Source organism: Coregonus clupeaformis, unplaced genomic scaffold, assembly GCF_020615455.1.
Source record: "Coregonus clupeaformis isolate EN_2021a unplaced genomic scaffold, ASM2061545v1 scaf1412, whole genome shotgun sequence".
NCBI classification, from domain to species: Eukaryota; Metazoa; Chordata; class Actinopteri; order Salmoniformes; family Salmonidae; genus Coregonus; species Coregonus clupeaformis.
In genome coordinates, this window is record NW_025534866.1 from 1 (window position 1) to 143,131 (window position 143,131).

A 143,131-nucleotide genomic window follows, 5' to 3' on the forward strand; every position below is an offset into this window, starting at 1 on the left:
GTGGGAGCAGCTTGACCGTATGGTACGTAAGAAGTGCCCATCAAGCCAATCCAACTTGTGGGAGGTGCTTCAGGAAGCATGGGGTGAAATCTCTTCAGATTACCTCAACAAATTGACAACTAGAATGCCAAAGGTCTGCAAGGCTGTAATTGCTGCAAATGGAGGATTCTTTGACGAAAGCAATGTTTGAAGGACACAATTATTATTTTGTATTAAAAATCATTATTTCTAACCTTGTCAATGACTACATTTCCTATGCATTTTGCTGTCCTATTCAAACTCATTTCATGTATGTTTTCATGGAAAACAAGGACATTTCTAAGTGACCCCAAACTTTTGAACGGTAGTGTAGACTGTTGTGTTATATAGACTGTTGTGATATATAGACTGTTGTGTTATATAGACTGTTGTGATATATAGACTGCTGTGTTATATAGACTGTTGTGATATATAGACTGTTGTGTTATACAGACTGTTGTGATATATAGACTGTTGTGTTATATAGACTGTTGTGTTATATATACTTTGTTATATAGACTGTTGGGTTATATAGACTGTTGTGTTATTGTTATAATGACTTTTGATACAAGATTCTTAATGTTGGTAAACTCCTAAGCTGCATGTAGGAGAGAGGACAACGACACGTCATGGGTTATAGAGGTCACTGGTGAGGGACAGAAGGTATGAGTGCTAAGATAGATTGGGGGCCACTTGTGATAATCTTAGAAGGTGTACGTGAGGGAATGGCCTGGCTAGGGTGACACAATATCAAGTACGGGGATACTATTGTGGTAGATGAGTGACAGATAATATATATCAAGAAGTAGATCGGGAGAGCATTATATAAACTGAGAGATTTTGTATGGAATTCATTCAGATGGCAGGAGGCTACGTCCGTACCGCCTGTCATTGAATCCATTATTGTAACCATTAAATTATGTCTGTATTAACTCTCCATCTGTGTCCTATATTCTCTTGCATCATGAACTTCTCAATACCAGAAACTCATCATAACAGTTATATAGACTGTTGTGTTATATAGACTGTTGTGTTATATAGACTGTTGTGTTATATAGACTGTTGTGTTATATAGACTGTTGTGTTATATAGACTGTTGTGATATATAGACTGTTGTGTTATATAGACTGTTTTATATAGACTGTTGTGTTATATAGACTGTTGTGTTATATAGACTGTTGTGATATATAGACTGTTGTGATATATAGACTGTTGTGTTATATAGACTGTTTTATATAGACTGTTGTGTTATATAGACTGTTGTGATATATAGACTGTTGTGTTATATAGACTGTGTTACATAGACTGTTGTGTTATATAGACTGCTGTGTTATATAGCAAATCTGCCCACTCTGGTCTTGGCACATGCGCTCTAGCCAACAGCTTGCAGCTACATTGTGGGTAAATTATCTACATTATGAGATTATTATCGATATTATTTGTCATTTGTATTTGTATTTGATATTATCATGTCACCGGAATAAGACTGTCAATATTTATTGGAAAGGAGCATCAAATTTATCACCTTACACATTCACCACCCTGTGAAGTTCATCATAATTTATTTAATCTGTAGCCTAATAAACTGCATGCTTTCCCGAGTCGTAGTGTGAGGACCACACAACATATCATCGCATGACTCCACATTTACTTCGATATGATGGTTATTATATCAATATTTGCCCAAAAGCAGGGCAGGCGTTATGGGCCGGGACTTAGAGGGCCTGGCCCGTCCTACCGTACCTCCTTGCCCGTCCAAATAAAATATTGAAATGTTGATCATTTATTTAACCGAGATGCGTACCGACAGAAAGACGCATCAATCTCAGACAAAGAGTCCGAGCGAGCAAAACAGCGCCCCTCTGTCTAGTTAAGTGTAGACCATGTATCTGATTCTGTCTGGACAAAAGGAGTATGGCATGTCATACTTTTTCTGGCCAGACAGCATCAGGGCTACATATAGCAAATCAGAGGGGCACTGTTTCTCTCGCTAGTTTCAGCAGAGAGGAAGTGGCGAAGCAAGAGGGCTCACTCTCGCCAAAATCTGTCCTGAATAAGCCCAATGCGTTTTCATGGGAAAAACATGCAGACCTAAGCGTGTCGCCTGCATCCCCGCCTTTGGGACAGTGACTTGCATTGCACGGGCGGAGACATGAGTATCTCGTCATTATGTACCGATTTCTGGTTTCAGCCACTTATGAATTAGAAAGGAAAGTTGGAGGGTGCACAGTGCACTGTTCGAATGCTGGCTTCCCCTAAAGTAAATGTATGTTTAGCCAAAATTATATAATTACTCCTGTCTAAATAAAATCATTCAAAATACTATAACAGAGAGCTTGGCTAAGCGACAGAGCATCTTTAAAAAAAAATATCTGTGGATTGTTTCAAATCACAAGTGCATAGGCCTATGCCTATTTGGGAAGCCAGCAATTTGGGCAGTCGGCGGGCAGTATGTCTAGCTGATTATTGAGTTGCGGCTGTCAGTGAAAAGCATCTAAAATGTGTGAAGGTAATGTGTCTTGAGTATAACTTAAAATGTTGAGACAAGAAGAAGCGGAGGGGTGTGTGTCGAAGATATGGGCATCTCTCTCCAGAATGCACTCAGCTCTCCAGAATGCACTTAGCAGTCTCCCACCAATCCTTGCCCATTGACTGTTTCATTGTGTGAATTGTTTGCTTTTTGATTGTTTACTTTTTATAAATTCCCAATTACATGCAACCAGTAGGCCTAGTAAATGTACCGTTAATCCCTCTTTGGTTACATTAATTACTGTTAATTATGTATTACAGTCATTTACCGTTCTCATTCTCGGAGTGGAAACGTTGTTTGCAAAAATTACAACCTCCTACACTTGTGAGAAACAAGTTTTGGTTTATTTCATAACCATCATTTAGGAGTTGTACATTATTTCATTGTTTTTTGCCATGTGAGTTATGAGCATGTGTGTGGTTTCTCTGTCCTGATAACGTTGAGGGAGCTTGCTTAGAACTAATCAATTGAATTCTTGCTTATTCATTGTTACATTGTGTGAATTCTTTGCCATTTTGATTGTTTAAAAAAAATCAATACCCCAGTGCATTTGGAAAGTATTCAGACCACTTCACTTTTTCCACATTTTGTTAGGTTACAGCCTTATTCTAAAATGGATTAAATTGTTATTTTTCCAACCTCATCAATCTACCCACAATACCCAGTAATGACAAAACAAAAACAGGTTTTTAGATTTTTTTGCAAATTTATACACCTAAAGGACTCTCAGACCATGAGAAACAAGATTCTCTGGTCTGATGAAACCAACATTGAACTATTTGGCCTGAATGCCAAGCGTCACAACTGGAGGAAACCTGGCACCATCCCAACAGTGAAGCATGGAGGTGGCAGCATGGGATTTTTTTAGGGACTGGGAGACTAGTCAGGATCGAGGGAAAGATGAATGGAGCAAAGTACAGAGAGATCCTTGATGAAAACCTGCTCCATAGCGCTCAGGACCTCAGACTGGGGAAAAGGTTCACCTTCCAACAGGACAACGACCCTAAGCACACAGCCAAGACAACGCAGGAGTTGCTTCGGGACAAGTCTCTGAATGTCCTTGAGTGGCCCAGCGAAAGCCCGGACTTGAACCTGATCAAACATCTCTGGAGAGACCTGAAAATAGTTGTGCAGCGACGCTCCCCATCCAACCTGACAGCGCTTGAGAGGATCTGCAGAGAAGAATGGAAGAAACTCCCCAAATACAGGTGTGCCAAGCTTCTAGTGTCATACCCAAGAAGACTTGTGGCTATAATCGCTGCTAAAGGTTCTTCAACAGTTAAGGGTCTGAATACTTATGTAAATGTGATATCAGTTTTCTTTTTATTTTATATATAAATTAGCAACAATATCTACTAACCTGTTGTTGCTTTGACATTCTGGGGTATTGTGTGTAGATTGATGAGGATTTTGTTTTTCTTAAATCAATTTTAGAACAAGGCTATAACGTAACAAAATGTAAAAAAAGTCAAGAGGTCTGAATACTTTATGTAATGAGGAATTTATTTAAAAAAAATAAACAATCAAAGGGCAAACAATTCACACAATGAAACAATGAATCGGCACAACCCTCCCCTTCTTGTTGCAACATTAAAAATTATACTTAAGACACATTCTCTTAACACATATTTTTGATGCTTTTCACTGACAGCCGCAACTCAATCAGCTAGACATATTGCCACGCCCACTGCCCAAATTGTGGGATTCCAAAATAGGCATAGGCAATCCACAGATATTTTCTTTTTAATAAGCTAATGATCCTCTGTGGCTAAGCCATGCTCTCTGGTGAAGTATTTTAATGATCCTCTGTGGCTAAGTCATGCTTCTGGTGAAGTATTTTAATGATCCTCTGTGGCTAAGTCATGCTCTCTGGTGAAGTATTTTAATGATCCTCTGTGGCTAAGTCATGCTTCTGGTGAAGTATTTTAATGATCCTCTGTGGCTAAGCCATGCTTCTGGTGAAGTATTTTAATGATCCTCTGTGGCTAGGTCATGCTCTCTGGTGAAGTATTTTAATGATCCTCTGTGGCTAAGTCATGCTCTCTGGTGAAGTATTTTAATGAACCTCTGTGGCTAAGTCATGCTCTCTGGTGAAGTATTTTAATGATCCTCTATGGCTAAGTCATGCTTCTGGTGAAGTATTTTAATGATCCTCTGTGGCTAAGTCATGCTCTCTGGTGAAGTATTTTAATGATCCTCTATGGCTAAGTCATGCTTCTGGTGAAGTATTTTAATGATCCTCTGAGGCTAAGTCATGCTCTCTGGTGAAGTATTTTAATGATCCTCTGTGGCTAAGTCATGCTCTCTGGTGAAGTATTTTAATGATCCTCTGTGGCTAAGTCATGCTCTCTGGTGAAGTATTTTAATGATCCTCTATGGCTAAGTCATGCTTCTGGTGAAGTATTTTAATGATCCTCTGTGGCTAGGTCATGCTCTCTGGTGAAGTATTTTAAATGTTTTTATTTAGACAGGAGTAATTATATAATTGTGGCAAAACACTCTGTTCAGTCGTGTGGTCATGTGCCACAAAGAGGGACTTAGGAAAATTACAATTGGCTCAGAACATGGCAGCAATGCTGGCTCTTAAATGTAGACAGAAAGCTAACATTAATGATATTCATGTCAATGTCTCATGGCTCAAAGTGGAGGAGAGATTGACTTCATCACTACTTGATTTTGTAAGAAGTGTTGACAAGCTGAATGCACCGAGCTGTCTGTTTAAACTACTAAAACACAGCTCGGACACCCATGCATACCCCACAAGACATGCCACCAGAGGTCTCTTCACAATCCCCAAGTCCAGAACAGACTAAGGGAGGCACACAGTACTACATAGAACATGTACATGACTACATGGAACTCTATTCCACATCATGTAACTAATGCAAGCAGTAGAATCAGATATAACAAATATAACAAAATACACCTTATGGAACAGCGGGTACAGTGAAGAGACACACACACAGGTACAGAAACACGCATACACACACAATAGCTAGCACACTCACTACACGTACGTACATTGTAATATTGTTGTATGGTGGTATTATACATTTTGTATTGTAGATATACAGTGGTGTAATAATATTATATGATGTACTGATTTATCTTCTGTTTTATGTGTAATGTAAGTGCCTAAATATGTTTGGACCCCAGGAAGAGTAGGGGGCATCCCTAGTAAGGGGGATCCCTAGTAAATACTTTAGGGGAAGCCAGTATCCTATATGTTGCCCATGTATCTGATGCTGTCTGGACAGAAATAGTATGACATGCCATACTCTTTTGGTCCAGACAGAATCAGATACATTGTTTACACATACTGAGACAGAGGGGCGCTGTTTCGCTCACTCTGATTCTTTATCTGAGCTTGATGGGTCTTTCTGTCCTTGCACATCTCTGTCAAATAAATGATCAATATTTCAATATTTTATTTGGCTGGGCAAGAAGGTAAGGTAGAGCGGGCCAGCCCCCCTATGGCCCGCCCATAACGCCAGCCCTGCCATGATCATGCAGACCCTTCTGTAGGTTTGAGCCTTGGTTAGGCCAGGACTCAATATCCGATAACTTCCTGAAGTTGGCTCTGTGTGTAGCTAAATGGAATAAGAAGGGTGCAGTCCTTATTTCGCAACGAAACCCACATAGACGTAATTTAAAATCATTCCGACTCGGCTGCTGCGCTTCTAACTTGAAGTTGCAGCGCACATAGTGTTCATATGGCACATTATCTTACATATATACAGGGGCGCAACTTTCACTGGGGACAGGGGGACATGTCCCCCCCACATTCTGAAATTGCACTTTTGTCCCCCCCCCCCCCAGTTTTAGTATTGGAATGTGATACAAAATGCGTCAACAGTGTGCTTTAGGACCATGCGGACGCCTCCAAGCGGTCGGGTAGACTGTTTGGAGTGTTTAGTCGACTGGATTTAGGACTGTGCGGACACCACAGAGCGGGCTGACAGGCTGTGAAGGCAAAGCTTCTGGTAGGCTGGCTGGACCAGCATGGGAAAGTTGAGCATGATTCAGTGTGTTCGTGTTGCGGTCTTTCACCGAGTTGTAAAAGGTAGCAGAACATAAATTGGCTACTCTTTAGTTGACTGATATAGCTGGCAAGGTAACTGCTGTTTAACTTAATCGGAAAAAAAATGAAACTAGTGTTTATTCGCAGTGCTGAGCTAGTATTGTAACTGACATGTAATGTTAGCTAATGTTTCATCCCCTCTCGACTGAGGTGAATTAATAAGCTACGCTAGTGAGTAGCTACCACAGCCAGGTCAGCTCTAGCCTCTAGTTATCTGTCAGATAGCAATATGAGGTGGCTATTATTACTATCTAAAAGCAGTTGTTTGTATGGAAATGTTTTGTAGCCGTTGTTTTCTCCTGTTTCAGAAGTAAATGAACTTGGCAAGCTTTCGCCAGTTGATGTACTGTTAGAGAGAGAGCTGGGCAAAATATGGCTTACATTAGCTATTATTTCTGCCTCAATCAAACTAGACCTGAACCAAATGATGAAACCATTGGCCAAACGATTGAAGATTGATATTCTGACGTTTTTTCATTGCAATGTGAGTTGTATTAGTCAGTATGGCAATGTGACTTTGTTGATCTGTCAGTTTCCATTGCAAATCCCTACTTTCACACTGACACAGTAAGTAATAAACTGCTCTAACGTTACAGGCTTCACTGTCATGGGGCACAGTAGAGGTCTGTGCGGGACCGATTTCTTCATCCCGCACCCGCTGGATTTCTGTCCGACTCCCACCCGCTACCACAAGAACTGGTCCCAAACCCAACCGCGGTCTCGCAATGTTATTTTAGGCGTATGTGACGCAACTCATTGCCAGCCATGGTCCCAGCAATTTTCCGCCCTATAGGCAATATCAAATGCGCAAAAATAACTTAAGAAATAGGTTAAATTACCAGAGATTCTCACATGGCCCTTACATTATATTACTGGGCTATATCAGCCAATATGCTAGATGTAGTTTGAAGTTGGAGAGACTTGCACTTTCTCTTGAGCTATTTTTATAGCCTACTGTACCTTTTAGGAGTGGGAAGATTCCCAGCAGGGTCAGACAGCCAGGGAAGACCAGTCTATGGAGCTCAGGTGAATTTTGCAGTATATTCAGTGAATGATACAAAGTTCCATCTTGATTTGATGGGTAGACCTACAGTAGCTACAGGACGGCAGTTTAAGCTTAAAGCTACAGTCTGGGATCTGGGAATAATGGTCATTTAAATTATTGAACCATTTATTCTATTATTGGATAATATAATGTACAAATGTACACCAAGGTAATTCTTTGTCATGCCTCATTTTAGGAGGATCAGATGGTGACAGGGGTCTCAGCAGCGTCAGGCAGCCAGGGAAGACCAGTCTGTGACAGAGGTGAGGTGAATTTTTGCAGATACAACACTTTATTCTCTCTGTCCAGCAAACACTGGACAAGCCAGATGCTATTTTAAGGTAGTCTGACAAACCTCCAAAGTTGATTTCCAAACTGTATCAAGGGTTGATAGAGGCTTTTCCCAATGACACAAAACAGGAGATTGGGGAGACGCTATTGATGATGATGAATGGATACAGATATGTTAGAATGCCCAGTCATGTTCATATAATCTCAGACATAAATTCCTGCAGTTTAAGACCATCCATAGAACGTACTATATGCCAGTGAAATTGAATATCATGCACTAAGACATTGTATTATTCTGCTGGAGGTGTAAAGCACAAAAGGGGACATATTTGCATATGTTGTGGTCTTGTGAAGGCTGGCTGAATTCTGGCAAAGAGTATGTTATTAGGGACAGGACGGGGTGACCCAGCTATATTGTGTGCAAGTAGAAAGAGCTCTACAGTACTATTAGGCCTAAGATATGAATTATATGGAGGGGGTACCCTTTCTGTGTGTTAATGTGTAGGTGTATGTGTGTTTTCATTCATCCAAATATTTCCCTTGAGACAAAAAAAAAAGATGGGAAGGAAGTTGTGTTGGAGAGAGTTGAGGTTATTGACTAGACTGGTGGGAGTCGGGTGTGTAGGCAGCTCGGGTTGTCTAGGCGGTCTGGCTGAAATTTGATATAGAGGATGTCTTAAAGACAATCAAAAGTTAAGACTGTACTTTATTTGTAAGAGTTGTTCATTTGTTAGGCTATTGGTTAAAGGTGCAACACAATATTGATTATTGAATTATCATGGATCTAGTTCAGTCTTATCAATCACTTAAACATATTTAATAATGTCTTACCTAGCTTGATGACTGTGGACATTTTTGCTTACTTTTTGTTGTTCTAAATAGACATCTAGAAGGGCCATGGGTCATATTAGATTGTGTAGAAATGCAGGAAATGTGCTTTAGATGCCCCCAACAATGGAAGGACACCCAGACTCCCTGCCAAGTTATGTCCCCCTCTGCAAATAGGGTGATTTCAAAAGTCATAGTCAATCGATCAATAATATAATAATACTCAAAGCAAAACATATATATATATATTTTACAATCTGTAAAATCTATGAGAATAGAAAGGTTCAGAACTTTTGTGAAACATCACAGCACAGTTTAAAAAGATATGGCAAATAGAAATCAAGGACCAAGTCCATATTATGGCAAGAACAGCTCATATAAGCAAAGAGAAATAACAGTCCATCGTTACTTTAAGACATGAAGGTCAGTCAATACTGAATATTTCAAGAACTTTGAACGTTTCTTCAAGTGCAGTCGCAAAAACCATCAAGGGCTATGATGAAACTGGCTCCATATTATGGTAAGAACAGCGCAAATAAGCAAAGTGAAAGAACATTCCATCGTTACTTTAAGACATGAAGGTCAGTCAATACTGAATATTTCAAGAACTTTGATAGTTTCTTCAAGTGCAGTCGCAAAAACCATCAAGCGCTATGATGAAACTGGCTCTCATGAGGACCACTACAGGAATGGAAGACCCAGAGTACCTCTGCTGCAGAGGATAAATTCATTAGAGTTACCAGCCTCAGAAATTGCAGCCCAAATAAATGCTTCACAAAGTTCAAGTAACAGACACATCTCAACATCAACTGTTCAGAGGAGACTGTGTGAATAAGGCCTTCATGGTCAAATTGCTACAAAGAAACCTCTACTAAAGGACACCAATAAGAAGAAGAGACTTGCTTGGGCTAAGAAACACGAGCAATGGACATTAGACGAGTGGAAATTTGTCCTTTGGTCTGATGAGTCCAAATTTGAGATTTTTGGTGGGGATTATGATGTGATGTTGTAGACTAGGCTATACAATTAGCACACAATAGCAAACAAGTAGCCTAACAAATATTAGGTATGCCAAACACTACATTCAGCTGGGCCAGTCGGTTCAACTTACCTCCATAGACCACCATTCGCGCCAGACAAAGCCAGAAGCACAATCTGATGAGCGTTAGTTTCGGCATATTTGCTAGTTAGTTAGGGTGTTTAGATAATAAATAAAAGTAAGTTAAAATGAGATATGCTGAAACACTGTGTGGTTCACAGCCTAGCCTACTTTCTGATCTTTATTTCCAGAGGCTGTGAACATGAAAGTAAAATGTGGTTTAGTTCCTCCCTCTGCATGAGTCATGACCTCTTGCTGGAGAAGACAAATTATGTTCCATTTGACTTGTAAATAATGTTTAATGGCTGCAATACAATCACACTGTATACCTACAACTGGCATTAAGTTTATATGCTATAATAACAACTTTTTTCTAACCACTTCTGGAATATTCCTTGCTGTAGTCGTGCCCATACCTGGTATTTGGCTGTGTGTATAATTGGCCACAATGTACAGAATTACATATAGAATTTAGAATGAATAACTATAGTTAGTCTAATTGTCCTCCTGTCCACTGAGTGTGAGGGATTTTGATTCACCAGCCTATAGCCATTGACCTATATGAGGCATGCACACAAAAACATTCACACAATTAAATGTTTTCCTCAAAACATAATACATGTTTGCCATCTTGTTCACATTATTCAAAGTTGATAAAAATTATAGTAGCCTAGGCTAAACATGACAGCACATCATATACAGGATAACAATATGATACATAATAACCAGAAAGAGATAGAAAAGAGAGATGAGTTTACTGAACAGAAACAAACCTTCCCTGTACAGAATCTAAATATTTGTCCAACAAACGATATAGTCAACAAGTGCTTTACAGCTGGTTTCTTCTGGTACAGAGGCTGTACCTGTACTGGTATCTGTTGGTCCAGAGGATTTACCTATACTTCTCTATGAAGTAAACAGAGTATCTGAACTACTCTCTATGGCTGTACATGCTGTATCTGAACTGGTGTCTACTGGTCCAGAGGATTTACCTATACTTCTCTATGAAGTAGACAGAGTATCTGAGCTATTGGGTCTCCTCAGACCTGATAGGTCAGGTGTTCCTCCCTCTCTGTCTACCTGACCACTGCTCCTCTGAGTTTCCATTGTCTTCACTACTCTTCCTTGTTCTACACCCATCTGATAGCCATGCGAGTGTCTTATAGATGGTGGTCTTGGTGCAACACGTAGTGGGGGATTGTGGGGGAATGTCGTTGTTTTAGGAGAAGTTGGGTCTTGATGTATGGGAATTCGGTATGGAGGTGTTTGTTTGGAAGAAGTTATGTTCTTTCCCTCCTCTCTCTCTGATGCTCCATCTTCCTCCCTTCTCTGAGGGGTTGGTAGAGACCTCTGACCGTCAGTCTGGCTGTTGTGTGTGGCTCTGCTGGATTCCTCCTCTTGCTCCTCTGACTCTGGCTCCACCTCAGAGTTAATGTCCTCCTGTTGTCTTTACATCATTCTCCTCTCCCTCATGAGGAAAGTGACAAAGGAAATGACTCAGAGACAGAGGGAGAGAGAGACTGTCTCTGAGTCATTTATTTTGTCACTTTCCTCATGTAACCCCTGGTCAGCTCTGTTCCCCCACTGTTTATCCTGAACCTGTATGGAGTGTTAGATTGTGTTTCAGGCTGTATCCATTGCTGGTAAGTGACATCTGGTGGGGCTTTGGATGGGGTGAGATGAGCCCCTCCTCTATCTCTCTCTCTCCCTCCCCCTCTCCGTCTTCACATTCCTTAGTCAGTGTTCTCATCTGATATTTAGGCTGGTTGGAATCCCGGCCCTGATTCTGGTCCTGATATGGTCCTCTCCAACGAGGATCCTTCTAGCTCTTCCTTCTCTAGTCTTTTACCACCACAAAGTCTCCAGGGCGCAGACAATGCTCAGTTCCTCCTGATAGCTTGGGCAGAGAAGCCTTCACCTGTGGGAAGAGAGTCTTAAGAACACTGTTAAGTGAGGCACAGTATGCTACCATGTCTTCTTCCATTCCCTGTAACGTCAACCTGTTTTGAGGAAATGGCGTGTTAGTCATTCTCATGGGTCGCCCTGTCAGCACCTCATGGGGAAAGAGACCAGTCACTGTGTGGGATCTCTCTCAGAAGAGCATTTGCCACAGCTGCTGCTGTAGCTCTCCTGCAAGGAAAAGCTTCAACCCATTTTGAAAATATGTCAACAATCACCAAACAATACTTGTTCCCCTCACAAGGGGTCAACTCAATGAAGTCCATCATCAAGTGCTCAAAGGGGCCCACTGGCCTGGGATGGGACGCGGGGAAACTGAAATGCCGCGTCCAACATTATTAGTCATACAGATCACACACTTCTTACAAAAATGTTCAGCAAACACAGTAAATCCTACTTTATTCCAATATTTATTTACAAGATCAACCATCCCTCCTTTTGACACATGGTCTTCACCATGTGACAACTTAGCAAGGTATTGGAAAGTACAACAGGGCATGGCAGGTCTATTATATTCATTAAACCATACACCCGAGGTGTCCTTGTGACAGTGTTCAGCCCACTGCCTTTTCTCAGTTGCATCAACTGCTGCATTAAGAGAGAAGGGGTTAGTGGAAACAGGAACTGCTGCCATCTGTAGAAGGGGGGAAATAGAAGAGGAAGCAGCCAGCTTGGCCGCAAAATCAGCTTTAGCAGAAGTGTGTGCTAACCACTGCAATAGATGAGGGGAGCTGAACGGCCGTCAGCAAAGAGGAGACAAGATCACTGTGAGCAATAGTTTTTCCAGACAAAGTTAAAAATCCTCTATTCTTCCACAACGTGTCAAAATTGTGCACAGCACCTAATGCATATCTATCAGTGTAGATATTAACAGAGCAATCCTTTGCCAAAATACATGCTCTGGTTAAACCAAATAACTCTGCTGCCTGAGCAGACAAGTGAGAGGAAAGTTTAGCATTTTCCACAGTTTGAACAGTGGTGACAGCATAGCCTACTAAAGGTTCACCCTTGTCGTTTCACTGGGCAGAGCCATCCACAAAAAAACTCAAAGTACGAATTCAAAAGAGGAACGTCTTTTAGGTCAAGCCTAGGGCTACAGTCAATCTCAATGGTCAATTCACAGGCATGTTCTTCACCGGCATCAGCTGTAGGGATGAGAGTAGAGGGGTTAAGTACAGTACATCTCTTCAGTGTAACATGAGACATCATCAAAAGGATGTTCTGATAATCTAGCAATCTGGCAGGTGTAAGATGGGCAGTTTTAGCCGGTGTAATAGTGACATGAACCGCATGGGGAACATGCACCATCAGCTCAGACATTGCTACAAAATCAGAACATGCCAAAACCGCCTCAGTTACCGCAGCAACAGAGCAGAAGCAGGAAACCATGCCTCGGATAACAGTATCTAAACGCTTAGAGTAGTACGCCACAGGCCTATAGACAACTCTGTGGTACTGTGTCAACACAGCAGACATAAACCCATGATTCTCAGAGACAAAAAGATGGAATGGTTTGGTGTGGTCAGGCAAGCCCAAACAGGGGGTCGACATTAGAGCCTGCTTTAACTTAATCAAGGCTAATTCAGCCTTCAGACAATTCTATCTTTTTGCCATAAATACAATCATGCAGAGGCTGTACTGTCTCCGCATAGTCTTTCAACCATGGGCGACAGTAGCCAGCCACTCCCAACAGCGACATCATGTGATGCTTAGTAACAGGTTTAGGCAGGGACGTTATCGCCTCAAGCCTATCTGTAGAGAGGGCGCGACCCTCAGAAGTAATGTCATGACCAAAATATTTAACAGAACTTCTACACAACTGCATCTTAGTGGGGGAAGCTTTATGAACATTTTCAGCTAAGAAAATCAACAATGCCTTAGTATCTTCGTGACAGATTTCCTCAGATGAGGAACAGACCAACAGGTCATCAACATATTGAACCACAATACTACCTCCAGGGAGAATAAAACCTTCCAGGTGATTCAACGTAGATTATGGCATCATCGTCCGAGTCAATTCTTTCCCAAGAAACGTAAGAGAACAAATCCTGTGACCCAGGGTCAACAGGGATGCTGAAAAATGCATTAGCCAAATCTATAACCGAAAAAAACAGCTCCCTGGGGGAACTTGGGAAAGAATAGTACAGTGCCTTGCAAAAGTATTCAACCCCCTTGGCGTTTTTCCTATTTTGTTGCATTACAATCTTTAATTTAAATTGGATATCATGTAATGGACATACACAAACTAGTCCAAATTGGTGAAGTGAAAGAAAAAAAATTACTTATTTCAAAGAATTCTAAAAAATAAATAACGGAAAAGTGGTGCGTGCATATGTATTCACCCCCTTTGCTATAAAGCCTCTAAATAAGATCTGGTGCAACCAATTACCTTCAGAAGTCACATAATTAGTTAAATAAAGTCCACCTGTGTGCAATCTAAGTGTCAAATGATCTGTCACATGATCTCAGTATATATACACCTGTTCCGAAAGGCCCCAGAGTCTGCAACACCACTAAGCAAGGGGCACCACCAAGCAAGTGGCACCATGAAGACCAAGGAGCTCTCCAAACAGGTCAGGGACAAAGTTGTGGAGAAGTACAGATCAGAAACTTTGAACATCCCACGGAGCACCATTAAATCCATTATTAAAAAATGGAAAGAATATGCCCACCAAAACTCACGGACCAGGCAAGGAGGGCATTAATCAGAAAGGCAACAAAGAGACCAAAGATAACCCTGAAGGAGCTGCAAAGCTTCACAGTGGAGATTGGAGTATCTGTCCATAGGACCACTTTAAGCCGTACACTCCACAGAGCTGGGCTTTATGGAAGAGTGGCCAGAAAAAAGCCATTGCTTAAAGAAAAAAATAAGCAAACATGTTTGGTGTTCGCCAAAAGGCATGTGGGAGACTCCCCAAACATATGGAAGAAGGTACTCTAGTCAGATGAGACTAAAATTGAGCTTTTTGGCCATCAAGGAAAACGCTATGTCTGGCGCAAACCCAACACCTCTCATCACCCCGAGAACACCATCCCCACAGTGAAGCATGGTGGTGGCAGCATCATGCTCTGGGGATGTTTTTCGTCAGCAGGGACTGGGAATTGAAGGAATGATGGATGCCGCTAAATACAGGGAAATTCTTGACGGAAACCTGTTTCAGTCTTCCAGAGATTTGAGACTGGGACGGAGGTTCATCTTCCAGCAGGACATTGACCCTAAGCATACTACTAAAGCAACACTCGAGTGGCTTAAGGGGAAACATTTAAATGTCTTGGAATGGCCTAGTCAAAGCCCAGACCTCAATCCAATTGGTAATCTGTGGTATGACTTAAAGATTGCTGTACACCAGCGGAACATATCCAACTTGAAGGAGCTGGAGCAGTTTTGCCTTGAAGAATGGTCAAAAATCCCAGTGGCTAGATGTGCCAAGCTTATAGAGACATACCCCAAGAGACGTGCAGCTGTAATTGCTGCAAAAGGTGGCTCTACAAAGTATTGACTGTGGGGGGGTGAATAGTTATGCACGCTCAAGTTTTCTGTTTTTTTCTGTCTTATTTCTTGTTTGTTTCACCCCCAAAAATATTTTGCATCTTCAAAGTGGTAGGCATGTTGTGGAAATCAAATGATACACATTTTAATTCCAGGTTGTAAGGCAATAAAACAGGAAAAATGCCAAGGGGGGTGAATACTTTCGCAAGCCACTGTAACTGTGTTTGGCACCAGGGGTACTCTTGCATGAATAGCATCATTAAATATTGTAAGATCTAAGATAAAGCAAAGCAGTGCGATAAAAACAACAACACAGAGTTACATATGGGGTAAACAAAACATAAAGTCAAAAATACAAGCGAAAATATATATACAGTGTGTGCGCGAATGTAGTAAATTATGGAGGTAAGGCAATAAATAGGCCATAGTGCAAAATAGTTACAATTTCGTATTAACACTGGAATGATAGATGTGCAAAAGATGATGTGCAAATAGAGATACTGGGGTGCAAATTAGCAAAATAAATAACAATATGGAGATGAGGTAGTTGGATGGGCTAATTACAGATGGGCTGTGTACAGGTGCAGTGATCGGTAAGCTGCTCTGACAACTGACGCCTAAAGTTAGTGAGGGAGATAAGAGTCTCCAGCTTCAGAGATTTATGCAGTTCGTTCCAGTCATTGGCAGCAGAGAACTGGAAGGAATGGTGGCCAAAGGAGGTGTTGGCTTTGGGGATGACCAGTGAGATATACCTGCTGGAGCGCATACTACGGGTGGGTGTTGCTATGGTGACCAGTGAGCTAAGATTGGCCACAGATAAAATGACGTCAAATCATGTTATATCTATCTTTGCTTTGATTGGACTGATCATGTTAACATCATACTTTCAAAATCTTAGCTAGCAAGCTAGACAAGCAGTCATCATTATGAATCACGTCAACAATCTACTGGCAAATCCTTTTCAATCCTTGTTAGGATTGTGTACAATGTCTCCTAAAGGTTTGGACCAAGAGTTTGATATCAGACCATTTCTTACATGAATATGTCACTTTGATTTGTCTTGCCTTACAGGTCTCCTCCTTGGTCATTTTATACATATATACTATTGTCTGTAACTACTACATGTGCCCATCTCATTGTTATCAAATTATTAGAGATACACAAATAGTTTTTTTGCGTCATGTGCTTAATGGTCATGTGAGGTGAAATGTGTATATTTTGGGATGTGAGCACTCAGTTTGTTTGTTTGACCTGAGGAAGATCTGTTTTGTATCGAGACGTTGTCATTAAAGCGGTGAATTGGGAGCTTTAACAGTGTGCAAGCCTCCTTGTTATCTTGCCATTAATACGTGTCACATATCAGTTGCAAACAATATCATTGTTTTATAAATTGAGTTAATAAAGCTGCATACAAACATGGTCTCTTTTTTGCTTTCTTGAGTACGGCAGCTCCAAAATGCAGGCTTCAGCCTAGATCAGTGCTTTCTGTGGTGGAGGGGCTGCCAGCGGAAAATACAGAGCGTAGGGGTTGGTAATCTTCTCTAGTTGCGCCGTGATTGGCTCAGTGTTCTGTCAATCATGGGGCCACTACATCACCGCAAAAGATACAGGGAGAGCTAGAAAGTTCAAGCCCCCTTGAGTGCTGCCATAGATTTACATTAGAAGTGCCCATCCAAGAAGGCTCAAGGTCATTGGCCACAGATAAAATTATGTCAAATCATGTTATATCTACCGTAGCTTTGATTGGACTGATCATGTTAACATCATACTTTCAAAATCTTAGCTAGCAAGCTAGACAAGCAGTCATCATCATGATCACGTCGACAATCTACTGGCAAATCCTTTTCAATCCTTGTCATATGATGAGAAATTATAGATAAAACGTATCGGTGCTCATCGGCCATTGGACATAAACATTACACAACAAGTTGGAAATCGCAAATTCAACAATTAATGGTTTGGAAGGAATCAGTGGTTAACTGCAAGCCTTGCAAAGCAATCACTATTTTGCTTCCCCTGCCTGCTATTTGGTGGAGAGGGTGTGTGGTCCAAGTCTGGGTTTAAGGGTCTCTTTTCCAACCTTAAAAGGATAAACATTCACACGCAACACAAATGGGCCAGAAAAGGTTGAATACATTGGCCATGCTGTCAATTCAGCATGAGTTCTGCCGGGTTAAAAACAACTGGAAACTCGGTACTGGGAAATCGCAGATATCAGTGAGTTCAAGACAACTTGGAACCGACTGGGAAAATACGTTTCGAATGGTTATCCAACTCGGAATTCCAAGTCGGGAACTCTGTCATCTTTCTAGAGCTCCGACCTGAAGATCACTGACGTCATGATTCAACTTTGTTTTTTTCAGAGTTCACAGTTGTCTTGAAAGCACCAACAATCCAGAGAATGCCAGGCTTTGATGACAAATTTCATGACAAAATTTGCACACAAGAAGGACCGCCGCGGCACCTTCCTGTTCAAGTCCAAAAATGTATTGTATGCTGCTGCATAAATGATCTAATATGCCAGGGAGATACAGTAAGCAGACAATGAAAGCTCTTACAATATTCGCTGATGACATTTCTCTAAAACAGGCTATAGCCTACATGTGCACCAACAAGTCAGAACAGTGGCCTATGTTATGAGGGGGAAAGGGACCAAATTATTAGGGTGAGGCACATGGGCTACTAACAGCTTACTACACAACATACACTTAGTATTACTTTCATGTGTGCGCGCCTCCTAAGTCGAACCAGCAGGCCGCTCCGAGTGCCTCTCCTCCGCCGACAATGTTTTGGGTCAGCCGCTGGAATCAGTTCAGTTGCCCTGGGGAGAGCAAACAAAGGATCTGCTTCGGGAAAGTCGTATTCCTGGTCGTAATGCTGGTGAGTTAACGCTCTGATATCCAATAGTTTTTCCCCGGCTGTATGTAATGATGCAAAACACTTTCTGAGCTAATAATGTAAAAAATGATACATAAAAAACAAAATACTGCAGTTTCCTAAGAGCTAGTCGCGAGGCCGCCATCTTCGTCGGCGCCAGTTTGTACAACATTGACTATAGCTCAGCAACAGAGCCTCTTCAACCTCAGGAGGCTGAAGAAATTCGGCTTAGTACCTAAAACCCTCACAAACTTTTACAGATGCACAATTGAGAGCATCCTGTCGAGCTGTATCACCGCCTGGTATGGCATCTGCACTGCCCACAACCGCAGGGCTCTCCAGAGGGTGGTGCAGTCTGCCGAACGCATTACCGGGGGCAAACTACCTGCCCTCCAAGACACATACAGCACCCGATGTCACAGGAAAGCCAAAAAGATCATCAAGGACATCAACCACTCAAGCCACTGCCTGTTCACCCCGCTATCATCCAGAAGGCGAGGTCAGTACAGGTGCCTCAAAGCTGGGACCGAGAGAATGAAAAACAGCTTCTCTCTCAAGGCCATCAGACTGTTAAATAGCCATTACTAGCACATTAGAGGCTGCTGCTGCCTATTGAAATCACTGGACACTTTAAGAAATGGAACACTAGTCACTTTAATAATGTTTACATATCTTGCACTACTCATCTCATATGTATATACAGCATTCTATTCTATAACATTCTACTGTATCTTAGTCCATGCCGCTCTGTCATTGCTTGTCCATATATGTATTGTGATGTCACGAGAGGCTGTGTCCTGGAGGGACGTTACATCCCCCTGAGGTGGCTGCAAACCCAGACAGCTATGGCTCCATCTGCTGGTATGGTCGGGAACTCCACCCCTCTATGGCCAATCTTCCCACGCAGCTGGAACAAATGAGGAGCTGATGAGCTGAAGGTTTGGGAAGGGAAGAGACACAGTCTCCAACCTGGGCTCTCTGGAGGACAAGAGTGCTGCACGTCCACTTCCATGAGGAATATAAGGATTTGGAGATACTTACCTTTGGGAAATACTCACCTTTGGATATATGCACCTGTGGAAATACGTGAGAGACATTTGGAAGGACTTTTTGCTGGGTTGGCCACTAGCTGCAACGTGGACTACAGTAAGGCTGGGGAAAAGTTATCTGAGCGAGTGAGAATTATGATTTTGGATGTGGAAGAGACATCCCTGAACTGTTAACCCTTAAAGAGCCACAAGAGAACAGAATTTTGTTATATTTTCGTTAATTTCCCAAGACCTATAATAAAATCCTTGTTTTGTTTGAACCTTGTCTCCTTGCACTACTTGAGCAATCCCGCTGAAAGCTGTGTAGCCTCTCGTGACGTCACAGATGGTGGAGAATACGGGCACGCTCAAGCGTTAATAGTGCATGTCAGAGGAGGATACCGAAGGTTTGATCACCCAGTTTTCCAAGTTGGCCGTAGGCTCCCCGCCGACTGAAATGGAGGACATATTGAAAGCCCTTGTTGCTGGCCAGCAAGCCCAGATGCAAGCAAACGTGGCTCTCTTGGAGGAGCAAAAGAAAGCCAACCTTCTGAAGGCAGAGGAATTGCAGTTGCAGAGACAGAGGGTGGTCCAAAATACCCGCCCAATAAAGGCAAGTGACTTTATATCTAAGATGGGAGCTACCGATGACATTGAGGCATACCTGCATGCATTTGAGGCCACGGCCACTAGGGAAGCCTGGCCCAAGCAACAGTGGGTTGGTCTGTTAGCCCCCTTTCTAACCGGGGAATCGCTGAATGCTGTCCGGGACCTGGGCCCTGACCAGGTTACTGACTATGATGCCCTGAAGTCTGAGATCCTCAGCAGAGATGGACTCACAAAGTTTGGTATGGCCCAGCGCTTTCACAGCTGGACCTTCCAACCAGACCAACCTCCTCGGGCGCAGATGCATGAACTTGTCCGAATCGCAAGGAAATGGCTGGATCCGCAGAGGAATACAGCAGCGGCGGTGGTGGAGGCCGTTGTGGTGGATCGTTACCTACGCGCCCTGCCTTATGAGGCAAAACGGTTCATCAGTCAACAGGCCTTGACCACGGCTGATCTGACCGTGGAAGCGGTGGAAAAGTACCAGGCCACAGCGGAGATGCTGAATGCTTCCCGAAAAGACCCCAGGAGGGCGGCCCCACCACAAATGGGAAGAACCCGTCCAAAGGACCCCAAGGTCTCGAACCCAGCCACGTCAGGACTTATCCCGGCTCCAGGGGGAGCCAGAAACCAGGCGGGTCCAAGAAGAGTACACCAGGAGGGGGAAACTCGACAGTGTTACCGGTGTGGGGAGATGGGACATATCTCCTGGCAGTGTGGGAAACCAGCCGATGAACCTATGCCCACTGCGGAGTCCTCCAGCTCAGCACCCACACACCGTTTGCCTCGCTCTTGGGAGTCGTAGATGGCGGCCCAGATCGACCCCCCCACCTGCCCGGTAACTGTGAATCACCATGATGTGGAGGCCTTACTGGATTCTGGTAGCCGGGCCACCCTGGTGCGTAAGGATTTGGTGGGCCCAACGTGTCTGACCCCGGGGAAAGTCCTCCCAGTTTCCTGTGTCCATGGGGACACCAGAGAATACCCCGTTACTGAACTTACCATGACCAGCACACGGGGAACCATACACACGACGGCGGGGGTGGTTGATTCCCTCCCCGTCCCTGTCCTAATTGGACGAGACTGCCCAGCCTTTTACCCACTCTGGAGAGAGTCTCAGGAGAGGATAACCCGAGTACCTCGGAAACGGAGAGGCAAGACTCATCCTGGGAAGGCTCCGGTGCAATCCTCCGAGTTACTCACTCCCGCCCGGGCTCTGATAGGGATGGCAGGTGCCCAGACCGACACAGAGACGGAGCTACAGAATCTGGACAAAGAACTGTCTGGTCTGAAGGGGACCGCTGAGAGGTATCGTTTGTTAAAGCAACAGTTAGACATGAAGACAGAAGAGTTAGATATCCTCCAGGCTAAACTCCAACAGAGCTCCTTCCCTAAGCAACAGGAGGAGCTGGAGAGGCTGCGCAGGACCATCGAGGAGTGTGAGGAGACCCTGCGCAGTAGTAAGGAGGTCCAGAAGAAGGCAGAGGAGAAGTACAAGGTGTTGGAGAACAAGATGAAGAATGCGGAGGCAGAGAGAGAGAAGGAACTGAAAGCTGCTCAACAGAAGCTAAACTCTGCTAAAACCAAGGCTGATGCGTTCAGTAAGAAACTCAAGGAGAGACAACAGGAGGCGGAGTCCCTGGTCCTAGAGTTGGAGGAGTTGAAGAGAGAGCAGTCTGGCAAGCACCACGGCAATGCGGACGCCCTCTCCCGGCGTGATGCCTTCTTCGCTGCCTTTACCACGACGAGGACGTCGGTCCCGAGGAGGGGGATGTGTGATGTCACGAGAGGCTGTGTCCTGGAGGGACGTTACATCCCCCTGAGGTGGCTGCAAACCCAGACAGCTATGGCTCCATCTGCTGGTATGGTCGGGAACTCCACCCCTCTATGGCCAATCTTCCCACGCAGCTGGAACAAATGAGGAGCTGATGAGCTGAAGGTTTGGGAAGGGAAGAGACACAGTCTCCAACCTGGGCTCTCTGGAGGACAAGAGTGCTGCACGTCCACTTCCATGAGGAATATAAGGATTTGGAGATACTTACCTTTGGGAAATACTCACCTTTGGATATATGCACCTGTGGAAATACGTGAGAGACATTTGGAAGGACTTTTTGCTGGGTTGGCCACTAGCTGCAACGTGGACTACAGTAAGGCTGGGGAAAAGTTATCTGAGCGAGTGAGAATTATGATTTTGGATGTGGAAGAGACATCCCTGAACTGTTAACCCTTAAAGAGCCACAAGAGAACAGAATTTTGTTATATTTTCGTTAATTTCCCAAGACCTATAATAAAATCCTTGTTTTGTTTGAACCTTGTCTCCTTGCACTACTTGAGCAATCCCGCTGAAAGCTGTGTAGCCTCTCGTGACGTCACAGTATATATTCTTAAATCCCATTCCTTACTAGTTTTGTGTGTATTGGGTATATGTTGTGAAATTGTTATATTACTTGTTAGATATTACTGCACTGTCGGAGCTAGAAGCACAAGCATTTCGCTACACCCGCTATAACATCTGCTAAACACGTGTACGTGACAAATACAATTTAATTTTATTTGATTTAGCTACAGTATACTGTATCTATACATGTATACACAAGGCCTGCAGATTAGTGTGGCCTTCTCATCCCATTGCATGAACACATGTTTTCTGCCACATATTTATAAATGAGAGAGAAGTTATACCTCATTAACAAAATATCTTCTTGATCATTACTTTGGTTAGGCCTCTAGGTAACCAGCTCACACTAAGCCTATCTAACGGTATCCCACTGGGCACACACTTGCTTAGCTATCCCACTGGAAACACTGGTTGAATCAACGTTGTTTCCACGTCATTTCAATGAAATTACGTCGAACCAACTTGGACTAGACGTTGAACTGACGTCTGTGTCCAGTGGATGTAGCCTGCAGTAAAGGGTGTGGTCGTTTTTCTTATCGATAGGCCTAAGAAAGCGTATTTTTTTTACCACTTTCATACGATTATGTTGGTGGTAGGTAGACTACTTTACATTGTCAAAGTTTCAGTTCACCCCGACGCGTTCAACGTTTGAGCCTTGTGTAGCACACACGTTGTTTTTCCTGTGGTTTGCACCTTGGTTGTAAGGCGCACACAATAGCCTAATAAAAAACTAGAATGAGAAAACCATGCACAACCAATGATAACTCGTCAAATCTGTTTGTTGCTGCTATTTCAGTAGCCTACGAGGCTACATTACATGTTGATCTTTCTGAGAAAGCTCCCTTTTCGTAGCCTAAGAAGTCGAAGTGAAAGTCAACTTCCTACTAGAGAACTTCTTGACAATGAAATTGCACAATCATGTGGTTAAGAATTTGTTGGCTAATGGTTAGAATGATCAACATATATATATATATATAATTGTTACAATGTATCCTAGATCACATGCTCAACACATTTCTTAATTATTACAATGTAGCCCCTAGATTCTCCACCCTTCCCCGGAAGAGTCCCTGCCTAGTCGTGTATATTACTCTTTGGCGCCACCTTGTGACGTGGAGTTAATGGCTTTCACCAATCAGGTTATTAAACAAATCTGCCTTATAACTTTCAGAGGTCATAATAATCCAATAAAATCCAATATAGAACTTATCAATTTATTGAAAATATATAAATATCAAACACCTCAAATTCACATTGCTTTGGCTCTGTACTCCAGCACTTTAGATTCATCTGATTGAAGGAAAGTTACTTTGTGCAGTGTTTGCCTGTTGTTTTCCTTCATTTTATAGTTAATCGAAAACATCAACAGTTTCTCTCTTCTTGGTCATTTGTCTCAATGTAACAGATATGGAGGCATGTACTGAGAGACTTCAAACCCCATTTTTGTGGTCCTCAGTTCAGCACCAGGAAGACCACCACCTGGAAGGAAGCAATAGAGATCAGAGCTCATGAGACAAAACATTACTAATGACTAGGGCCAGGAGTTTTTCCTGGTCAGGTCACATGGTCAGGAAAAACTCTTGGTCTTATGTTATAAATGCAACAACAGGTGCTATTCCTTTCCTTTAAGAATACACCAATCTGACTTGTTCAATGTGTGTCTTTCATTGCATCCAAATTAAAAGAAAAATACCACATGTTGATCATCATTTACATTTACATTTAAGTAATTTAGCAGACGCTTTTATCCAGAGTGACTTACAAATTGGTGCATTCAACTTAGGATAGCCAGTGGGACAACCACATCTCGATCACAGTAAGTACATTTCTTTAAACAAGCATCTGTGAGCAAAGTCAGTGCAATCAGGGACAACTACATCTTGATCACAATAAGTTTTTTTAACAAGTCAGTGCTAGCAGGTGAAATAAGTCAGGTGTTAGTTTAGACAAAAGACAGTGGTAGTAACGTTATTTTTTTGTGTATATACTGTATATATATGTATATATATATATATACACTGCTCAAAAAAATAAAGGGAACACTTAAACAACACAATGTAACTCCAAGTCAATCACACTTCTGTGAAATCAAACTGTCCACTTAGGAAGCAACACTGATTGACAATACATTTCACATGCTGTTGTGCAAATGGAACAGACAACAGGTGGAAATTATAGGCAATTAGCAAGACACCCCCAATAAAGGAGTGGTTCTGCAGGTGGTGACCACAGACCTTCTCAGTTCCTATGCTTCCTGGCTGATGTTTTGGTCACTTTTGAATGCTGGCGGTGATTTCACTCTAGTGGTAGCATGAGACGGAGTCTACAACCCACACAAGTGGCTCAGGTAGTGCAGCTCATCCAGGATGGCACATCAATGCGAGCTGTGGCAAGAAGGTTTGCTGTGTCTGTCAGCGTAGTGTCCAGAGCATGGAGGCGCTACCAGGAGACAGGCCAGTACATCAGGAGACATGGAGGAGGCCGTAGGAGGGCAACAACCCAGCAGCAGGACCGCTACCTCCGCCATTGTGCAAGGAGGAGCAGGAGGAGCACTGCCAGAGCCCTGAAAAATGACCTCCAGCAGGCCACAAATGTGCATGTGTCTGCTCAAACGGTCAGAAACAGACTCCATGAGGGTAGTATGAGGGCCCGACGTCCACAGGTGGGGGTTGTGCTTACAGCCCAACACCGTGCAGGACGTTTGGCATTTGCCAGAGAACACCAAGATTGGCAAATTCGCCACTGGCGCCCTGTGCTCTTCACAGATGAAAGCAGGTTCACACTGAGCACATGTGACAGACGTGACAGAGTCTGGAGATGCCGTGGAGAACGTTCTGCTGCCTGCAACATCCTCCAGCATGACCGGTTTGGCGGTGGGTCAGTCATGGTGTGGGGTGGCATTTATTTGGGGGGCCGCACAGCCCTCCATGTGCTCGCCAGAGGTAGCCTGACTGCCATTAGGTACCGAGATGAGATCCTCAGACCCCCTTGTGAGACCATATGCTGGTGCGGTTGGCCCTGGGTTCCTCCTAATGCAAGACAATGCTAGACCTCATGTGGCTGGAGTGTGTCAGCAGTTCCTGCAAGAGGAAGGCATTGATGCTATGGACTGGCCCGCCCATTCCCCAGACCTGAATCCAATTGAGCACATCTGGGACATCATGTCTCGCTCCATCCACCAACGCCACGTTGCACCACAGACTGTCCAGGAGTTGGCGGATGCTTTAGTCTAGGTCTGGGAGGAGATCCCTCAGGAGACCATCCACCACCTCATCAGGAGCATGCCCAGGCGTTGTAGGGAGGTCATACAGGCACGTGGAGGCCACACACACTACTGAGCCTCATTTTGACTTGTTTTAAGGACATTACATCAAAGTTGGATCAGCCTGTAGTGTGGTTTTCCACTTTAATTTTGAGTGTGACTCCAAATCCAGACCTCCATGGGTTGATACATTTGATTTCCATTGATAACTTTTGTGTGATTTTGTTGTCAGCACATTCAACTATGTAAAGAAAAAAGTATTTAATAAGATTATTTCATTCATTCAGATCTAGGATGTGTTATTTTAGTGTTTCCTTTATTTTTTTGAGCAGTGTGTATATATATATATATATATATATATATATAAAAATAAATAAATATGGGGGGGTGTAGAAGAATTGCTGTTATACTATTCCAGGTATTCCTATCATCACAAACATAATAACAATGTAATAACAATGTGAGCACTTCCAAATGCTTTGTTAATAAATCTTGTGGTTAGTGTCTTTCTCAGACTTATACTTACCATCCTAAAACACTGGATTCTTTACTAGCTGTCGTCAGCCGCCCTCAACAGATTCAGATGATGTTCTGGCAAGAAAACACACAACAGAAGAGTTGGACTTAACCACACACACACACACGTAAGCACGCACGCACATGCAGGTCAGCACGCAAGCTAACACACACATCCCTGGTCATCCCTTCACACCCTCATAAGCTACAACAATCAAATAGTACAGGGATACCTGTCTATTCTGAACCACAAACTGGCTCTACCAATCCTCAAGGTAAACAACAACATAGTAGATGGCAGAATTCCAGGTGAATGCCACTGTGTCTTACCCTCAGGCTTTGACTCATCTTTAGGACTGTTGGATCCACTGGGTTCATCTGCTAATGAGAACAGAAGGACAAACTTGTTCTAATGAGATCATTTCTAGTAACCCTCTAGATCACGTGTCAAACTCATTCCATGGAGGGCCGAGTGTCTGCGGGTTTTCACTCCTCCCTTGTACTTGATTGATGAATTAAGGTCACTAATTAGTAAAGAACTCCCCTCACCTGGTTGTCTAGGTCTTAATTGAAAGGAAAACCAAAAACCCTCAGACACTAAGCCCTTCATATAATGAGTTTGACACCCCTGTTCTAGATGAACCCTCTATCCTTATAATACACAGTATAATGTTACAGGAACCAAATCATCAGGACAAATATGGTTGGAGTTCACTGTAACTGCCAGAGCACTCTGTTACCGGGTAAACTATCTGCTTAAGTTTCATACACACCTCCATTCTCCTGCCCCTTTACAGCTTTGTCATTGTCGTATTCCCCTGTTTTGGGGTTGGCCGTTAACGTAACCCCTGCAGAATCACACAGAAGGAAAACATCAACTACAGCCTCTCTCCTACTGTATCAAATTCTACTTAAAGGTACAATATGGTACTTTTTGGGCGACCCAACCAAATTCACATAGAACTGTTATAGATCTTTAATTCCCATTGAAAGCAAGTCTAAGAAGCAGTAGATCTGTTCTGTGTGTGCTATTTCTATGCTTCCGGTTTTGTACACCAGCTGCAAACAGCTGAAAATACAATATTTTAGGTTATGGAATGGTACAATGATTAGATGGTACAATGATTCTCTACACAATGACTGCTTGTTTTTTCACAGAAACTGAAATGAGGTAAACTATTAGAATCTTATCAACCAGGAAATGGAGGAGTGATTTCTGTATAGTCCACCTTTAAAGAAGTTACTTCTGTTTATACAGTCTGAAATTAACTGGATGACTTGCCTTGTTCTGGCTGGACTCCATCACTGCCTTGAGTTGAGGAGAAGAGAAGAGAGAAAAGTTGAGGTTAACATTCTCATACACAGACCACATTAGTATTTGTTGTGTTCACTTCTGGATGACAATGGAAAGGATGCTAAGTTGCAGAATTCCTGGTGAATGCCACTGTGTCTTACCCTCAGGCTTTGACTCATCTTTGCAGATTGCAACTGCATCGTACACATTTTATATATGCTAGCACACACACTGCTAACTTTAAACTCACATGAATAATCATCAACTTTTCATACTGTATGTAAGTTTACATGTCACAAAAACATATTCTTCAAATAAATGCCACCACAAATAATATGAGAAACACATTTCTGGCAACATCTTCACATATCTGCATCGTCAAAATGGCCTCAGAAGTACCATGTAAAAAGGTGTGTAGTGTTACTACCTGTTTTAGTGGCAGTGTTAATTTAGTTTTAGTCTTTATGACTAAAATATCTTTAATCCTAGTCCCATTTAAGTCATTTCATCCTTGATTTTAGTTATCATCAGTCGACTCTGGACGATTCTAGTCTAGTTTTAGTCAGTCATTTGAGTCATTGTAACTTTCTTTTGTTTTATTAAATAGTTCATACAAACCTCTAACTTAACTTCCATCATGAACATAATGACATCCACTCCCTTAGTCCCATTTTAGTCACATAATAGTCAGTGCATTATTTTCTGTAAAATATTTCATATTTAGGCACCTACAGTCTTTTAAGTTTGCATTAGGTTATGATGACACACACTTTCTTGTTCATTTTTCATACTTTTCTTTAAAAAACATTGTGTCTGTACTTGACTATTCATATTTTTGACAATTTTTACTTTTACTTCACTACATTCCTAAAGAAAATAATGTACTTTTTACTCCATACATTTTCCCTGACACCCAAAAGTACTCGTTACATTTCGAATGCTCAGGCAGGACAGCAATATGGTCCAATCCACGCACCTATCAATATAATTGTCACGCTCTGGCTCCGGGACTTGGTATTTTGGGCCAGAGTGTGTTAATTTTTGTTGTGTTTGGGTATTGGTTGGGTGGTTATTGGTTGTTTCTGTGTTTGGTCGAGTGACTCCCAATCAGTGGTAACGAGTGTCAGCTGTCGGCTCGTTATCTCTGATTGGGAGCCATATTTAAACTGTCATTGTTCACTTTGGGGTTGTGGGTTTTTGTTCTTTGTTCAGTCGGTGTAACTGAGGACTTCACGGATCGTGCTTTTGTATTCTCGTGTGTTTAATATTAAAGTCAGTATGTTCACTCCCAACGCTGCGCTTTGGTCCTATTTCATAGGCGATCGTGACAGAAAAACCCACCACAACGAGACCAAGCAGCATTTCCAGGAGTTGAATGACGAGTGGTGGAGACAGAAGAGCGAAGGTTGGGCAAGGACTATAGAGGCCTGGTCCACGGGGAGGAGAGACCAGTGGCGGCTGGCCGATAGAGGGCGCTAGGGCGCCGCCCCCTTAAATAAAATTATTTCTTTTTAAAAATAAAAAAATAAAAATAATAATAATAATAATAAAAACATCAGTATGTCAATATTTGTGTGTTTGAAATATGGAATGCACACAGTAATATGTGTAAGATATGATAGAAAATCATATTCGCAACCTTTCCTCTGCCTGTCAAACGCCTCGTCAGCTCTGGGCGATACAGAAAGTGCCCCGAGGAGGCGGGTCTACGTAGCAGTTAAGCCAATTGCTAATTTAAGATATGAATGTATGACATAAAATGTAGCTAATCAGCGATTTTAATTCGAATCCAAGGAGGGCGATTATTTTATCGCCCCAAGCTCGCCCCTGATAAAATAAGGACCGGGCTCCAGTGGCGCCATTTTTACTAGACGACAATGGCGAACGCAAACGTTACTCCTCCAAGACCCAACCCTAACTCGGTGAAATCTCTCCTCCAAGATCCGTTTGAGAGGAGAACTTTGTCAGAGAAAGTTCGGGTGAAAGAGCTGGGCCCAGATCAACCTGACCTCTCAATCAGACAGCAGGCTAGCGAGAAAGGGAAGCAGTATATGCGCGGCTTCTCCCGTAGCTGGTACACCAGGAAGGCTTGGCTAGCTGATGCTAATGCTTTATTTTGCTTTCCGTGCTTGCTTTTTAAAACGACGGGGTCAGATTCAGCATGGACAGGTACCGGAGTGAGGGATATGAAGCACCTGTCAGAGAAGGTAAAGAAACATGAGAACACCAGGGCACACATGGACAACTCTGTAAAGCTAGCTGTATTAGGAAGGGTGAACATTGCTACGCAGCTGGATGACGGCCACAGGATTGCGGTGAGGAAACACAATGAGGAGGTGGATAAAAACAGGCACATTCTATCCAAAATTATCGATTGTGTGAAGTTCTGTGGGGCTTTTGAGTTGGCCTTGCGTGGGCACGAGGAGACTGACTCCTCGGACAACCCCGGCATTTTCCGGGGCTTAGTGGATTTTGTTGCCTCCCTCGACAGTGTGCTGGAGGAGCACCTGAAGACAGCTACCGTTTTTAAGGGCACGTCAAAGACGATACAGAACGAGCTGTTGGACTGTATGTTGTCAGTGCTTAAGGATTACATCCTGGAGGAAGTAAAGAGTGCTGATTTTAACGCCATTCAAGCTGACGAGACGACTGACGTTTCCACCCACTGCCAGTTGGTGCTTGTGATACGCTACATCGATGCTAAAAGTAACGTCCCAAGAGCGTTTTTTCGAGTTCATTTTGATCGAGAACGCAACCGCCCGACACCATCGCTACAGCGCTGCTGGAGAGGCTCAGCACCATACTCTCACATGGACAAAAGGCCAAACTTATTGCCCAGGCTTACGACGGAGCAAGTGTGATGAGGGGAGCCACCGGCGGAGTGCAGCGTAAAATAGTGGATGTGTACGAAAATGCGCACTACGTCCACTGCTATGCACATCAGCTGAACCTCATCATGCAGCAGGCTACTTCACGCATCCCCAGGATCGGCACTTTCTTTTCCGACCTTGCAGGATTTTCTGCTTTCTTCTCCAGGTCTCCCAAGCGAACCACCGTGCTTGACGAAGTGGTTGCGCATAGACTCCCAGAGCCTCTACAACACGGTGGAACTTCCACAGTCGCGCTGTAAACACTGTGTACGCAGTACAGGGATGACCTCCTAACGTGTTTCCAGACCATCAGAGACTCTGGGAACTTTGATGCCCCGACTGTCAGAGAGGCGGGGGGCTTTGTGAGGATGCTCGAAGACGAGGCTTTCTGTTTTTTCCTGGCACTGTTCCACAAGATCATGCCAAATGTGGACATGCTTTTCAGCCAGCTGCAGAAGAGGAACATCGACCCTGTCTTCATTAAAGCAATTGTCCAGAGGTTCACAGAAAGCATGCTAACAATCAGGTAAATAACTATATTTACTATTGGCTGATAAAGATGCTGTTAGAAAGATGAATAGTTCACTTACAACAGTTTAAAAGCCTAAATGTGTCTGGTCATCAAAGTGAGTGATTATCATAGAGCCGTCACAATTATATTTGTTTTAGTATTTTAAAAGGAAAGAGAAGACATTTACATTACATTTTAGTCATTTAGCAGACGCTCTTATCCAGAGCGACTTACAGTTAAGAGTGCATACATTTTTTCATACTGGCCCCCGTGGGAAACGAACCCACAACCCTGGCGTTGCAAGCGCCATGCTCTACCAACTGAGCTACACGGGACCACATTAGTTTTGGCAAGATCTGAAAAAAGAAGTTGGTGGAGTGCAACCCTCAAACATTGAAGAATTACAGCAGTTTGCTGCTGAAGAATGGGCCAAATTGCCAGCAGAAAAGGTGCAGCAAGCTCATTGATGTCTACAATAAGCATATGTTGGCAGCTATCTTGGCCAAAAGCTGTGCAACCAAGTACTAGCTCCAGGGTGCCAATAATTTAGTCCATGACATTTGTCTATATTTTCTAAATTACAATTGTAAACTTAAGTTTACAGAAATATAATTAAAGGTGTGGAGACCCATTTTTTCCTCTCAAATTTCAACTGATTTTAGAAGAAATAGGGAATTATTTAAGAAAAGCCCAAGGGTGCCAATATATTTGGACACAACTGTATGCCTTCAGTCTAATTGGAATGTATGGCAGTAGAGTTGTTTGTATTTCTCCCTAACCAAAATGGCTGCCATTAGGATACCATTCAGGATTTTTTTTCACCTGTGTTACCACGACAATCACGCCAAATGAGCATTGCATTTGTGTGCTCCTTCAGTGTGAATGCGCAAATTTGATATGGGTCACATGTAAAACTGATACATAATTGATACAGATTTACGGTATGTTGCCTATATATTACTATATACCGGTATTGATGCACAGACCAGTTTGGGTTTTTACTTTACCTTCTATAACGGTATTTCAATGTTTGGTTTGTTAAATGTGGTAATGCCACTCCGCCATGTGTAACGTCCGTTTTTCTAGTTTACTCCGCAATTTGGGTCGTCTCTCTCCCTCTCTCACCAAGTACCACCCCGTCACTCAAGGAGCGCAGTTGTTGTTACTCGACCACGAGAACAAGTGTTTGTCCAAAAGACACAATCAGACGTTGATAATAATGCAGGAAAGTACTACACAGTTTGTAATAATTATTCAGGTGTCCACCAGGTCAATTTCTAGAAGAGGCCTAGTTGTTATTGAAGATTAACTTTATTGCTAAGTGCACAGCAGAACAAAATTATGTTGCATCCCTCTCACAAATGTAATAGAAAAAGGCTTTAAAACGTAATAACATCAGTTAATTATGTACATCACAGGTTAAAAGCAGTTACTAGACATAGTTTGTGTGTATATACACACTATCTGTCTGTCTGTCTGTCTGTCTGTCTATATATATATATATATATATATATATATATATATATATATATATATATATATATATATAAAAGTCACTGGTTGTGTGTTGAGGGGGAATTACAGTGAGCTAAGAAGTCTGATTGCAAGTTATCAAATTAAACTTTATTTTTTGGACCCAGGGCCTCAATTCCCTCTTTGTGTGGGGACAGCGCATCTGACGAGCAGCAACAGCCCATCAAGCGACGGAGGATGCTGGGACCAGGAGAACAACAGAGGTTGGCTATAGAGGTAAGTTGTGATGTAATTGTCAGTGTTTCCCCATAGAACTTTTTTTTTTTTTTTTAGTATGTAGCCAAAACCCTGAACAATCAGCACCTTGGTAATCATATACTTGAGTTGGACATAGGCATGTGTCAGTCAGGATCACTTGCATCAAAATAGCTTAATTGCAAATTAAAGCTGATGATGTATCTTTTACAGGTATGTGATACCATCCTGAGTCATGCCAAAGAGAGGTTCTCCTTCACCCAGCACCTCATCAGCGCAACACTATTGCACGGAGAGTTGTTCCCACAACACAGTGTGAAGTTCCCCGATACAGCGCTTGAAACAACCGTGGAGGCGTACCCCATGTTGAACAAGGCCAAGCTCAAAACCGAACTGTCCCTCATCTATGAGAACAGTGAGTTCAAGGCTTGTAGTGGTGCAGTGCCCCTGTACCAGTTCTTCATGGAGAACAACCTTCAGAGCACTTTCACAGAGACTGCCAGCCTCCTCAAGATCCTCATCACCACACCCATGACAACTGCTGAGTCAGAAAGGTGCTTCTCTACACTGAAAAGGATCAAGACCTTCCTGAGAAACAGCATGACACAGGATCGCCTGAACGCTCTGGCCATGCTCTCCATGGAGAAGAAACTTGTCAGGGACATTCCTGACTTTAATCAAAGGGTCATTGAGAGGTTTGCCACTCAGAAGGACAGACGGGCAAAATTCCTGTACAAATAAGATGACAGACACACACACACAGAGCAGCTCTGGCCGCATGTTTCTTTGTATATAGTTGACCTTAGCATAAAAAAATCCAGTTATATATGGTACTCTAGAAAGTCTTAATAGTGTCTTTGCTAATATTACTGTATATATGTTGTTTTGTATTAATTAATTGTTGCAGTTCTGGAGCACATTAACAATTAGTCACATTTAGTATGATCATAAAATACTGTATGCTATTCTTCCAGTCAAAGGTTTGAGTTCATCCACTTGATATCCATTTCTATATTATACATCCTTTTATACAGTGTAAGATTTCCTATAAACTTTATAATAATTTCATGTTATTGTCCACTTTCCACTCTGTTCTGACAGCATGCCTGTTGCGTTGCCTGTTTACTACCAATGGTAAAAAGTTCACTTTAAATGCAAATGAAAGGCTTGGGTTTGTGTAATATGTTTTTGTGTAAGAATGCCTCAACTTTTTAATATTGGCATTAAATAATTACTGAATGTTTCACTGAGCACTGCTGTCCTGCAGTTTGTGTTAAAATATATCGCGATGGTTACAGGAAAAAAAAAGTATGGCACAGCCCCACCGAGAATATTTTTCACCAGCCGCCACTGGGAGAGACCCCCAGAAATTTTTTTGGGGGGGGCTCACGACGTCGGGGCAGCAGGAGTACGGGATTGAGGAGTGCAGAAGGTTGGCAGAGGAGGCCGCCAGGTTAAGGGGGCCACTGGTCACGAAGGGGAAGGAAGGTGTGGAGGCAGGGCGAAAGGTACTGGGGTGTGTTACCAGTCCGGTCCGGCCCGTTCCTGATCCCCGTGGAGGGCCAGGGGTGTGTGTCCCCAGTGCGGTCCTGTCTGTTCCTGTTCCTCGCATGGAGCCTGTGGTGCGCGTCGCCAGCCCGACTCGGCCTGTTCCTGCTCCCCGCACCAAGTCTGTGGTGCGTTTCGTCAGCCCTGTCCGGCCCGTGCCTGCTCCCCGCACCAAGCCAACGGTGCGCGTTGCCAGCCCAGCTCGGCCTGTTCCTGCTCCCCGCACCAAGTCTGTGGTGCGTTTCGTCAGCCCTGTCCAGCCCGTGCCTGCTCCCCGCACCAAGCCAACGGTGCGCGTCGCCAGCCCAGCCCGGCCTGTTCCTGCTCCCCACACCAAGTCTGTGGTGCGTTTCGTCAGCCCTGTCCGGCCCGTGCCTGCTCCCCGCACCAAGCCTACGGGGTGCGTCGCCGGCCCAACCCAGCCTGTTCCTGCTACTCGCACCAGGCTAAGGGTGCAGGTCGTCAACCTGGGTCAGCTCGTTCCGGCTACTCGCACCAAACCAAGGGGGCGAGTCGTCAACCGGGTTCAGCCTATTCCTGCTAAGCGCACCAAGCCAGGGAGGCGAGTCGTCAGCCTGAGGAGGTCCGTTCCGGCTCCACGCACCAAGCCGAGGAGGCGAGTCGTCAGCCAGGTCCGGTCCGTTCCTGCCTCACGGGCCAAGCTAGGGGTGCGCGTCATCAGTACTGATCCAGCCAGCTGGTATGGATCGGACCGGGGCCATTACGGGGGGATTGATGTAGGGTGGTGGTCAAGCCCGGAGCCAGAGCCGGAGCCGCCTCCGAGGAGCAACACCCACCCAGCCCTCCCCTATTTGGGTTTTTTGAGGCGCGGTCGCAGTCCGCGCCTTTAGGGGGGGGGTACTGTCACGCTCTGGCTCCGGGACTTGGTATTTTGGGCCAGAGTGTGTTAATTTTTGTTGTGTTTGGGTATTGGTTGGGTGGTTATTGGTTGTTTCTGTGTTTGGTCGAGTGACTCCCAATCAGTGGTAACGAGTGTCAGCTGTCGGCTCGTTATCTCTGATTGGGAGCCATATTTAAACTGTCATTGTTCACTTTGGGGTTGTGGGTTTTTGTTCTTTGTTCAGTCGGTGTAACTGAGGACTTCACGGATCGTGCTTTTGTATTCTCGTGTGTTTAATATTAAAGTCAGTATGTTCACTCCCAACGCTGCGCTTTGGTCCTATTTCATAGGCGATCGTGACAATAATGTGTTGTCATCCCTACTGCCTCTGATCTGGCAGACTCACTAAAGACAAATACTGCATTTGTAAATGTGCCTGTCTGTCCGTAAAAAGTAAACAAGAAAACTGTGCCGTCTGGTCTGGTTTGCTTCAAATAAGGAATTTGATGTATAGCATTTACTTTTACTCAAGTAAGACAAATGAGCACTTTTTTCACCACTGTATTTAAGTACATTTAAAACCAGATACTTTTAGACTTTTACTCAAGTACTATTTTACTGAGTGACTTTTACTTGAGTCCTTTTCTATTAAGGTATCTTTACTTTTACTCAAGTATGACAATTGAGTACTTTTGCCACCACTGCGAGCGTGCACACACACACACACACACACACACACACACACACACACACACACACACACATACACACACACACACACACATATATTAGTGAGTAAAGGTCCCTAATTAGATTACAACAGGTCTCTTTATTGCTGGGATGAGACAAAAACAACACTGATGTCCTGTACTGTGAGTGCAGTGAATGGAGATACTGTATGTATAGAGTTGAAGTCGGAAGTTTACATACACCTTAGCCAAATACATTTCAACTCAGTTTTTCACAATTCCTGACATTTAATTCCCTGTCTTAGGTAAGTTAGGATCACCACTTTATTTTAAGATTGTGAAATGTCAGAATAATAGTAGAGAGAATGATTTATTTCAGCTTTTATTTCTTTCATCACATTCCCAGTGGGTCAGAAGTTTACATACACTCAATTAGTATTTGGTAGCATTGCCTTTAAATGGTTAAACTTGGGTCAAACATTTCGGGTAGCCTTCCACAAGCTTCACACAATAAATTGGGTGAATTTTGGCCCATTCCTCCTGACAGAGCTGGTGTAACTGAGTCAGGATTGTAGGCCTCCTTGATCGCATACGCTTTTTCAGTTCTGCCCACAAATGTTCTATAGGATTGAGGTCAGGGCTTTGGAATAATGCTTGGGGTCATTGTCCATTTGGAAGACCCATTTGCGACCAAGCTTTAACTTCCTGACTGATGTCTTAAGATGTTGCTTCAATATATCCACATAATTTTCCTTCCTCATGATGCCATCTATTTCGTGAAGTGCACCAGTCCCTCCTGCAGCAAAGCACCCCCACAGCATGATGCTGCCACCCCCGTGCTTCACGGTTGGGATGGTGTTCTTCGGCTTGCAAGCCACCCCCTTTTTCCTCCAAACATAACAATGGTCATTATGGGCAAACAGTTTTATTTTTGTTTCATCAGACCAGAGGACATTTCTCCAAAAAGTATGATGTTTGTCCCCATGTGCAGTTGCAAACCGTAGCCTGGCTTTTTTATGGCGGTTTTGGAGCAGTGGCTTCTTCCTTGCTGAGCGGCTTTTCAGGTTATGTCGAATATAGGACTCGTTTTACTGTGGATATAGATACTTCTGTCCCTGTTTCTTCCAGCATCTTCACAGGGTCCTTTGCTGTTGTTCTGGGATTGATTTGCACTTTTCGCACCAAAGTACTTTCATCTCTAGGAGACAGAACGCGTCTCCTTCCTGAGCGGTATGACGGCTGCATGGTCCCATGGTGTTTATACTTGCGTACTATTGTTTGTACAGATGAACGTGGTACCTTCAGGTGTTTGGAAATTGCTCCCAAGGTTGAACCAGACTGAGGTCTTGGCTGGATGTCAAGCAAAGAGGCACTAAATTTGAAGGTAGGCCTTGAAATACATCCACAGGTACACCTCTAATTGACTCAAATGATGTCAATTAGCCTATCAGAAGCTTCTAAAGCCATGACATCATTTTCTGGAATTTTCCAAGCTGTTTAAAGGCACAGTCAACTTAGTGTATGTAAACTTCTGACCCACTGGAATAGTGATACAGTGAATTATAAGTGAAATAATCTGTCTGTAAACAATTGTTGGAAAAATTACTTGTGTCATGCACAAAGTAGATGTCCTAACCGACTTGCCAAAACTATATTTTGTTAACAAGACATTTGTGGAGTGGTTGAAAAACAAGTTTTAATGACTCCAACATAAGTGTATGTAAACTTCCGACTTCAACTGTATATAGTGAATTATCTTGTATTTGTATTACTTTGGGGACCCAGTTAGCAGGTTGAATAGGGATCAGAGTCAAGTTAGGGTAATACTTGCCACACATTTCACCACAAAACTTTCTCAAAAAGTCAATCCAGGGGTCTTGGGGATATCCTGAGATGAATAAGAGACACACAAATGTAAGAAATTATTAAGACACTTTCAATCAAATGAAATGCACATTGTGTAACATTTTGGTCAATCAGTGAGTATGAAGAGTTGAACCAGGAAGAGACAGAGAATCATCCTACCGTTTTTTTTCTTCCACACCAACCAAACTGGGGAGTAAAAATACAAATATTTTAGAACTTCTTAAAGTACAAGTCTGCATTAATATTCTGTCAGCTATTGAGTTTGACTTCACCCACATTTACATGCTTAAGCTGCAATAAGAAGACATATTTTCTGAGAGCACCGATAAACAACTTGCATACAGTAAACCAATAAACAACCTGCATACAGTACCTGCACACCTGAACACTACTGTAAATACAGGTAGAACAGGTATCCCCTTCAGGTGGTATAGCTCACTGTTGTTGCTGCTGTTATGTCAATCTGTGCTTCATAAATATGTACATGTACAGTGCTCTGTTACTATAGAGGTGCTGTTCTTACCTATTATAGTGGCGACAAGTACTAATATGGTAACGACAACACCAGCAACAACACCACCAACACCAACTTCAGAAGGCTCTGAAATGAAAACACATTTTGTATTGATACTCTGACAGGAGTTGATCAGGAATTCAACATAGTGCAGCATTCAAAATGTCCTACAACACTAGCAGTGTTACTAACATAGCAATACATAAGACTGTAACACACTTATGAGTGTCCACTCACCTGGGCCAAACACCTGTCCAACTGGCTCACTGGCTTCCCCTTCCCCAGCAGAGTTCTTCAGCTTGCAGAAGTACTTGTAACTGTTGGTTGATTTGCCAGTGTCGCTCTTAGAGACAACCATATGTTTTCCTATGACCTCCCACGCCCCCTCTCCCACTTTCCAGCTGTAGGTGATGGGTTCAGCACCAGTGGCGTCGCCTTCACAGGTCAGAGTGCAGGAGGTTTTGTTGGAGTTACAGGAAGAAGTGATTGTGGGTTTAGGGACAGCCTCTGTAAATCCAGGAGAGAGAGACAAAGACAAAGCAGGAAGAAAAGCTTGTGAGGCACTGAATAATCTGTTATTTAATATAGAGGCACACAGACAGACAGAAACAATTACTGATAACATAATGTATATGTCCTCTCAAGCAATTTGCTGTTGAACTCCACAGTATAAACCCCACTGTCTGTTTTCAACATAGCGCAGCATTCAAAATGTCCTACAACACTAGCAGTGTTACTGACATATCAATACATAAGACTGTAGCATACTTATGAGTGTTCACTCACTTGGGTCAAACACCTCTCCAACTGGCTCACTGGCTTCCCCACTAACAGAGTTATTCAGCTTGCAGATGTACTTGTAACTGTTGGTTGATTTGCCAGTGTCGCTCTTAAAGACATTCATCTGTTTGTCTAAGACCTCCCACGCCCCCTCTCCCACTTTCCAGCTGTAGGTGATGGGTTCAGCATCAGTGGTGTCACCTTCACAGGTCAGAGTGCAGGAGGTTTTGTTGGCGTTACAGGAAGAAGTGATTGTGGGTTTGGGGACTGCCTCTGTAAATAGAGGAAAGAAACAGGAATAATTTGGGGAAATGCTTGTGAGATACTGCATAACCTGCTGTTTCTACACGACCACACATACACACACACATATGTATGCACACACACACACACACAGAAACACTTACTGATAACAGACAGTGTATATGTCTTGTCAAGCAGTTTGCTGTTGAACTCCACAGAATAAACTCCACTGTCTGTTTTCGTCAAGCCTCTGATTCTCAGCTCTCCAGTAGTCTGGTCCAGGGTTGTGCGCTCTTTGAAGGCAGCATAGATTTCCAGACCAAAATCATTGTCCCACTCTGCCACCTTGTTCTTCCCATGCTTCCATAAGATGATTGTGATGGGGCCAGGCACTGTGGACTTGTCTGGTTTCAACAAGACCTCACCTCCCACTTTATGATAAAGATCATCTAGAAAAGCAGACATTTCATACATGTATCAATGTATCGAGGGTAACACATTACGGTTAGGGTATAAATATGTAGTACTAACCTTTTTGACATCGAAAGCTACATTATTATCAACCTTTACTTTTTATGTCTAGAATTCTGCTTGCTGGGTGTATCTGGCCTATGTAGTCTGCCCACTTTGACTAGTATTTGCCCCCTCACCATCGCCACTGGAAATGTATCTAGACTACACTACAGATTAAAGTCTTTGTCTACACCCTGCCTCTGAGGCTTACCATTATATCACCAGCTAGGTTTCCATTCAATTTGCGACAGATTTTCATGCAAATATTCAAAAATCTGAATAAAACAATATGCACATTTTCCCAGTAGAGAGATTTTTTCCATCAAACTGACTTTTTGTGGATAAAAGGCTGTGCATGATGACATAGTCCACATAAAAATAACTTTTGTCGTTAAATTCCCGAATGAAAAATACAATTAAATGGGTTTCCATCGCATTTTACACTCCACTGATGGTTTGTCTTCTTCTTCTCATTTGTTCCCGTTGGCAACGACAGGATGTGGTCTATCTTAGTTATAAATATCTCTGGTACTACTCTTTGGCGCCTCCTTCTTCTTCTATGAGTTTTAACGGCGGTTGGCATCCAGTAAATGTTGCATTACCGCCACCAACTAGACTGGAGTACAACTCCCTTATACTTTGTTTGGAAAAATAAAGAAATAAAGAAATACCCTACCATCTAACACTACACTCACAAACAAATAACTCCACTATTTCAATCTATTTAGTACTAACTCAGGCCAACAACCTGAAAGCATAGAACACCACCACTTAACACACCCTGTAACTCTTTTGATGTCAAGTCTCGCACACCCAAATACCTCTCCGCAGCTGCCACCACAACCTCAATTTTCTGCGACTTAAGTTCCATCCCTGCAGTACAGTTGATAACCATTGCTATAAATGCTCAAAATCCAATCTTATTAAAACATATATCACTTGTTGGTTTATCCCTCTGTACTGGTACAGATCACTACTCACACCACTTCTCTCACTATCCCTCCCCCTTGACCCATCTTCCTCTACTTTCTTCACTGCCTCAGCATATGACAACTTCTGCACTACTCTAACCCTGGAAACCTCAACCTGCCTCTCTCGCATGGGACATTTCTGATCCCCAGCCACATGGGCCCCCCTACAATTAACACATACCACTACTTTCCCCAATGCTACACATTCCTTTGTCTCATGCCCTTCTGCACACTTCTCACACCTAGGAACCTCCCTCCTACACACCTGTAACAACGTAATGTATTCGGCACAAAAGCTTGTACAGGATAACTTATATATCCTAACATCACTTTGTCGGGCAAAGACTCAACATCAAAACTCAAAAGGACAGACAATGACTCTGTTTCACCACTCATGCCACCCTGTCTTCGTCGCACCAAACGACGAGCATCACAAACACCGGGAATCTTTCCCTTCAGTTGGTCAACTTTTACATTTACTGCTACCCCAGTAATCACTCCTTTCAATGGTGCCCTTTTATTGAGCGCAAAACAATTCACATCTCTTGCCCCCATTCGTTTAACATGGAGTGCCTGCTTCCTCTGACCAGCAGAAACACAAACAATTATCACCAGACCACTTCTGGTTACCCTCACCGATTCCACAGCACATAACTCTGTTTTCACCCACCCTGAAACCACAATTGGATCAGCCAAAAGGCAAGGGTCCACTTTTTCCAAAATGTTCCCTCCTACTGTCACAGACTCATCTTTATCCTGACCCTCGGTGCAAGCCTCGGGCTCAGAGAACTTCACCACACCTACCACTTCCGATACTTCGCCCTCATTCACTTCCATTTCGCCTACTGTCTTCAACTCACTCTTATACACTGCTCAAAAAAATTAAGGGAACACTAAAATAACACATCCTAGATCTGAATGAATGAAATAATCTTATGAAATACTTTTTTCTTTACATAGTTGAATGTGCTGACAACAAAATCACACAAAAATTATCAATGGAAATCAAATGTATCAACCCATGGAGGTCTGGATTTGGAGTCACCCTCAAAATTAAATTGGAAAACCACACTACAGGCTGATCCAACTTTGATGTAATGTCCTTAAAACAAGTCAAAATGAGGCTCAGTAGTGTGTGTGGCCGCCACGTGCCTGTATGACCTCCCTACAACGCCTGGGCATGCTCCTGATGAGGTGACGGATGGTCTCCTGAGGGATCTTCTCCCAGACCTGGACTAAAGCATCCGCCAACTCCTGGACAGTCTGTGGTGCAACGTGGCGTTGGTTGATGGAGCGAGACATGATGTCCCAGATGTGCTCAATTGGATTCAGGTCTGGGGAACGGGCGGGCCAGTCCATAGCATCAATGCCTTCCTCTTGCAGGAACTGCTGACACACTCCAGCCACATGAGGTCTAGCATTGTCTTGCATTAGGAGGAACCCATGGCCAACCGCACCAGCATATGGTCTCACAAGGGGTCTGAGGATCTCATCTCGGTACCTAATGGCAGTCAGGCTACCTCTGGCGAGCACATGGAGGGCTGTGCGGCCCCCCAAAGAAATGCCACTCCACACCATGACTGACCCACCGCCAAATCGGTCATGCTGGAGGATGTTGCAGGCAGCAGAACGTTCTCCACGGCGTCTCCAGACTCTGTCACGTCTGTCACATGTGCTCAGTGTGAACCTGCTTTCATCTGTGAAGAGCACAGGGCGCCAGTGGCGAATTTGCCAATCTTGGTGTTCTCTGGCAAATGCCAAACATCCTGCACGGTGTTGGGCTGTAAGCACAACCCCCACCTGTGGACGTCGGGCCCTCATACCACCCTCATGGAGTCTGTTTCTGACCGTTTGAGCAGACACATGCACATTTGTGGCCTGCTGGAGGTCATTTTGCAGGGCTCTGGCAGTGCTCCTCCTGCTCCTCCTTGCACAAAGGCGGAGGTAGCGGTCCTGCTGCTGGGTTGTTGCCCTCCTACGGCCTCCTCCTCGTCTCTTGATGTACTGGCCTGTCTCCTGGTAGCGCCTCCATGCTCTGGACACTACGCTGACAGACACAGCAAACCTTCTTGCCACAGCTCGCATTGATGTGCCATCCTGGATGAGCTGCACTACCTGAGCCACTTGTGTGGGTTGTAGACTCCGTCTCATGCTACCACTAGAGTGAAAGCACCGCCAGCATTCAAAAGTGACCAAAACATCAGCCAGGAAGCATAGGAACTGAGAAGTGGTCTGTGGTCACCACCTGCAGAACCACTTCTTTATTGGGGGTGTCTTGCTAATTGCCTATAATTTCCACCTGTTGTCTATTCCATTTGCACAACAGCATGTGAAATGTACTGTCAATCAGTGTTGCTTCCTAAGTGGACAGTTTGATTTCACAGAAGTGTGATTGACTTGGAGTTACATTGTGTTGTTTAAGTGTTCCCTTTATTTTTTTGAGCAGTGTACTTTCTACCATTCCCCTTTAACAAACCATCTCCCTTCTATTCACCATTTTTAACCGACTCAAGCTCACCCTCTTCCTCCTCCCTCTCTCTCTTAGACCTCCTCTGCCTCTCTTTTTCCCTCCATTCCTCCTCCGTATTCCAAGTATAAATCACCTTATGATAATACTGCACTTCTCTTGACATACATCTTGTTCTTGCCTTGTAAAGGAACGCCATTTAACCGGCTGTCACAATCTCCATTCAATCAGCACGAACCCTCCTTGATGGTTTGTCATAAACACTGTTGCGTTATATAGCTAAATGTTTGCCCACTCTGGTCTTCGCACATACACTCCAGCCAAAAACTCACAGAGTGGGGGTAAACTATCTACATTATGACATTATTATGGATAAGAGCGATATTATTTGTATCTGTCAAACGGCAGCAAAGCATCGATCATCATGTCACCAGAATAAGACCCTCAATATTTATTTGAAAGTAGCATCAAGCTCATCACCTTGCACTTTCACCACCCTGTGAAGTTCATCATACCTTATTTCATCTGTAGCCTAATGAACTGCAGTCGTAGTGGGAGGACCACACAACATGTCATCGCGTGACTCCATGTTTACTTCGATATGATGGTTATTATATCAATATTTGCGCATAAAAGCATTTCCACCACCATGTCTCGCATAATACATGTTACAAACACAAAAAGGTCCCACCTTGTCTAGAGTATTTTGTTTTGTCGACATTTGGAAAGTTTACCCCAAACAAAGTATGTTTCCATCAGGCCTGTCATTATATGTTTTACTGACATATACTTTACTGCATAAAAAGGTTAGATGGAAACTTGGTTAGGAGCTAGGTTTCCAGCCAATTGGCGACAGATTTTCAAGTGAATATTCTAAAATCCACATAAAGAAAATGTGCGCATTTTCCAACCAGTGGTGAGTTTCCACCCAACAGACTTGTTGCAGATAGAAATCAGTGCGTCATGATGTAGTGCACACAAAATGTACTTTTTCGCTTACGTTTTCATGTACCATCACATTTTCAACTCCACTAATAGTTTTGTCACAAAACCTGTTGCATTGAATAGCAAAATGCCTTCTCTGGTCTTGGCATGTACGCTCTAGCCAACAGCTCGCAGCTACAGTGAGGATAAGATATCTACATTTTGAGATTATTATGGATAAGAGCGAGAATATTTGTATTTGTCAAATGGCAGTAAAGCATCGATCATCATGTCACCAGAATAAGACCTTTTATATTTATTGGACAGGAGCATCAAGATCACAGTGCACTTCACCACCCTGTGAAGTTCACCATAACTTATTTCATCTGTACCCTAATAAACTGCATGGTTTCCTGACGAGTCATAGTGAGACCCATACCATATCATCGTGTGACTATAAGTTTACTTCGATATGATGGCTATTATATCAATATTTGCGCATAAAGCAGGGTCGGCGTTATGGGCGGGCCAATGCACTACCGAACCTCCTTGCCTATCCAAATAAAATATGGAAATATTGATCATTTATTTGACCGAGATGCGCGCCGACAGAAAGACGAATCAATCTCAGATAAAGCATCCGAGCGAGCAAAACAGCGCCCCTCTGTCTCCGTAAGTGTAGACCATGCGTCTAATGCTGTCTGGACAAAAGGAGTATGGCATGTCATACTTTTTCTGGCCAGACAGAATCAGATACATGGGCTACATATAGTAAACTGAGGGGCGCTGTTTCGCACTCTCGCAAAAATCTGTCCTGAAATAAACCCAATGCGTTTCTATGGGCATAATATGCAGACCTTGTCTCCTGCATTCCCGACTTTGGGACAACGACTCGCATTATTAGGGCGGAGACCTGAGCATCTCGTCATTATAATATGCCATTTAGCAGACGCTTTTATCCAAAGTGACTAACAGTCATGCGTGCATACATTTTCTTTTTTTTTCTTTTTTTGTGTATGGGTGGTCCCGGGGATTGAACCCACTACCTTGGCTTTACAAGCGCCGTGCTCTACCAGCTGAGCTACAGAGGACCACATATATACAGATCTCTGGTTTCAGGCACTTGCGAATTAGAAAGGAAAATGTGTGCACTGTTCGGATGCTGGCTTTCCCTAAAGTAAATTGTTGTTTTGCCAAAATTACATAATTACTACTGTCTAAATAAAATAATTCAAAATACTTTACCAGAGAGCTTGACTTAGCCACAGAGGATCATTAGCTTATTTTTTACAAAAATAGCTGTGGATTGTTTCAAATCACAAATCGATGCCTATTTGGGAAGCCTGCAATTTGGGCAGCACATGTGGCAATATGCCTAGCTGATTATTGAGTTGCGGCTGTCAGTGAAAAGCATCTAAAAAGTGTGAAGATAATGTGTCTTGAGAATAATTTACACTGAAACAAAATATGAACGCAACATGTAAAGTGTTGGTCATATGTTTCATGAGCTGACATAACAAATCCCAGAAATGTTCCATATGCACAAAAAGCTTATTTCTCTCAAATGATGTGCACAAATTTGTTTACATCCCTGATAGTGAGCATTTCTCCTTTGCCAAGATAATCCATCTACCTGACAGGTGTGGCATATCAAGAAGCTGAATAAACAGCACTATCATTACATAGGTGCACCTTGTGCTGGGTTCAATAAAAGGCCACTTTAAAATGTGCAGTTTTGTCACACAACACAATGCCACAGATGTCTCAAGTTTTGAGGGAGCGTGCACTTGGCATGCTAACTGCAGGAACGTCCACGAGAGCTGTTGCTAGATATTTGAATGTTAATTTCTCTACCATAAGCTGTCGCCAACATTGTTTTAGAGAATTTGGCAGTACGTCCAACTGGCCTCACAACCACAGACCATGTATAACCACGCCAGCCCAGGACCGCCACATCCGGCTTCTTCACCTACAGGATCGTCTGAAGGGGAGTGCTGAGTAGTATTTCTGTCTGTAATAAAGCCCTTTTGTTGGGAAAAACTCATTCTGATTGGCTGGGCCTGGCTCCCCAGTGGGTGGGCCTGGCTGCCAAGTGGGTGGGCCTATACCCTCCAAGGCCCACCCATGGCTGCACCCCTGCCCAGTCATGTGAAATCCATCTATTAAGGCCTAATTAATTTATTTCAATTGACTTATTTCCTTATATGAACTGTAACTCAGTAAAATCTTTGAAATTGTTGCATGTTGCGTTTATATTTTTTTCAGTATGAAATGTTGAGACAAGAAGAAGGGGAGGGGTGTGTGCTGAAGATACGGGTGTCTTTCTCCAGAATGCATGCACTCAGCTCTCCAGAATGTGCTTGGCAGTCTCCAGACAATTCTTGCACATTCATTGTTACATTGTGTGAATTATTTGCCCTTTGATTGTTTATTTTTATCAATTCCTCATTACACATGTAACTAGTAGGTCTAGTAAATGTACCGTTTATCCACGTTATTTTGTTACATTCATTACTGTTAACGCATGAATAACAGTAATTTACCGTTCTCATTCTCGGAGTGGAAACCGTGTTTGCAAAGTTCACAACCTGCTACACTTGTGAGAAACACGTTTTGGTTTATTTCATAACCATAATTTAGGAGTTTTGTAAAATGTTTAATTGTATTTTGTTTGGAGCGCTCCATGTGAGCATGTGTGTGGTTTCCTGTCCTGATAATGTAGCAGCCAATGGATCAATGTGTCCATATGGCAAAGGCTGGTGCTCTTGCATTTAGTTGAATTTTAACTTTTAGATTTTTATCATTTAATTGAGATTTTTATCATTTACCACGTGGCAATAATTTTGAGAAACACAAACGTTATTATTGAAATGAAACCATTGCATCAAAATGTGCAAATAGAAAATTATAACAACTGGCACGCAGCTAGGTTGAAATGGTAGGATACATTGAAAGCTTTTCCAAACTTGAAACTCTCGAGCTGCCTATGGTATTTATTATAACACCAATGCAAAAGCGTGCACACAGGAGGTCCCATTGGAAAAAAAACGGGCCCGCCTATAGAAATCAAATGCCCAACCAACTGATTCGTTCTGGCGCCATACTCTTTCGGTCCAGACACCATCAGATACATGGTCGACGCATACTGAGGGGCACTGTTTCGCTCGCTCGGATGCTTTATCTGAGATTAATGCGTCTTTCTGTTGGCATGAGTTTAGGTCAAATAAATGTTCAATATTTCAATATTTTATTTGGATGGGCAAGGAGGTACCGTAGGGCGGGCCAGGCCCCATAACACCGGCCCTGCCATGATCATGCAGACCCTTCTGTAGGTTTGAGCCTTGGTTAGCCCAGGACTCAATATTCAATAACTTCTTGAAGTGAGATCTGTATGTAGCTGAACTGAATAAGAAGGGCGCGGTCCTTTTTCTAATCGAAACCCACATAGACGTCGTTTAAAACCATTCTGACTTTCCATGTTTAAAATCAATAGGAAGAGCGTGTTTAGGATATTGTCCATCCATTATGTCATTACAAGTTGTTGTTTTTCAGGTGATATGAATCCCACTCTGCGGGTGCGCTTCTAACTTGAAGTTGCAGCGCATAGTGTTTATAAAGGACATTATCTTACATATACCTATTGTTCATGATAATCAAATATTATGATGTGATGTTGTAGGATAGGATCTACATTTAGCACACAATAGCAAACAAGTGGCCTAACAAATAGTAGGTAGGCCAAACACTTAAGTTCGGCCTACCAGTCGTTTCAACTTACCTCCAGAGACCACCGTTCGTACAAGACAAAGCCAGAAGCACAATCTGATGGGCGTTAGTTCGGGCATATAGTTAATTTGTTTAGATAATAAATACAATTCAGTTCAAATGAGATATGCTAAATCCCTGTGTGGCTCATCGCCTAGCCTACTTCTGATCTTTAGATTTCCCGAAGCTGTGAAAGTGAAAGTAAAAAGTGGTTTAGTTCCTCCCTCTGCATGAGTCGTCCTCTTCGTGGAAAATAAAATAACGTTCCATTTGACTTGTAAATAATGTTTAATAGCTGCAATACAATCACAATATAACTACACCTGGCATTATGTTTATATGCCATAATAACTGTAATATCAATTTTTTTCTAACCACTTCTGGAATATTCCTTGCTGTAGTCGTGCCCATACCGGGTCTTTGACGCCTCCCTGTGTGTATAATTGGCTACAATGTACATAATTACATATAGAATTTAGAATTGATAGGATCACTGTGCTATAATGTAACAACAGTTGGCAATACTGTAATATTCAAAGGTAACTTAATAATTATATTTCATTTAATTTTCCTCCTGTCCACTGAGTGAGGGATTTTGATTCACCAGCCTAGCCATTAACCTATAGGCTTTGAGGCATGCACACACATTTTACTGGAGTAGATAGTGTACCTACATGCTGTGGCTCTGAGACCAGCTGCCAATCCTGGACTGCTTCTATCAGGAGTGTCTGTACTGTCTGACACTGAGTTAGTGGGTCTCCTCAGACCTGATAGGCCAGGTGTTCCTCCCTCTCTGTCTACCTGACCACTGCTCCTCTGTGTTTCCACTAGGCTTCCTTGTTCTACACCCATCTGATAGCAATGAGAGTGTCTTATAGATCAGGGGTTCCCAAACGTTTTCACTCGGGACCCCCTTGCACCACGTGCGCACCACAAACTGTTCACACCCCTCTTGTAGGTGGAGATAATTTTGCAGGTTTAAAGCTTATTTCCTGAAATTCTAAACATTTTGTCATGGTGTGCAAATAAACATTTGCAGTTTTAAAGCATATTTCTTGCAATTCTATATATTTTGCCATGTCTAATGTGTAATCATGTGACATTTAAGTGAGTAAAGAATTACAACAGTATCTATGAGCTAAAAAAAAACAAATAGAAAAACGTTTGTTGACATGGGCTAGTTGATCTGGACATTTATAAATAGCTCTCTAAGGTATGCAATGACTAACATGACAAGAGGAACCGATGATGCACCACCCAATTTCGAAATGGCACCTTGTGCATTCTACTATTACAACTTTCAAGAGTACGTTTGTTGATGTCACCCATATCTGCTTGTTCTATCTATCTTGTTTAGCTGTGGCCTTTCAGTCATTGCTGTTGTAGGTTCGTGTCATCTCACTGACTGAATTTTTGGCCTTACAGGTGTAGCTGTCTGTCTGACTCGGACTCTGTAGCTCAGCTGGTAGAGCACGGCGCTTGTAACGCCAAGGTAGTGGGTTCGATCCACGGGACCACCCATACACAAAAAAAAAAAATGTATGCACGCATGACTGTAAGTCGCTTTGGATAAAAGCGTCTGCTAAATGGCATATTATTATATTATTATGTTGTAGTGCTATCTAGTCTGCTCCACATCTCCCCCTGGTGGTCAGGCCAATCGCAGCGGTACACCACAAGCAGACCTTTAGCACTGCAGGGAAGTGTTGCCATGGTACCGCTCAAATCACAGGTGACTTCAGGTTGTGATACTGGGTCTGTGAATGGAAATGGAGGAGTATGTCACATAGCAGAGGACACATGGTGGTGCACACACACTCTCTCTTTCTTTCTCTTGCTCTTTCTCTTCTTTACAATCTGTTTGTGTTCTCTGTTTCTCACTCTCTTTTAATTTTAAAACAGGTTTTGTTGGAGTTAAAGGAAGAAGTGATTGTGGGTTTAGGGACTGCCTCTATAAATCCAGGAGAGAGAGACAAAGACAAGCAGGAAGAAAAGCTTGTGAGGCACTGAATAATCTGCTATTTAATATAGAGGCACACACACACACAGCAATACTGCAAGAACTGGAACAAACATGCACACACACACATACTGTAAACACACACACGCGCGCTTACTGATAAGATAGTGTATATGTCTTGTCAAGCAGCATGCTGTTGAACTCCACAGAATAAACTCCATTATGTGTTTTCGTCAAGCTGGTGATTCTCAGCTCTCCAGTAGCCTGGTCTAGGGTTGTGCGGCTTTCAAAGGCACTATAGGTGTACAGCCCAAAATCCTTGTCCAACTCTGCCGCCTTGTTCAAGCCATTCTTCCATGGGATGCATGTGATGGGGTCAGTTATAGTGGACTTGCCAGGGTCAACACAAGATACTCTCCCACTTTTCTTTAGAGCTGTTCATTTGGAAAACCAGACATCATACGTGAAAGTGAACTAGTGACTTGTGTCCAGGTTAGAGGTTAACACTCTAAATGGGCCTACATTGCCCTATTGACATTGAACGTGATATATATTATCTACAGTAACCATAATAACAGTTAATGTCAGTTTTAAATGATGTGTCATGTAGTTCCTATGTGGACATTATGTTATGCATGGTTGATGTATAGCCCTTAAAATAAACTGATGCCAAACTACAGGAGGTAAGTGAAGGTTACCACGCACAATTTCAGCTGTTAAAATCTCTCTCCTTGCCAATACAATAGGCCTATAATATGTCATCATTGGGAGGCAGAAGTGGGAACCCCAAGAGTTAGGGAGTAACTGATTACATGTAACCTACCAACCCTGGAAACCCCCTACTTCTTATGGTAAAGCCACCCACACACACACAGCCTAAATGAACCATCCTTATATGGACCTGCAGATAGGACTTATGCACAGTCACATAGTACAGATATAGTGTGTTGTCGATATGGTATCGAAAACGTAGCATACTTGTGCGACCATGTTATATTATTAGCAGTGTTAGCCTCTGTTGGCCATCAAGTAGCCTATTAATGTATATGCCATTGTAGGCTACCATTTGATACAATAAATATGTTGAAATGACAACATCACTGGTGTCATTGCAAATCAATTTGTGCCACTTGTGTAGCCTACCTGGAGCTGGCAAACCAATGTAATAAATAGCCTATAACTTCAGTTTATTGTTGTTGTAGCCTTGTGTTATTATGAACGCATTAGATCGACGGTAACAGTAGTCAGATTAGGCTACAGGTAAAACACATTCTAAAAAATAAACACTGGCTGTTGTTGACAAGCATATTCAGTTCATATACATATTATTCATATTTAATTCAGTGATTGAAATTATGGCCCCATCTTCAGTAGCCTATTCCAGCAGGCTATTGGGAAACACAAGCACTTCTTATTGCGAAATCGCCTCGCTGTTCATATTGAATAATTTAGTCTGTTAATTTGGACTAAGCATTTTCTACATCTTGTCTAGGCTACTGTAGACTATCTGAAATGAGATGTAGGCCTATCAGGGGCTATAGGCTACCTTCCTTTATCAAAGCAAACTATGGCAAAATGTAATTAGAATCATAAACCCAGATTTTAGTCTGTAGCCTATGCCTATTGAAATGACAAGTCAATCTCGCAAATGGGCCATCTATAATGGGTTGTAGACTTAACATCTGGAACATAACAGCACAATTGCCATGTTTTTATGTTCATCCTAGTGTTGCTGCTCAGAGATTTCGAGATGGTCTGTCCAACTTTCATCACTCAAACTCTCCTGTTGGATTTATCTATAGTTATGCACATGCGCAAAGGGGATTGATTTACAATTATAAACCTGGTTCGAGCCCTTAATGCTGATTGGCTGAAAGACGTTGTATGTCAGACCATATACCACGGGTATGACAAAACATTACTTTTAACTGTTCTAATTCGTTGGAAACCAGTTCATGATAGCAATAAGGCACCCTGGGGGTTTGTGGTATATGGCCAATATACCATAGCAAACGGCTATATCCAGGCACCCCGTGTCTGTTGTGCTTGAGAACATCCCTTAGCCCTGGTATATTGGCCATATACCCGTACCCCCTTGTACCTTATTGCTTAATCATAGCAGTCAAACGAGTTAAATCGACATCCATTGATGGAAAATGATCTGGCAAGTTTAATGGGCAAATTATATTTTCTCTTGCCACATATTCAAATTCCTTTATTAGGTCATGTCATAGCTTGCAATTATTATTTTGAGGAAACCAAATTTTACTTCTAACGTCGTTACAAGTTACTACGATATTCCTTCTTCATTGGCTCGATAACGCTATGGGGAAAGGGTTTATTGAATAGATATGGCAACTCCTTTTGCTGTGAATTGTTTTTATTGGGTTAGTTTCCATGCCTTTTGGGCGGGTTTTGAGTAGTCACTGGGCTACAAATTGTAGCTTGACCTGGCAACCCTGCGCCCAACAATCCCCTGCCACTTTGCTTCTCTTCTGTTGGAAATGAGTGGCTTTCCGTAGTTTCATCAACCATATCGTCTTCAGAGGCACTGGGAGCCTTTTCTTTTAAGTCAATTTTCTAGTTTGTTTGTAACAAACAGTTTTATAGTATGTTGACTGTGGCTATGTATTCAGCCTACGTAGCAGACATGAGCTTTCTGTAAAAGTTAACGTCAAACTTGCCTGTTGAGCCACTCCATTTAAACAAATAGGATGGATGTAGCCTATGACAAAGGTCAAATAACCTAGCTAGCGATTTCACAGCTATGCAATATCCATTGTACGCTAAACATATTTTTAGGTTGACAGAGACACAAAGTAATTATGGTCCTTTTTGCAGATTAATTCAGATTAGGTTATTCCATACTGTTTGGTGCCTCCCTGTGACACAAACACACAATACAATAGGCATGAGGCAGAACACACATTTTAGTCATTTAGCAGAAGCTCTTATCCAGAGTGACTTACAGGAGCAATTAGGGTTAAGTGCCTTGCTCACACTACACTATACACAGCACATACAGTACAGTGATATGATTACATACATACATCAGGGGGATATACAATTGCATAAAATTAGATTTACATACAGGTTAAAAGAACTGTAGTATAAAATTATTACGTCAATATGAGCAAAAACGATAGATTTTTCCAAAAGTTTGATACAAATTGTCATGGAAAAATAACATTAGAAATGCTGATTGCCAAAGTAGGATGCTCACTATGTAGGAGTATGAGAAGCAAATTAAAAGAATGCAGACCCCCCCAGTGAAATGACTTTTTTGACCAATATCTTGACATGTGCATCACACTTGCTAGACAGAGGTGGAAGCTCAGAAATATGCAGAGTAGAAGCTGCAGCTTTGGACATTATTTACAAAACAACATTCAACTACACTGACCTTAGCTATGTGAATGGACAGGTGACTCTTATAAATGGACCTCCCTTTCACCAATCATTAATCAGTCTATTGATATAGAAATGTTCTCTGGACATTACAGCGCATTGTCCTCCAGCGCTGGTAGCCCAGATGAGACAGTGGGTTCTCTTCATGATCCTCTGTATACCTCTGGTCCACAGTTCCCTGGCTAGAGAGACGTCAGTTAGGAATAAATCAGTAGGAACAAGAGTTGGTAACAGACTAACAGTCTACTTACAGTGAGTTGGCCAGAGTGGGGTAGAAGTATTGCACAATAAAGGGAAATGAAGTGAAAACAGTCTACATTGTTATCACACTCCAACTTACCGTCCTACAATACTGAATTCCATTCTGCTGCCCCCTCTCCATTGTCATTGTGGTACTTCACCCTGTCTTCGTTTAGCAGCATGGACCCCTCTGCAAGAAAACACAATAGGAGAACTCAACTGGAGAAATTAAATCATTCAGAATTAATGTGATTCAAGAATGCTGTAATTACAATGGCACTGATTCCTGCTGTGTTATGAATGTTTATGACAGTTTAAGATGATACCAGTCTTTCCCATCTATTTGAGACTGAGGTCTGTACATTTATCCATTTATTCAGCGGGACTTGAGGTGAACTATCCCTTTCCCATACACACCTGCTTTCACCTCTCCTTTTTCAGCTGTGTTTAGGTCGCCCCCTGGTCCAGCCATTTTAGTCTCATTCTTGCCTACTGGTCCAGCGCTGCCATCCGTTTTAGTCTTATCAGTGCCCCCTGGTCCAACGCTGCTGTCCGTTTTAGTCTTATCATTGCCCCCTGGTCCAACGCTGCTGTCCGTTGTAGTCTTATCATTGCCCCCTGGTCCAACGCTGTTGTCCGTTTTAGTCTTATCATTGCCCCCTGGTCCAACGCTGTTGTCCGTTTTAGTCTTATCATTGCCCCCTGGTCCAACGCTGCTGTCCGTTGTAGTCTTATCATTGCCCCCTGGTCCAACGCTGTTGTCCGTTTTAGTCTTATCATTGCCCCCTGGTCCAACGCTGTTGTCCGTTTTAGTCTTATCATTGCCCCCTGGTCCAACGCTGTTGTCCGTTTTAGTCTTATCATTGCCCCCTGGTCCAACGCTGTTGTCCGTTGTAGTCTTATCATTGCCCCCTGGTCCAACGCTGTTGTCCGTTTTAGTCTTATCATTGCCCCCTGGTCCAACGCTGTTGTCCGTTGTAGTCTTATCATTGCCCCCTGGTCCAACGCTGTTGTCCGTTTTAGTCTTATCATTGCCCCCTGGTCCAACGCTGTTGTCCGTTGTAGTCTTATCATTGCCCCCTGGTCCAACGCTGTTGTCCGTTTAGTCTTATCATTGCCCCCTGGTCCAACGCTGCTGTCCGTTGTAGTCTTATCATTGCCCCCCTGGTCCAACGCTGTTGTCCGTTTAGTCTTATCATTGCCCCCTGGTCCAACGCTGTTGTCCGTTTAGTCTTATCATTGCCCCCTGGTCCAACGCTGTTGTCCGTTTTAGTCTTATCATTGCCCCCTGGTCCAACGCTGTTGTCCGTTGTAGTCTTATCATTGCCCCCTGGTCCAACGCTGTTGTCCGTTTTAGTCTCATCATTGCCCCCTGAGGAAACACACAGAGAGGGTAAAAAATGTACTACAGCCTTTCTACTGAACCACCAGTGTTTCCCAAACAGTGGTTTCTTAGACAGGGCAAGCCCTCCCACCCACCAAAATATATGTTTTTCAAATCCGACTTGTTCTAACAATCCTCAACCTATTCGATTGTCGAATTCCAGTGGAATGCCACGATCACCTCCATCTGTGACTTACCTTCTTCAGGTTTTGTCACCGGCTTAACCCTGTTGGCATTGTTGCCAGCCGTCCCTGAGGACAGAAGAGCAAAGGTTGTCTATAAATCAACTTCCTCAGTTAAGGGCTGTATGACTCCTATCCTGTCTGTGGGTAGTGTAGCTTACAGAGGGGAACTTTGTTCACAGTTGCACCAAATTATATTTCAGCATAACCCTGCATCTGCTTGGAACAATAGTCAAAGCTTGATTCTAGCAAAGGTCTGTGGCAGTACCATCTCAGAAGAAATCACTAACAACACAAAGAGAATCAATCAAGTTCCTCTGATATTCTGAGATACGCAGATACACATCTAATGCTGCTTCTCCTTTATACAATCTAAAATTAGCTCATGACTTCAGGAAATCCAAGATTCTGTAATAAAAATTATTAAATAATAGTTGCAAGACTACAAGCATTGAGCTGTTGAAGATTTCTCCTACATTTCCACTCTAAGCTACTTCAATAATGAGGACACAACAGAGAACACCAATAAACAACTGGCGTACTGTACATGCACACCTAAGATCTACTGTAAATACAGGTAGAACAGGTATCATCATTTCAGAATGACTGTCAGCAAATTGGTGGCGATATTAGTAGTACTTGCCCCCACTCACCTACAAGTTGCCACTTACTAACCCCACATTTTGACAATAAGAATCACTTCACAATAAAGGATACCAGTAGGCATAGCATCATACACAGTGACTTCCTGCTTACAGTCATCAACAACAGAATTCAAATAAAATAGCAATCTAAGATGTTGTGATATTCTGAGATATGGAGATGAGCATCTATGCTACATCTAATGCTACTTCTGCTTTATGACGACAAAACCTGCAAACATCTCTAAACCAGCAACAGTCATATCAAACAAAACAACGTGGAAACAGTTCTCAGAACTCAAAATGTCCTGATTGACAACCATAGAGCAGATCAAATAAAGCAGAAGACTCACACTGAAGCACATTTAATAATTAGCTTTTGGAACGTACAAACTAGGGTGGAGGTGACAGAATCTTTATCGACAGTGTTCCCTCTATAGTTGACATTTTGACAGTGCACGAATGCATAGATTTGAAGAGAAACCAAAACTAACCAGGTTTTTTCAAATACTCATCACGGCAGTTAATTTAAAGCACATTTTCCTTGCAGATTCCAACTGCATCATTCACATTTTATATAGGCTAGCCCACACACCGATAACTTTAAACTCACATTAGTAATCATCACCTTCTCATACGGTATGTAGATGTCTCAACAAAAACCATTTTCAAATAAATGCCACCACAAATGTGAGAAACATTTTTGGCAACATCTCCACATATCTGCATTGTCAAAATGGCCCCATAGAAGTACCATGTAAAAGGTGTGTTAGTGTTAACACCTGTGTTAGTGGGCTGATTGTTATCATTCTGATTCATGGAGTAATCTCTAGAAGACTTCTCCCCTACAGTGCCATAAACTGTATCCATGGTAACCCCAGAGAGAACCCCTGAAACTCCACAGTTGGCAACCTGAACATCCCCAACAGTGTGATAAACATTATCCGGGGCAATAGAATTCTGATTGTTGACTGCATTTCCTGTAAAGTTACACCATCCATCAACATTTGTTTACAGCAAACAGAGTAGAAGAAGTTCCTTGAATTTAAGATGTATTTGCCCTTTAAGTTTGCATATAAGAAAACATGGAAATATTCTGGGTTGTGGGATTACTGCTGTGCACTCGCACTCTCGCTTTATCTCACACAAACACACACACTAGGAGATTTCAAACACACACAATAGGAGATTTCTGGATTTCTGGGATGGGACAAAAACAACACTGCTGTCCTGTGCTGTGAGGAAGCATGTGTGCAGTGCATGGAAGTACTGTATGTGTATATGGTGCAGTTTATGAATAATAATAATGTTGTGTTTGTATTACTGTGGGGAGCCAGTTAGCAGGTTGAATATGGATCAGAGTCAAGTTAGGGTAAAACTTACCAAACATTCCACCACAACACTTTCTCAAAAAGTCGATCCAGGTGTCTTGGGGATATCCTGAGATGAAAAAGAGACACACAAATTTAAGACATTATCAAGACACTTTCATTCAAATGAAATTCACATTGTGTAACATTTTGGTTAATCAGTGAGTATGAAGAGTTGAACCAGGAAGAGACAGAGAATCATCCTACCGTTTTTTTTCTTCCACACCAACCAAACTGGGGAGTAAAAATACAAATATTTTATTTTATTGTACCTTTATTTAACCAGGTAAGCCAGTTAAGAACAAGTTCTCATTTACAACTGCGACCTGGCCAAGATAAAGCAAAGCAGTGCGATAAAAACAACAACACATAGTTACATATGGGGTAAACAAAACATAAAGTCAAAAATACAACAGAAAATATATATACAGTGTGTGCAAATGTGGTAAGTTATGGAGGTAAGGCAATAAATAGGCCATAGTGCAAAATAATTACAATTTAGTATTAACACTGGAATGATAGATGTGCAGAAGATGATGTTCAAATAGAGATACTGGGGTGCAAATTAGCAAAATAAATAACAATATGGGGATGAGGTAGTTGGGTGGGCTAATTACAGATGGGCTGTGTACAGGTGCAGTGATCGGTAAACTGCTCTGACAACTGATGCTTAAAGTTAGTGAGGGAGATAAGAGTCTCCAGCTTGAGAGATTTTTGCAGTTCGTTCCAGTCATTGGCAGCAGAGAACCGGAAGGAATGGCGGCCAAAGGAGGTGTTGGCTTTGGGGATGACCAGTGAGATATACCTGCTGGAGCACATACTACGGGTGGGTGTTGCTATGGTGACCAATGAGCTAAGATAAGGCGGGGATTTGCCTAGCAGTGATTTATAGATGACCTGGAGCCAGTGGGTTTGGCGCCGAATATGGAGTGAGGGCCAGCCAACGAGAGCGTACAGGTCACAATGGTGGGTAGTATATGGGGCTTTGGTGACAAAACGGATGGCACTGTGATAGACTACATCCAATTTGCTGAGTAGAGTGTTGGAGGCTATATTGTAAATGACATCGCCGAAGTCAAGGATCAGTAGGATAGTCCGTTTTACGAGGGCATGTTTGGCAGCATGAGTGAAGGAGGCTTTGTTTGCGAAATAGGAAGCCGATTCTAGATTTAACTTTGAATTGGAGATGCTTAATGTGAGTCTGGAAGGAGAGTTTACAGTCTAACCAGACACCTAGGTATTTGTAGTTGTCCACATATTCTAAGTCAGACCCGCCGAGAGTATTGATTCTAGTCGGGCGGGCGGGTGCAAGCAGCGTTCGTTTGAAGAGCATGCATTTAGTTTTACTAGCGTTTAAGAGCTGTTGGAGGCTACGGAAGGAGTGTTGTATGGCATTGAAGCTCGTTTGGAGGTTTGTTAACACAGTGTCCAATGAAGGGCCAGATGTATACAAAATGGTGTCTTCTTAATTACAAGTCTGCATTAATATTATGTCAGCTATTGAATATGACTTTACCCACAATTACATGCTTAAGCTGCAATAAGCAACCATTTCTGAGAGCACCAATAAACAACCTGCATACAGTACCTGCACCCCTGTAAAATAACATAGCCAGCGATTTCACATCTAATATCCATTGTACGCTAAACATATTTTTAGGTTACCACAAATTGATTACGGTCCTTTTTGCTGATTAATTAATTAATTCAGATTAGGCTAATCCATACTCTGCGAGGTCCAAATTCGTGCCTCACTGTGACACATTATGAAGACTGTGCCCTACGGCAGGTGGTGCATCTAACCCCCTGTCTTGTCTGTAGCAGTAGCTGTTTCTGTATGATATGTTGGATTAAGGAATAAAGACAGACACCAATGTTCAGTTCAATAGCCTTGTTAAGCCTTGTACAAATCCCTACGCCTGGAGTCTGGGGAACAGTCCAACTAGTCGATTACCTATCAACTAGACTCCGTAACATCATCCTTTTCAATAGAAAGTGCAAACATAACGGCATAACATTGTGTTCTTAACAGTCAAGTCATAACAATTGAAAAGCATGACATTTTCTTTTTACTTCAGCTGTCATCTTCCTTTTTTAATTTTTTTTTTTAAATTTTTTAAAAAAAATTTTTTAAATTAACAGACAACAAGTTAAGTCTCTTGCTTACAGAGTAAGCCTGTCCGGTGGCTTGCACAGCCGACCCACCCGTGAGTAAGTATTGGCTCTGACAGGGGTAGGATTAGGGCCACGAGCTGGAGAGTTTGGTGGGGTAGAAGCTTCACCTTCAGTTGGCTCATGTCTCAATTCTGCACCCCTTACCCTTAGGCCTGGACTGTGATCCAGCTCATCTAAGTGAGTGTATAGCATGTTCTGGTTTGTCTGCTCTGCTACGCGCAGATCCACCCAATTGCGACGATAGAGGGAGCCACCAACATCCACCAGGTAAGAACGTGGTGCAACTCTCTGTAGGCATGTGCCCAGCCTCCAAAGTCCTGTGTGGTCTCCCGGCAGCGGTTTCATCCTTATAGTTTCACCCACCTCCAGCTCTGGTAGGTCTCGAGCAGTCCGGTCGTAGAAGCACTTAGCGAGCTGCTTTCTGTGACGCAGTTTGTCCGTGACGCCAACCATGACGCAGGGCTCAAGTAGCTTGTTAGCTACGGGGATAGTAGTCTTCAGACGTCTGGACAGAAGGCGTTGTGCTGGGCTGCTGTCCATGTTTTCGGTGGGTGTGGACGTTGATACTGTTCACGCTGTTGCTAGGCAGACATTCAGACAAAACCAATCGAGGCAGAGTAATTCACCACGAACGGTGAACACAGAGAGCCCCGTAGCATGTAAATACTGTGGGAATACACACACACGTGGCAAAGAGCACTGCCCGGCCTATGGAAAACCATGCAGAGCTTGTGGAACTAATAATCACTTTGCAAAAGTGTGTCTCAAAAGCAAAAGAAGGGTGAGTGAGGGCAAGATTCACTGTGTTGATGATGTTACTCAATGTTCAGAGCTGAACAGTGAAAGTGACATTTACATGCATGAATCCATTGGGGCTGTACACTCAAGAGGGAAGAAATGGTTTGTGACACTACGATTACACAACAAGCAACAACAATGTCAACTGGATTCGGGTGCTACATGCAACGTAATAAGCTACAAAGACAAAATCAATCTGGCACCTGACACACATCTATTTCCCAGCGATACTAGACTAAAGCTGTACTCAGGAGAACTAATGAGCTCTATGGGCACCTTTGAGACCGAATGTGTTATTCGGGGACGCAAACACAAGCTGGAGTTCGAGATTGTGAAAACCAGTCAAAATCCTCTCCTCTCAGGCTCTACATGCGAACGCCTGGGACTGATGCAGTTCACTGTACCAAATGACCTGCACATTGTGGATCATGTCCAGCATGGACCCCTGTCCAAAGAACAACTACTCAGCAGATATGACGATGTATTCAACATGCCCGTTGAATCAGTGCCTGGGGAGGTACACTTTGAAGTGGATGAGAGCATTACTCCAGTCCAGTGTGCTCCTCGCAATGTGCCCATTGCAATGAAAGTGGCTGTGAAGGCCCAGCTGGACAAGTATGAGGCCGATGGCCACATGACATCTGTGACTGAACCAACTGACTGGATCAGCAATATGGTCATAGTGAAAAAACCAGAGAAGCTGAGGGTCTGCATCGACCCAAAGCATCTGAACCAAGCACTGAAACGATCCCACTTCTGACACCATGTTTCTGTATGATATGTTGGATTAAGGAATAAAGACAGACACCAATGTTCAGTTCAATAGCCTTGTTAAGCCTTGTACAAATCCCTACGCCTGGAGTCTGGGGAACAGTCCAACTAGTCGATTACCTATCAACTAGACTCCGTAACAGTAGCCTGAACACTACAGTAAATACAGGTAGAACAGGTATCCCCTTCAGGGGGTATAGCTCACTGTTGTTGCTGCTGTTATGTCAATCTGTGCTTCAGAACTATGTACATGTACAGTGCTGTGTTACTATAGAGGTGCTGTTCTTACCTGTTATGGTGGCGACAAGTACTAATATGGTAACGACAACACCAGCAACAACACCACCAACACTAACTTCAGAAGGCTCTGAAATGAAAACACATTTTGTATTGATACTTTGACAGGAGTTGATCAGGTATTCAACGTAGTGCAGCATTCAAAATGTCCTACAACACTAGCAGTGTTACTGACATATCAATACATATTACTGTAGCATACTTATGAGTGCCCACTCACCTGGGCCAAACACCTGTCCAACTGGCTCGCTGACTTCCCCTTCCCCAGCAGAGTTCTTCATCTTGCATAAGTACTTGGAACCGCTGTTTGAATTGCCAGTGTCGCTCTTAGAGACAGTATGATGTTTTCCAATGACCTCCCACGCCCCCTCTCCAACTTTCCAGTTGTAGGTGACGGGTTCAGCATCAGTGGTGTTGCCCTCACAGGTCAGAGTGCAGGAAGTTTTGTTGGCGTTACAGGAAGAAGTGATTGTGGGTTTGGGGACTGCCTCTGTAAATCCAGGAGAGAGAGACAAAGCAGGGAAAAATGCTTGTGAGGCAATGCATAATCTGCTATTTAATACAGAGGCACACAGACAGACAGAAAGAAAAAATTACTTATAACATAATGTATATATCCTCTCAAGCACATTGCAATTGAACTCCACAGAATAAACCCCACTGTCTGTTTTCAACATAGCCCATCATTCAAAATGTCCTACAACATTAGCAGTGTTACTGACATATCAATACATAAGACCGTAGCATACTTATGAGTGTCCACTCACCTGGGCCAAACACCTGTCCAACTGGCTCGCTGACTTCCCCTTCCCCAGCAGAGTTCTTCATCTTGCATAAGTACTTGGAACCGCTGTTTGAATTGCCAGTGTCGCTCTTAGAGACAGTAAGATGTTTTCCAATGACCTCCCACGCCCCCTCTCCAACTTTCCAGCTGTAGGTGACGGGTTCAGCACCAGTGGTGTCACCTTCACAGGTCAGAGTGCAGGAGGATTTGTTGGCGTTACAGGAAGAAGTGATTGTGGGTTTGGGGACTGCCTCTGTAAATCCAGGAGAGAGAGACAAAGCAGGGAAAAATGCTTGTGAGGCAATGCATAATCTGCTATTTAATATAGAGGCACACAGACAAAGAGAAAGAAAAAATTACTTATAACATAATGTATATATCCTCTCAAGCACTTTGCAATTGAACTCCACAGAATAAACCCCACTGTCTGTTTTCAACATAGCCCATCATTCAAAATGTCCCACAACATTAGCAGTGTTACTGACATATCAATACATAAGACCGTAGCATACTTATGAGTGTCCACTCACCTGGGCCAAACACCTGTCCAACTGGCTCGCTGACTTCCCCTTCCCCAGCAGAGTTCTTCATCTTGCATAAGTACTTGGAACCGCTGTTTGAATTGCCAGTGTCGCTCTTAGAGACAGTATGATGTTTGTCTAAGACCTCCCACGCCCCCTCTCCCACTTTCCAGTTGTAGGTGACGGGTTCAGCATCAGTGGTGTCACCTTCACAGGTCAGAGTGCAGGAGGTTTTGTTGGTGTTACAGGAAGAAGTGATTGTGGGTTTGGGGACTTCCTCTGTAAATAGAGGAAAGAAACAGGAATAATTTGGGGAAATGTTTGTGAGGCACTGAATAACCTGCTGTTTCTACACGACCACACACACACATACACACATGTATAGATACACACACACACACACACACACACACACACACACACACACACACACACAAGAGAGAGAGAGAGAAACACTTACTGATAACAGATAGTTTATATGTCTTGTCAAGCAGTTTGCCATTGAACTCCACAGAATAAACTCCACTGTCTGTTTTCGTCAATCCTCTGATTCTCAGCTCTCCAGTAGCCTGGTTCAGGGTTGTGCGCTCTTTGAAGGCAGCATAGATTTCCAGACCACCAAAATCCTTGTCCCACTCTGCCACCTTGTTCTTCCCATGCTTCCATAGGATGCTTGTGATGGGGCCAGGCACTGTGGACTTGTCTGGTTTCAACAAGACCTCCCCTCCCACTTTATGATAAAGATCATCTGGAAAAGCAGACATTTCATACATGTAAAAGAGTATCAATGTATCCAGGGTAACACATTATGGTTAGGGTATAAATATGTAGTCTTAACCCTATTGGCATTGAAATAGACATTATTATCAACCTTTACTTTTTATGTCTAGAATTCTGCTTGCTGGGAGTATCAAGGCCTATGTAGTCTGCCCACTTCACCAGTATTTTCCCCCTCACCATCGCCACTTGAGTGGAAACTGATCTAGACTACACCACAGATGAAAATCTTTGTCTACACCCTGCCTCAGAGGCTGTCCACTATTATATCACCAGCTAGGTTTCCATCCAGTTTGCGACAGATTTCATGCAAATATTCTAACATCTGCATAAAACAATATGCACATTTTCCCAGTAGAGATATTTTTTCCATCAAACAGACTTTGTGCCTAATGACGTAGTCCACATAAAAATTACTTTTGCCGTTAAATTCCCATGTACCGAAGGAAAAATACAAGTTAAATGGGTTTCCATTTTACACTCCACTGATGGTTTGTCTTCTTCTTCTCATTTGTTCCCGTTGGCAACGACAGGATGTGGTCTATCTTAGTTATAAATATCTCTGGTACTACTCTTTGGCGCCTCCTTCTTCTTCTATGAGTTTTAACGGCGGTGGGCATCCAATAAATGTTGCATTACCGCCACCAACTAGACAGCAGTACAACTCCCTTATACTTTGTTTGAAAAAATAAAGAAATAAAGAAATACCCTACCATCTAACACTACACTCACAAACAAATATAAAAATAACACCACCCTACTCCACTATTTCAATCTATTTAGTACTAACTCAGGCCAACAACCTGAAAGCATGGGACACCACCACTTAACACACCCTGTAACGCTTCTGATGTCAAGTCTCGCACACCCAAATACCTTTCTGCAGCTGCCACCACAACCTCAATTTTCTGCGACTTATGTTCCATCCCTGCAGTACAGTTGATAACCATTGCTATAAATGCTCAAAATCCAATCTTATTAAAACATATATCACTTGTTGGTTTATCCCTCTGTACTGGTACAGATCACTACTCACACCACTCCTCTCACTATCCCTCCCCCTTGACCCATCTTCCTCTACTTTCTTCACTGCCTCAGCATATGACAACTTCTGCACTACTCTAACCCTGGAAACCTCAACCTGCCTCTCTCGCATGGGACATTTCTGATCCCCAGCCCCATGGGCAACCCTACAATTAACACATACCACTACTTTCCCCAATGCTACACATTCCTTTGTCTCATGCCCTTCTGCACACTTCTCATACCTAGGAACCTCCCTCCTACACACTGCTGCCACATGCCCATAAGCTTGACACCTGTAACAACGTAATGTATTTGGCACAAAAGCTTGTACAAGATAACTTATATATCCTAACATCACTTTGTCGGGCAAAGACTCAACATCAAAACTCAAAAGAACAGACAATGACTCTGTTTCACCACTCATGCCACCCTGTCTGCGTCGCACCAAACGACAAGCATCACAAACACTGGGAATCTTCCCCTTCAGTTGGTCAACTTTTACATTTACTGCTACCCCAGTAATCACTCCTTTCAATGGTGCCCTTTTATTGAGCACAAAACAATTCACATCTCTTGCCCCCATTAGTTTAACATGGAGTGCCTGCTTCCTCTGACCAGCAGAAACACAAACAATTATCACCAGACCACTTCTGGTTACCCTCACCGATTCCACAGCACCTAACTCTGTTTTCACCCACCCTGAAACCACAAATGGATCAGCCAAAAGGCAAGGGTCCACTTTTTCCAGAAATGTCACTCCTACTGTCACAGACTCATCTTTATCCTGACCCTCGGTGCAAGCCTCGGGCTCAGAGAACTTCACCACACCTACCACTTCCGATACTTCGCCCTCATTCACTTCCATTTCTCCTACTGTCTTCAACTCACTCTAATACTTTCTACCATTCCCCTTTAACAAACCATCTCCCTTCTATTCACCATTTTTAACCGACTCAAGCTCACCCTCTTCCTCCTCCCTCTCTCTCTTAGACCTCCTCTGCCTCTCTTTTTCCCTCCATTCCTCCTCCGTATTCCAAGTATAAATCTCCTTATGATAATACTGCACTTCTCTTGACATACATCTTGTTCTTGCCTTGTAAAGGAATGCCATTTAACCGGCTGTCACAATCTCCATTCAATCAGCACGAACCCTCCTTGATGGTTTGTCATAAACACTGTTGCGTTATATAGCAAAATGTTTGCCCACTCTGGTCTTCGCACATAAGCTCCAGCCAAAAACTGTGGGGGTAAACTATCTACATTATGACATCATTATGGATAACAGCGATATTATTTGTATTTGTCAAACGGCAGCAAAGCATCGATCATCATGTCACCAGAATAAGACCCTCAATATTTATTTGAAAGTAGCATTAAGCTCATCACCTTGCACTTTCACCACCCTGTGAAGTTCATCATAACTTATTTAATCTGTAGCCTAATGAACTGCAGTCGTAGTGGGAGGACGACACAACATGTCATCGCGTGACTCCATGTTTACTTCGATATGATGGTTATTATATCCAGGGGTGCACATAACTGGTACGCAGGTACGCAAGCGCAACAAAAATCAGGAATGTGTAATGCCACTTGTGTTACTACGCGCCTTTGCGTACTTGACCGATCTTCTCATCTAACCTTACACATGACATGTTGCTTGTCAACTACTGTCAGGGATGTCCAAAAAGCAACAGACATTAAGCAGCTTCTTTGGCGTTTCGCCACCTACAAAGAAACGCCAACTGGAGCCAGAGCCGAAGAAAATACTTTTTTCGGAAAAGTGGCTCCAAGATGTGCAGTGGCTTGAAGCTAACGATGAGCGCACTGAAATGTGGTGCAAGATTTGCCGCTCAAAACAGGTGCATTTTATAAAGGCTCAAAGAATTTCAACCATCCTTTATTTGACAAACATGAAAAGAGCAAGGAGCACACGAATGTGGCGCAAGCCATTGCTAAACAAGCTAGCCGAGAAGAAATGTCCAGTCGCCCACTTGCCAGATGGCGAGACAAGCTGAATGAAGAACAGCGGCAAGCTCTGTTTAATATTTTTCTCCTCGCCTTCCATAAAGCTAAACACGCACGTCCCATGTCTTCCTATTCTGAGGATGTTCCTTTACTGAAGCGGCTAGGAGTAAATATATATACATATCATTCACGTGAAGGGGGCACACGGATCATGCAGAGCATCGCTCACACCATCAGCGGGAAGTTACGAGCCAAGTTGCAGTCTGCTGAATTTTGGGGGCTGCTTTTTGATGGATCTGAGGACATCACAAAAACTGAGCAGGAAATCGTTAACATTGTGTCAGTGTCCAGCAACGGAGAGTTTACTTCGGACTTTATTGGACTGATTGAATTGGGTGCTGACCGAACCGCACAGGCCATAACAGACGGACTTGTGAGACTTTTCAGGACACAGGCTTGGATGACTGGACAACAAAGTTGGTCGCTGTGTGCACAGACGGGGCTGCTGTCAACGTAGGTATCTACAACGGCGTTGTGCCAAAAATCCGGAAACTTGCTGCGGTTGGAGACTCCCTTGTGCACATTCTGTGCACCGCACACACACTGGAGAATTGCGCGAAATCAGCTGATCGCAACGTTCCTTACTGTGAGACATTTAATCGCTCTGTGGTCAAGCTGCTGCAGTGTTATTTACAAAAAGGTGGAGCAAAAAAAACTGCTGCACTGAATAAGCTATGTGAAGAAAATGGGATCTCCTTTGTGACGCTGGGTAAGTTTCATAATATCAGATGGTCTGCATGGAGGCATGAAATACTGTTAAAAATATCAAGACTATTGCCAGCCATTAAAATGCAACTGGTTATGAGTGATAACAGTGACTTGCAGCATATCTGCACAGAGCGTTTTCAGTGCTTTCTGTCAAACATGCTTGACATTTGCAACATTTTGAACACCACATCCATTAGGTTTCAGAAGGAAAAGCTGACCATTGGAGAATGTAAGGATGAACTCATGGTGGCCATTGGACAGTTCACACTTCTGCTTGATGGTGAAAGCCACAGGGCACACACTGTTTCCAATGCTGATGCTGACAGAGACAATACTCAGGGGGTTAATTGAAGAGTTTGAAATCAGATATGACTCCCTCAAGTCATTCTTAGTATTTGATCCTTCAACATGGCCTCAGGAAATGCAAGACCTCCACAGTTTTGGAAACACAACAGTTTGCAGCATTCTCAAGAAATATGAGGCCACCTTGCAACTTGACAAAGATACCACTGTGACAGAATGGATGCGCTTAAAGCAGGCAGGAAAACGCCTGGGAGCCTCTTCTGTGTATGACTTGGTCCAAATAGTAAATACAAGTAACCCAGATGCTTACTCCAACATCAACAAGGTGGTTAAGCTGTCTCTTACACTGCCTTTAAGCAGTGCAGCTTGTGAGAGGGGATTCTCACATCTCAACATAATAAAAACCAAGTACAGATCTCGTCTCTCAGCCCTGATGCACATTCACCTGTCAAAGCAGACCACAGAGACATTTGACCCAAAGCCTGCTGTTGACCTGTGGATGGAGACAGCTAATCGGAGGCTCAACGAAGGACAGGGAGGTGCATCTGCAGCATCTTCATCATCTACCATGCAGGAAGCTGAAGCAGAGGACAGTGGTGGCGGCACTGAGGACAGTGAGGAAGACTGCACTTATTAAGACCACGCTACATATGGGGTGAGTACCAGACACCATCTGCTGGTACTCACCTGAGTAACTCACTGAAAAAGTTATGTGCACCCCTGATTATATCAATATTTGCGCATAAAAGCATTTCCACCACCATTTCTCGCATAATAAATGTTACAAACACAAAAAGATCCCACCTTGTCTAGAGTATTTTGTTTTGTCGACATTTGGAAAGTTTACCCCAAACAAAGTATGTTTCCATCAGGCCTGTCATTATATACTTTACTGCATAAAAAGGTTAGATGGAAACTTGGTTAGGAGCTAGGTTTCCAGCCAATTGGCGACAGATTTTCAAGTGAATATTCTAAAATCCACATAAAGAAAATGTGCGCATTTTCCAACCAGTGGTGAGTTTCCACCAACAGACTTGTTGCAGATAAAAATCAGTGCGTCATGATGTAGTGCACACAAAATGTACTTTTTCGCTTCAGTTTTCATGTACCATCACATTTTCAACTCCACTAATAGTTTATTCACAAAACCTGTTGCATTGAATAGCAAAATGCCTACTCTGGTCTTGGCACTTATGCTCTAGCCAACAGCTCGCAGCTACAGTGAGGATAAGATATCTACATTATGAGATTATTATGGATAAGAGCGAGAATATTTGTATTTGTCAAATGGCAGTCAAGCATCGATCATCATGTCACCAGAATAAGACCTTCTATATTTATTGGACAGGAGCATCAAGATCACAGTGCACTTCACCACCCTGTGAAGTTCACCATAACTTATTTAATCTGTACCCTAATAAACTGCATGGTTTCCTGACGAGTCATAGTGAGACCCATACCATATCATATCATCGTGTGACTATAAGTTTACTTCGATATGATGGCTATTATATCAATATTTGCGCATAAAGCAGGGTCGGCGTTATGGGCGGGCCAATGCACTACCGAACCTCCTTGCCTATCCAAATAAAATATGGAAATATTGATCATTTATTTGACCGAGATGCGCGCCGACAGAAAGACGCATCAATCTCAGATAAAGCATCCGAGCGAGCAAAACAGCGCCCCTCTGTCTCCGTAAGTGTAGACCATGTGTCTGATGCTGTCTGGACAAAAGGAGTATGGCATGTCATACTTTTTCTGGCCAGACAGAATCAGATACATGGGCTACATATAGTAAGACTGAGGGGCGCTGTTCCGCACTCTCGCAAAAATCTGTCCTGAAATAAACCCAATGCGTTTCTATGGGCATAATATGCAGACCTTGTCGCCTGCATTCCCGACTTTGGGACAACGACTCGCATTGTTAGGGCGGAGACCTGAGCATCTCGTCATTATATACACTTGCGAATTAGAAAGGAATATGTGTGCACTGTTCGGATGCTGCCTTTCCCTAACGTAAATTGATGTTTTGCCAAAATTACATAATTACTCCTGTCTAAATAAAATAATTCAAAATACTTTACCAGAGAGCTTGACTTAGCCACAGAGGATCATTAGCTTATTTTTTTACAAAAATGGCTGTGGATTGTTTCAAATCACAAATCGATGCCTATTTTCGAAGCCTGCAATTTGGGCAGCACATGTGGCAATATGCCTAGCAGATTATTGAGTTGCAGCTGTCAGTGAAAAGCATCTAAAAAGTGTGAAGATAATGTGTCTTCAGAATAATTTACACTGAAACAAAATATGAACGCAACATGTAATGTGTTGGTCATATATTTCATGAGCTGACATAACAAATCCCAGAAATGTTCCACATGCACAAAAAGCTTATTTCTCTCAAATGATGTGCACAAATTTGTTTACATCCCTGATAGTGAGCATTTCTCCTTTGCCAAGATAATCCATCTACCTGACAGGTGTGGCATATCAAGAAGCTGATTAAACAGCACTATCATTACATAGGTGCACCTTGTGCTGTGGTCAATAAAAGGCCACTTTAAAAATGTGCAGTTTTGTCACACAACACAATGCCACAGATGTCTCAAGTTTTGAGGGAGCGTGCATTTGGCATGCTGACTGCAGGAACGTCCACAAGAGCTGTTGCCAGATATTTGAATGTTAATTTCTCTACCATAAAATGTAAAAATAAGATGTCGCCAACGTTGTTTTAGAGAATTTGGCAGTACGTCCACCTGGCCATACAACCACAGACCATGTGTAACCACGCCAGCCCAGGACCGACACATCCGGCTTCTTCACCTACGGGATCGTCTGAGGGGGTGTTCTGAGTAGTATTTCTGTCTGTAATAAAGCCCTTTTGTTGGGAAAATCTCATTCTGATTGGCTGGGCCTGGCTCCCCAGTGGGTGGGCCTGGCTGCCAAGTGGGTAGGCCTATGCCCTCCCAGGCCCACCCATGGCTGCACCCCTGCCCAGTCATGTGAAATCCATCTATTAGGGCCTAATTTATTTATTTCAATTGACTTATTTCCTTATATGAACTGTAACTCAGTAAAATCTTTGAAATTGTTGCATGTTGCGTTTATATTTTTGCTCAGTATAAAATGTTGAGACAAGAAGAAGGGGAGGGGTGTGTGCTGAAGATATGGGCGTCTTTCTCCAGAATGCATGCACTCAGCTCTCCAGAATGTGCTTCGCTGTCTCCCGCCAATGCGTGCACATCAATTGTTACATTGTGTGAATTATTTGCCCTTTGATTGTTTCTTTTTTATCAATTCCTCATTACATATGCAACTAGTAGGTCTAGTAAATGTACCGTTAATCCCCGTCATTTGGTTACATTAATTACTGTTAATGCATGAATAACAGTAATTTACCGTTCTCATTCTCGAGTGGAAACGGTGTTTGCAAAGTTCACAACCTGCTACACTTGTGAGAAACACGTTTCGGTTTATTTCATAACCATAATTTAGGAGTTTTGTCAAATGTTTCATTGTGTTTTGTTTGGAGTGCTCCATGTGAGCATGTGTGTGGTTTCCTGTCCTGATAATGTAGCAGCCAATGTATCCATATGGCATAGGCTGGTGCTCTTGCATTTAGTTGAATTTTAACTTTTAGATTTTTATCATTTTAATGTAGATTTTTATGATTTACCACGTGACAATAATTTTGAGAAACGCAAACGTTATTATTGAAATGAAACCATTGCATCAAAATGTGCAGATAACATATTATAATAACTGGCACGCAGATGGGTAGAAATGGTAGGATACATTGAAAGCTTCTCCAAACTTGAAACTCTCGAGCTGCCTATGGTATTTATTATAACACCAATGCAAAAGCGTACACACAGGAGGTCCCACTGGAAAAAAAACGGGCCCGCCTATAGAAATCAAATGCCCAACCAACTGATTTGTTCTGGCGCCATACTCTTTCGGTCCAGACAGCATCAGATACATGGTCGACGCACTTTAAAATGTGCACTGGGCACTGTATCGGATATTGAGTCCTGGGCACTGTTTCGCTCGCTCGGATGCTTTATATGAGATTAATGCGTCTTTCTGTTGGCGTGAATTTGGTTAGCCCAGGACTCAATATCCGATAACTTCCTGAAGTTGGCTCAGTGTGTAGCTAAACTGAATAAGAAGGGCGCGGTCCTTATTTCTCATCGAAACCCACATAGACGTCGTTTAAAACCATTCTGACTTTCCATGTTGAAAATCAATATGAAGAGCTTGTTTAGGATATTGTCCATCCATAATGTCATTTTTTTTTTTTTTCAGTGATATGAATCCCACTCGGCGGGTGCGCTTCTAACTTGAAGTTGCAGCGCACATAATGTCTATAAAGGACATTATCTTACATATACCTATTGTTCATGATAATAAAATATTATGATGTGATGTTGTAGGATAGGATCTACATTTAGCACACAATAGCAAACAAGTGGCCTAACAAATAGTAGGTAGGCCAAACACTTAAGTTCGGCCTACCAGTATGTTCAACTTACCTCCAGAGACTACAGTTCGTGCAAGACAAAGCCAGAAGCACAATCTGATGAGCATTAGTTTGGGCATATTGTACATTTGTTTGGATTATAAATACAATTAAGTTCAAATGAGATATGCTAAATCCCCGTGTGGCTCATCGCCTAGCCTACTCTTGATCTTTAGATTTCATGAGGCTGTGAAAGTGAAAGTAAAATGTGGTTTAGTTCCTCCCTCCAGTGTTGCTAACTCCTCAGGAAGGAAAGTAGCTATTGGCTGTCCTAAAAGTCGCTAAATGATGTCATCACCCGATTTGCATAATTGGTCATGTGCATGTAATTGTGATGGATGCTGTAGGAGAGAGGAATAACGTCATGGGAGAGACAAAGGGGAGTAAAAAACACCCTACATTTACATCCCGCCCTGAATGTAAGCCAGGGCGGGATCAGCCAGCGCCGGCTTTCTGCATGCACGATTCATTTGCAGTCTGGACGCGGAGGGGTGAACATCTCCTGCTCTGACTGCAGCTGGATTGCTGAGCGAGGACTGGGCCGCCTGTGAGTGCTTTGGGACAGGAGTGGGACGGCAGCACCCGCTGCTCGTTGAGAAGAGTAAGAACGATACGTGCTTTCACGTCAGAGTCTCCAATAACACCAGAAAAAGTCGCTTGATTTGTCGCTAGTTGCTTTTTTTGAAAATGTGTCGCTAGAGGGGTCTGAAACTCACTAACCCTCTGCATGAGTCGTCCTCTTCGTGGAAAATAAAATAACGTTCCATTTGACTTGTAAATAATGTTTAATAGCTGCAATACAATCACACTGTATACCAACACATGGCATTATGTTTATATGCTATATTAACTATTTTAAAAATCTAACCACTTCTGGAATATTTCTTGACGTAGTCGTGCCCATACCTGGTCTTTAGCGCCTCCCTGTGTGTATAATTGGCTACAATGCACAGAATTACATATAGAATTTAGAATTGATAGGATCTCTGTGCTAAAATGTAACTACCCTGGCGTTACAAGCACCATGCTCTACCAATTGAGCTACAGAGGACCACTTAATAGGCTAACCCAAAAGAGATAGAAAAGAGATGAGTTTACTGAAGAGAAACAAACCTTCCCTTTACAGAATCTAAATATTTGTCAAACACACTATATACACTACATTACCAAAAGTATGTGGACACCTGCTTGTCGAACATCTCATTCCTAAATCATGGGCATTAATATGGAGTTGGTCCCCACTTTGCTGCTACAACAATCTCCACTCTTCTGGGAAGGATTTCACTAGATGTTGGAACATTGCTGCGGGGACTTTGCTGCGGCGCCACATGAGTGGTTAGTCAGGTCGGGCACTGATGTTGGGCGATTAGGCCTGGCTTGCAGTCGGTGTTCCAATTTATCCCAAAGGTGTTCGATGGGGTTGAGGTCAGGGCTCTGTGCAGGCTAGTCAAGTTCTTCCACACCAATCTCGTCAAACCATTTCTGTATGGACCTCACTTTGTGCACAGGGGCATTGTCATGCTGAAACAGGAAAGGGCCTTCCCCAAACTGTTGCCACAAAGTTGAAAGCACAGAATCCTTGAGAATGTCATTGTATGCTGTAGCGTTAAGATTTCCCTTCACTGGAACTAAGGGGCCTAGCCCGAACCATGAAAAACAACCCTAGACCATTGTTCCTCCTCCACCAAACTTTAAAGTTTGCACTATGTGTTGGGGCAGGTAACGTTCTCCTGGCGTCCGCCAAACCCAGATTTGTCCGTCGGAGTGCCAGATGGTGAAGCGTGATTCATCACTCCGGAGAACGCGTTTCCACTGCTCCAGAGTCCAATGGTGGAGAGCTTTACATCACTCCAGTGCACGCTTGGCATTGCGCATGCTGATCTGAGAATTGTGTGGCTAAGAAACTCCTGACGAACAGTTATTGTGCTGACATTGCTTCCAAAGGCAGTTTGGAACTCTGTAGTGAGTGTTGCAACCGAGGACAGATTATTTTTATGCGCTACGTGCTTCAGCACTCAGCGGTCCTGTTCTGTGAGCTTGTGTGGCCTACCACTTCACGGCTGAGCCGTTGTTGCTCCTAGACATTTCCACTTCACAATAACAGCACTTACAGTTGCCCAGGGCAGCTCTAGCCAGGGAGAAATTTGACAAACTGACTTGTTGGAAAGGTGGCATCCTATGACGGTGCCATGTTGAAAGTCACTGAGCTCTTCAGTAAGGCCATTCTACTGCCAATGTTTGTTTATGGAGATTGTATGGCTTTGTGCTCAATTTTATACTGTACATCGGTCAGCAACGGGTGTGGCTGAAATAGCCGAATCCACTAATTTGCAGGGGTGTCCACAAACTTTTGTATATATAGTGTATATTCAACAAGTGCTTTTCAACTGGTTTCTTCTGGTACAGAGGCTGTACCTGTACTGGTCTCTGTTGGTCCAGAGGATTTACCTATACTTCTCTATGAGGTAGACAGAGTATCTGAGCTACTCTCTATGGCTGTACATGCTGTATCTGAGCTGGTGTCTACTGGTCCAGAGGATTTACCTATACTTCTCTATGAAGTACACAGAGTATCTGAGCTACTCTTTATAGCTGTAAATGCTGTATCTGAGCTGGTGTCTACTGGTCCAGAGGGTGCACCTGAACTGTATTTTACTGGAGTAGTTAGTGTACCTACATGCTGTGGCTCTGACACCAGCTGACAATCCTGGACTGCTTCTATCAGGAGTGTCTGTACTGTCTGACACTGAGCTAGTGGGTCTCCTCAGACCTGATAGGCCAGGTGTTCCTCCCTCTCTGTCTACCTGACCACTGCTCCTCTGTGTTTCCACTAGGCTTCCTTGTTCTACACCCATCTGATAGCAATGAGAGTGTCTTATAGATCAGGGGTTCCCAAACGTTTTCACTCGGGACCCCCTTGCACCACGTGCGCACCACTGTTCACACCCCTCTTGTAGTTGGAGAGAATTTTGCAGGTTTAAAGCTTATTTCCTGAAATTCTACACATTTTGTCATGGTGTGCAAATAAACATTTGCAGTTTTAAAGCATATTTTCTTGCAATTCTATATATTTTGCCATGTCTAATCTGTATTCATGTGATATTTAAGTGAGTAAAGAATTACAACAGTATCTATGAGCAAAAAACAAAAACAAAAAAAACAACATTAGTTGACATGGGCTAGTTGATCTGGACATTTATAAATAGCTCTCTAAGGTATGCAATGACTAACATGACAAGAGGAACCGATGATGCACCACCCTATTTCGAAATTGCACCTTGTGCATTCTACTATTACAACTTTCAAGAGTACGTTTAAAGAAGTTAAGTTAAGTTCTTTCCCTCCTCTCTCTCTGACGCTCCATCTTCATCCCTTCTCTGAGGGGTTGGTGGAGACCTCTGACCGTCAGTCTGGCTGTTGTGTGTGGCTCTGCTGGATTCCTCCTCTTGGTCCTCTGACCCTGGCTCCACCTCAGAGTGCATGTCCTCCTGTTATTGGGAATCACTTTCTTATTTTCTATATCTCTCCTCTTCCTTCCCTTCTTCCTGTGTTTTCTCTTCTTCTTCCTCCTCTTCCTCTGCTTTCCCTCTTCCTCCTCCTCTCCATCTCGTCTTCCCTCATTCTCTCCCTCTCCCTCTGTCTCTCCATATCCCCCTATCTTTGCATCATAACCTCTGACACTTGCCTCATGTGACTCCTGGTCAGATCCATTCCCATAATCCTCTGTCCCCCACTGTGTATCCTGATTGTGGTTCAGGCTGTATCCATCTCTGGTATGTGACATCCGAGGGGGCTTTGGAGAGGGTGAGATGAGCCTGTGACATGTCCTCCTCTCCCTCACTCTTCCTTCACTGCCCTGTCTCTTTCTCCCTCTCCGTTCCCAGATACCTTAGTCAGTGTCCTCACCTGAGATCTAGGCTGGAAGGCATTGGAATTCCAGCCCTGATTCTGGTCATTTTGTTTGAGCGGGCTATTACTCACAACATCACCTGTGTTATCAGTAGACCCTGCCTCATCTAGTAATGGCTGCTTCTCTCCCTCACTCTCTCTGGTTATCACAGCCTTGCTGGTGTGGGTAATCTGGTTACTGTTGCACGGCTGTTAAATGTGATGTAGTAGAGCATATGAAAGTCTATTTCAGAAAAACACTTTTACTTTCTTACTTTCCAAATCTGAATATTTACTTGACCTAGAATCATTCTTTGATCCTGAGATAGCTAGAGATACAATTGTTGATATGGAAAATACATTTCCATCAAACTTCAAGGAGGAGACTCAAATAATGAAAAATGTATGGTAATATTTACAGTAAGGACATGGGCTTACCTTTGGAACACTTCCAGCAGATGAGACAGGCCACTACACATGGAAGAACAGCCAATAGAACAGAAGCCAAGACACCAATCACAGCACCAGCTATTAGGGGGACAATGGAAACATGCAAATACAGAAACAGTTGGAGACGGTCAGATAGACAAAAACATATTTTGTTGATGTCACCCATATCTGCTTGTTCTATCTATCTTGTTAAGCTGTGGCCTTTCAGTCATTGCTGTTGTAGGTTCGTGTCATCTCACTGACTGGGTTTCTGGCCTTACAGGTGTAGCTGTCTGTCTGACTCTGGGGATTTGATGTTAAAGTGCTGTCTAGTTTGCTCCACATCTCCCCCTGGTGGTCAGGCCAGTCGCAGCGGTACACAACCAGCAGACCCTTAGCACTGCAGGGAAGTGTTGCCATGGTACCGCTCAATTCACAGGTGACGTCAGGTTGTGATACTGGCTCTGTTGATGGAAATGGAGGAGTATGTCACATAGCAGAGGACACCTGGTGGTGCACACACACTCTCTCTCTCTTTCTTTCTCTTTCTCTTCTTTACAATCTGTTTGTGTTCTCTGTTTCTCTCTCTCTCTCTCTTTTAATCTCTATTAGGCTGCATTTCAAAACAGGTTTTGTTGGAGTTTCAGGAAGAAGTGATTGTGGGTTTAGGGACTGCGTCTGTAAATCCAGGAGAGAGAGACAAAGACAAAGCAGGAAGAAAAGCTTGTGAGGCACTGAATAATCTGCTTTAATATAGAGGCACACACACACACACACACACACACACACACACACACACACACACACACTCTGCAATACTGCAAGCAAAGGAACAAACATGCACACACACATACTGTACACACACACGCGCTTACTGATAAGACAGGTTATATGTCTTGTCAAGCAGTATGCTGTTGAACTCCACAGAATAAACTCCTGTTTTCGTCAAGCTGGTGATTCTCAGCTCTCCAGTAGTCTGGTCCAGGGTTGTGCAGCTTTCAAAGGCACTATAGGTGTACAGCCCAAAATCATTGTCCAACTCTGCCGCCTTGTTCAAGCCATTCTTCCATGGGATGCATGTGATGGGGTCAGTTATAGTGGACTTGTCCGGCGTCAACACAAGATACTCTCCCACTTTTCTGTAGAGCTGTTCATCTGGAAAACCAGACATCATACACGTGAAAGTGAACTAGTGACTGGTGTCCAGGTTAGAGGTTAACACTCTAAATGGGCCTACATAGCCCTATTGACATTGAAAGTGATACATATTATCTACAGTAACCATAATAACAGTTAATGTGAGTTTACATGCACTTTTAAATGTGTCATGTAGTTCCTATGTGGACATTATGTTATGCATGGTTTATGTATAGCCCTTAAAATAAACTGATGCCAAACTACAGGAGGTAAGTGAAGGTTACCACGCACAATTTCAGCTGTTAAAATCTCTCTCCTTGCCAATACAATAGGCCTATAATATGTCATCATTGGGAGGCAGAAGTGGAAACCCCAAGGGTTGGGGAGTAACTGATTGCATGTAACCTACCAACCCTGGAAACCCCCTACTTCTAATGGTAAAGCCACCCACACACACACACAGCCAAAATGAACCATTCTTTTATGGACCTGCAGATAGGCCATAGTACAGATAGTCACATAGTACAGATATAGTGTGTTGTCGATATGATATCGAAAACGTAGCATACTTGTGCGACCATGTTTTATTATTAGCAGTGTCGTAAGATTATGTTGTTTTGACTTGTGTTGTGATGTACTTCCAAGTGCGCCGCGATATCGCGGCTTATTTGCATAAAGTTCAGCTTTCCCCAACTTTGGTACCGCCCTGTTTAAAAATATATATATTTCACTGTGACCTGCTGCTGACTGTCAGGCAGTGAGGCAGGCTGTTGCTGAGTGAGTAAGTGGTGGAGAGGGCCGGAGGGGTGTGTGTGTGTGTGTGTGTGTGTGTTGAGTGAGCACTAGTCACAGATGAGGCAATTAAACATCTTTACTACAGTTTTTGGTCACGTGAGTCACGTGAGCGAGAGGAGCGAGCGCAAGCACACGCGCACGTTGTGACAACTTTCTACCAGTTGTAGGTAGGCTATTTAGATTGTCATTATGGAGACACCTATTTCCAAACCTTTTTCCATAAAACATGTTAATACGCTAGAACTGATGCACATCAAGAAATGACGGAGACAAAGCACTGACTTTGGGCGCACTAGAGCGCATTAATACATCTGCTCCGAGGGGGTTTAAACTGCATTCTAATGTTGACTGCTTAAAGAAAACTGTATCAAGCGAAATGCTTAATGCAGGCTCAGTTCTTGGTCTCGGGGGCTGCCTGGGTGGGAATTTGAAATGGAAGTTATGGAACTCCCTCGCGTGGTTCTTTTTATGTGGAAAAGTCCTCAATGAAACTGACATTAGGCTAAATGTGGAGAATTATACATTTGCCTCTGTTGGCCATCAAGTAGCCTATTAATGTATATGCCATTGTAGGCTACCATTTGATACAATAAATATGTTGAAATGACAACATCACTGGAGTCATTGCAAATCAATTTGTGCCACTTGTGTAATCTACCTGGAGCTGGCAAACCAATTTAATAAATAGCCTATAACTTCAGTTTATTGTTGTTGTAGCCTTGTGTTATTATGAACGCATTAGATTGACAGTAACAGTAGTCAGATTAGGCTACAGGTAAAACAAATTCAAAAAAATAAACACTGGCTGTTGTTGACAAGCATATTCAGTTCATATACATATTATTCATATTTAATTCAGTGATTTAATATATGGCCCCATCTTCAGTAGCCTATTCCAGCAGGCTATTGGGAAACACAAGCACTTCTTATTGCGAAATCGCCTAGCTATTAATATTGAATAATTTAGTCTGTTAATTTGGACTAAGAAAGCTGCTAAATCGGTCAGTTGACATATTTTCTACATCTTGTCTAGGCTACTGTAGACTATCTGAAATGAGATGTAGGCCTATCAGGGGCTATAGGCTACCTGCCTTTATCAAAGCAAACTATGGCAAAATGTAATTAGAATCATAAACCCAGATTTGTGTCTGTAGCCTATGCCTATTGAAATGACAAATCAATCTCGCAAATGGGCCATCTATAATGGGTTGTAGACTTAACATCTGGAACATAACAGCACAATTGCCAGAAAATAGCCTAATATTAGTTTTTTTATGTTCATCCTAGTGTTTCTGCTCAGATATTTTCTCTTGCCACATATTCAAATTCCTTTATTAGGTCATGTCATAGCTTGCAATTATTATTTTGAGGAAACCAAATTTTCCTTCTAGCGTCGTTACAAGTTACTACGATATTCCTTCTTAATTGGCTCGATAACGCTATGGGAAAAGGGTTTATTGAATAGATATGGCAACTCCTCTTGCCGTGGAAAAAAAATATTGGGTTAGTTTCCATGCCTTTCGGCCGGGTTTTGAGTACTTAATGGGCTACAAATTGTAGCTTGACCTGGCAACCCTGCGCCCAACAATCCCCCGCCACTTTGCTTCTCTTCTGTTGGAAATGAGTGGCTTTCCGTAGTTTCATCAACCATACCGTCCTCAGAGGCACTGGGAGCCTTTTCTTTTCAGTCAATTTTCTAGTTTGTTTGTAACAAACAGTTTTATAGTATGTTGACTGTGGCTATGTATTGAGCCTACGTAGCAGACATGAGCTTTCTGTAAAAGTTAACGTCAAACTTGCTTGTTGAGCCACAACATTGAAACAAATAGGATGGATGTAGCCTATGACAAAGGTAAAATAACCTAGCTAGCGATTTCACAGCTATGCAATATCCATTGTACGCTAAACATATTTTTAGGTTGACAGTGACACAAAGTAATTACGGTAATTTTTGCAAATTAATTCAGATTAGGTTATTCCATACTGTTTGGTGTCTCCCTGTGACACAAACACACAATACAATAGGCATGAGGCAGAACACACATTTTAGTCATTTAGCAGAAGCTCTTATCCAGAGTGACTTACAGGAGCAATTAGGGTTAAGTGCCTTGCTCACACTACACTATACACAGCACACACAGTACATTTTAGTCATTTAGCAGACGCTCTTATCCAGAGCGACTTACCGTTAGTGAGTGCATACATTTTTCATATCTAAGCATACCTCTTGAGCTGTCTGTATCCTTCTGACTGGTGGTTCTTTATTTAAAGAAACTAAATATGCTTCTCTGCATCTCTACTAAAATCTGGGTAAAAGACAAAGGAATGGGAGTCTTATTCAGTACATGAAGTTATTGCATGCCAGCTAAAATAACCACATTGTGATATGATTACATACATCAGGGGGATATACAATTGCATAAAATTAGATTTACATACAGGTTAAAAGAACTGTAGTACAAAATTATTACGTCAATATGAGCAAAAACTATAGATTTTTCCAAAAGTTTGATACAAATTGTCATGGAAAAATAACATTAGAAATGCTGATTGCCAAAGTAGGATACTAACTATGTAGGAGTATGAGAAGCAAATTAAAAGAATGCAGACCCCCCCCCCGTGAAATGACTCTGCTTTTTGACCAATATCTTGACATGTGCATCACACTTGCTAGACATACACTTCTTCTTAAAGAGAAGAGACGACAGAGGTGGAAGCTCAGAAATATGCAGAGTAGAAGCTGCAGCTTTGGACATTACTTACAAAACAACATTCAACTAAACTGACCTTAACTAAGTAATAATAATAATAATAATAATATGCCAATGGACAGGTGACTCTTATAAATGGACCTCCCTTCACCAATCATCAATCAGTCTATTGCTATGGAAATGTTCTCTGGACATTACAGCGCATTGTCCTCCAGCGCTGGTAGCCCAGATGAGACAGTGGGTTCTCTTCATGATCCTCTGTGTACCTCTGGTCCACAGTTCCCTGGCTAGAGAGACGTCAGTTAGGAATAAATCAGTAGGAACAAGAGTTGGTAACAGACTAACAGTCTACTTACAGTGAGTTGGCCAGAGTGGGGTAGAAGTATTGCACAATAAAGGGAAATGAAGTGAAAACAGTCTACATTGTTATCACACTCCAACTTACCGTCCTACAATACTGAATTATCTTCTGCTGCCCCCTCTCCATTGTCATTGTGGTACTTCACCCTGTCTTCGTTCAGCAACACGGACCCCTCTGCAAGAATACACAATAGGAGAACTCAACTGGAGAAATTAAATCATTCAGAATTAATGTGATTCAAGAATGCTGTAATTACAATGGCACTGATTCCTGCTGTGTTATGAATGCTTATGACAGTTTAAGATGATACCAGTCTTTCCCATCTATTTGAGACTGAGGGCTGTACATTTATCCATTTATTCAGCGGGACTTGAGGTGAACTATCCCTTTCTCATACACACACCTTCTTTCACCTCTCCTTTTTCAGCTGTGTTTAGGTCACCCCCTGGTCCAGCCATTTTAGTCTCATCCTTGCCCCCTGGTCCAGCGCTGCCATCCGTTTTAGTCTTATCATTGCCCCCTGGTCCAGCGCTGCCATCCGTTTTAGTCTTATCATTGCCCCCTGGTCCAACGCTGCTGTCCTTTTTAGTCTTATCATTGCCCCCTGGTCCAACGCTGCTGTCCGTTTTAGTCTTATCATTGCCCCCTGGTCCAGCGCTGCCATCCGTTGTAGTCTTATCATTGCCCCCTGGTCCAACGCTGCTGTCCGTTTTAGTCTTATCATTGCCCCCTGGTCCAACGCTGCTGTCCGTTGTAGTCTTATCACTGCCCCCTGGTCCAACGCTGATGACCGTTGTAGTGTTATTATTGGCCCCTGAGGAAACACACAGAGAGGGTAAAAAATTTACTACAGCCTTTCTACTGAACCACCAGTTTTTCCCAAACAGTGGTTTCGTAGACAGTGCAAGCCCTCCCACCCACCAATATATATGTTTTTCAAATCCGACTTGTTCTAACAATCCTCAACCTATTCGATTGTCGAATTCCAGTGGAATGCCACGATCACCTCCATCTGTGACTTACCTTCTTCAGGTTTTGTCACCGGCTTAACACTGTTGGCATTGTTGCCAGCCATCCCTGAGGACAGAAGAGCAAAGTTTGTCTATAAATCAACTTCCTCAGTTAAGGGCTGTATGACTCCTATCCTGTCTGTTGTTAGTGGAGCTTAAAGAGGAAAACTTTGTTCACAGTTGCACCAAATGATATTTCAGCATAACCCTGCATCTGCTTGGAACAATAGTCAAAGCTTGATTCTAGCAAAGGTCTGTGACAGTACCATCTCAGAAGAAATCACTAACAACACAAAGAGAATCAATCAAGTTCCTCTGATATTCTGAGATACGCAGATACACATCTAATGCTGCTTCTCCTTTATACAGTCTAAAATTAGCTCATGACTTCAGGAAATCCAAGATTCTGTAAAAAAAAGTATTAAATAAAAGTTGCAAGACTACAAGCAATGAGCTGTCGAAGATTTCTCCTACATTTCCACTCTAAGCTACTTCAATAATGAGGACACAACAGAGAACACCAATAAACAACTGGCGTACTGTACATGCACACCTAAGATCTACTGTAAATACATGTAGAACAGGTATCATCATTTCAGAATGACTGTCAGCAAAATGGTGTAGATATTAGTAGTACTTGCCCCCACTCACCTACAAGTTACCACTTACTAACCCCACATTTTGACAACAAGAATAACTTCACAATAAAGGATACCAGTAGGCATAGCATCATACACAGTGACTTCCTGCTTACAGTCATCAACAACAGAATTCAAATAAAATAGCAATCTAAGATCTTGTGATATTCTGAGATATGGAGATGAGCATCTATGCTACATCTAATGCTACTTCTGCTTTATGACGACAAAACCTGCAAACATCTCTAAACCAGCAACAGTCATATCAAACAAAAGAACGTGGAAACAGTTCTGAGAACTCAAAATGTCCTGATTGACAACCATAGAGCAGATCAAATAAAGCAGAAGACTCACACTGAAGCACATTTAATAATTAGCTTTTGGAACGTACAAACTAGGGTGGAGGTGACAGAATCTTTATCGACAGTGGTCTATAGGTGACATTTTGACAGTGCACGAATGCATAGATATGAAGAGAAACCAAAACTAACCAGGTTATTTCAAATACTCATCACGGCAGTTAATTTAAAGCACATTTTCCTTGCAGATTCCAACTGCATCATTCACATTTTATATAGGCTAGCCCACACACCGATAACTTTAAACTCACATTAGTAATCATCACCTTCTCATACGGTATGTAGATGTCTCAACAAAAACAATTTTCAAATAAATGCCACCACAAATGTGAGAAAAATTTCTGACCCCCTGTCTTGTCTGTAGCAGTAGCCTGAACACTACTGTAAATACAGGTAGAACAGGTATCCTCTTCAGGGGGTATAGCTCACTGTTGTTGCTGCTGTTATGTCAATCTGTGCTTCAGAACTATGTACATGTACAGTGCTCTGTTACTATAGATGTGCTGTTCTTACCTATTATGATGGCGACAAGTACTAATATGACGACGACAACACCAGCAACACCACCAGCAACACTTTCTTCAGATGGCTCTGAAATAAAAACACATTTTGTATTGATACTTTGAGAGGAGTTGATCAGATATTCAACATAGTGCAGCATTCAAAATGTCCTACAACACTAGCATTGTTACTGACATATTAATTCATAAGACTGTAGCATACTTATGAGTGTCCACTCACCTGGGCCAAACACATCTCCAACGGGCTCACTGACTTCTACACTAACAGCTTTCTTCAGCTTGCAGATGTACTTGTAACTGTTGATTGATTTGCCAGTATCGCTTTTAGAGACAAGCAGATGTTTTCCTATGACCTCCCACGCCCCCTCTCCCACTTTCCAGCTGTAGGTGACTGGTTCAGCATCAGTGGTGTCGCCTGCACAGGTCAGAGTGCAGGAGGTTTTGTTGGAGTTACAGGAAGAAGTGATTGTGGGTTTGGGGACTGCCACTGTAAATCCAGGAGAGAGAGACAAAGCAGGGAAAAATGCTTGTGAGGCACTGCATAATCTGCTATTTAATATAGAGGCACACAGATAGACAGAAATAAAAAATTACTTATAACATAATGTATATATCCTCTCAAGCACTTTGCAGTTGAACTCCACAGAATAAACCCCACTGTCTGTTTTCAAAATAGCCCAACATTCAAAATGTCCTACAACATTAGCAGTGTTACTAACATATGAATACATTAGACCGTAGCATACTTATGAGTGTCCACTCACCTGGGCCAAACACCTGCCCAACTGGCTCACTGGCTTCCCCTTCTCCAGCAGAGTTCTTCATCTTGCAGAAGTACTTGGAACCGCTGTTTGAATTGCCAGTGTTGCTCTTAGAGACAGTAATCTGTTTGTCTAAGACCTCCCACGCCCCCTCTCCCACTTTCCAGTTGTAGGTGACAGGTTCAGCATCAGTGGTGTTGCCCTCACAGGTCAGAGTGCAGGAGGTTTTGTTGGCGTTACAGAAAGAAGAGATTGTGGGTTTGGGGACTGCCTCTGTAAATAGAGGAAAGAAATAGGAATAATTTGGGGAAAATGCTTGTGAGGTACTGAATAACCTGCTGTTTCTACATGACCACACATACACACATACAGATGTATGCACACACACATACACACACACACACACACACACACAGATAAACACTTACTGATAACAGACAGTTTATATGTCTTGTCTTGAAGTGTGCCGTTGAACTCCACAGAATAAACTCCACTGTCTGTTTTTGTCAATCCACTGATTCCAGTAGTCAGGTTCAGGGATGTGCGCTCTTTGAAGGCACCATAGATTTCCAGACCACCAAAATCCTTGTCCCACTCTGCCACCTTGTTCTTCCCATGCTTCCATAGGATGCTTGTGATGGGGTAAGTCACTGTGGACTTGTCCGGTGTCAACACGAGCTCACCTCCCACTTTATGATAAAGATCATCTGTAAAAGAGTATCAATGTATCCAGGGTAACACATTAAATATGTAGACCTAACCCTATTGGCATTGAAAGAGACATTATTATCAACCTTTACTTTTTATGTCTAGAATTCTGCTTGCTGGGTGTATCTGGCCTATGTAGTCTGCCCACTTTGATAGTATTTTCCTCCTCACCACCACCACTGGAGTGGAAATGTATCTAGACTACACTACAGATTAAAGTCTTTGTCTACACCATGCCTCTGAGGCTTACTATTATATCACCAGCTAGGTTTCCATTCAATTTGCGACAGATTTTCATGCAAATATTCTAAAATCTGAATAAAACAATATGCACATTTTCCCAGTAGAGAGATTTTTTCCATCCAACAGACTTTTTGCGGATAAAAGGCTGTGCATGATGACATAGTCCACATAAAAATAACTTTTGCCGTTATATTCCCATGTACCGAATGAAAAATACAATTGAATAGGTTTCCATTTTAGACTCTAATGATGGTCTTCTTCTTTATCTCTGGTACTCATTTGTTCCCGTTGGCAACGACAGGATGTGGTCTATCTTAGTTATAAATATCTCTGGTACTACTCTTTGGTGCCTCCTTCTTCTTTTATGAGTTTTAACGGCGGTTGGCATCCAGTAAATGTTGCATTACCGCCACCAACTAGACAACAGTACAACTCCCTTATACATTGCTTGAAAAAATAAAGAAATACCCTACATTCACAAAAAAATATAAAACTCCACTCTTTCAATCTATTTAGTACTAACTCAGGCCAACAACCTGAAAGCATGGGACACCACCACTTAACACACCCTGTAACTCTTCTGATGTCAAGTCTCGCACACCCAAATACCTTTCTGCAGCTGCCACCACAACCTCAATTTTCTGCGACTTATGTTCCATCCCTGCAGTACAGTTGATAACCATTGCTATAAATGATCAAAATCCAATCTTACTGAAACATATATCACTTGTTGGTTTATCCCTCTGTACTGGTACAGATCACTACTCACACCACTCCTCTCAGGATCCCTCCCCCTTGACCCATCTTCCTCTACTTTCTTCACTTCCTCCGCATATGACAACTTCTGCACTACTCTAACCCTGGAAACCTCAACCTGCCTCTCTCGCATGGGACATTTCTGATCCCCAGCCCCATGGGCACCCCTACAATTAACACATACCACTACTTTCCCCAATGCTACACATTCCTTTGTCTCATGCCCTTCTGCACACTTCTCATACCTAGGAACCTCCCTCCTACATACTGCTGCCACATGCCCATAAGCTTGACACCTGTAACAACGTAATGTATTTGGCACAAAAGCTTGTACAGGGTAACATATATCCTAACATCACTTTGTCAGGCAAAGACTCAACATCAAAACTCAAAAGAACAGACAATGATTCTGTTTCACCACTCACGCCACCCTGTCTGCGTCGCACCAAACGACGAGCATCAAAAACACCTTCAGTTGGTCAACTTTTACATTTACTGCTACCCCAGTAATCACTCCTTTCAATGGCGCCCTTTTCTTGAGTGCAAAACAATTCACATCTCTTGCCCCCATTCGTTTAACGTGGAGCGCCTGCTCCCTCTGACCAGCAGAAACACAAATAATTATCACAAGACCACTTCTGGTTACCCTCACCGATTCCACAGCACATAACTCTGTTTTCACCCACCCTGAAACCACAAATGGATCAGCCAAAAGGCAAGGGTCCACTTTTTCCAAAAACTTCAATCCTACTGTCACAGACTCATCTTTATCGGTGCAAGCCTCGGGCTCCGAGAATTTCACCACACCTACCACTTCCGATACTTCGCCCTCATTCACTTCCATTTCTCCTACTGTCTTCAACACACTCTAATACTTTCTACCATTCCCCTTTAACAAACCATCTCCCTTTTTCCCACAATTTTTAACCGACTCAAGCTCACCCTCTTCCTCCTCCCTCTCTCTCTTAGACCTCCTCTGCCTCTCTTTTTCCCTCCATTCCTTCTCCGTATTCCAAGTATAAATCTCCTTATGATAGTACTGCACTTCTCCTGACATACATCTTGTTCTTGCCTTGTCAAGGAACGCCATTTAACCGGCTGTCACAATCTCTGTACAATCAGCACGAACCCCTCCTTGATGGTTTGTCACAAAAACAGTTGCGTTATATAGCTAAATGTTTGCCCACTCTGGTCTTCGCACATACGCTCCAGCCAAAATCTCACAGAGTGGGGGTAAACTATCTACATTGTGACATTATTATGGATAAGAGCGATATTATTTGTATTTGTCAAAAGGGAACAAAGCATCGATCATCATGTCACCAGAATAAGACCCTCAATATTTATTGGAAAGGAGAATCAAGCTCATCACCTTGCACTTTCACCACCCTGTGAAGTTCATCATACCTTATTTCATTTGTAGCCTAATAAACTGCATACCTAATGAACTGCAGTCGTAGTGGGAGGACCACACAACATGTCATCGCGTGACTCCATGTTTACTTCGATATGATGGTTATTATATCAATATTTGCGCATAAAAGCATTTCCACCACCATTTCTCGCATAATAAATGTTACAAACACAAAAAGATCCCACCTTGTCTAGAGTATTTTGTTTTGTCGACATTTGGAAAGTTTACCCCAAACAAATTATGTTGTTTCCATCAGGCCTGTCATTATATTTTTTACTGACTTATACTTTACTGCATAAAAAGGTTAGATGGAAACTTGGTTAGGAGCTAAGTTTCCAGCCAATTGGCGACAGATTTTCACATGAATATTCTAAAATTCACAAAGAAAATGTGTGCATTTTCCAACCAGTGGTGAGTTTCCACCAACAGACTTGTTGCAGATAGAAATCAGTGCGTCATGATGTAGTGCACACAAAATGTACTTTTTCGCTTCAGTTTTCATGTACCATCACATTTTCAACTCCACTAATAGTTTTGTCACAAAACCTGTTGCATTGAATAGCAAAATGCCTACTCTGGTCTTGGCATGTACGCTCTTGCCAACAGCTCGCAGCTACAGTGAGGATAAGATATCTACATTATGAGATTATTATGGATAAGAGCGAGAATATTTGTATTTGTCAAATGGCAGTCAAGCATCGATCATCATGTCACCAGAATAAGACCCTCGATAATTATTGGACAGGAGCATCAAGATCACCGTGCACTTCACCACCCTGTGAAGTTCACCATAACTTATTTCATCTGTACACTAATAAACTGACCTTCTTGATCCAAACCAGTCAGGTTTCAAGACTGGTCATTCCACTGAGACTGCTCTTCTCTGTGTCACGGAGGCTCTCCGCACTGCTAAAGCTAACTCTCTCTCCTCTGCTCTCGTCCTTCTAGACCCATCTGCTGCCTTTGATACTGTGAACCATCAGATCCTCCTCTCCACCCTCTCTGAGTTGGGCATCTCCGGCGCGGCTCACTCTTGGATTGCGTACTACCTGACAGGTCGCTCCAACCAGGTGGTGTGACGAGAATCTGTCTCCGCACCACGTGCTCTCACCACTGGTGTCCCCCAGGGCTCAGTTCTAGGCCCTCTCCTATTCTCGCTATACGCCAAGTCACTTGGCTCTGTCATATCCTCACATGGTCTCTCCTATCATTGCTATGCAGACGACACACAATTAATCATCTCCTTTCCCCCCTTCTGATAACCAGGTGGCGAATCGCATCTCTGCATGTCTGGCAGACATATCAGTGTGGATGACGGATCACCACCTCAAGCTGAACCTCGGCAAGACGGAACTGCTCTTCCTCCCGGGGAAGGACTGCCCGTTCCATGATCTCGCCATCACAGTTGACAACTCTGTTGTGTCCTCCTCCCAGAGTGCAAAGAGACCTTGGCGTGACCCTGGACAACACCCTGTCGTTCTCCGCTAACATCAAGGCAGTGACCCGATCCTGTAGGTTCATGCTCTACAACATTCGCAGAGTACGACCCTGCCTTACACAGGAAGCGGCACAGGTCCTAATCCAGGCACTTGTCATCTCCCGTCTGGATTACTGCAACTCGCTGTTGGCTGGGCTCCCTGCCTGTGCCATTAAACCCCTACAACTCATCCAGAATGCCGCAGCCCGTCTGGTGTTCAACCTTCCCAAGTTCTCTCACGTCACCCCGCTCCTCCGCACACTCCACTGGCTTCCAGTTGAAGCTCGCATCTGTTACAAGACCATGGTGCTTGCCTATGGAGCTGTGAGGGGATCGGCACCTCCGTACCTTCAGGCTCTGATCAGTCCCTACACCCAAACGAGGGCATTGCGTTCATCCACCTCTGGCCTGCTGGCTCCCTTCCTCTGCGGAAGCATAGTTCCCGCTCAGCCCAGTCAAAACTGTTCGCTGCTCTGGCACCCCAATGGTGGAACAAGCTCCCTCACGACGCCAGGACAGCGGAGTCACTCACCACCTTCCGGAGACATTTGAAACCCCACCTCTTTAAGGAATACCTGGGATAGGATAAAGTAATCCTTCTACCCCCTAAAAAAAAAAAAAAAAACATATTGTAAAGTGGTTATCCCACTGGCTATAGGGTGAATGCACCAATTTGTAAGTCGCTCTGGATAAGAGCGTCTGCTAAATGACGTAAATGTAAATGTAATAGAGCATGGCGTTTGCAACGCCAGGGTTGTGGGTTTGATTTCCATGGGGGGCCAGTATAAAAAAAAAAAAAAATTTATTCACTAACTGTGAGTCGCTCTGGATAAGAGCGTCTGCTAAATGACTAAAAAAAATAAAAAAATGTCAATGTGATGCTGTCTGGACAAAAGGAGTATGGCATGTCATACTTTTTCTGGCCAGACAGTATCAGATACATGGGCTACATATAGTAAGACTGAGGGGCGCTGTTTCGCTCTATCGCAAAAATCTGTCCTGAAATAAGCCCAATGCGTTTTTATCGGCATAATATGCAGACGTAAGCTTGTCGCCTACATTTCCGACTTTGGGACAACGACTCGCATTGATAGGGCGGAGACCTGAGCATCTCGCCATTATATACAGATCTCTGGTTTCAGGCACTTGCGAATTAGAAAGGAAAACGTGTGCACTGTTCGGATGCTGGCGGAAAACCGAAAGTAAATTGATGTTTTGCCAAAATTACATATTTACTCCTGTCTAAATAAAATTATTCAAAATACTTTACCAGAGAGCTTGACTTAGCCACAGAGGATCATTAGCTTCTTTTTTACAAAAATAGCTGTGGATTGTTTCAAATCACAAATCGATGCCTATTTGGGAAGCCTGCAATTTGGGCAGCACACGTGGCAATATGCCTAGCTGATTATTGAGTTGCGGCTGTCAGTGAAAAGCATCTAAAATGTGTGAAGATAATGTGTCTTGAGAATAATTTACACTGAAACAAAATATGAACGCAAAGTGTTGGTCATATGTTTCATGAGCTGACATAACAAATCCCATAAATGTTCCATATGCACAAAAAGCTAATTTCTCTCAAATGATGTGCACAAATTTACATCCCTGATAGTGAGCATTTCTCCTTTGCCAAGATAATCCATCTACCTGACAGGTGTGGCATATCAAGAAGCTGATTAAACAGCACTATCATTACATAGGTGCACCTTGTGCAGGGGTCAATAAAAGGCCACTTTAAAATGTGCAGTTTTGTCACACAACAAAATGCCACAGATGTCTCAAGTTTTGAGGGAGCGTGCAATCGGCATGCTGACTGCAGGAACGTCCACGAGAGCTGTTGCCAGATATTTGAATGTTAATTTCTCTACCATAAGCTGTCGCCAACGTTGTTTTAGAGAATTTGGCAGTACGTCCAACTGGCCTCACAACCACAGACCATGTGTAACCACGCCAGCCCGGGACCGCCACATCCGGCTTCTTCACCTACAGGATCGTCTGAAGGGGAGTGCTGAGTAGTATTTCTGTCTGTAATAAAGCCCTTTTGTTGGGAAAAACTCATTCTGATTGGCTGGGCCTGGCTCCCCAGTGGGTGGGCCTGGCTGCCAAGTGGGTGGGCCTATGCCCTCCAAGGCCCACCCCATGGCTGCACCCCTGCCTAGTCATGTGAAATCCATCTATTAGGGCCTAATGAATTTAATTCAATTGACTTATTTCCTTATATGAACTGTAACTCAGTAAAATCTTTTAAATTGTTGCATGCCCATCCAACTGATTCGTTCTGGCGCCATACTCTTTTGGTCCAGACAGCATCAGATACATGGTCGACGCATACTGAGGGAAACTGTTTCGTTCGCTCGGAAGCTTTATCTGAGATTAATGCGTCTTTCTGTTGGCGTCAGTTTAGGTCAAATAAATGTTCAATATTTCAATATTTTATTTGGATGGGCAAGGAGGTACCGTAGGGCTAGGTCATGTGTAGGTTTGAGCCTTGGTTAGGCCAGGAATCAATATTCAATAACTTCTTCAAGTGAGATCTGTGTGTAGCTAAACTGAATAGGACGGGCGCTGTCCTTATTTCTCAAAGAAACCCACATTGGTTTTAAACGACGTCTTTCTGACTTCCCATGTTGAAAATCAATATGAAGAGCGTGTTTAGGATATTGTCCATCCATAATGTCATTACAAGTTGTTTTTTTCAGTGATATGAATCCCACTAACTTGAAGTTGCAGCGCACATAGTGTTAATAAAGGACATTATCTTACATACACCTATTATTCATGATAATCAAATATTTAATGTGATGTTGTAGGATAGGATCTACATTTAGAACACAATAGCAAACAAGTGGCCTAACAAATAGTATGTAGGCCTACCAGTCGTTTCAACTTACCTCCGGAGACCACCGTTCGTGCAAGACAAAGCCAGAAGCACAATCTGATGAGCGTTAGTTTGGGCATATAGTTAATTTGTTTAGATAATAAATACAATTAAGTTCGAATGAGATATGCTAAATCCCTGTGTGGCTCATCACCTAGCCTACTTCTGATCTTTAGATTTCCTGAAGCTGTGAAAGTAAAAAGTGGTTTAGTTCCTCCCTCTGCATGAGTCGTCCTCTTCGTGGAAAATAAAATAACGTTCCATTTGACTTGTAAATAATGTTTAATAGCTGCAATACAATCACACTGTATACCAACACATGGCATTATGTTTATATGCTATATTAACTTTATTTTAATTAATTTTTTAAAATCTAACCAGTTCTGGAACATTCCTTGATGTAGTCGTGCCCATCCCTGGTCTTTGGCGCCACCCTGTGTGTATAATTGGCTACAATGCACAGAATTACATATAGAATTTCGAATTGATAGGATCTCTGTGCTATAATGTAACAAAAGTTGACAATACTGTAATATTCAAAGGTAAATGAATAACTATAGTTCATTTACTTGTCCTCCTGTCCACCGAGTGTGAGGGATTTTAATTCACCAGCCTAGCCATTCACCTGTAGGCCTATGTGGCATGCACACAAAAACATTCACACAATAAATATTTTCCTCAAAACATATAATAAATGTTTGCCATCTTGTTGTATGGATCAACATTACATTATAATTCACATTATTCAAAGTTGAAAAATTATAGTAGCCTAGGCTAAACATGACAGCACATCACATACAGGATAACAATATGATACTTAATACTTAAATATTTGTTAAACACACTATATACACTACATTACCAAAAGTATGTGGACACCTGCTTGTCGAAAATCTCATTCCTAAATCATGGGCATTAATATGGAGTTGGTCCCCCCTTTGCTTCTACAACAGTCTCCACTCTTCTGGGAAGGCTTTCACTAGATGTTGGAACATTGCAGCGGGGACTTTGCTGCGGAGCCACATGAGCGTTAGTCAGGTCGGGCACTGATGTTGGGTGATTAGGCCTGGCTTGCAGTCGGCGTTCCAATTCATCCCAAAGGTGTTCGATGGGGTTCAGGTCAGGGCGCTGTGCAGGCTAGTCAAGTTCTTCCACACCGATCTCGACAAACCATTTCTGTATGGACCTCGCTTTGTGCACGGGGGCATTGTCATGATGAAACAGGAAAGGTCCTTCCCCAAACTGTTGCCACATAGTTGGAAGCACAGAATGTAATTGTATGCTGTAGCGTTAAGATTTCCCTTCACTGGAACTAAGGGGCCTAGCCCGAACCATGTAAAAACAACCCTAGACCATTATTATTATACCCACCCGTAGTATGCCGTCCAGCAGGTATATCTCATTGGTCATCCCCAAAGCCAACACCTCCTTTGGCCGCCATTCCTTCCAGTTCTCTGCTGCCAATGACTGGAACGAACTGCAAAAATCTCTGAAGCTGGAGACTCTTATCTCCCTCACTAACTTCAAGCATCAGTTGTCAGAGCACCTTACCGATCACTGCACCTGTACATAGCCCATCTGAAATTAGCCCACCCAACTACCTCATCCCCATATTGTTATTTATTTTGCTCGTTTGCACCCCAGTATCTCTATTTGCACATCATCTCTTGCACATCTATCATTCCAGTGTTAGTACTAATTGTAATTATTTTTGCACTACGGCCTATTTATTGCCTTACCTCCATAACTTGCTACATTTGCACACACTGTATATATATTTTCTGTTGTATTTTTGACTTTATGTTTTGTTTTACACCATATGTAACTCCGTGTTGTTGTTTTTATCGAACTGCTTTGCTTTATCTTGGCCAGGTCGCAGTTGTAAATGAGAACTTGTTCTCAACTGGCTTACCTGGTTAAATAAATGTGAAATAAAAAAATAAAAATATTCCTCCACCAAAATAATGACCAGCACTGTATACCAGAGGGACATTTGAAGGAATTTGATGAAGACAACCACTGTGTTTGTCAAATTAAAACATTGAGGCATTAAAACAAATGCACATGCACCATTGTTGTTTGTAATACAACATCTCAGTACTGTAGAGCACTCTCTTTTAGTAATAAAACATTTAAAACAGAAAGTGGAGTGGGTTGGCATAAAGCGCTCTGGGGAAAATACCTGAAAAGGTATCATACAACCACAAAGTGATTGATACTATGGCTTCAAACAACAAAAACAACCTGCACAAATTGATGGAGATTTGTAAAGACAAGGTATGAATTGTGAGAAAGGGTAAGTGTCAGTGGGTGCTGTAGGTGGGTGTGGTGCAGGAATCAGGCGCAGGACGCAGAAAATAAGTCCAAAAGACTTTAGTGAAAGCACACTCACTACACGAGCCAAAAGCCCGGAGGCGAAAATCCGCACACAGGCGTAAACCAAAAAGGCGCACTAACATGTGCGTAAATACCCTCCTAAAACAGAGGAGGAAAACTACGAAGAGCAAACGGGCAACTGTAGCGCACAAACACGACAGCGAAACAATCACACACAACACTTGACTAACACAACGAGAACTTATAGGACACTAATTAGCGCTAAACGAAAACAGGTGTACATAATAAAGACAAAACCAAACGAACATAGAAACATTCAACGGTGGCAGCTAGTACTCCGGAGACGACGACCGCTGAAGCCTGCCCGAGCAAGGAAGAGAGGCAGCCTCGGCCGAAACCGTGACAGTAAGAATCTCTTGTTTTTGTCAATCATCAACTGTTCTGAGATACAAATATTGCCCTCAAATGTCTGAAGTACTGTAAGTTCATAAAGCACACAGCTCATCACATTATACAGTGAGCTCCAAAATTGTTGGGACAGTCACACATTTTTTGGTTGTTTTGGCTTTATACTCCAGCACTTTGGATTTTTAAATGACACAATGACTATGAGGTTAAAGTGCAGACTGACTGTCAGCTTTAATTTGAGGGTATTCTCATTCATATCGGGTTAAAGCTGACAGTCTACACTTTAACCTTATAGTCATTATCTAATTTCAAATCCAAAGTGCTGGAGTACAGAGCCAAAATAACAAAATATGTCTCTGTGCCAATACTTTGTAGCTCACTGTACTTCATCTGATTGAATGCAAGTTACTATTTGCAATATTTGCCTGTTGTTTCCTTCATTATATATTTCATTAAAAACATCTCCAACCGTTCAAACATGTTTCTCTCTTCTTGGTCGTTTGTCTCAATGTAACAGATTTGGAGGCATGTACTGAGAGCCTTCAAACCCCATTTTTGTGGTCCTCACTTCCACACCTGGAAGGAAGCAATAGAGAACAGAGCTCATGACACAAAACATTACTAATGACTAGGGCCAGGATTTTTCCCTGGTCAGATCACATGGTCTGGAAAAACTCTTGGTCTTATGTTATAAATGCAATAACAGGTGTTCTTCCTTTCCTTTAAAGCCAGACTCAGTCCCAAATAAAATATCACATTTTCTTTTTTTGATTAATATATCTCGAAATGGATAGATGAAAGCTTAAGTTGCCATTTGGGTCATTTCAAAGTGATAAATACGTTTTTATGAGTTATAAATACAGCAGTTTTGTTTACAAATTGCAGGTCAGATTTCTCTCAGGTAGCCTAGACTCTAGAGTATGTTATGACATCATGCCTGGGTTTGTTTTGTTGACGCAACGAAACAAACCATACAAAGTAAACAAAATGACGAAACTGACACAGAGTCTGGCTTTAAGAATGCCAACACCAATCTCACGTGTTCAATGTTTGACTTTCATGGCATCCAAATTAAAAGAAAAATCCCACATGTTGATCACACACATAATAACAATGTAATAACAATGTGAGCACTTCCAAATGCTTTCTTAATAAATCTTGTGGTTACTGTCTTTCTCAGACTCAGACTTACCATCCTAAAACACTGGATTCTTTACAGTCTGTCTTTCTACTCCATCAATGGTGTGGTTTCTGGCAAGAAAACACACAACAGAAGAGTTGGACTTAATCATACATACACATGCTGGTAAGCACGCACGCGCACACACATCCCTGGTCTCCCTTTACACCCTCACAAGGTACAACAATCAAACAGTACAGGGATTCCCTAGTTTGTCTATTCTGGACCACAAACTGGCTCTAACAATCCTCAAGGTAAACAACAACATAGTAGATGGCAGAATTCCAGGTGAATGCCACTGTGTCTTACCCTCACACTTTGACTCATCTTTAGGACTGTTGGATCCGCTGGGTTCATCTGCTAATGAGAACAGAAGGACAAACTTTTTCTAATTACATCATTTCTAGTAACCCGCTAGATCACGTGTCAAACTCATTCCACAGAGTGCCGAGTGTCTGCGGGTTTTCACTCCTCCCTTGTACTTGATTGATGAATTAAGGTCACAAATTAGTAAAGAACTCCCCTCACCTGGTTGTCTAGGTCTTAATTGAAAGGAAAAACCAAAAACCCTCAGACACTAGGCCCTTCATGGAATGAGTTTGACACCCCTGTTCTAGATGAACCCTCTATCCTTATAATAAACAGTATAATGTATTTAGCGTTTAAGAATCAGTCAGTTACAGGAATCAAATCATCAGGACAAATATGGTTGGAGTTCACTGTAACTGCCAGAGCACTCTGTTACTGGGTAAACTATCTGCTTAAGTTTCCTACACACCTCCATTCCCCTGCCCCTTTCCAGCTTTGTCTGCGTCGTCTTCCCCTGTTTTGGGGTTGGCCGTTTGTGGAACCTTAACCCCTGCAGAATCAAACGTAGAAGGAAAACATTAACCACAGCCTCTCTCCTACTGCATCAAATACTGCTTAAAGCTACAATATGTACAGTGGGGAAAAAAGTATTTAGTCAGCCACCAATTGTGCAAGTTCTCCCACTTAAAAAGATGAGAGAGGCCTGTAATTTTCATCATAGTTACACGTCAACTATGACAGACAAAATGAGAAAAAAAAATCCAGAAAATCACATTGTAGGATTTTTTATGAATTTATTTGCAAATTATGGTGGGAAATAAGTATTTGGTCAATAACAAAAGTTTCTCAATACTTTGTTATATACCCTTTGTTGGCAATGACACAGGTCAAACGTTTTCTGTAAGTCTTCACAAGGTTTTCACACACTGTTGCTGGTATTTTGGCCCATTCCTCCATGCAGATCTCCTCTAGAGCAGTGATGTTTTGGGGCTGTCGCTGGGCAACACAGACTTTCAACTCCCTCCAAAGATTTTCTATGGGGTTGAGATCTGGAGACTGGCTAGGCCACTCCAGGACCTTGAAATGCTTCTTACGAAGCCACTCCTTCGTTGCCCAGGCGGTGTGTTTGGGATCATTGTCATGCTGAAAGACCCAGCCACGTTTCATCTTCAATGCCCTTGCTGATGGAAGGAGGTTTTCCACTCAAAATCTCACGATACATGGCCCCATTCATTCTTTCCTTTACACGGATCAGTCGTCCTGGTCCCTTTGCAGAAAAACAGCCCCAAAGCATGATGTTTCCACCCCCATGCTTCACAGTAGGTATGGTGTTCTTTGGATGCAACTCAGCATTCTTTGTCCTCCAAAGACGACGAGTTGAGTTTTTACCAAAAAGTTCTATTTTGGTTTCATCTGACCATATGACATTCTCCCAATCCTCTTCTGGATCATCCGAATGCACTCTAGCAAACTTCAGACGGGCCTGGACATGTACTGGCTTAAGCAGGGGGACACGTCTGGCACTGCAGGATTTGAGTCCCTGGCGGCATAGTGTGTTACTGATGGTAGGCTTTGTTACTTTGGTCCCAGCTCTCTGCAGGTAATTCACTAGGTCCCCCCGTGTGGTTCTGGGATTTTTGCTCACCGTTCTTGTGATCATTTTGACCCCACGGGGTGAGATCTTGCGTGGAGCCCCAGATCGAGGGAGATTATCAGTGGTCTTGTAGGTCTTCCATTTCCTAATAATTGCTCCCTCAGTTGATTTCTTCAAACCAAGCTGCTTACCTATTGCAGATTCAGTCTTCCCAGCCTGGTGCAGGTCTACAATTTTGTTTCTGGTGTCCTTTGACAGTTCTTTGGTCTTGGCCATGGTGGAGTTTGGAGTGTGACTGTTTGAGGTTGTGGACAGGTGCCTTTTATACTGATAACAAGTTCAAACAGGTGCCATTAATACAGGTAACGAGTGGAGGACAGAGGAGCCTCTTAAAGAAGAAGTTACAGGTCTGTGAGAGCCAGAAATCTTGCTTGTTTGTAGGTGACCAAATACTTATTTTCCACCATAATTTGCAAATAAATTCATTAAAAATCCTACAATGTGATTTTCTGGATTTTTTTTCGTCATTTTGTCTGTCATAGTTGACGTGTACCTATGATGAAAATTACAGGCCTCTCTCATCTTTTTAAGTGGGAGAACTTGCACAATTGGTGGCTGACTAAATACTTTTTTTCCCCACTGTAACTTTTTGGGCAACCCAACCAAATTCACATAGAAATGTGAGTTATAGATCTTTCATTCCCGTTGTAAACAAGTCTAAGAAGTGGTAAATCTGTTCTATTTCTATGCTTCCTGTTTCGGTTTTGTACACCAGCTTCAAACAGCTGAATATACAATATTTTTGGTTATGGAAAATATATTTCACAGTGGTTTAGATGGTACAATGATTCTCTACACAATGACTGCTTGTTTTTTTCACATAAACTGAAATTAGGCAAACTATTAGAATTTTATCAACCAGGAAATGGAGGAGAGATTTCTGTATAGTCCATCTTTAAAGAAGTTACTTCTGTTTATACAGTCTTAAATTAACTGGATGACTTGCCTTGTTCTGGCTGGACTCCATCACTGCCTTTAGTTGAGGAGAAGAAGAGAGACAAGTTGAGTTTAACATTCTCATACACAGACCACATTAGTATTTGTTGTGTTCACTTCTGGATGACAATGAAAAGGATGCTAAGTGGCAGAATTCCAGGTGAATGCCACTGTGTCTTACCCTCAGGCTTTGACTCATCTTTAGGACTGTTGGATCCGCTGGCTTCAGCTGCTAAGGAGAACAGAAAGACAAACTTTCTCTAATCTGATCATTTGAAAGAAACACTCCTATGCTTATAATACACAGTATATTAAATTTAACCTTTAAGAATCAGTCAGTTACAGAAGTGTTTTCCCTAGGATTTTTTCAACAGTGGTAGACGGGGGGCATTGCTACTAGTGTTAGCGCAATGACATGCTACACTACATGACCAAAGGTATCTAGACACCTGCTTGTCAAACATTTCATTCCAAAATCATGGGCATTAATATGGAGTTGGTCCCCCCTTTGCTGCTATAACAGCCTCTACTGTTCTGGGAAGGCTTTCCACTAGATGTTGGAACATTGCTGCAGGGACTTGCTTCCATTCAGCCACAAGAGCATTAGTGAGGTCGGGCAATGATGTTGGGCGATTAGGCCTGGCTCACAGTCGGCGTTCCAATTCATCCCAAAGATGTTCAATGGGGTTGAGGTCAGGGCTCTGTGCAGGCCAGTTCCGCTTAAGTTTCATACACACCTCCATTCCTCTGCCCCTTTTCAGCTTTGTCTGCGTCCTCTTTCCCTGTTTTGGGATTGGCCTTTTGCGGAACCGTAACCCCTGCAGAATCACACGTAGAAGGAAAACATTAACTACAGGCTCTCTCCTACTGCATCAAACACTGCTTACATTCTGGCACAGACACTAATTAGGGACTTCTCCTTAGATTGGGGGGCTGGTTTTGTGGCTATTGGACTTCCTGAGCCAGAGGTCACAGCGGGTCAAAGTAGGTCCCCACGTGTCGGACATACGCACCACCAACACAGGCTCTCCTCAGGGATGTGTTTTGTCCCCACTCCTGTACATCTTGTACAATAATAGTTGTACTAGTTTCCATCCTGACAGACACCTCGATAAGTTCGCTGATGACACTGCCTTGATCAGCCTGTTGCATGATGATGAGGAACACCATCCTTAATGACTCTGTAGAGTGGTGTGACGAATCACACTTGGTCCTCAATACCAACAAGACCAAAGAGATGTGCATAGACTTCAGGAAGCGTACAACATCTATCAGAGGTCAGAACATAGAGATAGTAGAGGAATACAAATATCTGGGTGTCCTCTTGGACAATAAGCTTCAGTGGAATAAATGTACAGACCTGATCTACAAAAAGAGTCAACAGAGACTGTACTTTCTCAAAAAGCTGGGATCTTTTAATGTTGACTGTACTATACTGAGTCTGTTTTACAAATCTTTCATTGAGATTATTGTAACTTTTTCTACTGTTTGTTGGTTTGGCAATGCTACTGTCAGCCAGAGAAATATGCTGATAAGGATTATCACCACAGCAAGTAAGGTACTTGGAGTCAAACAGACAGGCCTGGATGAGATCTTTAAGGTCAGGGCCCTCCGCAAGGCTCACAAAATCATTTTAGACCCAAGCCACCCCCTGTACCCGGACTTTGAACTACTCCCCTCTGGGTGCAGGTATAGGGCACCCCTCGGTAGGAAAAACAGAACTAGACAATAATTTGTGCCGGGTGTGATATCCCTCCTAAATAGCTTGGGCTAATGTTCCTATCGACCCAGTAAGGCCAGCAGGCTAATGTTCCTATCGACCCAGTAAAGCCAGCAGGCTAATGGTCCTATCGACCCAGAAAGGCCAGCAGGCTAATGTTCCTATCGACCCAGAAAGGCCAGCAGGTTAATGTTCCTATCGACCCAGTAAGGCCAGCAGGTTAATGTTCCTATCGACCCAGTAAGGCCAGCAGGTTAATGTTCCTATCGACCCAGAAAGGCCAGCAGGCTAATGTTCCTATCGACCCAGTAAGGCCAGCAGGTTAATGTTCCTATCGACCCAGTAAGGCCAGCAGGTTAATGTTCCTATCAACCCAGTAAGGCCAGCAGGCTAATGTTCCTATCCACCCAGTAAGGCCAGCAGGTTAATGTTCCTATCGACCCAGTAAGGCCAGCAGGCTAATGTTCCTATCGACCCAGTAAGGCCAGCAGGCTAATGTTCCTATCGACCCAGTAAGGCCAGCAGGCTAATGTTCCTATCCACCCAGTAAGGCCAGCAGGCTAATGTTCCTATCCACCCAGTAAGGCCAGCAGGCTAATGTTCCTATTGACCCAGTAAGGCCAGCAGGCTAATGTTCCTATCCACCCAGTAAGGCCAGCAGGCTAATGTTCCTATCGACCCAGTAAGGCCAGCAGGCTAATGTTCCTATCGACCCAGTAAGGCCAGCAGGCTAGTCTCTTTTTTTGGTATGTAACTGTTATGACAGTTGTATTGTCAATTTGTTTTGTATTTAAACACCACTTTAAATATGTACATGACACTGCAACAAAACTTCCCCATGGGGACAATAAAGTCAGTAAAAGTAAAGCTACCCTTGAATTTTGACTCATCTTTAGGACTGTTGGATCTGCTGGCTGGAACACACAACTTGTGTTACCTTCTGGTTGACATAGCGACTTCCTACTAAAAGTCATCAACAACAGAATTCAAATAAAATAGCAATCTATGTTATCGTGATATTCTGAGATATGCAGATGAGCATCTATGCTACTTCTGCTTTATGACGTCTTAAATTAGCTGGATGACTTGCCTGTGGTTTGGTTGATTCCATCACCGGCATTAGCTGAAGAGAGAATAGATCAGTTTAGCATTCTCAAACATCTTTGTTGTGACAATACTGAATGATGATGGGAGAAGTATGAAGATGTAACTTTTTGATTTGTAACAGGGATATGCAACCCTGTTCCTGGAGTGCTGGAGGTACTGCAGGATTTTCTTCCAACTAGGCACCACACCAGACCAACTGAGCTAATTGATCAGTTCAGTGATTGCCTAAATTCAACACACCTGGTCTTCCAGGTCGGTTAAATCAAAAACATGAAGTGCCTGCAGACCTCCAGGACCAGGGTTGTCTTCCCCTGCAGTAAATGAACGCTTTAAGCGTAAGCTCTTAAAGACACAAATCCTGCAAAGGTCTTGAGATGTTCTGACACAAGCCACATTTCTAAACCAGCAACAGTCATATCAAACAAAACAAAATGGAAACAGTTCTCAGAACTCAAAATGTCCTGATTGACAACCATGGAGCAGATCAAATAAAACAGAAGACTCACACTGAAGCACATTAAATAATTGGCTTTTGGATGTATAATCTAGCAAGGGGTGGAGGTGACAGAATCTTTATCCACAATGTTACCTCTATTGGAGACATTTAGAAAGTTCACGAATGCATAGATGTGAAGAGAAACTGTCGTATCGAGTAAATGCTGGCAATTATTGCTGTCAAACAAAGGAGTCTGCTCATACTGAACCTTTGATCATACGTTTATTCATATCACAAGCTTTCAGCATGAGTTACAGGTGTCAAGATCACCCGGAGAGCAACGTCCCAGATTGCAATGGCTGCTCTAACCTCTTTTTCCTCCAGCATATACTTATAAACAATGTAAAAATATGGGTTGCTCCCTCTGCTGTCCAATCACCTGTCTCCCCTGGGGCGTCACCCTACAACTGGCTACTTTTGAACTAAGATAAACATCCACTCTTTGTTCCTATAGAAAGTCATAATCTTCATACACGACAAAACCAAAACCAAACAGGTTATTTCAAATACTCATCACACGTACATAATTTAAAGCACATTTCCCTTGCAGATTCCAACTACATCATTCACATTTGATATAGGCTAGTCCACACACTGCTAACTTTAAACTCACATTAGTAATCACCTTCTCATACTGTATGTAGATGTCACTAAAACATGTTATTCAAATAAATGCTACCACAAATAATGTGAGTAACACATTTCTGGCAACATCTCCAAATATCGGCATTGTCAAAATGGCCCCATAGAAGTACCATGTAAAAGGTGTGTTAGTGTTACTACCTGTTAGTGGGCTGATTGTTATTATTCTGATTCATGGAGTAATCTCTAAGAGTCTATTCACCTTGTGGTCCTCTGTAGCTCAGCTGGTAGAGCACGGCGCTTGTAACGCCAAGGTAGTGGGTTCGATCCCCGGGACCACCCATACACAAAAATGTATACACGCATGACTGTAAGTCGCTTTGGATAAAAGCGTCTGCTAAATGGCATATTATTATTATTACAGCGCTGTTAACTGTATCCATGGCAACCCCAGAGAGAAACCCTGAAACTCCACAGTTGGCAACCTGAACATCCCCTACAGTTTGATAAACAGTATCCGGGGCAATAGAATTCTGATTGTTGACTGCAACCCCTGTAAAGTTACACCATCCATACAAATATTTTACAACAAACAAAGTAGAAGAGGTTCCTTTTAGGATGTACAGTTGCTTGCGAAAGTATTCACCCCCCTTGGCATTTTTCCTATTTTGGTACCTTACAACCTGGAATTAAAATGGATTTTGGGGGGGTTGTATCATTTGATTAACACAACATGCCTACCACTTTGAAGATGCAAAATATTTTTTGGGGTGAAACAAACAAGAAATAAGACAAAAAAACTGAAACGGTGTGTGCATAACTATTCACCTCCACTCCCAATGTCAATACTTTGTAGAGCCACCTTTTGCAGCAATTACAGCTGCAAGTCTCTTGAGGTGTGTCTCTATAAGCTCCTTCAAGTTGGATGGGTTCCGCTGGTGTACAGCAATCTTTAAGTCATACCACAGATTCTCAATTGGATTGAGGTCTGGGCTTTGACTAGGACATTCCAATACATTTAACTGTTTCCCCTTAAACCACTCAAGTGTTGCTTTAGCAGTATGCTTAGGGTCATTGTCCTGCTGGAAGGTGAACCTCCGTCCCAGTCTCAAATCTCTGGAAGACTGAAACAGGTTTCCCTCAAGAATTTCCCTGTATTTAGCGCCATCCATCATTCCTTCAATTCTGACCAGTTGCCAGTCCCTGCCGATTAAAAACATCCCCACAGCATGATGCTGCCACCACCATGCTTCACTGTGGGGATGGTGTTCTCGGGGTGATGAGAGGTGTTGGGTTTGCGCCAGACATAGTGTTTTCCTTGATGGCCAAAAAGCTCAATTTTAGTCTCATCTGACCAGAGTACCTTCTTCCGTATGTTTGGGGAGTCTCCCACATGCTTTTTGGCGAACACCAAACGTGTTTGCTTATTTTTTCTTTAAGCAATGGCTTTTTTCTGGCCACTCTTCCGTAAAGCCCAGCTCTGTGGAGTGTACGGCTTAAAGTGGTCCTATGGACAGATACTCCAATCTCCGCTGTGGAGCTTTGCAGCTCCTTCAGGGTTATCTTTGGTCTCTTTGTTGCCTCTCTGATTAATGCCCTCCTTGCCTGGTCCATGGGTTTTGGTGGGTGGCCCTCTCTTGGCAGGTTTGTTGTGGTGCCATATTCTTTCCATTTTTTAATAATGGATTTAAAGTTGCTCCGTGGGATGTTCAAAGTTTCTGATATTTTTTTATAACCCAACTCTGATCTGTACTTCTCCACAACTTTGTCCCTGACCTGTTTGGAGAGCTCATTGGTCTACATGGTGCCACTTGCTTGGTGGTGCCCCTTGCTTAATGGTGTTGCAGACTCTGCGGCCTTTCAGAACAGGTGACAGATCATGTGACACTTAGATTGCACACAGGTGGACTTTATTTAACTAATTATGTGATTTCTGAAGGTAATTGGTTGCACCAGATCTTATTTAGGGGCTTCATAGCAAATGGGGTGAATACATATGCACGCACCTCTTTGGACTATTTTGTGTATGTCTATTACATGAAATCCAAATAAAAATCCATTTAAATTACAGGTTGTAATGCAACAAAATAGGAAAAACGCCAAGGGGGATGAATACTTTTGCAAGGCACTGTATTTGCCCTTTAAGTTTGCATATAAGTGGAAATATTCTGCAGGTTAATGTTCCTATCGACCCAGTAAGAAAATATTCTGGGTTGTGAGATTACTGCTGTGCACTCGCACTCTCGCTTTCTATCACACAAACACAATTGGAGATACCTGTTACTAAGTAAGGGCCCTAATTTGATTAAAACAGATTTCTTGATTTCTGGGATGGGACAGAAACAACACTCCTGTCCTGTGCTGTGAGGAAGCATGTGTGCAGTGCATGGAAGTACTGAATGTGTATATGGTGCAGTGCATGAATAATAATAATAATAATAATGTTGTGTTTGTATTACTGTGGGGAGCCAGTTAGCAGGTTGAATATGGATCAGAGTCAAGTTAGGGTAAAATTACCAAACATTCCACCACAAAACTTTGTCAAAAAGTAGATCCAGGTGTCTTCGGGATATCCTGAGATGAAAAAGAGACACACAAATTTAAGACATTATCAAGACACTTTCATTCAAATGAAATGCACATTGTGTAACACTTTTGGTGAATCAGTGAGTATGAATAGTTGAACCAGGAAGAGACAGAGAATCATCCTACCATTTTTTTCTTCCACACCAAACAACCTGGGGAGTAAAAATACAAATATTTTATAACTTCTTAAAGTACAAGTCTGCATTAATATTCTGCCAGCTATTGAATATGACTTTACCCACAATTACATGCTTAAGCTGCAATAAGAAACCATTTCTGAGAGCACCAATAAACAAGCTGCATACAGTACCTGCACACCTGTAAAATAACATAGCCAGCGATTTCACATCTAATATCCAATGAACTCTAAACATATTTTTAGGTTGACACAAAGTAATTACGGTCCTTTTTGCTGATTAATTAATTCATTCAGATTAGGCTAATCCATACTGTGCGAGGTCCAAATTGGTGCCTCACTGTGACACATTATGAAGACTGTGCCCTACGGCAGGTGGTGCATCTAACCCCCTGTCTTGTCTGTAGCAGTAGCCTGAACACTACTGTAAATACAGGTAGAACAGGTATCTCCTTCAGGGGGTATAGCTCACTGTTGTTGCTGCTGTTATGTCAATCTGTGCTTCAGAACTATGTACAGTTGAAGTTGGAAGTTTACATACACCTTAGCCAAGTACATTTAAACTCCGTTTTTCACAATTCCTGAAATTTAATCCTAGCAAAAATTCCCTGTCTTAGGTAAGTTAGGATCACCACTTTATTTTAAGAATGTGAAATGTCAGAATAATAGTAGAGAGAATGATTTATTTCAGCTTTTCTTTCTTTCATCACATTCCCAGTTGGTCAGAAGTTTACATACACTCAATTAGTATTTGGTAGCATTGCCTTTAAATTGTTTAACTTGGGTCAAACGTTTCGGATAGCCTTCCACAAGCTTCCCACAATAAGTTGGGTGAAATTTGGCCCATTCCTCCTGACAGAGCTGGTGTAACTGATTCAGGTTTGTAGGCCTCCTTGCTCGCACATGCTTTTACAGTTCTGCCCACAAATTTTCTATAGGATTGAGGTCAGGGCTTTGTGATGGCCACTCCAATACCTTGACTTTGTTGTCCATAAGCCATTTTGCCACAACTTTGGAAGTATGCTTGGGGTCATTGTCCATTTGGAAGACCCATTTGTGACCAAGCTTTAACCTCCTGACTGATGTCTTGAGATGTTGCTTCAATATATCCACATAATTTTCCTTCCTCATGATGCCATCTATTTTGTGAAGTGCACCAGTCCCTCCTGCAGCAAAGCACCCCCACAGTATGATACTGCCACCCCCGCGCAGTGGTCTAAGGCACTGCTTTGCAGTGCTAACTGTGCCACTAGAGATCCTGGTTCGAATCCAGGCTCTGTCGCAGCCGGCCGCGACCGGGAGACTCATGGGCGGCGCACAATTGGCCCAGCGTTGTCCAGGGTAGGGGAGGGAATGGCCGGCAGGGATGTAGCTCAGTTGATAGAGCATGGCGTTTGCAACGCCAGGGTTGTGGGTTTGATTCCCACAGGGGGCCAGTATATAAAAAAAATATATATATATATGTATTCACTAACTGTAAGTCGCTCTGGATAAGAGCGTCTGCTAAATGACTAAAATGTAAAATGTGTTCTTCGGCTTGCAAGTTTCCCCCTTTTTCCTCCACACATAACGATGGTCATTATGGCCAAACAGTTCTATTTTTGTTTCATCAGACCAGAGGACATTTCCCCCAAAAGTACGATCTTTGTCCCCATGTGCAGTTGCAAACCGTAGTCTGGCTTTTTTAATGGCGGTTTTGGAGCAGTGGCTTCTTCCTTGCTGAGCGTTATGTCGATATAGGACTTGTTTTACTGTGGATACAGATACTTTTGTGACTGTTTCCTCCAGCATCTTCACAAGGTCCTTTGCTGTTGTTCTGGGATTGATTTGCACTTTTCTCACCAAAGTACGTTAATCTCTAGGAGACAGAATGCGTCTCCTTCCTGAGCAGTATGATGGCTGCGTGGTCCCATGGTCTTTATACTTGCATACTATTGTTTGTACAGATGAACGTGGTACCTTCAGGCGTTTGGAATTGCTCCCAAGGATGAACCAGACTTTTGGAGGTCTACAATTTTTTTTCTGAAGTCTTGGCTGATTTCTTTTGATTTTCCCATGATGTCAAGCAAAGAGGCACTGAGTGTGAAGGTAGGCCTTGAAATACATCCACAGGTACACCTCCAATTGACTCAAATGATGTCAATTAACCTATCAGAAGCTTCTAAAGCCATGACATACTTTTCTGGAATTTTCCAAGCTGTTTAAAGGCACAGTCAACTTAGTGTATGTGAACTTCTGACCCACTGGAATTGTGATCCAGTGAATTATAAGTGAAATAATCTGTCTGTAAACAATTGTTGGAAAAATGTCTTGTGTCATGCACAAAGTAGATGTCCTAACCGACTTGCCAAAACTATAGTTTGTTAACAAGACATTTGTGGAGTGGTTGAAAACCAAGTTTTAATGACCAACCTAAGTGTTTGTAAACTTCCGACTTCAACTGTACATGTACAGTGCTCTGTTACTATAAAGGTGCTGTTCTTACCTGTTAAGACGTTGAAAAAAAACGCTACAAGTACTAATATGACAACAACAACACCAACAACCCAACCACCAACTTCAGAAGGCTCTGAAATGAAAACACATTTTGTATTGATACTTTGACAGGAGTTGATCAGGTATTCAAAATAGCGCAGCATTCAAATTGTCCTACAACACTAGCAGTGTTACTGACATATCAATAAATAAGACAGTAACACACTTATGAGTGTCCACTCACCTGAGACAAACACCTCTCCAACTGGCTCACTGACTTCCCCTTCCCCACTAACATAGTTATTCAGCTTGCAGATGTACATGTAACCATTGTTTGGTTTGCCAGTGTCGCTTTTAGAGACAATAATCGCTTTGTCTAAGACCTCCCACGCTCTCCCTCCCACTTTCCAGCTGTAGGTGACGGGTTCAGCATCAGTGGTGTTGCCCTCACAGGACAGAATGCAGGAGGTTTTGTCTGGGTTACAGGATGAAGTGATTGTGGGTTTGGGGACTGCCTCTGTAAATAGAGGAAAGAAACAGGAATAATTTGGGAAAATGCTTGTGAGGCACTGAATAACCTGCTGTTTCGTTCACGATCACGCACACACATACACACATGTTTATACACACAGATGTATACACACACACACACACACACACACACACACACACACACACACACACACACACACACACACACACACACACACACACACACACACACACACACACACACACACAGAAACACTTACTGATAACAGACAGTTTATATGTCTTGTCAAGCAGTTTGCTGTTGAACTCCACAGAATAAACTTCACTGTCTGTTTTCTTCAAGCCACTGATTCTCAGCTCTCCAGTAGTCTGGTTCAGGGTTGTGCGGCCTTTGAAGGCAGCATAGATTTCCAGACCAAAATACTCGTCCCACTCTGCCACCTTGTTCTTCCCATGCTTCCATATGATGCCTGTGATGGGGCCAGGCACTGTGGACTTGTCTAGTTTCAACACGATCTCACCTCCCACTTTATGATAAAGATCTGGAAAAGCAGACACTTCATACATTTATCAGAGTATCAAAATATCCAGGGTAACACATTATGGTTAGGGTATAAATATGTAGTCCTAACCCTATTGGTATTGAACTGACTTTTTCTTTTTATGTCTAGAATTCTGCTTGCTGGGCGTAACTGGCCTATCTAGTCTGCCCATTTTGCCAGTATTTCCCCCCTCACCACCACCACTGGAGCGGAAATGTATCTACGCTACACCACAGATGAAAATCTTTGTCTACACCCTGCCTCTGAGGCTCTCCACTATTATATCACCAGCTAGGTTTCCATCCAGTTTGTGACATATTTTCATGTGAATATTCTAAAATCTGCATAAAACAATATGCACATTTTCCCACCAGAGATATATTTCCATCAAACTGACTATTTGTGGATAAAATACTGTGTGTGATGACGTAGTGTACATACAAATAACGTTTGCAGTTAAATTCCCATGTACCGAATGATAAATACAAGTTTAAAATGGGTTTCCATCACATTTTACACTCTACTGATGGTTTGTCAAAAATGTTTGCCTTATATAGACTGTTGTGTTATATAGCAAATCTGCCCAATCTGGTCTTGGCACATGCACTCTAGCCAACAGCTCACAGCTACAGTGGGGGTAAACTATCTACATTATGACATTATTATGGATAAGAGCGAGAATATTTGTATTTGTCCAACGGCAGTCAAGCATTGATCATCATGTCACCAGAATAAGACCCTCAATATTTATTTAAAAGGAGCATCAAGCTCATCACCTTGCACTTTCACCACCCTGTGAAGTTCATCATAACTTATTTCATTTGTAGCCTAATAAACTGCATGCTTTCCCGACGAGTGGTAGTGGGAGGACCACACACCATATCATCATGTGATTGCAAGTTTACTTCAATGATGGTTATTATATCAATATTTGCTTATAAAGCAGAGCAGGCATCATGGGCGGGGCTAGGGGGCCTGGCCCGCCCTACCGTACCTCTTTGCCCTTCCAAATAAAATATTGAACTATTGATCATTTATTTGACCGAGACGCACACCGACAGAAAGAGCAAAACAGCGCCCCTCTGTCTGTGTATGTGTAGAAAATGTATCTGATGCTGTCTGGACAAAAGTAGTATGGCATGTCATACTTTTTCTGGGCAGACAGGATCAGATACATGGGCTACATATAGTAAGACAGAGGGGCGCTGTTTCACTGGCTAGTTTCAGCAGAGAGGAAGAGGCGAAGCGAGAGGGCTCACTCTCGCCCAAATCTGTCCAGAATAAACCCAATGCGTTTCTATGGGCATAATATGCAGACCTAAGCTTGTCGCCTGCATTCTCGCCTTTGGGACAATGACTCGCATTGTTAGGGCGGAGACCTGAGTATCTCGTCATTACAGTGCCTTGCAAAAGTAATCATCCCACTTGGCGTTTCTCTTATTTTGTTGCATTACAACCTGTAATGTAAATAGATTTTTATTTGGATTTCATGTAATGGACATACACAAAATAGTCCAAATTGGTGAAGTGAAATGAAAAAAATTACTAAAAAGTCTAAAAAAATTTATAACGGAAAAGTGTTGCGTGCATATATATTCACCCCCTTTGCTATGAAGCCCCTGAATAAGATCTTGTGCAACCAACTAACTTCAGAAGTCACATAATTAGTTAAATAAAGTCCACCTGTGTGCAATCTAAGTGTCACGTGATCTGTCACATGATCTCAGTATATATACACACCTGTTCTGAAAGGCCTCAGAGTCTGCAACACCACTAAGCAAGGGGCACCACCAAGCAAGCGGCAACATGAAGACCAAGGAGCTCTCCAATCAGGTCAGGGACAAAGTTGTGGAGAAGTACAGATCAGGGTTGGGTTCTAAAAAAATATCAGAAACTTTGAACATCCCATGGAGCACCATTAAATCCATTATTAAAAAATGGAAAGAATATGCCTCCACAACAAACCTGCCAAGAGAGGGCCGCCCACCAAAACTCACAGACCAGGCAAGGAGGGCATTAATCAGAGAGGCAACAAAGAGACCAAAGATAACCCTGAAGGAGCTTCAAAGCTCCACAGCGGAGATTGGAGTATCTGTCCATAGGACCACTTTAAGCCGTACACTCCACAGAGCTGGGCTTTACGGAAGAGTGGCCAGAAAAAAGCCATTGCTTAAAGAAAAAAATAAGCAAACACGTTTGGTGTTCGCCAAAAGGCATGTGGGAGACTCCCCAAACATCTGGAAGAAGGTACTCTGGTCAGATGAGACTAAAATTGAGCTTTTTGGCCATCAAGGAAAACGCTATGTCTGGCGCAAACCCAACACCTCTCATCACCCCGAGAACACCATCCCCACAGTGAAGCATGGTGGTGGCAGCATCATGCTGTGGGGATGTTTTTCATTGGCAGGGACTGGGAAACTGGTCAGAATTGAAGGAATGATTGATGGCGCTAAATACAGGGAAATTCTTGAGGGAAACCTGTTTCAGTCTTCCAGAGATTTGAGACTGGGACGGAGGTTCACCTTTCAGCAGGACAATGACCCTAAGCATACTGCTAAAGCAACACTCAAGTGGTTTAAGGGGAAACATTTAAATGTCTTGGAATGGCCTAGTCAAAGCCCAGACCTCAATCCAATTGAGAATCTGTGGTATGACTTAAAGATTGCTGTACACCAGCGGAACCAGCAATTTGGGCAGCGCGCGTGGCAATAGGCCCAGCTGATTATTGAGTTACGGCTGTCAGTGAAAAGCATCTAAAGTGTGTGAAGATAATGTGTCTTGAGTATAATTTAAAATGTTGAGAAAAGGGTAGGGGTGTGTGGCGAATATATGGGCGTCTTTTCTCATTCACTCAGCTCTCCAGAATGTGCTTCGCTGTCTCCCGCCAATGCGTGCACATCAATTGTTTCATTGGGTTCATTTTTTGCCCTTTGAATGTTTATTTTCATAAACTCCCCATTACATATGTAACCAGTAGGTCTAGTAAATGTACCGTTAATCCCCGTCATTTGGTTACATTAATTACTGTTCATGCAAGTCATTTACCTTTCTCATTCTCGGAGTGGAAACGTTGTGTGCAGAGTTCACGACCTGCCTCACTTGTGAGAAACAAGTTATTCTCTATTCAATAACCATCATTTAGGAGTTGTGAATTTTTTCATAGTTTTTTTTTGGAGTGCTCCATGTGAGCAATGAGCATGTGAATGGTTTCTCTGTCCTGATAATGTTGTGGCAACGTGCGCGCCTGAACACGCCAACCTCCCAATTTAATACAATGTTGCACTTCACTAGAAATAACTCAAGTCAAGAAGATAGAAAGGGAGGCAGACATGCGGAGTAGAGACATGACTGCAATTAAAAGAACCTGCATTTTCATCAGGATATGTTCTACTGTTTTTATTTTGTTGGCTTTAGGCCTATGTATTTTACTTAGTTGATGATGGAAGTTATAGGCCTTCTGCTGCATTGGCCTATAGGCAGCGGCGACTCGTCATTCAGGGCCCCACCTGTTTTGAGCCACACATTTTTAGCAAAAATGGGCGTCTTGCCTGTTTTGCATGTTATTTTGGCATTAATACATGTCACATATCAGTTTGCAAACAATGTACAAAAAATATATATCATTGAGTTAATAAAGCTGCATACAAACATGGTCTCTTTTTTGTTTTCTTGAGTAAGGCAGCTCCAAAATGCAGGTGTTTCAGCCTAGCTCAGTGCTTTCTGTGGTGGTGGGGCAAGCCAGCAGAAAATACGGAGCGTTGTGCCGTGATTGGCTCACTGTTCTGTCATTCATGGGGACACTACATCACCGCCAAATCTAACGGTAGACCTCGAAAATTCAAGCCCCTAGGGTGCTGCCATGGATTTACATTAGACGTGCCCATCCAAGAAGGCTCAAGGTCATTGGCCACAGATAAAAGGACATCAGATCACGTTATATCTACAGTAGCTTTGATTGGACTGATCATGTCAACATCATACTTTCTAAATCTTAGCTAGCAGTCATCATCATGAATCAAGTCGACAATCTACTGGCAAATCCTTTTTAATCCTTGTCATATGAAGAGAAATAATGAAGAGAAATTATAAATAAAACGTATCGGTGCTCATCATCCATTGGACATAAACATTGCACAACAAGTTGGAAATCGCAAATTCAACAATGAGTGGTTTGGAAGGAATCAGTGACAGTGGTTAACTGCAAGCATTGCAAAGCAATCACTAGCCTGCTATTCAGTGGAGTGGCTGTATGGTCCCAAATCTGGGATTAAGGGTCTCTTTTCCAAGTTTAAAATGATAAACATTCAACATTGGCCATGCTGTCAATGAAGCATGATTTGTGCCGCGCTCAATACAACTGTTAACTCTGAACTGTGAACATTTGATTTCAAGACAACTGGGAAGTCGGGAATAAACCAGCTCAGACTGGGAAAATATGGTTTGAACGGTCATCCAACTCAGAATTGTAAATCCGGCCTCTTTCAAAAAAAGTTAGTTTTTCTCGATTTCCCAGTTGTCTTGAAAGCACCATCAATCCAGAGAATGCCAGACTTTGATGACAAAATTTGCCCATGAAGGACCGCCACCTTCCGGTTCAAGTGAGCACAACAAGTTGAGTCAAAAAATGTATTGTATGCTGCTGCATAAATGATGTAATATGCCAGGGAGATATGTATGCTGTCGCTAAGAAAGTAATACTAAGTGTATGTTGTGTAGTAAGCTGTTAGTAGCCCATTTGCCTCACCCTAATAATTTGGTCTATTTACCCCTCTTAATTTCACCTGTTGTTCTGACTTGGTGGTGCACATGTAGCCTATAACCTGTTTTAGAGAAATGTAATCATGAAATATTGTAAGATCTTTAATTGTCTGTTTATATGCCCCCTTTATTTATCCTACGGTTTGACTTGGTGTACAGGGAGAACACTGTAAGAACGGCCCGTGTTCTGAATTCTGTCGCTGTACATTTCAAAAGTGCTAAACAAATAGTTGTATTGACTACGTCCGTCCTAGCGCGCTCATTAATGTCTTAATCTAAATTACGGATTGCCTCTTATCCGCTTATCGTCCCATTATGCCATAGTTTGTACATCTCATTTGTCATTAGAAACCACATTTGTTTAAGCAAGTCAGCCATATCAGCTATGTTTTTTTAAAAGGCAGTGAATGAGGCTGAATGAACTGTTTCGCTGCCAGACAAGGCTCCGCTGATAGCCAGGTGTAGCAGTGGTAAGATGTTGAGACTGTTGTTGGGACAGCTTTATGTAGGCCCTAACAGTTTGTGGACACCGTTTGTCACCGTTATTGTGCAATTAATGTGTTATTTAGTGGTGTGTTGTGCTGTGGCTTTACTGGCATGCATCCCACTTTTTATTTTTTCACCAAGATTTACATGCTAAAATCGCCACTGCCTATAGGCTATCCCTGAGTTACATGCCTAATTTCTTTAGCCGCCAATGGATCACGGTGTATCAGTGTGTCCATATGGCAAAGGCTGGTGTGTCATGAATACCGCTTCCTGTATCTGTTTCTGCCTGTGTTGCCTGTTTTCTGTCCTGGAGTCTGTTTCCTGAGGTTCCTGAACGCACCCTGTCTGGTTGCCGGGCGACGAAGCTAGGTGGGAGATGTCTCTATTACCCGCAGCTGCATCTCATCAGCTATCTGCTCACCTGGTCCTGATCATCACCTCTCCACTTCATAACTTCTGACCTGACATCCATTCCCTGCCGGATCATTAGCCATGAACAGTATGTTGTGTCAGAGTATCAGCCTCAAAGTTACTAGAGTTAGTTTTGTTGTTTTGTACTTTTTGCTTGCCGTGTACTTACCTTCGTTTACTCTGTCTACAGTCATCCTCCCGGAACATTCACCCCACCCCTGCCTGGTCGTCGGTGGCTTCTGTGACATCATTGGATCTGCCTATTCACTCCCACCAACTCACCTCCGCTGCCCGCTCCGTCTCCTGGATTATTCTGCTTCCACATTTGAATCTGTAAAAAAATACTCACCTTTGTTCTACTCACCTTGTCCTGGTCTGCTTCTGGGTTCTGCTTTAGAGAATCGTGACAGAACGATCCGGCCAAGGATGAACCCAGCGGACCTGGACTCTGTTCGCCATGCCATTACCCATCAGGAGAGGATGTTGGGACAACACAGCACGGCGCTACAGGAGATAGCGTTGTCGGTTCAGAACTTTTCTGCCAGTCTGATGAGTATCCAGGCTCAGCTCAGTTTGCCAGTCTCAGTTTCACCCCTCTCGCCTGCCGCTTCTGGAGCTGTTCCCTTCCGTGAGCCCAAGGTTCCGATGCTAGATAAGTACGAAGGGGATATGGGAAGATGCCGTTCATTTCATATGCAGTGTGGATTAGTCTTTGATCTGCAACCCAACTCTTACGCCACAGACAAGGCCAGGATAGCTTTTGTTATTGAACTGCTGCGTGGAAGAGTTCTGGAGTGGGCTTCAGCAGTATGGGAACGACAGGACACCTGCATGGCGTCATACCAGGAGTTCACGGCAGAGATGAGGAAGCTTTTTGACCATCCAGTCCGAGGTAAGGACGCAGCTAAGCATTTGTTCTCTCTTCGCCAAGGAGCTCGCAGTGTTGCAGACTTTGTTATCGAATTCAGGACATTGGCTGTGGAGAGTGGGTGGAATGAGGAGTCACTACAAGCGGTTTTTTATCAGGGGTTGTCGGAGCAACTCAAGGATGAGGTGATCTCTTATCCTGAGCCTAGTGACCTGGACAGTTTGGTAGCATTATCTATTCGGGTGGATAACAGAGTCCGAGAGAGAAGGAGGGAGAAGCAATGGGGTCCGTCCAATCACTCAGCTACTCGGTTACCATTCGGGTCAGGAAGTGGACCAGAACGAGCCGATCAGTATTCACCACACGGGATTAGAGGAGGGGTCCTGCCTCCAGATCCTGAACCCATGCAGGTGGGGCGGCACAGGTTAACCAAGGAGGAGCACCAACGTAGACGTGAGACCAACAGCTGCCTCTACTGTGGTAACCCGGGACATTACATCTCCGCTTGTCCCCAGCGCCCGTTAAAATGCCCGGCTCGCTAAGTTTGGGAGGACTTTTAGCGAGCCAGTTTCAACCTCTCAAGAGCCCTGTCAGACCCCGTTTTCCTGCAACCCTCATGAACAAGAATCAGAGTTTAGCGATTAACGCTTTTTATCTGGTGCCGATGGCAGCTTTATGGATGCTGACTTGGTGGAACAGCTGGGGCTTTCCAAGGAGCAATTACCGGAATCCATTGAAGCTACCACTCTGAACGGCAGTCTGCTGGCACGTATCACTATGAGGACTGAACCTGTTAAGATGCTGTTGTCAGGGAATCATTCCGAGGTTATCTCCTTCTTCATTCTGCCTTCTCCCCATGTTCCCCTGGTTCTTGGATACCCCTGGCTGAGAGAACACAATCCCACGTTCGATTGGGTGACTGGCAAGGTAACTAGTTGGAGTATTGAATGTTATGCTAACTGCCTTAGGACTGCTTGTTCCCATTCTCTTCCCAGTCAGGTCATTGATTCTGCCCCCCCAGATTTGTCCCAAGTTCCTGAAACATATCACAATTTGGGTGAAGTGTTCAGTAAGCAGAAGGCTCTGTTACTTCCTCCCCACCAACCATATGATTGTGCGATTAATCTGTTCCCTGGAGCTGCCTATCCCAAGGGACGTTTATACAGTATCTCTCGACCTGAACGTGAAGCCTTGGAGACCTACATAAAGGAGTCGCTAGCTGCTGGTCTCATTCGTCCCTCGTCATCACCCCTGGGAGCCGGATTATTTTTCGTTGGTAAGAATGATGGCTCTCTTCGACCTTGTATTGATTTTCAGGGTTTGAATGATATTACTGTCAAGAACAAGTATCCCCTGCCCTTGATGAGCTCTGCTTTCGACTCCTTACAGGGTGCTACTGTGTTCACTAAGCTTGATTTACGCAATGCGTATCATCTGGTCCGGATCAGAGAGGGGGACGAGTGGTTGACTGGGTTCAATACACCTATGGGACACTTCGAGTATCAAGTGATGCCGTTTGGACTGACCAATGCTCCAGCAATGTTCCAGAGTATGGTGAATGACGTTCTGAGAGATATGATCGGTCTTTTTGTGTTCGTTTACCTGGGTGACATTCTCATCTTCTCTAAGGAGCTTTCCAGCCACGTCCAGCATGTCAAGCAGGTTCTGCAGCGATTGTTGGAGAACCGCCTGTTTGTGAAGGCAGAGAAGTGTGATTTTCACGCCCACACTACATCCTTCCTCGGGTACATCATCTCCAGGGGAGAGATTAAGATGGACCAAGAGAAGGTTAGGGCGGTTCTTGATTGGGCCCAGCCCGGTACGAGATTGCAGCTCCAGAGGTTTCTGGGGTTTGCGAATTTCTATCGTAGATTTATCCGTGATTACAGCTGTGTGGCCACTCCATTAACTGCCCTGACTTCTAGCACCAGAACCTTCTGTTGGAATCCTGAGGCAGACCGAGCATTCCTGGACTTGAAGAGCCGATTCACCAACGCCCCGATTCTCTCTCAACCTGACACTTCCCGTCAGTTTGTCGTAGAAGTGGACGCGTCTGATGTGGAGGTTGGCGCCATCCTGTCCCAGCGAAGCTCCATTGACGGTAAACTCCATCCCTGCGCCTTCTACTCTCGTCGTCTTTCGCCTGCGGAGAGAAACTACGATGTGGGTAACCGGGAGCTTCTCGCTGTGAAACTTGCCTTGGAGGAGTGGCGCCACTGGTTGGAGGGGGCGGAGCAACCGTTTATTGTCTGGACTGACCACAAGAATCTTGCTTACGTGCAATCGGCTAGACGTCTCAACTCCCGTCAGGCCAGTTTTTCCCTGACATTCCGACCTGGTTCAAAGAACGGCAAGGCGGACGCCTTGTCCCGGATGTTCTCCAAGACGGAGGAGAGTGGGGCCAAGACTGAGACGATTCTTCCCCAGAACTTCGTCGTGGGAGCAGTTACGTGGAGGATTGAGGAGGAGGTTATGGCGGCCCTTCGGACGCAGCCCGGTCCCGGTAACGGTCCATCCGGTCAGTTGTTTGTGCCAGAGTCTGTCCCTTCTGCTGTCCTCCAATGGTCCCACGCCAGCAAGATGGCTTGTCACCCTGGCGTGGCTCGGACTATGGCGTTACTACGCAGACGATTTTGGTGGCCTGCCATGGGAGAAGAGACCCGGAAGTTTGTTGCTGCCTGTCCAGTTTGTGCGCAGAATAAGAGTACCAATCGGCCCAGCTCTGGACTTCTTCACCCCCTACCTATTCCCCGGCGACCATGGTCGCATCTGGCCCTGGACTTTGTCACTGGGTTGCCCTCTTCTGATGGGAACACGGTCATTCTGACTATTGTGGACAGATTCAGCAAGTTCGCCCACTTTGTGCCCATCTCCAAGCTTCCCTCTGCCTCTGAGACGTCCGAGATCCTTGGGTTTTCAGGGTCCACCGGTTGCCCAGTGACATAGTTTCCGACCGTGGTCCTCAGTTTACCTCTGCTGTCTGGAAATCCTTCTGTTTGGCCATTGGAGCTACAGTCAGTCTCACATCTGGATTTCACCCCCAATCTAATGGTCAGGCAGAGAGAGCCAACCAGAAGATGGAGTCCACGCTGCGCTGCCTTGTCTCCTCCAACCCCACCTCTTGGGTCTCTCAGTTGCCATGGGTCGAGTATGCCCATAATACTCTCCCTACTTCTGCCACTGGGATGTCCCTCTTCCAGTGCCTGTACGGCTACCAACCTCCCTTGTTTCCTTCTCAGGAGAAGGATCTCTCGGTTCCCTCTGTCCAGGCCCACATTCGTCGTTGCCACTGGACCTGGCATCGGGCCAGAAAGGCCCTCCTTAGAGTTTCTGACCGGTATCAGCTCCAGGCGAATCATCGCCGTATTCCAGCCCCCGCTTATGCCGTCGGAGATAAGGTCTGGTTGACTACACGGGATATTCCTCTGCGGACTGAGTCGAGGAAGCTGTCACCGAAGTTCATTGGTCCGTTTGTGGTGGAGAGAGTCATTAATCCTGTGGTGGTTCGACTCAAATTGCCTAGAACGCTCAGAGTCTATCCCACCTTTCATGTCTCCTGCCTCAAGCCTGTTCTCCTCAGTCCTCTGCTGCCCCCTCCTCCTCCTCCTCCTCCTCGGATGATCGGAGGTGGTCCTGTCTACACGGTGCGCCACATCATGGATTCCAGACGGCGGGGCCGGGGTTTCCAGTATCTCGTGGACTGGGAGGGGTATGGTCCTGAGGAGAGGAGTTGGATTCCTCTGTGTCAGATCCGTGATGCTGACCTCCTTCGTGACTTCTACCGCCTCCATCCTGGTGCTCCGGGTAGTCCGCCCGGTGGCGTTCGTCGGAGGGGGGGGTACTGTCATGAATCCCGCTTCCTGAGTCTGTTTCTGCCTGTGTTGCCTGTTTTCTGTCCTGGAGTCTGATTCCTGAGGTTCCTGAACGCACCCTGTCTGGTTGCCGGGCGACGAAGCTAGGCGGGAGATCTCTCTATTACCCGCACCTGCATCTCATCAGCTATCTGCACACCTGGTCCTGATCATCACCTCTCCACTTCATAAGCTCTGACCTGACATCCATTCCCTGCCGGATCATTAGCCATGAACAGTATGTTGTGTCAGCGTATCAGCCTCAAAGTTACTAGAGTTAGTTTTGTTGTTTTGTACTTTTTGCTTGCCGTGTACTTACCTTCGTTTACTCTGTCTACAGTCATCCTCCCAGAACATTCACCCCACCCCTGCCTGGTCGTAGGTGGCTTCTGTGACATCATTGGATCTGCCTATTCACTCCCACCAACTCACCTCCGCTGCCCGCTCCGTCTCCTGGATTATTCTGCTTCCACATTTGAATCTGTAAATATAATACTCACCTTCGTTCTACTCACCTTCTCCTGGCCTGCTTCTGGGTTCTGCTTTAGAGAATCGTGACATGGTGCTCTTGCATTTAGTTGAATTTTCACTTTTAGATTTATATCATTTTAATTCAGATTTTTATGATCAACCACATGACAATAATTCTGAGAAACGAAAACATTATTATTGAAATGAAACTGTTGCATGAAAATGTGCATATAAAAATAATCATAACTGGCAAGCAGATAGGTAGAAATGGTTAAACTTGAAACTCACGAGCTGCCTATGGTCTTTATTATAAACTGGGTGGTTCAAGCACTGAATGCTGATTGTCTGAAAGCCGTGGTATATCAGACTATATACCATGGGTATGACAAAAAATGTATTTTTACTGCTCTAATTTCGTTGGTAACCAGTTTATAATAGCAATAAGGCACCTCAGGGGTTTGTGGTATATTGCCACTATACCATGGCAGAGGGCTGTATCCAGGCACCCTGCATTGTGCATAAGAACAGCCCTTAGTCATGGTAAATTGGCCATATACCACACACCCTTGAGCCTTACTGCTTAATTATAACACACATTAACAATGCAAGGGCGTCCACACAGGACGTCCCGTGGGAAAAACGGGCCCGCCTATAGAAATCAAATGCGCCATACTCTTTTGGTCCAGACAGCATCAGACACTGTAGCTAAACTGAATTAGTAGGGTGCGGTCCTTATTTCTCATTGAAACCCACATAGACTTCGTTTAAAACCATTCTGACTTTCCATGTTGAAAATCAATATGAAGAGTGTGTTTAGATTATTGTTCATCCATAACGTAGTTAAAAAATAAAAATCTGTGATAAGAATCCCATCGGCGGATGCGCTTCTAACATGAAGTTACAGCGCACATAGTGTTCATAAAGCACATTATCTTGCATATACATACTGTTCATGATAATCAAAGATGTCAAATATTATGATGTGATGTTGTAGACTAGGCTATACAATAAGCACAAAATAGCAAACAACCAGCCAATATTAGGTAGGCCAAATGTCAGGTTCGCCCCTGCCAGTCGGTTCAACTTACCTGCGGAGATCATTTGCGCCAGACAAAGCCATACGATGAGCGTTGGTTTGGGCATATTTGCTGCTAGTTTGTTTGTAAACATAACACATAACAGTAAATGAGACATGCTAAAACACTGTGTGGTTCATCTAGCCTACTTCTGATCTTTATTTCCTGAGGCTGTGAAAGTGAAAGTAATTAGGTTTAGTTCCTCCCTTTGTATGACCTCACGGGTGAAAATAAAATAACGTGGTGGAATATAAAATTATGTTCCATTTGACTTGTAAATAATGTTTAATAGCTGCAATACAATCACAATATAACTACACCTGGCATTATGTTTATATGCCATAATAACTGTAATATCAATTTTTTCTAACCACTTCTGGAATGTTCCTTGCTGTAGTCGTGCCCATACCGGGTGTTTGATGCCTCCCTGTGTGTATAATTGGCTACAATGTACATAATTACATATATAATTTAGAATTGATAGGATCACTGTGCTATAATGTAACAACAGTTGGCAATACTGTAATATTCAAAGGTAACTTAATAATTATATTTCATTTAATTTTCCTCCTGTCCACTGAGTGAGGGATTTTGATTCACCAGCCTAGCCATTAACCTATAGGCTTTGAGGCATGCACACACATTTTAGTAGAGTAGATAGTGTACTGTCGTATCGGGTGAATGGTGGCAATTATTGCTGTCAACAAAGAGTCCGCTTATGCTGCACAATGATTAGAGGCTTTTATTAATATCACAAGGTTACAGCATAAGTTACAGACCCGCGGTGTCTGGAGAACGGCGTCCCAGATTGCAATGGCCGTTCTGCCTTCTCCTTCGGTTTTCCCCCTACTTATAAACAATGCAAAAAGATGCTCCCTCTTCTGGCCAATCACCAGTCTCCCCTGTCTACAACACACTTCCTGTCTGTTGTATGTGACGTTACACTAAAACATTCCCTCTTGATACTAAAATCAACATTCTTTCAGTTCCACTTAAAAACATTTAACAAAAGCATAATCCCAATACACGACAGTACCTACATGCTGTGGCTCTGAGACCAGCTGACAATCATGGACTGCTTCTATCAGGAGTGTCTGTACTGTCTGACACTGAGCTAGTGCGTCTCCTCAGACCTGATAGGCCAGGTGTTCCTCCTTCTCCATCTACCTGACCACTGCTCCTCTGGGTTTCCATTGTTTTCACTATGCTTTTTCTTGTTCTCCACCCATCTGATAGCCATGATAGTGTCTTATAGATGGTGGTCTTGTTGCAACACATGGTGGGGGATTGTGGGGGAATGCCGTTGTTTTAGGAGAAGTTGGGTCTTGATGTTTGGGAATTCGGTATGGAGGTGTTTGTTTTGAAGAAATTATGTTCTTTCCCTCCTCTCTCTCTGACGCTCCATCTTCATCCCTTCTCTGAGGGGTTGGTAGAGACCTCTGACCGTCAGTCTGGCTGTTGTGTGTGGCTCTGCTGGATTCCTCCTCTTGCTCCTCTGACTCTGGCTCCACCTCAGAGTTAATGTCCTCCTGTTGTCTTTACATCATTCTCCTCTCCCTCACCCTCTTGCTTTCCCTCTTTCTCTTCCTCCCCCTCCCTCCCTCTCTCCAGCTCATCTTTCCTCTGTCTCTCCCCATCAACATCTCTCATTCCTCCTCTCTCCATGTTGTATCTCCTGTCCTCTCCATGTTGTCTCTCCTGTCCATCTCTCTTTCCCTCTCCATCTCTCTCTCCCTCTGTCTCTGAGTCATTTCCTTTGTCACTTTCCTCATGTAACCCCTGGTCAGCTCGGTTCCCCCACTGTTTATCTTGAACCTGTTGGGAGTATTAGATTGTGTTTCAGGCTGTATCCATTGCTGGCAAGTGGCATCTGGTTGGGCTTTGGAGGGGGTGAGATGAGCCCATCCTCTTCCTCTCCCTCCCTCACTCTCTTTCTTTACTTTCCTCTCTCTCTCTTTCTCTCCCTCCCCCTCTCCGTCTTCACATTCCTTAGTCGGTGTCCTCATCTGAAATGTAGGCTGGTTGGAATCTCGGGCCTGATTCTGGCTATTACTCACAGAACCACCTACAGTTGAAGTCGGAAGTTTACATACACCTTAGCCAAATACATTTAAACTCTGTTTTTCACAATTCCTGACATTTAATCCTAGTAAAAATTCCCTGTCTTAGGTCAGTTAGGATCACCACTTTATTTTAAGAATGTGAAATGTCAGAATAATAGTAGAGAGAATGATTTATTTCAGCTTTTCTTTCTTTCATCACATTCCCAGTGGGTCAGAAGTTTACATACGCTCAATTAGTATTTGGTAGCATTGCTTTTAAATTGTTTAACTTGGGTCAAACGTTTCGGGTAGCCTTCCACAAGCTTCCCACAATAAGTTGGGTGAATTTTGGCCCGTTCCTCCTGACAGAGCTGGTGTAACGGAGTCAAGTTTGTAGGCCTCCTTGCTCGCACATGCTTTTTCAGTTCTGCCCACAAATGTTCTATAGGATTGAGGTCAGGGCTTTGTGATGGCCACTCCAATACCTTGACTTTGTTGTCCATAAGCCATTTTGCCACAACTTTGGAAGTATGCTTGGGGTCATTGTCCATTTGGAAGACCCATTTGCGACCAAGCTTTAACTTCCTGACTGATGTCTTGAGATGTTGCTTCAATATATCCACATAATTTTCCTTCGTCATGATGCCATCTATTTTGTGAAGTGCACCAGTCCCTCCTGCAGCAAAGCACCCCCACAGCATGATGTTGCCACCCCCGTGCTTCACGGTTGGGATGGTGTTTTTCGGCTTGCAAGATACCCCCTTTTTCCTCCAAACATAACGATGGTCATTATGGCCAAACAGTTCTATTTTTGTTTCATCAGACGAGAGGACATTTCTCCAAAAAGTACGATCTTTGTCCCCATGTGCAGTTGCAAACCATAGTCTGGCTTTTTTATGGTGGTTTTGGAGCAGTGGCTTCTTACTTGCTGAGCGGCCTTTCAGGTTATGTCGATAAAGGACTTGTTTTACTGTGGATAAAGATACTTTTGTACCTGTTTCCTCCAGCATCTTCGCAAGGTCCTTTGCTGTTGTTCTGGGATTTATTTGCACTTTTCGCACCAAAGTACGTTCATCTCTAGGAGAGAGAACACATCTCCTTCCTGAGTGGTATGACGCTGCGTGGTCCCATGGTGTTTATATTTGAAGTACTATTGTTTGTACAGATGAACGTGGTACCTTCAAGCTCCCAAGGATGAACCAGACTTGTGGAGGTCTACAATTTTTCTTTCTGAGGTCTTGGCTGATTTCTTTTGATTTTCCCATGATGTCAAGCAAAGAGGCAATGAGTTTGAAGGTAGGCCTTGAAATACATCCACAGGTACACCTCCAATTGACTCAAATGATGTCAATTAGCCTATCAGAAGCTTCTAAAGCCAAGACATCATTTTCTGGAATTTTCCAAGCTCTTTAAAGGCACAGTCAACTTAGCCTATGTCAACTTCTGACCCACTGGAATTGTGATACAGTGAATTATAAGTGAAATAATCTGTCTGTAAACAATTGTTGGAAAAATTACTTGTGTCATGCACAAAGTATGTCCTAAAAAAGAATTTGATCCCCTGCTGATTTTGTACGTTTGCCCACTGACAAAGAAATGATCAGTCTATAATTTTAATGGTAGGTTTATTTGAACAGTGAGAGACAGAATAACAACAAAAAAACCTGAAAAACGGTGGTCAAAAATGTTATAAATTGATTTGCATTTTAATGAGGGAAATAAGTATTTGACACCCTCTCAATCAGAAAGATTTCTGGCTCCCAGGTGTCTGTTATACAGGTAACGAGCTGAGATTAGGAGCACACTCTTAAAGGGAGTGCTCCTAATCTCAGCTTGTTACCTGTATAAAAGACACCTGTCCACAGAAGCAATCAATCAATCAGATTCCAAACGATCCACCATGGCCAAGACCAAAGAGCTCTCCAAGGATGTCAGGGACAAGATTGTAGACATACACAAGGCTGGAATGGGCTACAAGACCATCGCCAAGCAGCTTGGTGAGAAGGTGACAACAGTTGGTGCGATGATTCGCAAATGGAAGAAACACAAAATAACTGTCAATCTCCCTCGGCCTGGGGCTCCATGCAAGATCTCACCTCGTGGAGTTGCAATGATCATGAGAACGGTGAGGAATCAGCCCAGAACTACACGGGAGGATCTTGTCAATGATCTCAAGGCAGCTGGGACCATAGTCACCAAGAAAACAATTGGTAACACACTACGCCGTGAAGGACTGAAATCCTGCAGCGCCCGCAAGGTCGCCCTGCTCAAGAAAGCACATATACAGGCCCGTCTGAAGTTTGCCAATGAACATCTGAATGATTCAGAGGAGAACTGGGTGAAAGTGTTGTGGTCAGATGAGACCAAAATCGAGCTCTTTGGCATCAACTCAACTTGCCGTGTTTGGAGGAGGAGGAATGCTGCCTATGACCCCAAGAAACCATCCCCACCATCAAACATGGAGGTGGAAACATTATGCTTTGGGGGTGTTTTTCTGCTAAGGGGACAGGACAACTTCACTGCATCAAAGGGACGATGGACGGGGCCATGTACCGTCAAATCTTGTGTGAGAATCTCCTTCCCTCAGCCAGGGCATTGAAAATGGGTCGTGGATGGGTATTCCAGCATGACAATGACCCAAAACACACAGCCAAGGCCACAAAGGAGTGGCTCAAGAAGAAGCACATTAAGGTCCTGGAGTGGCCTAGCCAGTCTCCAGACCTTAATCCCATAGCAAATCTGTGGAGGTGATAGATTAATTATTAATGACTAATTATTACACCCTGAAACTGTGTATAATGTGTTAGAAATGTGTGAGTGTAGGACCAGTAAAGGCTATGGCATTGAGCCACTATTTAGCAATGTGAGTAAGAGTTAGGCCAGACAACAAAGACAACTTAGAAACTAAGATAAAGAGGCCTCCCAATTTAGGGAGGGGAGAAACTGTTATGAAAACATGGTGCAGAATATTGTGAGAACGGCAATAACTGAGTAAAGCAGGGAGTAGGATATGTGTGTGTGTGTGTGTATGTATGTGTGTATGCATGTGTGTGTATATGTGTGTGTGTGTGTGTGTGTGTGTGTGTGTGTGTGTGTGTGTGTGAACTGAAGGTCAGTAGAGCAGTTTTAGAGTGGAAAACTACAGCCCGCCTACAGAGGGAAGGGATTTCTTTTTGTATGACGTATGAGTATAAAAGATGGACTCTGAAATTGTGATGGCAGAATTCTCAATGAATAAATATCTCTGACTATGCAGACCGGGACTCTGGCCGTTACTTAAATCCCAAAAGACTTACAACCTTTTGGGAGACGCACAGAGACACTAAAATAGTTTGTTAAATAATTCACGTAACAGCTTGGTCCTTCTGAGCCGGACTCCAATACCCTGTTTCTGTCATTCCAGGTAACTCTGAAAACCGTCGACGGGCGAATGATACATTCGTAAATAGAAAGTCCTGCCCTTTGACATTAAGGGTTAAAACAGGCCAGAGGACACCTGATTAATGACAGAGACGGTGACGGAATCCAAACCTACATTGAATCTCGGCTGCAAGGATAAGGTCAGTAGTCTTTATTCATTACTTGGTGAAATTGATTTGAGAACTTGCTAAAATATTGAAAAGTAGCAAATTGATAAATGTGTAGCCATTTTAAGTGAAATGTAGGGGACTGTCAGGAATTATCAAGATTACATTGTGAGGATAGACTCCTCCGTGGAGTAGGAGATAATTCTGGGGGACTAGTCAACCTGTTGGTGGGTCCGTAACGATTCACGGTGATAGGCCATTACCAAAAGAAACTACCCGGTGTTGAAATAGAAGGAACGATTAAAAGTACACCTATGGGATGGAACCTGTAAGAGATTATTGAACAGTCAACAAATAATCCGGGTTAAACAAATACAAAAAGTACACCAGAAGGAATTAAAATAGCATGTGTGAGAAATAGAATATTAGTAAAGTCAAAAGTCACAAACAACTGGTAGATTTTGCTGTAACTCTATCCGTTCTGGAGCCTTATAAACTCCAGGTTACCGATATAACACCAATAATCATGTAAGGTTGTATACGTGTGAGACCTAATGTTTGCTCAAAAGTCACATGAATAATTCCAGGTGGTTGTATAGAGGAGGGAGAACCCATTCCTGTTGTATGAGACTGTCAGGAATTATCAAGATTACATTTTAGTCATTTAGCAGACGCTCTTATCCAGAGCGACTTACAGTTAGTGCATACATTATTTTATCGAACCCACAACCCTGGCGTTGCAAACGCCATGCTCTACCAACTGAGCTACATCCCCTGCCGGCCAAATCCCTCCCCTACCCTGCCCCATGGGTCTCCCGGTCGCGGCCGGCTACGACAGAGCCTGGATTCAAACCAGGATCTCTAGTGGCACAGCTAGCACTGCGATGCAGTGCCTTAGACCACTGCGCCACTCGGGAGACATTACATTGTGGGGATCAATCCCTCTGTAAAAGTATGAGATAATTCTGGGGGACTAGTCAAGATTACATATACAGGAAGGGGTGATTCAAGGTGTTGTTGTGTGAAGCTATTTTGAATTACTTGTTAAATTGACTTGTTATATAGAAGAGGTGGCTAAGGGATTTTTAACAGTACCAACCATGGGGGGGGCAAATCCTCACAAGAGGTCCCAGAATTTACTGGGGACGAGAAATACTTGATGTAATTAAAATGGAATCCAGGGATAGAAGAAATCTCCATTATGTAGCCAGGTGGAGGGAGAGGTATGGTTTTGAGGGACGTCTAGACGCAGATAAACTCGAATCCATGCTTAAACATACACATAAGGTGTGTAAAGGAGAAATAAGCAGTGAGAGAGAGAGAGAGTAGGAGGGGGCCAGTACCCACTAATAGCCTTACCTAATCTATTGGCGGGGAATGAAAGGGGCCCAAGCAACCTTAGATGTATACAGTAATAATAATAATATGCCATTTAGCAGACAGGCCATGAACACAGAGGACGTGGCCAGAGCGGTAGAAGGAATGACCCACCCCAAAACAGGAATAGTAAGGTTTGGGCTGCCGTTAGAGGGCAGTGGGTTTCAGGGGATGCCCAGAGGACACCTTTGCCATGGGCCGATCACGGAGAGTATGTTGGGAAAATAACTGAATTGTGTAATAGCCTCAGAGAGACATGTAATCCATCATGAGCAGAATAACAGACAGGACAGAGCCAAGAAAGAAGAGGAAGATGCAGAGTAACTAATTGCCACTCTGGGAGAGATGGCGGGTAGAACTAGAAACTTAGGAGAGAGAGGAGATAAGGCAGGAAAGAGTGAAGGCCACGGGGGGGGGGATAGGGGCTTTAACTGTAACAAGGGAGGGCACTTCGCCAAAGAATGTGAGGCCCTGTGTAAATACTGTGGCAAGATAGGCCATAACTTTTCCCGCTGCAAACATAAAGGAGAGGGCAAGAAGGGAAACTGGGGAGAGAAAAGAGAGAAAAGAGAGAAGAGAGAGAGAGAGAAGTCCATCCCCCAGCTTTGAGCGTGAGGAAGAGGAAGATAAGGCGTGACTAGTCCTTGAGGGAGAAATAGTAGACTCTAGTGAGGGGAAGACTAAGGAACCCTTTGATCCAAATTGTGAGGTGTTTGAATTGGCTACTATTGACTTAGCACTTCAACAGGAACAGAAACCTTATTTGACATTGACAGTAATGGGTATGAAAATGAAATTCCTTTGTGATACGGGAGCCTGCAGGACAGCAATCTGTGCAACAGACAAGCCAGATGGAGTCAGGATTGATGGGGAGAAAATCATAGTGCGATCTGCCTCTGGTCATCAATTTATTGAAAGGTTATCAGCCCCAATAACCCTAAAACATGACCAATCAGGATGAGAGGCAACCATACCCATCCTGATATCTAAGCTGTGTCGGGTAAATTTACTAGGACGTGATGTAATGACTAAATTGAATGTGGCTGTCATTTCCGCTGAGAGGGGAATGAAAGTACACATAGTCAGAGACAATATGGTGGTCTGTGGGGAAGGGGAGCCATGTTATTGGTATAGGCAAGAATTGTTAAGGGGGGGAATAATTGATATTCCCGAACCTTGATGGAACTTGCTGATGATGTAGTACCAGGCCCCACTAAAATGTCCCCCGATGACCTACACTGTACTCTCTGGTATAACAAACACCCAGGTCCAGATGCAATATATGAGGAAGCATTATTTAAAACCACAGAAAGGACTATAGCCTTGAAATGGTTTCACTATGACAACACCCACGCAGTAGTGGAGGTGGAACTAGGGCCCCAAAGTCAGAGACTGTTCAGGGAAATATGGAGCCCACATGTGTCCCTAGCAAAGGAGCCAGCAGAGGACTGGAAAGACATGGGCCAGTGGGTATCCAAGGGTAAGAGGATCACTGATTGGGTCAATATTGTGAGTGGCGATCAACACAGCCCATCCACAGATAGTACATTTAGATGAGAATAGCAGATGCTGAGGAGAGGAATACCTGTTGACAGAACAACAGGAGTCAGACTTAAAAGAAGTTCCAGAGCATTTGTGGTCCCGGGGTCCAGCATACGTAGGATTAATAAAAGGGGTAATTCCAGTACAGGAGATACCCAAATCTAATCATAGGCCGTATCAGAAGCAATACCCTATGAAACCAGAAGCAATAAAAGGTTTGCAGTTTACCAAGAGCGGATTGTGAGGGACCTTGAGGGAGGGCCAATTCTCGGGGAGATAGTGAGGCCAGAAACAAAGGTGCAGTGTCCTGGAAATCACAGTCTGTTTTGTTTTTTTCAGTTCTGCTGGGAGTACATTGGATGATGGGGTTTTGTGTTGAATTAGAGACAGTGAGACTATTAGTCAATACCTAGGAGAGAAGAGAGGTTACGGTAGCAAAGACAGACAAGAAGGAAATGGTAATAGTGGAGACAGGAGTGAGTGGAAGTGTTACAATTGTGACAAAACGGGACATTTTGCTAGAGAATGTGAGGAACCGTGTAGTTACTGTGCAAGGAAAGGGCACCAGTTAAGAAACTGTAGGCAGAAGGGGAAGAGAGAAATCAGGAGTCCTCATGACCTGGCTGTTTGGTTGTTGTTTTTTTAAATTGGGGTTTTCAAATAAAAAACAACACACCTAGTATGATGTTTATAAAGCCTTGTTGTTTCAATTTTGGGGGGTTTTCAGCAGGTCAAGGGTGATAGGTCTTAGAGGAGCACACAGTGAATGTTATGGAGTTTTTTTGGTTTTGGCTGAGTTTGGGGTATATATGATTTCTTATGAGAATGAATGTCATGAGGATTAATGAACACTTGGGATAAGTAACATTTATTAAATATTTAGAATAATGGTAATGTTTGGTATACTATGGGATGGAATTTCAATTGCCTCTGAACTCTGTTTTAACTTTCTGGTGTTAATTAATCATCCACACTGGTAAATTCTAAAAGCATGAGAGGAGGACTTTAAGATAGTTTATTTTACCAATAAATAAAAATAAGGGATGGCAATTGGATGATAAATTACCAATATTACCTAAGTGATTGTTAGGTAGGTGATAATATTGACACATGGGCAGTGACATGTGTCAAAAGGAGGGATGGATGGTAGAACAGATTAGACAACACTTTGTTGCACATGGGATTACTAATTATTTAAAAAAATAATAATAACAAAAAAAACTTTTGTTCAAGATGTGTTATCTGTGCTCAAAATAATCACCAGGGCAGACAAAGGGCACCTCAGGGTGAGTATCCTCCGGCTAAGTACCCTTTCCAGCAATTGGAAATGGATTTTATAGAGTTATCACGGAGTGAAGGGAATAAATTTAGAGTAACCCCAGATAAAGATGGGTTATCCCCCTTTGAGAAAGTGTTTGGAAGACCTTACAGAATGCCACAGTTGGCAGGACCAGACAGGCAGACATAGAACTAGAGAGCACCCTAGCAGAACACGTGAGAAGGTAGTTTATTAACCACACCTGTATGTCAGAGGTTTTGTGCCCCACAGGTGAACTAAAGGAGAAGGTGACCCACTCTATCTAACCAGGAGACTGGGTGTGGATCCAGTCCCTAAAGAAGAAAAACTGGAAGCAGCCCCGTTGGGAAGGTCTATATCAGGTCCTGTTGGTGACGGCCTTCGCTGTAAGGATCGCCGAAAGATCCACCTTGGTGCATGTCACTCACTGCAAAAAGGTAAACCCAGTTACACCTGACGAACAAACACAGAGTTAGGAGAAAGAACTGATCACCACTAGGGCTCGGGGGTTGGCTCCTTAACGAAGATTCCCTTACCCTGTCTGATCATCCCTGTGTGAGTTCGATAGAAGGTAAAGCAATGGGTTGGCCTCTGGCGTCTGACATGTTCTCAGGGCGAGGGTGGGGATTCACAGGTCTCCTGACGGTAGGTAGCTGTCTGATTGTGGGGGGCCATATTCCTAACACACTCAAACCCTCCTGATCCGCCAGAAGTAGTAGTTAACCTAACAACAAGTTGATAAAATAATACCTTAACACAGTCTATGAAGGCATAGGAGACAACTAGACGTAGGGAAAGGGGAAGTACTAGGGACTGTAGGGAAGGACATCACCATATGTATGTCACCATGTATATCCTGGGACTATGTAGTTGCTCATACCAAGCGGGGGGGATATGTCAATCTCCATACACAGTTTAAGGACAGGTGTAGTATTGTGAAAGTAGGGAATTACCAGAAATGGCAGTGTGACCCATATAAGGGTAGGTACTGTCTGAAAGTCTGAATTACGCTAAAACAGGTTACAGACCTGAACAAGTGAGATATCCTCTTCAACTGGGGCACCCTATATTGTAAACCTCTCTGAGGGAGGTAGTCAGACTGGGGCTGTGGTGAAGGAGTCTTGTAGTAACTTGCACTATCTGTATCCCCCGATAACAAAGTCACCCCGACCTAGGTTGCCTCTGTTTGAAGTCTCAGGGGATTCTTATTGTTTTTCTAGGACTAGTAAGATAGGATACAGGGTTGGGCATCTTAGCTCCTGCTCCCACACAGAGAATGTCACAACTAAAGAGACCATGACTAATCTCTCCTCTTTGTTGCATCCAGAGGATTTTAGGAAACAAAACCAGGCCCGTGCTGACATCTGATGGTTGTGTGGTGATAACAGATTGTGAACTCACCTACATACGCAAACAATCAAACGTGTCAGAGATTGGTGAGTTGTCACGTAGAAAGTGGGACCTCCTCCCGGGATCCTTTGATGAAAGGATATATATTGATGGGATAGGAGTACCTTGAGGGGTTCCAGAATAATTCAAAGCTAGGAATCAAATCGCAGCTGGGTTTGAATCAAGTATTTTCTTGTGGTCAACAATTAATAAAAGCGTAGGTTGGATAAATTATATGTACCATAACCAGTAAAGATTTATAAACCACACTCGTGATGCAATAAAGGGATTAGCTGAGCAGACAGCGGCAACTAGCTTAATGACATGGCAGAATAGAATAGCTTTAGATATGCTTTTGGCTGAGCGGGATGGAGTTTGTGTTCTGTTTGGATCTATGTGCTGTACTTTCATCCCCAACAATACAGCACCGGACGGGTCCGTGACCAAAGCGCTTCAGGGACTCACCACGCTGGCAAACGAACTGGCTGAGAACTCTGGTATTGATAGCTCCATAAACAGTTGGTTTGATAACATATTTGGTAAATGGAAAACTATTGTTGTAACTATTCTGGGTGAAGTTATAGCTTCTATGGGTATACTTGTTCTTTGTGGATGTTGTCTTATTTCCTGTGTCTGAGGGTTGGTGAGAAAAGGAGATGGAGAAGGTGGTTTCCCAACAGATGGTGAGATACGGCCCAATCCCGGACTCCGACCTAAGGAATTAAGGATATGACCTACCAGGCTTGGTGGAGGACGACGACGATCCAGATAGTTTGAGACTGGATGTTTTCCTAGAACTATAAATCTCTAGTTTAAAAGTTATTGTAATGATCTTTTGTGTATTAAAGTCTCGTTTTAAGTATGATGTACTAGTTACCATTGCTAAAAAGTAACGTTACACTTTTAATCATGGGGTAACACTGATGAACCTGTAATGTTTTTATATGCAAACCAACTTATATACTTCAATGAGTGTGATTCATTTCTATAACAACATATATTTTGTATGTGTGTAATATTTAGTCAAAGGGTGGAATTGATAGATTAATTATTAATGACTAATTATTACACCCTGAAACTGTGTATAATGTGTTAGAAATGTGTGAGTGTAGGACCAGTAAAGGCTATGGCATTGAGCCACTATTTAGCAATGTGAGTAAGAGTTAGGCCAGACAACAAAGACAACTTAGAAACTAAGATAAAGAGGCCTCCCAATTTAGGGAGGGGAGAAACTGTTATGAAAACATGGTGCAGAATATTGTGAGAACGGCAATAATTGAGTAAAGCAGGGAGTAGGATATGTGTGTGTGTGTGTGTGTATGTATGTGTGTATGCATGTGTGTATATGTGTGTGTGTGTGTGAACTGAAGGTCAGTAGAGCAGTTTTAGAGTGGAAAACTACAGCCCGCCTACAGAGGGAAGGGATTTCTTTTTGTATGACGTATGAGTATAAAAGATGGACTCTGAAATTGTGATGGCAGAATTCTCAATGAATAAATATCTCTGACTATGCAGACCGGGACTCTGGCCGTTACTTAAATCCCAAAAGACTTACAACCTTTTGGGAGACGCACAGAGACACTAAAATAGTTTGTTAAATAATTCACGTAACAGGAGGGAGCTGAAGGTTCGAGTTACCAAACGTCAGCCTCGAAACCTTAATGACTTGGAAAAGATCTGCAAAGAGGAGTGGGACAAAATCCCTCCTGAGATGTGTGCAAACCTGGTGGCCAACTACAAGAAACGTCTGACATCTGTGATTGTCAACAAGGGTTTTGCCACCAAGTACTTAGTCATGTTTTGCAGAGGGGTCAAATACTTATTTCCCTCATTAAAATGCAAATCAATTTATAAAAATGTTGACATGCGTTTTTCTGGATTTTTTTGTTATTATTCTGTCTCTCACTGTTCAAATAAACCTACCATTAAAATTATAGACTGATCATTTCTTTGTCAGTGGACAAACGTACAAAATCAGCAGGGGATCAAATACTTTTTTCCCTCACTGTATATATATATATATATATATATATATATATATACAGTTGAAGTCGGAAGTTTACATACACTTAGGTTGGAGTCATTAAAACTCATTTTCAACCACTCCACAGATTTCTTGTTAACAAACTATAGTTTTGGCAAGTCGGTTAGGACATCTGCTTGGTGCATGACAAAAGTAATTTTTATCATCAATTGTTTACAGACAGATTATTTCACTTATAATTCACTGTATCACAATTCCAATGGGTCAGAAGTTTACACACACTAAGTTGACTGTGCCTTTAAACAGCTTGGAAAATTCCAGAAAATTATGTAATGGCTTTAGAAGCTTCTGATAGGCTAATTTACATCATTTGAGTCAATTGGAGGTGTACCTGTGAATGTATTTCAAGGCTTACCTTCAAACTCAGTGCCTATTTGCTTGACATCATGGGAAAATCAAAAGAAATCAGCCAAGACCTCAGAAAAATTATTGTAGACCTCCACAAATCTGGTTCATCCTTGGGAGCAATTTCCAAACGCCTGAAGGTACCATGTTCATCTGTACAAACAATAGTACGCAAGAATAAACACCATGGGACCACGCAGCCGTCATACTGCTCAGGAAGAAGACGCGTTCTGTTGGTGTGAAAAGTGCAAATCAATCCCAGAACAACAGCAAAGGACCTTGTGAAGATGCTGGAGGAAACAGGTACAAAAGTATCTATTTCCACAGTAAAACGAGTCCTATATCGACATAACCTGAAAGGCTGCTCAGCAAGGAAGATGTCACTGCTCCAAAACCGCCATAAAAAAGCCAGACTACGGTTTTCTACTGCACATGGGGACTTTTTGGACTAATGTCCTCTGGTCTGATGAAACAAAAATAGAACTGTTTGGCCATAATGACCATCGTTATGTTTGGTGGAAAAAGGGGGTAGCTTGCAAGCCGAAGAACACCATCCCGACCGTGAAGCACGGGGGTGGCAACATCATGTTGTGAGGGTGCTTTGCTGCAGGAGGGACCGGTGCACTTCACAAAATAGATGGCATCATGAGGAAGGAAAATTATGTGGATATATTGAAGCAACATCTCAAAACATCAGTCAGGAAGTTAAAGGTTGGTCGCAAATGGGTCTTCCAAATGGACAATGACCCCAAGCATACTTCCAAAGTTGTGGCAAAATGGACAACAAAGTCAAGGTATTGGAGTGGCCATCACAAAGCCCTGACCTCAATCCTATAGAACATTTGTGGGCAGAACTGAAAAAGCGTGCGCGAGCAAGGAGGCCTACAACCTGACTCAGTTACACCAGCTCTGTAAGGAGGAATGGGCTAAAATTTACCCAACTTATTGTGGGAAGCTTGTGGAAGGCTACCCGACACGTTTGATCCAAGTAAAACAATTTAAAGGCAATGCTACCAAATACTAATTGAGTGTATGTAAACTTCTGACTCACTGGGAATGTGATGAAAGAAATAAAAGCTGTAATAAATCATTCTCTCTATTATTATTCTAACATTTCACATTCTTAAAATAAAGTGGTGATCCTAACTGACCTAAGACAGGGAATTTTTACTAGGATTAAATGTCAGGAATTGTGAAAAACTGAGTTTAAATGTATTTGGCTAAGGTGTATGTAAATTTCCAACTTCAACTGTATATATATATATATATATATATATATATATATATATATATATATATATATATATACAGTGGGGAGAACAAGTATTTGATACACTGCCGATTTTGCAGGTTTTCCTACTTACAAAGCATGTAGAGGTCTGTAATTTTTATCATAGGTACACTTCAACTGTGAGAGACGGAATCTAAAACAAATGTCACGATCGTCTGACGAATGAATAGACCAAAGCGCAGCGCGTTGAGCGAACATGACTTTATTTAATTAAAGCCTGGAACAAAACAACAAATAAAGAACGATACGTGAAGTCCTCTGTAACACTGACAGAACATGGAACAAAAACCCACAAACACAAGGTGAACACAGACAGTTTAAATATGGCTCCCAATCAGAGATAACGAGCCGACAGCTGACACTCGTTACCTCCGATTGGGAGTCATTTGACCAAACAAGGAAAACCCAACCAATGACAACCCAACCAAACCAAACACAACCAAAACGAACACACCCTGGCTCAAAATACAAAGTCCCGGAGCCAGAGCGTGACAGTACCCCCCCCTAAAGGCGCGGACTGCGACCGCGCCTCAAAACCCCAAATAGGGGAGGGCTGGGTGGGTGTTGCTCCTCGGAGGCGGCTCCGGCTCCGGGCTTGACCACCACCCTACTTCAATCCCCCCGTAATGGCCCCGATCCGATCTGACCCAGCTGGCTGGATCAGGACTGACGACGCGCACCCCTGGCTTAGCGCGTGAGGCAGGAACGGACCGGACCTGGCTGACGATACGCACCCTAGGCTTGGTGCGTGGAGCCGGAACGGACCTCACCAGGCTGACGACTCGCATCTTTGGCTTGGTGCGAGTAGCAGGAACGGGCTGGACCAGGCCGACGACTCGCATCCCTGGTTTGGTGCGAGTAGCAGGAACGGGCTGGACCAGGCTGACGACTCGCACCCCTGGCTTGGTGCGAGTAGCAGGAACGGGTTGGACCAGGCTGGCGACTCGCACCCCTGGTTTGGTGCGAGTGGCAGGAACAGGCCGGGTCGGGCTGGCGACGCACACCGTAGACTTGGTGCGTGGAGCAGGAACAGACCGGGCAGGGCTGTCGACGCACACCGTAGACTTGGTGCGTGGAGCAGGAACAGGCCGGGCAGGGCTGTCGACGCACACCGTAGACTTGGTGCGTGGAGCAGGAACAGGCCGGGCTGGCGACGCACACCGTAGACTTGGTGCGTGGAGCAGGAACAGACCGGGCAGGGCTGTCGACGCACACCGTAGACATGGTGCGTGGAGCAGGAACAGGCCGGGCAGGGCTGTCGACGCACACCGTAGACTTGGTGCGTGGAGCAGGAACAGGCCGGGCAGGGCTGTCGACGCACACCGTAGACTTGGTGCGTGGAGCAGGAACAGGCCGGGCAGGGCTGTCGACGCACACCGTAGACTTGGTGCGTGGAGCAGGAACAGGCCGGGCAGGGCTGTCGACGCACACCGTAGACTTGGTGCGAGGAGCAGGAACGGGCCGGGCAGGGCTGGCGACGCACACCGTAGGTTTGGTGCGTGGAGCAGGGACAGGCCGGACCGTACTGGGAACACACACCACTGGCTTTAAACGGGGATCAGGAACGGGCCGGACCGGACTGGCAATCCACCTCAGTCCCTCTCGCCGTGCCTCTACGACTTCCTTCCCTCCTCTCGCCAATGGCTCCCGTAACCCGGTGGCCTTCTCTCCTCTTCTCCTATTTCGCCCTGTGGCAGCCTCCTGCTGCCCAGTCGCCCATGCCGTGTGCCCCCCCTAAAAAATTATTGGGGGTGCCTCTCCTCCGTCCGACGATGGCACTGCTGACGCCGCTGCTCCTCTCTCGCCAGGGCCTTGATCCTACCCCAAGGTCCCTTGCCCCCGAGCATGTCCTCCCAGGACCACACTTTGCCCACCTGGGCCATCGCCAGCCTCTCTATCTCCTTTCCCGGCGCTTCCTCCCATGTCCAGTCTGCCTCCGTCTGGACACGCTGCTTGGTCGTTGTATGGTGGGTTTTTCTGTCACGATCGTCTGACGAATGAGTAGACCAAAGCGCAGCGCGTTGAGCGAACATGACTTTATTTAATTAAAGCCTGGAACAAAACAACAAATAAAGAACGATATGTGAAGTCCTCTGTAACACTGACAGAACATGGAACAAAAACCCACAAACACAAGGTGAACACAGACAGTTTAAATATGGCTCCCAATCAGAGATAACGAGCCGACAGCTGACACTCATTACCTCCGATTGGGAGTCATTTGACCAAACAAGGAAAACATAACCAATGACAACCCAACCAAACCAAACACAACCAAAACGAACACACCCTGGCTCAAAATACAAAGTCCCGGAGCCAGAGCGTGACAACAAAAATCCAGAAAATCACATTGTATGATTTTTAAGTAATTAATTTGCATTTTATTGCATGACATAAGTATTTGATACATCAGAAAAGCAGAACTTAATATTTGTTACAGAAACCTTTGTTTGCAATTACAGAGATCATACGTTTCCTGTAGGTCTTGACCAGGTTTGCACACACTGCAGCAGGGATTTTGGCCCATTCCTCCATACAGACCTTCTCCAGATCCTTCAGGTTTCGGGGCTGTCGCTGGGCAATACGGACTTTCAGCTCCCTCCAAAGATGTTCTATTGGGTTCAGGTCTGGAGACTGGCTAGGCCACTCCAGGACCTTGAGATGCTTCTTACGGAGCCACTCCTTAGTTGCCCTGGCTGTGTGTTTCGGGTCGTTGTCATGCTGGAAGACCCAGCCACGACCCATCTTCAATGCTCTTACTGAGGGAAGGAGGTTGTTGGCCAAGATCTCGCGATACATGGCCCCATCCATCCTCCCCTCAATACGGTGCAGTCGTCCTGTCCCCTTTGCAGAAAAGCATCCCCAAAGAATGATGTTTCAACCTCCATGCTTTACGGTTGGGATGGTGTTCTTGGGGTTGTACTCATCCTTCTTCTTCCTCCAAACACGGCGAGTGGAGTTTAGACCAAAAAGCTATATTTTTGCCTCATCACACCACATGACCTTCTCCCATTCCTCCTCTGGATCATCCAGATGGTCATTGGCAAACTTCAGACGGGCCTGGACATGCGCTGGCTTGAGCAGGGGGACCTTGCGTGCACTGCAGGATTTTAATCCATGACGGCGTAGTGTGTTACTAATGGTTTTCTTTGAGACTGTGGTCCCAGCTCTCTTCAGGTCATTGACCGGGTCCTGCCGTGTAGTTCTGGGCTGATCCCTCACCTTCCTGATGATCATTGATGCCCCACAAGGTGAGATCTTACATGGAGCCCCAGACCGAGGGTGATTGACCGTCATCTTGAACTTCTTCCATTTTCTAATAATTGCGCCAACAGTTGTTGCCTTCTCACCAAGCTGCTTGCCTATTGTCCTGTAGCCCATCCCAGCCTTGTGCAGGTCTACAATTTTATCCCTGATGTCCTTACACAGCTCTCTGGTCTTGGCTATTGTGGAGAGGTTGGAGTCTGTTTGATTGAGTGTGTGGACAGGTGTCTTTCATACAGGTAACGAGTTCAAACAGGTGCAGTTAATACAGGTAATGAGTGGAGAACAGGAGGGCTTCTTAAAGAAAAACTAACAGGTCTGTGAGAGCCGGAATTCTTACTGGTTGGTAGGTGATCAAATACTTATGTCATGCAATAAAATGCAAATTAATTACTTAAAAATCATACAATGTGATTTTCTGGATTTTGGTTTTAGTTTCCGTCTCTCACAGTTGAAGTGTACCTATGATAAAAATTACAGACCTCTACATGCTTTGTAAGTAGGAAAACCTGCAAAATCGGCAGTGTATCAAATACTTGTTCTCCCCACTGTATACAGTACCAGTCAAAAGTTTGGACACACCTACTCATTCAAGGGTTTTTCTTTATTTTTACTATTTTCTACATTGTAGAATAATAGTGAAGACATCAAAACTATGAAATAACACATATGGAATCATGTAGTAACCAAAAAAGTGTTAAACAAATCAAAGTATATTTTATATTTGCGATTCTTCAAAGTAGCTACCCTTTGCCTTGATGACAGCTTTGCACACTCTTGGCATTCTTTCAACCAGCTTCATGAGGTAGTCAACTGGAATGCATTTCAATTAACAGGTGTGCCTTGTTAAAAGTTAATTTGTGGAATATCTTTCCTTCTTAATGTGTTTGAGCCAATCAGTTGTGTTGTGATAAGGTAGGGGTGGTATACAGAAGATAGCCCTATTTGGTAAAAGACCAAGTCAATATTATGGCAATATTAACAGCTCAAATAAGCACAGTCCATCATTACTTTAAGACATGAAGTTCAGTCAATCTGTAAAATTTCAAGAACTTTGAAAGTTTCTTCAAGTGCAGTCGCAAAAACCATCAAGCGCTATGATGAAACTGGCTCTCATGAGGACCGTCACAGGAATGGAAGACCCAGAGTTACCTCTGCTGCAGAGGATAAGTTCATTAGAGTTGCCAGCCTCAGAAATTGCAGCCCAAAGAAATGCTTCACAGAGTTCAAGTAACAAACACATCTCAACATCAACTGTTCAGAGGAGACTGTGTGAATCAGGCCTTCATGGTTGAATTGCTGCAAAGAAACCACTACTAAAGGACACCAATAAGAAGAAGAGACTTGCTTGGGCCAAGAAACACGAGCAATGGACATTAGACCTGTGGAAATCTGTCCTTTGGTCTGGAGTCCAAATGTGAGATTTTTGGTTCCAACCGCCGTGTATTTGTGAGATGCTGTGTGTGTGAACGGATGATCTCCATGTCACCAGAATAAGACCATTAATATTTATTGGAAAGGAGCATCAAGTTCATCACCTTACACTTTCACCACCCTGTGAAGTTCATCATAACTTATTTTATCTGTAGCCTAATAAACTGCATGCTTTCCTGACGAGTCATATTGGGAGGACCACACAACATGTCATTGCGTGACTCCAAGTTTACTTCAATATGATGAGTATTATATCAATATTTGTGCATAAAAGCATTTCCACCAACATTTCTTGGATTATTAATTTTACAGACACAAAAAGATCCCACCTTGTCTAGCGTATTTTGTTTTGTCGACATTTGGAAAGTTTACCATTTTTTAAAATCTTTCCATCAGGCCTGTCATGAATTTAATTTACTGACATATACTTTACTCGCATAAAAAGGTTGGATGGAAACCTGGCTAGTAGCCAATTAGCGACAGATTTTCATGTGAATATTCTAAAATCCACATAAAGAAAATGTGCGCATTTTCCAACCAGTGGTGAGTTTCCACCAACAGACTTGTTGCAGATAGAAATCAGTGCGTCATGATGTAGTGCACACAAAATGTACTTTTTCGCTTACGTTTTCATGTACCATCACATTTTCAACTCCACTAATAGTTTTGTCATGTGGTTTCCAAGACAATGATGCTGATCTATGCTGTGATGATAAGAAGTCCGCTGACGCTGTACTTTGATTATAAAGGTTTATTGTATCCAAAGAGTTTTAGCGTCAATTTACAGACATCTGCAGAATATCTGGAGAACAACCGTCCAATCTGTTTAATATGTTGTTTCTCCCCGTCCTTTGTTCAAGACATGGTATTTATATCCTATGTAACATAATATGGCGTGATTTTAATAAACCAATCGCTGGCTTTTACCCCATATCCTCTATTCCAAGAAGCCTATGTAGTAATGCTTTCCAGATATTTCCGCAAGCAGAGCCAAGTTCATCTATTACACCATTTGCAAATGTCAGCAAAATCATAGACCCTCAGACACTACATATTTCCCCCCTTCGAGACTAATTAAGTCTCGAAAACAAAAATAATAGAATTATGACAAATAACAATTTTTGTTCTTGACTAACTTTAGCAATAAACCAAAATTTATGGAGAGTAAACACATGTTTATATAGACACATTTTTGTATGTAGTGTAAATACATTGTTATGGAGTGTAAATAAATTGTTATGGAGTGTAAATACATTGTTATGGAGTGTAAGAGCAAAAAACCTGTCTGGCAGCTTTCATTCCAAATATCCATCAGTCAATCAAGACAGGAAAATTCTCTCACGGCCCCTCTGCCCCATGCGACCACCTAAGTACTCCAGATCAATTTATAAATCTTTATCAATGCATTTTAAGCTATGATGCAATTGAATACACATGAAAACCCCAGCAAACAAAATACAATTAAAAATGTCCACATTCAGGCTGGTCGACCCATCGGACCCTCCTGTGGATTCTCTCTGTCCCTGCCTAGACCCAATATACCTAAGCTTCAACGAAATAAACAAAAACATCTGAGGTCCCCACATGTATCCAACAACAGAAAACATAATTCTTCAAAAAATTAATACAGAAAGAATATAACACTGGAATGTAGTCCACTACACTTCATCTCCTCCACAGTGTCGACTTTCAATGCGACGTCGATGATGGAATCTGAACATTTCCACACCTTCCTTGTTCCACTTCCTCCAGTCCATTCATATTGTCCATGTTTGAGTATTTGAGTCCCCTCTACACATCCCCATATACTTCTGGAAGAAAATAAAACACCAGCCAGTATCTTTTGCAAAACAACACATGCAAATTAAAACATTAATATCAACAATAATATAAAAATGATATATAAAATGATATATAAAATGAATCACATTCCATTTCCCCCTTTGATTCATAAGAAAATACTAAATATCACAATAATATGTAAAGACGTGAAAAATGATCGGATATTCAAAATGGATATCTATCCATCAATACTCCATCCAGTCCTACTTGTTTATCTCCATCTAGATCAGTAACAGTTAACAACGGCATCTGAGTGTTGTCCCCAGGCATCACAACTCCAACCCATCTCAATATCATAGCCTTCGCAAAAGTCAATAACAAAGTACAAAAGCAAAACATCACACACAGCGCTATAAGAGCCGCTACTAAAATCTGAACTATCACTGCTCCCACTGGGCCTAACTGATCTTGCAACCAAGCCTTCGCTGACCATCCAGCTCCTTCAGATCGACCAAACGCATCCCTTATCAAATCAAATCAAATCAAATTGTATTGGTCACATGCGCCGAATACAACAGGTGCAGACATTACAGTGAAATGCTTACTTACAGCCCTTAACCAACAGTGCATTTATTTTTAACAAAAAAAAGTAAAAATAAAACAACAACAAAAAAAGTGTTGAGAAAAAAAAGAGCAGAAGTAAAATAAAGTGACAGTAGGGAGGCTATATATACAGGGGGGTACCGTTGCAGAGTCAATGTGCGGGGGCACCGGCTAGTTGAGGTAATTGAGGTAATATGTACATGTGGGTAGAGTTAAAGTGACTATGCATAAATACTTAACAGAGTAGCAGCAGCGTAAAAAGGATGGGGTGGGGGGGCAGTGCAAATAGTCTGGGTAGCCATGATTAGCTGTTCAGGAGTCTTATGGCTTGGGGTAGAAGCTGTTGAGAAGTCTTTTGGACCTAGACTTGGCACTCCGGTACCGCTTGCCGTGCGGTAGCAGAGAGAACAGTCTATGACTAGGGTGGCTGGAGTCTTTGACAATTTTGAGGGCCTTCCTCTGACACCGCCTGGTATAGAGGTCCTGGATGGCAGGAAGCTTGGCCCCAGTGATGTACTGGGCCGTACGCACTACCCTCTGTAGTGCCTTGCGGTCGGAGGCCAAGCAGTTGCCATACCAGGCGGTGATGCAACCAGTCAGGATGCTCTCGATGGTGCAGCTGTAGAATTTTTTGAGGATCTGAGGACCCATGCCAAATCTTTTCAGTCTCCTGAGGGGGAATAGGCTTTGTCGTGCCCTCTTCACGACTGTCTTGGTGTGTTTGGACCATGATAGTTCGTTGGTGATGTGGACACCAAGGAACTTGAAGCTCTCAACCTG

The 143,131-nt window shown here is 43.2% G+C and overlaps 3 protein-coding genes and 1 long non-coding RNA gene across 7 annotated transcripts; all 4 read right to left on the reverse strand.

Moving 5' to 3' along the window:
• Positions 1-23,450: 23,450 nt before the first annotated feature.
• Positions 23,451-71,647, reverse strand: LOC121558086 (carcinoembryonic antigen-related cell adhesion molecule 5-like). Of its 3 annotated transcripts, none has more exons than XM_045218167.1 (15): positions 71,458-71,647; positions 62,544-62,831; positions 62,093-62,362; positions 61,546-61,815; positions 60,999-61,268; positions 38,676-38,942; positions 38,127-38,396; positions 37,899-37,976; positions 37,535-37,561; positions 37,341-37,397; positions 27,311-27,337; positions 26,802-26,876; positions 26,359-26,406; positions 26,039-26,103; positions 23,451-23,729 (listed from the first exon to the last, which is right to left on the reverse strand). In XM_045218167.1, the coding sequence occupies exons 1-14, from the start codon at positions 71,531-71,533 to the stop codon at positions 26,063-26,065; spliced, it is 2,064 nt and encodes a 687-aa protein (XP_045074102.1). In that variant the 5' UTR covers positions 71,534-71,647; the 3' UTR covers positions 23,451-23,729; positions 26,039-26,062. The 3 variants fall into 3 exon arrangements, with proteins under 3 accessions (XP_045074102.1, XP_045074101.1, XP_045074103.1); XM_045218166.1 differs by having other exon boundaries at positions 26,359-26,409; XM_045218168.1 differs by lacking the exon at positions 26,359-26,406.
• An 8,323-nt stretch (positions 71,648-79,970) lies between these two features.
• On the reverse strand, positions 79,971-91,831 carry LOC121558088. Of its 2 annotated transcripts, none has more exons than XM_041871583.2 (9): positions 91,544-91,831; positions 84,483-84,761; positions 84,058-84,327; positions 83,514-83,780; positions 83,286-83,363; positions 81,789-81,842; positions 81,169-81,579; positions 80,850-80,939; positions 79,971-80,687 (listed from the first exon to the last, which is right to left on the reverse strand). In XM_041871583.2, exons 1-8 carry the CDS (start codon positions 91,608-91,610, stop codon positions 80,854-80,856), a joined length of 1,512 nt encoding a protein of 503 aa, XP_041727517.2. In that variant the 5' UTR covers positions 91,611-91,831; the 3' UTR covers positions 79,971-80,687; positions 80,850-80,853. The 2 variants fall into 2 exon arrangements, with proteins under 2 accessions (XP_041727517.2, XP_041727516.2); XM_041871582.2 differs by having other exon boundaries at positions 79,971-80,691; positions 91,544-91,829.
• Positions 91,832-94,701: 2,870 nt separating this feature from the next.
• LOC121558094 lies at positions 94,702-96,316 on the reverse strand. Its single transcript, XR_005998465.1, has 4 exons — positions 96,234-96,316; positions 95,765-95,815; positions 95,468-95,526; positions 94,702-94,851 (listed from the first exon to the last, which is right to left on the reverse strand). It is a non-coding gene; the product is annotated as an uncharacterized LOC121558094 (long non-coding RNA).
• A 2,758-nt stretch (positions 96,317-99,074) lies between these two features.
• LOC123486989 lies at positions 99,075-119,428 on the reverse strand. Its single transcript, XM_045218165.1, has 5 exons — positions 119,383-119,428; positions 108,209-108,490; positions 107,701-107,973; positions 99,440-99,622; positions 99,075-99,172 (listed from the first exon to the last, which is right to left on the reverse strand). Exons 1-5 carry the CDS (start codon positions 119,426-119,428, stop codon positions 99,075-99,077), a joined length of 882 nt encoding a protein of 293 aa, XP_045074100.1.
• Positions 119,429-143,131: the final 23,703 nt, after the last annotated feature.

Excerpts from the sequence above, each read along its gene's own strand:
- LOC121558086 (XM_045218166.1), bottom strand. The coding sequence starts at position 71,533 with ATGTACAATATGCCCAAACTAATGCTCATCAGATTGTGCTTCTGGCTT. Across the intron at positions 62,363-62,543 it reads ATATAAACTATCTGTTATCA|AGGAAGTCCCCAAACCCACA; the intron begins GTAAGTGTTTCT and ends CTCTATTTACAG. Across the intron at positions 26,104-26,358 it reads AGATGAGTCAAAGCCTGAGG|AACATCATCTGAATCTGTTG; the intron begins GTAAGACACAGT and ends TTTTCTTGCCAG.
- LOC121558088 (XM_041871583.2), bottom strand. The coding sequence starts at position 91,610 with ATGCCCAAACTAACGCTCATCAGATTGTGCTTCTGGCTTTGTCTTGCA. Across the intron at positions 81,843-83,285 it reads ACTTGTCGCCATCATAATAG|GGATGGCTGGCAACAATGCC; the intron begins GTAAGAACAGCA and ends TTCTGTCCTCAG. Across the intron at positions 81,580-81,788 it reads GGTGACAAAACCTGAAGAAG|GGGCCAATAATAACACTACA; the intron begins GTAAGTCACAGA and ends GTGTTTCCTCAG.
- LOC123486989 (XM_045218165.1), bottom strand. The coding sequence starts at position 119,428 with ATGTCACGATTCTCTAAAGCAGAACCCAGAAGCAGGCCAGGAGAAG. Across the intron at positions 108,491-119,382 it reads CAGAAGCAGGCCAGGAGAAG|ATCTTTATCATAAAGTGGGA; the intron begins GTGAGTAGAACG and ends CTGCTTTTCCAG. Across the intron at positions 107,974-108,208 it reads ATATAAACTGTCTGTTATCA|AGGCAGTCCCCAAACCCACA; the intron begins GTAAGTGTTTCT and ends CTCTATTTACAG.